Raw genomic sequence first — 144179 nt, 5'->3', positions numbered from 1 at the left:
CCTTAAGACCCCACCTTTTAATATTTTTGCATTGAGGATTAAGTTTTAGCCCAAAGTTTAGAGGGACACAAACATTCAAACTAGGACACATGGTAACAAAATGACGGCAGCAGTTCCAGGACTCAAATGCACATCTGATTACAAAACAAGGAAGCCTCTCTTTTAAGGCCATTAAACAGAAGTTAAGGGTTTTATTCTGACTGATTGATTGGGTTTAGCATCTGTCTCTGTATGGTCACTATACTTAAAGAAATGCTATGAGATTTTATTCAGGGCATGGATATAGGTTTATTCTCAAATCAGTTACTGTAGCAATTCACATTATGAATCAATGTGATCATTATGATTAGCTTAAGCCGACCAGAGCCTTTCTCTGGAGCAAGATATGTGGTCAATCCCCCTAAGAGTTCACTCCTTCTGTATTTCAACCAGTTTGAATGATGTAGTTCAAAAACTTTATTTTTTAATATCTCTGACAGAAGTATACCAATCAGAATTTTATTATTTAATGATGACTTGAGAATTACCAAGTTATAAATTTATTATTGTACCAATTACAATACAGTGACCATGCCCATGTGTTATTGATCTGTGCATGTCTGTCCTATTAAATGACTCCAGAGCTGGATGTACTTTAACAAGTTGTATCTGCTTTTTATGATTTTTCTTTCTTTTCCCTTTTTCTAAATTGCTACTTCTAATCTACAGTGGAACTGGGAACCAGATAATGAGGCTTTTAAAATTGCATACAATTTAAAAGTAAAAATAAAATTGCCTAGGAGAAAATATGTCAAGATGCAAACCATGGTTGCCTCTGGGTAAGGACAGTAACTTTTTTTTTTTCTTATTTTTTTCTGTTATAATGAAAAGAAATTCTATGATCACACATATACACCTACAAAACAGAACAAAGTAAATAGGATTTTAAAAATACTTTCAAGTTCCCCAAGTGGAAAAGTGGCCCCGCTGTTAATTCTTGGAGTCTATGAGAACTCTCCTAGCAGACTGGAGGCCTTGTTGAACTCTTGGTTACCTGGTGTGTTCTGACTCAAGGGAGTGCACACACATAAGAAGAGATCACAGAAAAGTCAGAAAATACCATAGTCAGATACATATAAGGCCTTGACCTGGTAGGTCACCATTAGGCAGAGATTGCTTGCTCTTCATCGTTCAGGCAGGAAAGCCCAGTCTTGCCTGTGCCCAAGGGTTAAACATGGTAAGGGATGATGACTCAACACCACAGAAACTCAGAAGCAACAATTTAATGACAGACAATGAAAATGGAGTTTTTCCTCCTGTTTAGAAACTATATAGAAACCAAATTATGCTCAGAAGGTTGACTTGGTGAAATTGGAACAAACAATGAAGGGGCATCAGTTTTAAATAGCCCTGTGCACTCAACACACTGGACCCTATCTGCCAATCACACCAGACCTAAGGTCTCATGCCATTCCAAGTATTGTTTGCCAAACTATCTCCATGACTTACTACCTCCTTTTTTTCATTACTGAACAACCTGCTTTCTAATGAGTCATTCTTTCTTTAGATATATTAATACCATCACAGGCAATGATAAAGGTTATGATCTTAAAATTACTCTTCATATTTCTTATTTTAAGTACAATTCTGGGAGAGCAATTTTCAAGTTCCCTAGCCAACTCATATTTATCTCCCACTCTCCATAAAGCATTCAACTTCTAAGACAGCTGGAAGCCAAAAAGAAAAATCTCAATCAAGCACCTCAAGAGCACCTCAACCTCCCCTTAGCACCTCAACCTCCCCTTAGCACCTCAACCTCCCCATAGCACCTCAACCCAGACAAAGCAATTCCCCAAATTATCTTTTTCCTTTTAATTAATCATATGCTCATCTTTGACTCCTCTCTGTTGGTACCCAAAATTCTTGGGGAGGCCACATCCTCCTTGTGAATGTCTCTCCTATCCATCTTTTTCTTCCATTCCTATTATCCCAACTTCTTTATCTCACCCAGAATTATTTCAATAGTCCAATAACTGATTCCCTTGCCTTTTGTCTTTTTCCTTCTTTTCTCACCCAGCATATTGTTGCTCTGTTAATCTTCTAGACTATTTAAGGGCTTCTCATAATACAGAATGTATATCACCCATGTCTGATTCCTAGTGGTCATAATGATGCCTCCATATTTTAGGTTTGCATTTTTCCATGTTTTGGGTTTTTTGTTTGTTTGGTTGGTTGGTTTTTTTGTTTGTTTATTTTGCACCAGGGACTGAACTCAGGGGCACTCGACCATGGAACAACATCCCCAGCCCTATTTTGTATTTTATTTAGAGACAGGGTCTCACTGAGTTGGTTAGCACGTCACTTCTGCTGAGGCTGGCTTTGAACTCAAGATCCTCCTGCCTAAGCCTCCTGAGCCACTGAAATTACAGGCATAGGCTACCATACCCAGTTTGTTTCTTTTTTTGTTTTTTGTTTTGTTTGTTTTGTTTTTTAACCAGGGATTGAACCCAATGGTGCTTTTATTTTGAGACAAGTTCTCACTATAAGGCCTCGAAAAGGTGCTGAAGTTGGCTTTGAACTTGTAGTCCTCCAGCCTCAGCCTCTAGAGCTACTGGGATCACAGATGTGTGCCACCACACCCAGGTCCCCAGTAGATTCTTTCCATACAGGAGCAAAGATTGTCACCATCAATTCCAGGCTTAACAACCCAAGCCAAAGGGTGTGTTGCTTTCCAAATTGACCAATAAATCTCACAGGACAAGTTCTCATTGGTCAAGTTCAAGTCACATGCCCATTACAAAGCCAGTCAGTGTACAGGAGGTGTGGAATATGATGGTTTGATTACCCAGGACTGCCTCATACATTCTGCTCCTTTCTAAAATCAGAGAATGGAGTCGACTCCTTGAATTGCATGGACTGAAAATAGGAGAAAAGTAGTTCTCCAAGTGAAAATCAAGGTGCTATTCTCAGAAGAAAAGAGAATAGTTACAAAACTAGCAAGTGAATACTGTGGGCAGCTGGCTTCTTGAATTCATGGGCATTCCTATTACTTATTATAATATGCTTGTTAATGAGGCCCACAACTTTATATTCCAAAATTTGAGATGAACTTTGACAGCATGCATCAATATTTTTAATATACAACACTTAAATCAGCAATTCTGCTTCTAGGAATAATAACAATAGCTATTGTTGAGAGCCACAGCCAAAGGGGCCCCAGCAAACTTCCAGCTGCCAGCAAGCTTCAGACTGCCCCAGCAACATCTAGCTGATTGGCTCCTCTGCGGTGATGTTCATTGGGCTGTTTCCCTGCCCTTCAGACTGCCAGCTGATGATTGGCTCACAGCTGCCCCAGCAACATCTAGCTGATTGGCTCCTCCACGGAGCTGCTCATTGGGTGACTTCTTTGGCTCTGCCCACGCAACCCAGCCAATCAGCCTCAAGAGGAGGAGGATTGTGGGAGGTTGAAAGGCTGGTGTGGGGGAGAGAGGCTTGTGGAAGCCGGTGGTGGCAGTTGGGCTCTGAGGGTTTTTCCCTGGAGCTGTTTTGTTTGGCGTTTGTAGTTCTAAAAATAAAGTTAGTTTCTTTTTGACAAGTGGCTCCTGATTTGTGCCAAGCCAGACTTCGGCATTTGGTGGCTCGCACGGGGAGCAACTGAGGGTAAGTAAACTGCTCGCCCCTGAGGGCAGGGCGAGAGGATGGGGAGCCATTCTAAGATTCCTCTTTTGTTTTGCTTCATTTTTGTTTTAACTTGCCTGTCCCTGGAGATGAGTGAGAGGGAAGAAAAACCACTCACATCTGAGGAAAAACTATTTGCGTTTGAGGAACAGATAGGGAGAAAGGACGGATGCATATGTCAGGAGGATAGAAAGGCTGTTATAATGATTTTGTGTGGTTCCCTTTTTATTGGATTCTGTCTCGGTTTTGTTTGGCGTCATCTTGTTGGGTTGTATTATAGTAGAAATACGGGATCAGCAATTAGTAAAAAACAAACCGAAAGAGTGTTAAGTAAATTGTTAGAGGAAGGAAGCTTCCCAGTAAAACCAAGAGCAGTCAGGGCATACGTTGATGTAATACAAGAATATAGCCCATGGCTTTTTAAGGAGGAGTTGTTAGATATATCACAATGGAACCATCATGGTGAAGATTTAAAAAGAATAGAAAAGAACAACCCAGGGACTCTGCCAGTTGGCACATTGTCATTGTGGATGTTGGTATCTAGTTTGCTTAGTCCAAAGCCTTCAGTTCAGACAGAGGTAGAGGAAGAAGAAGACATATTGATTCAAGTAGAAGAGGAAGTCTCTCAAGTTAGTCAGACAGAGGAAAAGATTCAAGTAAAAGCTCGAGCTAGTCAGAAAGAGGAAAAGATTCAAGTAAAAGAGAAGGTCTTTCGAGATAGTGAGACAGAGGAAGGAAGTTTAGAGCAGAAAAATCTATCAGGGGAAAAGTTAAAACAGGTGACTGCTAATAAGACCCTTTTATTAGAGAGCGTAAGTGTCCAACCAACAGCACCGCCTCTACAGGAGACTGCTACTAACAGCACTCTATCACCAGAGGGCATAAGTGTCCAATCAACAGCACCACCTCCATATGCTAAGAGACTCCCAACCCCCGCAGTTGATAGTTTGGATCCTGAGACAGGATCTCAAGTATGCCCTGTATTTGAGGTAGGAGGGCAGCGAACTTACCAGGGTTTAAATTTCAAATCAGTGAAGGAGCTAAAAGAGGCTGTAACAACCTATGGTCCTCAAGCACCCTTCACTGTAAGCTTGGTCGAATCCATTACCAACTTAAGCATGACGCCAGCAGATTGGGCTAGTTTGTGTAAAGCTGTGCTAAATGGAGGACAATACCTGTTATGGAAGGTTGCCAATGAGGAATTTTGCAAGGAGACGGCTAGTCGAAATGCAGCAGCTGGTTATCCTCAGAGAAATCTAGATATGTTGTTAGGAAAGGGACCTTATGAGGATCGGCAGCAACAACTTGCATATGATCCTGGTGTATATTTACAAATTGCTGTAGATGCAGTTAGGGCATGGAAGTCTTTACAAGAACCTGGAGGTTTACAAGGTCAATTATCTAAGATAATACAAGGAGCTAATGAACCTTACGCTGAATTTGTAGATAGGCTTATTCAAACAGCTACCAGAGTTTTTGGGAATACAGAACAAGCAATGCCATTTATAAAACAACTGGCTTATGACCAAGCGAATCGTTGGTGTAGAGATATCATTAGACCATGGAAACATGAAGATTTAAACACATATATTAAATTATGTAGAGACATTAATGAACAAGGGCAAATTATGGCAGCTGCAGTAAAACAAGCTTTAGATGCCAGAGACATTAATGAACAAGGGCAAATTGTGGCAGCTGCAGTAAAACAGGCTTTAGATGCCAGAGACATTAATGAACAAGGGCAAATTGTGGCAGCTGCAGTAAAACAGGTTTTAGATGCCAGAGACATTAATGAACAAGGGCAAATTGTGGCAGCTGCAGTAAAACAGGCTTTAGATGCCAGGCCAAGAACATGCTACAATTGTCAACAAACAGGACATTTTAAAAGGAATTGCCCCATAGGAGGAGGGTTTAACAAAACTAGGTATCAAACAAGTAGAATACCGGGTATTTGCCCACGATGCCGTAGAGGGAGACATTGGGCTAATGAATGCCGTTCTCAAACCACCATAGAGGGTACTCCATTATATTGGGCTAATGAATACCGTCCTCAAACCACCATAGAGGGTACTCCATTATCAAAAAACGAACAAGGACAAGGTGTTTATCCACAATATCGTGGACAAAGGCATCGGGCTCCGTTGCCAAAAAATGGACAGGGGGCCCCAATGCTCCGGGGCCCCAAACCACAAATATACGGAGCACTGGAGGAACCCAGCAACCCCAGCAACCCCATCAGGGTAGTGCCCAGCACATCAGATCCCTCATCAGACAAACCAGAGGGAGCGCAGGGTTGGACATCTGCGCCTCCACCAAATCAGTACTAACTCCAGAGATGGGAGTTCAAATCATTCCCACAGGGGTAAAAGGACCTCTTCCCAAAGGAACAGTAGGCTTATTATTGGGACGCAGCTCTTCTACTCTAAAAGGACTTTTGATAAGTCCTGGGGTAATTGATTCCAATTATGAAGGTGAAATAAAAATTATAGCCAGTTCTCCAAAGGGTATATCAGTAATTTCACCAGGAGATAGAATAGCACAGTTACTAATAATACCAAGCCTACATGATAAATTTTCCAGTCATGTTGTAGAAAGAGGTTCCAAGGGATTAGGCTCCACAGGTGTAGATTGGGCTATGCTTTCTTTAAATTTAGATTCTCGCCCCATGCTAAAACTAAATATTCAAGGACATGAATTTAATGGGCTACTGGATACAGGTGCAGATCTTAGCATCATCTCTCGTCAAGAATGGCCAAAACATTGGCCATTACAACAAGCCACTCAATCGCTTCGAGGCCTAGGAGTGGCGACTAATCCCGATAGAAGTGCAATGCTATTAGATTGGAAGGATCCTGAAGGATGTGAAGGAACTATACAGCCATATGTATTGGATCATCTTCCCGTAAATTTATGGGGACGAGATGTCTTAGATCAATTAGGTTTGACATTAACAAATAATATCAATCAAAATGCACCCACTATTATGGCTAGACAAGGTTTTAGGAAAGGAAAAAGATTAGAAAGACAAGAACAATGTATAGCAGCACCAATACAAATAGATCAAGGAACAGACAGACATGGGTTGGATTTTCACAAAGGGCCACTGAGACAATAAAAATTACATGGAAATCAGAAAGACCAGTATGGGTTCCTCAGTGGCCCTTGACTAAAGAAAAGACACAAGTAGCCCATGATCTGGTCAAACAACAATTAGCGGAAGGACATATACAACCTTCTGTATCTCCCCATAATACTCCCATTTTTGTCATCAAAAAGAAATCTGGTAAATGGAGATTACTGCAAGATTTAAGAGCCATTAACAATGAAATGGTCATTATGGGACCTGCTCAATCGGGGATTCCTCAATTGTCTGCTTTGCCAAAAACTTGGTATGTTTTAGTTATAGATATTAAAGATTGTTTTTTTTCAATTCCAATTCATCCTGAGGATAGTCCACGTTTTGCATTTACTATCCCTGCACTAAATCATGAAGGTCCTGATCAGAGATATGAATGGAAAGTACTCCCTCAAGGGATGGCTAACAGCCCAACTATGTGTCAAATTTATGTTAACAAAGTAATCCAGCCACTTAGAAATCAAAATCCTGAACTACAAATATTTCACTATATGGATGATGTGTTATTGGCACACAAAGCTAAAAACACATTGCTAGAATGTTATGCCACACTTACAAACTTATTAAAAAATTATAATCTAGAGATAGCAATAGATAAAGTACAATTAAATTTTCCAATTAATTATTTAGGAGTTCTATTATCCTCAACCATGGTCCGTCCACCAAAAATTCAAATACGAGTAGATCAACTCAAATCACTTAATGACTTTCAAAAGTTATTAGGAGACATAAATTGGATAAGGCCTTATCTAGGTATTCCAACAGGAGAATTGGGACCTTTATTTGATATCCTAAAAGGTCCATCAGATCCAAATTCACCCCGAATGTTAACACCTGAAGCAAGAAAGGCATTAAAAATCATTGAAACATATATGGAAAATATGCATTTGGATAGAATTGATATAAGTTTGCCTTTATTATTTATTGTACTACCAACAAAAAATATTCCTACAGGAGTATTTTGGCAAGAAGGTCCATTATTATGGATACATTTATCTTATTCTCCTAACACTATTCTTACTAGGTATCCTGAGGCTGTAGGACAATTAATACTCAAAGGAATAAAAACAGCAAAGGCAGTGTTTGGAATTTCTCCCCATAAAATTATTACTCCATATACTATGAATCAAATTGATGAATTAGCTAATGAGTTAAATACTTGGGCAATAATAATGTGCAAATCTAATGTTTCATTTGATAACCACTTACCATCTAATCCTTTATTGTCTTTTTGGTCATTGCATCCTGTAATTTTTCCAAAAATGACAAGAAAAACACCTATCATGAATGCTCCAAATATATTCACTGATGGGTCAAATAATGGTACAGCAGCAATAGTTACACCTGATCAAGCTTTTACATTTTTAGTACCCAAACAATCAGCTCAAAAGGTAGAGCTTAATGCAGTATTACAAACTTTTGTGATGTTTAAAGATTCTGTATTTAATTTATTTTCTGATAGCCAGTATATAGTTAATGCTATAGTATCCCTTGAAGATGCTGGTAGAATTTCCCCTTCTTCTACTGTTTTCTCTTTGTTTTCCACTATACAAAGTTTAATCTGGGACAGAAAAGATCCATTCTTTATAGGACATATCAGGGCACATACAGGATTGCCTGGAGCCCTTAGTTTGGGCAATGATTTAGCAGATAAAACTACACGTGACATACATATTTTCTCTATACTAGAAGAAGCTATAAATTTTCATGAAAGATTCCATGTCAATGCTAATACTTTACAAAAACGTTTTAAAATAACTAAGGAACAAGCTAGACAAATAATAAAACAATGTCAAAATTGTGTGACCTTTTTACCACAAGTTAATCTTGGAGTCAATCCTAGAGGATTGATGCCTAACCATATTTGGCAGATGGACGTCACACACTTGCCAGAATTTGGAAAATTAAAATATTTGCATGTTACAGTTGATACTTCTTCTGGATTTTTGATGGGCTCCCTTCATGCCGGCGAAAAAACTAAAGATGTTATAGCTCATTGCTTACAAAATTTTGCCACTGTGGGCATTCCAAAACAGTTAAAAACAGATAATGCCCCTGGTTATACGTCTACTTCTTTTAAACAATTTTGCTCATCATTTGGCATTACTCATATAACAGGAATCCCATACAATCCACAGGGTCAAGGCATAGTTGAAAGAGCTCATCAAACTATTAAAATGTACTTATTAAAGCAAAAAGACGGAATTGGGAAGGGGTATATATTCCCCAAAGATAAACTTAAAATAACTCTTTTTACTCTAAACTTTTTAAATTTGGATTCATCAGGACTTAGTGCTGCAGAAAGGCATATGTGTCCAAAAAATGTACATAAGCCCAAGGTACTTTGGAAAGATATTCTAACAGGACAATGGAAAGGTCCTGACCCAGTAATTGTCTGGAATCGGGGGTCTGTTTGTGTGTTTCCACAGGAAGAACAGCAGCCGATTTGGATTCCAGAGAGATTAACCAAGGTTCTGACCCAGAACAGCAGCCGATTTGGATTTCAGAGAGATTAACTAAAATCCTGACCCAGTGATTGTCTGGAGTCGGGGGTCTGTTTTTGTGTTTCCACAGGGAGAACAGCAGCTGATTTGGATTCCAGAGAGATTAACTAAAGCGATTTCTACAGACCAAAAAGAAGATGATTTAGCTCAAATCCATAATAGCTGATATCCAAAACTCCAATTTGGCTATCCTTACATCTGCGACAGAACCAGGATGCTTTTTTCAATATCTATTTTATTATTGCCCTTTCCCATATCATGAAGTTCTATTTTATTTTTTTGAGCTCATACAGACCTAGGTTAATGTTTTGCTGATCAGTTCTATTTTTTTTTTTTGACTATAGAGTTTTTAAACATTGCAATAGAGATTTTACCTGTAAAAAGTTATAAGGCCTTTACTATTATGTTATGTGTTGTATGTATTATATTATGTGTGCACACTTGTGTTTTGTGTTATATGTTTGAATGTACGTATGTCCAATGTACGTATTTCCATATATCATATATGATGAGCGCTCATGAAAAGATGGATCCAAATATTTTTTTTTTATTCACGTGATTTAAATGGTTTAATTTAAATTGGGTAAATAACTGTTAAGAATTGTTTTAATATGTAAACAAAAAAGGAGGTTAACAGATCTGTTTGTTTACTCTCACCTTTCGTTTTCATTATATTTAATAATTCTCTTCACTATAATGTAAATTGTTAAGAAAATTGTTTTCTTTTAGTGCCTTCTGAAATGTTACCTAATTTTTTCTTTAGCCATTATTGCCAGAATTTCTATCTTCAGATGAAGATAATATAAATTGTTAAGAAAATTGTTTTCTTTTAGTGTCTTCTGGAATGTTACCTAATTTTTTCTTTAGCCATTATTGCCAGAATTTCTATCTTCATCCCAGTGCCGATGAAGATAATATAAATTGTTAAGAAAATTGTTTTCTTTTAGTGTCTTCTGGAATGTTACCTAATTTTTTCTTTAGTCATTATTGCCAGAATTCCTATCTTCATCCCTGTGCCGGTGAAGACAAAGATAAAACTAATCTACAGTTTCTGCAATAGCCATCACTGAACTGCTTACAGGACTTGCACTGAACTGCTTACAGAACTATGTGTCACTTATATGCATTGTGAACTATCTGTTGGTGCAGCGACTTGTGGTAGTGTTGGGGTATTTTTGCTGATGATATCATCGGTGGTACAATTTTCCCAAAAGGAGCCGTCAATTGACTTGGTATATCTTCCTCCCTTCTGCTTGTCATGATCATTCAGCTAAAATTTGAGGGTCAACAGAGGTGAGGCAAAGAACCTCACCCCCCCCCCGAGACCTCTCCACAGGTGTGGCTGTATACTGGACCGGTAGTCAATGACGGGTAAGATCCAATTACAATGGTACCAACCTAAGACAGGAGGCTGACGCCCTGAGGTCAGCTCATCCGAAGACGGGTAAGGACCATATGTATTGGACAACCTAAGGCAGGCACGGTCCATAAGCCACATGCTTGTTGTTTAAACAGAGAGGGGGAGATGTTGAGAGCCACAGCCAAAGGGGCCCCAGCAAACTTCCAGCTGCCAGCAAGCTTCAGACTGCCCCAGCAACATCTAGCTGATTGGCTCCTCTGCGGTGATGTTCATTGGGCTGTTTCCCTGCCCTTCAGACTGCCAGCTGATGATTGGCTCACAGCTGCCCCAGCAACATCTAGCTGATTGGCTCCTCCACGGAGCTGCTCATTGGGTGACTTCTTTGGCTCTGCCCACGCAACCCAGCCAATCAGCCTCAAGAGGAGGAGGATTGTGGGAGGTTGAAAGGCTGGTGTGGGGGAGAGAGGCTTGTGGAAGCCGGTGGTGGCAGTTGGGCTCTGAGGGTTTTTCCCTGGAGCTGTTTTGTTTGGCGTTTGTAGTTCTAAAAATAAAGTTAGTTTCTTTTTGACAAGTGGCTCCTGATTTGTGCCAAGCCAGACTTCGGCAAGCTATGCTATTAAAAGCTTTACTATCTGACCTAAGCAATTTGCCCATGTTATTTCACTTAATACAGAACAAATGTAGGATACTGTCTCCATCTGTGAGCTCAAGAAGTTGAGCTTAGAGAGGTTAAGTGATTTACACAAGACTGCACAGCTAGTAAGAGAAGTCAGAGTACAGTCTCCAAAGCCTTCACCAGTATTAGTTACTTCTCTTAGAAGCCTCAGGGACAATATAGTCTCATGGATTTATTCAAAGAAAAAAAAGACAGTACAGGTGAGAAAAGATGTATATTCCAGGATGTTATTTATAAGTGTTTGTCCACAGAACTCAAGTGTGAAATAAAGTATCAATAAATTATGTCAACCTACATATGTCCCCTTATTATCCATAAATACATACTCAGTTCCTACTTTATAAAATGATAAAAGATTAATGACTTTTTTTGTAAGGCTGTGAAATTACAAATTTGTTCAAATCAGCTGCCTAAGCTACAAAAGCACCCACAGTCAAGGTTAATCAAACACAATAGGGCCTTGTGCATTGCTTCCAATCTATCAGGATGTCAGTTTATCGGTTAGGAAAAAATTGAGTACTTAATCTGTACAAACATTCAAAATAAATCTTTATATGTATTAGCTCTACTCTCAGACCAAAGGGAGCTTTAAGCTAAATTATTTAACCTTGATGATGTCAACACTTGAACATTCCATTAAATGGGAAAGTGAGTGTCTGGAGAACCCAGAGAGCTGATGATTCTCAGTTCACATTGAGCAACTTCTGTTGGCAATCAGACACCTACACTGTGCCATAGCCCCCAACCCAAGGCAAAAGAGGCAGCAGGATGGCAGAGTCCCCTGAAACTAATAGGGAGCCTTGAATACTAGAGAGAACAACTGGAAAAGTAGCCACACTGGCCTTGGCTTCTGATATATTGCCCCAACCGATTCTGGGAAGGGGGAAACTCAAAGCATGTATGACATGTACTCATTATTGTTACTTTATATAAAAGATAACCAGTAACGTCAACTTCTTACTGGACTTCCAATTTTATTATTTTTTTCCTTTCCTTTTTTATAACCTCTTATTATACATAGAAAGATCAATTAGTTTGTATTATAATCAGGCTCTTTTCCATCATGCCTCCATTTCTCATTATCTTTAGGAATATAGTCTCAGCAAACATAGCCCTAAAACACTTCTGAAAAGCACATGAAGGAGAAGCTCATTTGCACAAGAGTAATGATTTAGTCCTGTGCACTTTTAATTTGCATAATCCCCCTTCCTTTCCCCCTTCATAACAGTCTTTGATATTTTTTTCTCCAAATGACATGGGCTGGGAGAAAGAATTAAGCAAGCATCAAAGTTCTGGTTCCTGTGTTCTTAGCTATTACATTAATCTTTAAGATTTTCTCTCCCGTTTATTAAAAATCAGTGACTCATCCAACTTTACACATAAATCCATATCAAAGTTAATTAGAATCTCGGTAGTCTGTTTGTCTTTTCCTTTATTAATTCCTGGAAGCTTGAAGCAAGGCTCTGTGTGTGATTGTGGAAAAAAGAAAAAGAAGTCAGTAGACCTGACCTGCCAGTGATTAACCAGCAGTATTTGCATGGCAGATTTTAGAAAGGTGCCCAATCCCCTTTGGTACGAGAAAGAACCAGACCTCGAAGCAGCCCAGCTGATCATCAGGTACAGGTTGGTCTCCTCTGGGATTGAGGTTAGCCCTGAGCCCAACCTGAAAGACAGGATAGATGTAAGAAGTAAACCATGGAGAAGAAAGCTCTGTTTGCTGACATTTTTTTCTACTTTTTCCATGATCAGGAAAAGCAGCCAATTATTCTTGTAAATTGACTTTCTCTCCTTCCTTCTCAAAAGTCATTTTTTTTTACTTGTTTTTAATATCATAGAGCTCTGCAAAATTTCTACTGGAAGCAGAAAAAAGACATGCAAGAAGGAAGGTGGATACAAAGTGGAAATCACAATGCAGCAAGACATTTTTACATTTGATTTTCTCCAGGACTACCTGGACACAAAATGCGGGGAAAGCACAGGAGTAGGACCGGGGATTTGTTCTAATACATGTATTAGTGAGAAACTGACAGCAATAGCTCCAGTGCCTCGGATTTTATTGCATATTGATTTTGCTTTAGGAGGTTTGTGTGGAAATCACATAAAACAAACTTAGAAAACAAATTTTCTTCCCAAACTGTTTTTGAAAAGTGTTGGGGATTCTTCCAATGTATTTTCTTATTTTAAAACATTAGTTGCATTAATAACATTCTGAAATCTAAAGAAAATGTTACAAGAAAGCCGCAAAATTCAAGCTTATATACAACACAAGATGTTTAAATCACCCACAGATGAGAACAGGTAGAGTTTCAGGGAATAATAAATTTATTCCACATTAATAGACTTGAAACTTTTTATAAAGTTGCATGATTCCATACTCTAAGGACATCAGCCAGAAAATCCCGAAACCAAAAAAATTGTTTTTAGTTTAACACAGACTGGAGGACCAATTTGGGCATGACAACTCCCTGAAAAGTGTTCCCCCACCCTACAGCATTCTGGGAGTGCCCTCACAATCCAATGGTCCCAGGTTCCCCTCTGCATGTGCCCCTTATGAACCTTTGAGCACAGCAGCAGCCATGCTGTTCCCTCAGGACCAGCAGTGAGCACCCCACTTGGCAACCTAAATGCATTCTCAAATGAGTCTGGGAGTAAAGGTGGATTAAGAAACTCTCCCTGTCCTTTGGGCCCAGCAGTGTTTGACCCAGGGTTGAAGAAACCTGAAAGCAACCTTGGGCTCCAAAATGTTACACAGTTCAGTGCAATAGCCCTTTCCCTTATCTCTGCAGCTGTCCCCTTCCCTGGGATCCAGACAGCATGCAGGGCCAAGGAGAGATTCTAGGAACAGTCGCTGCATTGTGCTCAAGGCCTCCTCTCACCCTGATAACTAAGGTTTTGTTCTGGGTCACGTTCCACATGCACAGATCTTTTCCTCTGAGGACACTTCTCCCGTTTCCCACCACCTTCCGTTCCCCCTGCAATCACATGTATCAGGCAGTCTCACCAGCTGGTCCTGCACTGCCAGATGCTTCTGAGCACTAGCAATGCCCAGGGGGGCTCTTCTGCCTCCAATCAACACTAAACAGAGACAAGCTGGAAACCCCAGAAGTGTTGCTAATTCCAATGAGGGGTCGGGGGGCAATGGGGGAAGGAAAGGTAGTAAAGGGCAGAATCAAGAGTATTTTCACTCTTACTGAGCAGAGAACACAATATTGCTTTGGATCTATGGGTGTTTCGCACCATTTTATAGCATGGCAAAAACATCAGGGTGGGGGTGTGCACAGATGGCTCAAAGTGATAAACAATTTAAATTGTCACACAAGAGCAGGTAAAATCAGACTTACACTTCACAATTCACATAGTCAAGTTTTTGTCCTTGTGGCCCTTCTATCATGTTTCTGCCCCTACTGTTTTATTTCCTCTGAGATACTAATGAGGGTTGTTTTCCCGTATCCCTTGACCCTTCCTTCCCCAGCTGCTACATTTAAGAGTTCACCTTCACTTTTCAATACTCTTCCCACCCTGCTCTTAAGGAGCTATTTTATTTTTATATGAAATGAAATGATAAATACTGAATTTTGACACAGCCTCTGTACAACACTGATTTGCCCTATTCAAATGAGTTCCTTATTCTGATCAATGTGCATAAAATAAATCATACAGGAAAGTCATGTTTTTTGCAGGCATAGGGCCTAAAGTCAACATATAAAATAAAAGCATGTATCAACTATTTCCTGAAAATTTCTTTAAACTAATTTGCAATGCATAGTTTGTGTATACCAACCAATACAGTAAAAGATATTAGTGACTGTGATTCCACTTAATGTAGCAGAGAGGTGCAACATATAATTTTCAAAATTTTATTTTCCTAAGAAAAGAGAGGGAAACACTGATATTCTTCATTGAGGTCTGGATAAGACATTTGCTTTGCATTAAAAACAAAAAAGTCCTTAAGGACTAGAATCCCACAGAGCAACAAGATGCTCTACTCTGAGAGCCATGAAGAGCTGAGACAACTCAGAGGGCACCAGTTGTTGATGTCATGGTAAATGCACTATTGAAATGAATATTTCTGTTTTCTCTTGCACACTTCTATCTTGCTTTTATTGTTGTTGTTGTTGTTTGGCTTGTTTGTTTACTATAAATTAAATGTGCGTGAAATGCAACCACTATAGAGGGAAAAACATACATCAGGTTGATTACCCAGCAATGTTCACTTATTCATATATTTGATTTAAATATGAAGTTTGGCTCCTTTTTCCCCATGGGATAGAGCTGCCTTTTGCCACTGCTACCACACATCCGATGTCCCTACACATGCACATCTCAATGCTGTGGCGCCTGTGCGCGCGCGCGCACACACACACACACACACACACACACACACACACCACACTCCCAACCACCCACCCACACAAAAAACACCTCCACCTAAAGGGCAGGAAGGGAAACACCTCCTCCACGATTCCTAGTAACTGCTCACTCACTCCCACTCGCAAAACTCCTTAGTTTCCACAAACCCCACCTTGCCCCTCACCATATAGCAAGACGTCTCTCCTACTTCCCTGTGTCTTTATGCGTGCCTACATAGAGACCAAGTGCCCTGCTGGCCCTGGGGTCCTCCACGGCTCAATCTGCACCGTAGCTTCCATTCAGAGCCCAACTGCGTGCTCTGGTAACCTCAGGTTGCCAGCACCTTATACAGTGGCCACCATTTTATCTATCTGGCAGAGACTCTAGGTTGCTGCAGTTGCAGAGGAACCTAGAGGTACCATGGTCTCCCTTCCTTAGAAATAAAGAAACAATCATTAAACTAGACACTCTTAGGTACTAGTCAGCTCTCTCCTTTAAGAGTCCAAGGTCTGAATTACTAATTTACATGAAGTCTCACTATTGCTAATTTGTAAGGGTAGGAGGAGGCCTGGCTAGCAGTAGTGCTTATTTGATTTTCATTGATAGGAAATTAACGTGCAATAATAAATACAACAAACACTTCAACTTATTTAGGGCAATTGCTTTGCCTAAATTTCACCCTTTCAGTGTTAAAATCATGCTTATATCTATGTTGGCCTCCTAAACCCAGCCCCAAACTTTCTGAATAGAAAGAAATCCTCTTCTCTCCCATAATAAGCCAGAGTGATAGATCTGTCTTCCCAGTCAGGGCTGACTCAAGTTACACGAGGTTGACAACTGACTTTCCCCCAAATCCTGAGCAGTTCTAGATTGTTGGATTATAGTATTACACATTATAGTATAAATCATCAGCTCAAAATACGCCTCATATTTTAAACATTTTTATAATGAAAACAAATAGAAGAAAGTATAATGAATCCTATATACCAGTTCCCCATCTTCACCAAATATCATCTTATGAATAAGCTTTTTTCTGTACCTCCATCCACAGGATTATTTTTAAGCAAATCACAGTCATTCTATCATTTCACCAGTGAATACTTGAGTATGTGTGTCAGTTACTAATTTATTACTGCTCAGCTCCAAGAATCAAGTGACCCTTTTTCACTCCAATGTGATACTATCAGCAGGATCCCAGAAACATGTTTTTGCCAACTGGCGAGATGTTAAGCTTTGTCAGTAGAGGGCACCAGAGGGACTTGGTAAGAGGAAGAGGGATTTACCAGTTCTACTGCTCCAGGCTGCTTGTCTCTCTAGTGCAAAACAGTTGTAGTTCAGGGGACTGCGCAGCCTCCCAGCCAGTTTCAGCAGAACCCACATGGGCAAGTCCAGTGAGTCCTGAAAACTCACCAGCTTTAGAGGTGCCCAGCTGGTATCTTCTCATGGACAGCTGCAGGTCCCAACTTGGGTGGCATTCCCCCACCCGTGTCACCTCAGTAGACTTCAGTCACCAGTGAGCCACTACACACTCTATCTCGGAGATCTGGATCTCATCCCTGGGGGATAGGGAAAGACTCTAGATTTATTCCTTCCTGGGTGTTCTGATTAGATAGAAGGTGGTCTTCCATCTCCCACTCCTCTGTTCTTTACAGTTTACCCCTTGGTAGTTAATATCCTATAACTAATTAATACTTCTTTATTTTCAACTCTCCTTATTCCATGTACTATGGAGTTTCTGTCTCCTGACTAAAATCCAACTGATACAGAAGGTTTTGACTGAGCTATAAATATGATTCCATTTTCTCTCCTTTCTTAGCCTATCAGTTACTTTTTTTTTTTTTTGTAACTTTTTTTCAATGGTTGATCTAGAGTTTGCAAGATACAAATACAGAACTAATCCAGGTCCATTATTAAATAGCACTGTACCACTTCATGGGTAGTGTGCAAGTACCTTATAACAACAAAATTATCCTAACCCCTTTCTCCTGTTGCTTATATCATTATTGCCATTCATTTCATTTACCCACATATTACAAACATAATCAAACATAGGATTGCTGCTATTATTTAAACAAACTTATCTGTTAGAATAATTGAGTATAAGACAAATTAAAACTTTTATTTTACCTTCAACTTTTTCTTCCTCGATGTTTTTTCTTGTAGATCTGAGTTTCTGGCCTATATCATTTTTCTTCTCTCTAAAGAAACAAATTTTTAAAAAATTTTTTTTCCAACGTATTGAACCCACTGGCACTTTACCGGTATTACCACTGAGTCATGTTCCCAGTCCTTTTCGTTTTTTATTTTGAGATAGGATCTTACCAAGTTACCCAGTTTGACCTGGCTCCTGCCTCCCAAATTGCTGGGATTACAAGCATGTGCCACCATGCCTGGATCCTAAAGAACTTTTAATATTTCTTTCAAGGCAGGTCTACCAGCAACAAATTCCCTGAATTTTTATTTGTCTGAGACAGTCTTATTTCTTCTCCACTTTTGAAGGATATTTTTATAGGGTAGAATTCTAGGTTGGTGGATTTTTATCAGCAAACTTTCTTCTTGCTTGCAAGGTTGCTGAGAAATTAAATGTAACTCTTATGTTGTTAGGTTGGTTGTTTGTTTTTTTTCCTAACCTCTATAGGTTAGATTGTTCCCCCCACACACACCCCCTCTGGATTCCTTCAGGATTTTTTTCTTTATCTCTGACTTTTTGTATTTTGCATATGATATGCTGAGATGTAACCTTTTTGGCATTTGTTCTGTTTTGTGTTCTCAGCACTTCCTGAATTTGTTTCAGTATCTAAACACTAAGTTAAGGGAAATTTCCAATCATTGTTATTTCAAATATATCTTCTGTTTCTCTCCTTATAATCTCATAATGCCTATTTACACCTTTTGTGTGCCACAGATGTATTGTTTGTTCTTGAATATTCTATTTGTTTGTTTGTTTTCTTAGCAGTTTTCCCCCCTATGTTTTCCAGTTTTAGTTATTTCTACTAAGATATTCTCAAATTCGGGGATCCTTTCCTCAGCCATGTCCAGTCATATTCTTCTTTTCTGTTACTTTCATCTCTAGCATTTCTTTTTGGTTCTTAGAATTTCCATCTCTCTGCTTGCATTTCCATTCATTCCTATGTAACCCTCCTATGTAGTTTAAGTCATCTGTATTTATAATATCTAATACAGTGTAAATGTTACATTAATATTGTTGTACTTTATTGTTTAGGGATAATGACATATAAAACCCTGTAAATGCTCAATGCAGACACAATATTTTTTCCCCTGGTTGGCTGAATCCATGAATGCAGAAACACTGAATGTGGAACCTGCAATATGGAGAGCCAATTGTACTTTGTGATTTCTCAGGGATCCTGAATTATCAAGTAGATCCATTTATTATGAAGTCTCTCATCAACTTTTCAAAAATGATTTTAGAAGGTATTGGTAATCATTTCTAGATTCATTATTTTATTACAGATAAAAACATAATGATATTAGGATGCTCTCATTACCTTTTTGCTAACTGGAATTCCTCACAGAGAAGGAATTTTCCATATCTACGATTAGTTTACCCCAAAGCATGGTTTTTATAGGAGAGGCAGCATAAATGCTCCATTATTTTTTGTATTTACCTATTTTCAGAATAATGAGTTTCTTAACATCCTGCAAAGTTTGTATATGTGTGTATGTTTGGGTATGATTTTTTAGTTCATGAATTTGAGCATAAGTTTCAATTTATTGCAATTATTATCTTGTTAGACAACATTGTCCATCTTTGGCAAGAAAGAATCTCTTCAAATTGGCTCCTGAGTATTTTTTAAATGACCCCAGTACTCTTTAATAGTTTCCTTTCTTTCAGGTCCAACAACATGTTTCCAACTCATTTTATACAGTTCTTGCCATTTCTCCGGGGAATCCGTATTCCTTTTATTGGAAAATGGCATTTAGAAACTATAATCTGAGTCCTAGGGGCTCATTACTCTCTTTTCAGAACAGGTCTAGAAAATGTGTTTTGTTTTGTTTGGTGCCGCAGTCTGGCTGGGCACAATTCAGGAGCCACTTGTCAAAAGAAACGAACTTTATTTTTAGAACCACACATGCCAAACAAAACAGCTCCTCAGAAAAACCCTCAGAGCCCAACTGCCACCACCGGCTTCCCACAAGCCTCTCCACCTCCCCCACTCCTCCTGCTCTTGAGGCTGATTGGCTGGGTCGTGTGGGCAGAGCCAAAAAAAAGTCCCCCAATGAGCAGCTCCATGATCTGAAAGGACGGGGAAACAGCCCAATGAGCATCACCACAGAGGAGCCAATCAGTTGGCAGCTAGAAGTTTGCTGGGGCCGCTGTGAGCCAATCATCAACTGGCAGCTGGAAGTTTGCTGGGGCCCCTTCGGCTGTGGCTCTCAACAGTTTGGTTTTGTTTTATGAATAAAATACGGATTTATTGGTGAGTGTGATCAAGGAGGGGACAACACAGTGGAAGCTCTCATGAGTGATTTGGCCCCCCAGCCATTAGGAATGAGCTGCTTCCACAGACACCAGGACTTGAAATTTATCAGCATTAAATTTGGTAAAGTCCCATTTCTTTGAAATGTGAATTTGCTGTCAGTCAGGAAACTTGAACTTGGCCGGCCCATAGAACCTCAATCACCTGTTCCTTGTTCCACAGATTGGTGTGGATGAACATGATGATCTGGACAATATCAATCCTGGCCACTGTGCCTTGGAGTTTCCCAAAGGCAGCCGATCATACCCTGTCTGGAGCCTGTTTGCCCCAGCATAGGACAGCATCTTACTGATGATGATGACATGGAAAGGGCGGAACCACACTTGAAGATGAAAGCCATCTTTGCAACAACTTTTTTCCATAAACTTATTGGCACAAATATGGGCAGCTTCCAAAGCTTCAGAGGACAGCTGCTCATATTCATCACACCCACCATGTGACCACATAGTGGAAACTTATGTACTTTTGCCTTCTTCTGCCCAAGGTCAAAGATGTGGATCTTGGCATCAGGGACACGTAGAGATTTTTCATAGGGCTTATTCTTACAATACTGGTAAGACCAGGTGGGGTGGTGGCCCATGAAAACACCAGGATCTTTGGTGGCACACTGGATGTCAAAGAGCAAAAATGTGCTTTGTAAAAGAAAATATATCATAATAATATTTCCCAAGCTTATAATTCTAATTGATTAACTTCATTTAGCATTTTGAATTTATATCTTTTTTTGATTTCTAAAATATTAACAAAAATGTGTTGTATTTAACACAAAAAAGATATATATAATAGATTCATAATAATAATTATTAACAAACATTGCTATTTCTTCTTATTTTTATCCAAAATTTTCCCCAATAAGGATGCACAGACAAATGGCTATGTTTTTAAAATACTTGAAATACTTCTCTGTATGGTTAAGACACCAACATAACTAGTTTCATTCATTTTCTTCATTTTATTTTGCTTTTACTTTGGGTATATATGACTGTTTTTTTATCTTATGTGTTATGGTTTGAATATGAGATGTCATTCCAGAATTCCTGTATTAATGTAGGAATTTTCAGAAAGGATTGGATTAAGAGAGCTGTAACTAATCAATCCATCCTAGTATGAGTAAGCTAACTGGGTGGTGACTATAAGCAGATGGCTAGAAAAGGTGGATAACTGGGAACATGCCCTGGAAGGGTTCATCTTCCTTGTGGCCCATTTCCCCCTTTATCTCTTTCTGATTCCTGGAAATATTATTTATGATGTATTTTCTTTTACTGCCATGAATGGAGCAGTGCCCCTCCGTGCCATGATCTGTCTTCCCTTGGGCCCAAAGCAATAAACTTGGCTGACCATGGACTAAACCTCTGAAGGTATTTTGGTCCTGGTGATGAAAAGTTGACTGACTCTGTGTGTGTGTACAAAATATTTGCATAGTTCTAAAGTCATATCTAGCTTCTGTGTCCCTTCCCTTTTCCTATAAGAAATCAGTATTATTTTCCGGGTAATTCTTTCATTTTTATTTTTTAACAGAGAGAGAGAGTTTTTTTAATATTTATTTTTTAGTTTTCATCAGACACAACATTTTTGTTTGTATGTAGTGCTGAGGATGGAACCCGGGTCGCATGCATGCCAAGCGAGCGCACTACCACTTGAGCCACATCCCCAGCCCCAATTCTTTCATTTTTAAAGTAAAAGCAAAATGCATATTAAAATTCTCCCATTATTAAATAAAAAGCAGCATAATGTGCAATTCTGCACCTATTTTTTTTTTCAATTAACAATATATGCTAAAGAGTGTTTCATTAAAGTATGAAGAGAAAGTTGCTGTCTCTCCCTCTGGAGATGGACTGAATCCTCCTTTGAATGTGTATTACTTACTTTATCCCCAAAAAAATGTCTCTTCCCTAAGATAGATCACATTTTCCCTTGAAATGTGTATTTGCTTTCCCAAATAAATCTGTGTCTGTAAAAAACAAACAAACAAAAGAGCATGAAGAGATACTTACTACCCGTGTTGCACCTGTTTAGTGTTCTACTGGGGGAATGTGCTGTGGTTTATTCAACCATTGTTGAATTGCTAGACATCTGAACTGTTTCCCATCTTTAGCTATTAAAGGCAGTGCTTCAATGAACATGCCTTGTCCTATTTTTACCATTGTATCTTTAGTATTTTAACAGTTAGCTTTTACTATGTATAGCACACTACCTCAAACCTTAGTGACATAAAGTGGTAGTTATTAGCTCAAGATTCTGTAGGTCAGCAGTTTTGGCAGAACTCAGTTATGTCCTTCTGTTATTCTCCTCATGTGACTGAAGTCAGCTGGCAATTCAGCTGGATCTGGATAGCCCAAGATAGGCTCACTCACATGTCTGGTGTTTGGCAGGCTGTCAATCAAGGGTTCTCAAGTGGCCTCTCATCCTTCAGTAGGTTAGCTAGTACTCCTTGTGTCCTCATGGCAATCTCAGGTTCAAGCACATGGAGAGGAAGCCCTGAAGCACAAGGACTTTTCAATCTTTTGTGAACATCAAGTTTGCTATTGTCCTTTTGATCAAAGAAGGTCATATGGACAAGTCCAGTATTAGTAGGGAAGAGGAAGGCTATCCACAGAGAGGCAGACAGGAAGAGGTTTTCTCTCCACCACTTGTAAACTACCTGAAACAGAAAGACTTGTCCAAAGGCAGGATTGTTAGATCACAGGGCAAATTCAATATAAAATCAGCCCACATAGGTGTTAGTTTTTCATTCACTCCATCTACAAGTGAAGTGCTTATATCCTCATATTGTCACTGAGAGTATGCTTTCAAACTATTGGTTTTTTCCAACCTAAACTCGACTAGAAGTTTCTTCATATTGATACCTAGAGTGTTTTTCAAACTTTCATATTTTTTTCAATAAAAAAAAAATGGGCGCTGTGGTTGTGGTTCAGTGGTAGAGTGCTCACCTGGCACATGTGAGGCACTGGGTTTGATTCTCAGCACCATATAAAAATTAATTGATTAATTAATTAAAGGTATTGTGTCCATCTACAACTAAAAAAATATTTTAAAAAAAAGAATGGTATTATTAGCACAGACATAAACTTCGGAAATATCTCAGCCTTTTATTCAGGAATGGGATCACTACCACAGGAATGGACCCACTCTCCTGATGGAAAATGAACCACTGGAAAGAGGAGGGGACTGGGCTTACATAAGGTATACTGAAAGGTGACTTAATTAATGAGCTTATCAGTCTAGGGCACTTAAGAATTTGGGGTCTGTCTCATTGGGTGAGATGGGGGGTCTAGGGTCAGCCGTCAATCTGGGCACTCAGGAAACAGGTTTGTGAGAATTTTTAAAGTTGTTTGTACTGAGCAATATTTTTACTTGGAGGGTCTGGGGTCAGTGTTCAGTGCTTATCTTTCTCCCTTCAGTGGCCTACCATACTGTCACTGGGAAAGGATTCATATGGAGAAGGATCAATGCTTTGGCTTGCTTTCTAGGGATGGTTCTGTCACCAGGAAAGGATCAATGCCATCAGTGTGCTACTTTCTTTTTTATTCCTTTTTCGCAGGCCTTACTATTTGGGGGTTTGTCATTTTCCATATCTAATATTACAGACTCTGAAAGGAAGGAATTGGATGTTGAGGTCTCTAGCTGCTTTCTGCTGGGATAGGGTGATGTAGGGAGAGGGTCTTCCTTTCAGAATCCTGGAAGTGAATATGGGGGTTATGCAGAGGGGGATGTGTGGTAGATATTCAGAAGCTATCGGGAGCGATGTCAATTATTTTTATGTTGCTCCAGAAGATCAGGCAGTAAGTGGTGGGAGAAGAGATGCTTTGAGAATTTCATGGCAATTGTGGCTGAGCTGATCACTTTATTAAAAAACTGAAAAACTGAAATAGGGAAAAGAAAGATATTATAACAACACATGACTGTTAACTGGTTTGTTAGGTTAGGGAAACAATTTGTAATATAAAATGAAGGCCAATTAGCTTACTAATATTAGAGAATAATTTTAGCATAAAAGGTGAAGATTAACTTCCTAGTGTTAGGAAAGTGGTTTTGGCATGTAATATAGCTGAGGACTCTATTATCTTTCATTAAGGCCCAATCAGTTTTAGGGTGTTCTTCCCAAGATTTCAGGGATTCGGTTCCTTTGGAGCAGAGCAAGCATGAGTAACTTGGGAATGATATTTTCCTGATGGCTTAATCATTTCCATCCTTTTCAACAAATTATGCAAAGCAAGAAATGGGAGACATTAACAGTATAGTTAAGATTAGTAATCCAACTATATGCAGAGAAAAGTACTTAAAAGGGTTACAGGAAGAAATTCCTTCTAAACTCCCCCAAATTTCTTCATTATTAAAAGCAGGTGTTTGGCATTAACCATGGCCAGGACCTGAGATTATAATTTTAACTTCTTTAGATAAGCATTAGGAAATTCACCATTTGAATCTCAGTGTCATTGTATAGAACTCTAATAACACAAAAATGAGTAATATTATAATGGCATTGAAGTCTCTGAGTCCATCATAAATCTTGTACTCGTTCTCCTAGTCATACAGCAGAATCTTTTAGTCACTGGATGTTCTGATCTGTATGTACTTGAGTTTGTCGGGTCTCAGTATAATTCTGATGGAATTGCTGAAGTTAATACATTGTGTGGACCTCTTGGTGTAAGGCCACTGCTGTCATGGAGGCAGAGGCAATGATGCCAGCCAGACCAACAATACCAGCTATTAACAACCCAATAAATTGCTTGGCCCCGTGCTTTAAACTTAGAGAAGTTCTCTCATTCCTTGGTTCAGGCTGACTCAGAGGGCAAAAGCTAAATATTGGCTTTCTTGGCCCTTTTATTTTAACCTTAATCTTTAAGCCTTGGTCTTCAACATCCAGCAAGCCAGTCTGAGCAACTCTTGCTACTGAAGGTGTTTCCTGCCATGGTTCTTTTGATTTTACAGGGAGCCAGGTAGCTACTGGTCTTTTGAGAAGCATAACAGTTTGTTCTGGGTTCTGCCATATGGTTCATTTAACACAGTATTGCAACATACAGTTTTCACATTTAACCTAATATATATTTTGTGAGGCATTATACTGTATTTCAATGGGCCCAGATAATAAAACATAGGTATTTAATATACATGCTGTGAGGTAGAATTCTTTATGAAGGGAAGAATGAAGATGGATCATAGTTTTTGATTTCCCATAATGAGACTCACCATTCCAAACTCAAAAAGACTCCTGAATTAAACATATTTTCCATATGGAGCCCTGAATTGGCCCAAATTCCTTTCTCAGGTGGGGAGGTGATAATTCCCCATTGTACCAGTACTTTATGATATTGGAACCAATGTTATTTCTATGAACACAAGTTAAATCAGTCCCAAGAAAGAACGTCCATCCCGTATCTCTAGACTTGAGTGTCCATCACTCTCCCATGAGATCCCCAATCTATAGCCTGTTTTCCTGCAACAGAAATATTTTGTGGATACGGTGTAACACATTTAGTCCACCTTAACAATTCATGTGGAGGGTCTTTGTGATTATGGTGAAAGCATAGGGATCTGTTTAATGAATAGTTAACATTAACTTCCTGCTAGGCAGGAGACCTTTTGCCTGTGAGAAAAGTAAGCCTGGCCTCTTGATTCTATCCTTCAGAGTCATGATGAACCCAGCTTTGAGGCTTGGTTTAGTAACAATACGTGTTATCAAGAGAAATGCAAAGTGGGGGTCGGGAGGACAATCCTGGGTAATTAAACAAAAATTGTTGGGTAGACCCAGTAGTTCACAAAGGATCAGGCAAAAAAGTGGTGGAATTAAGATAGATTGAAGGGAGAATATCAAAGCATGTTACTGGATGAACAATAGCAGGCTGTGGAATATGACCCAATAAATCTCTGTGCCACTACCATGCCCATAGTTGTGCATATTACGAGAATCAGCATGATAAACCTGTTAACAGTAATAGTAAATTGATCTATTTTCCCTATTCCAGGTGGTCCTGGAGCCATTTAACCTTGTCTCTTACCACTCCTGGTTGGTTTCCATAGAAATAGCATTCTTCCCTGACTGGTTTTGCAAGATGATAGATGCCAGGGAGTCCAATTGATTTTGTAAAGTCAGTACCCAATCAATGACCTGTTGGATATCTACAATAACCTGTGCTATTTTATAGTGAATAAAGGTTCCTAATCCCACTGCTCCTGTGTTAATCCCAGTGGAGTTACTAGCCCTGTGAGTAAGGGAACAATTTGGGGGCTTTCCTATGTCTGGTGTGGCTATTATTGAAATGGATAGGCTTTGATTGTGGGGTCAAATGTCAGTTTGAGGAATAAGGAAAATTTAGGTACAGAGGCCAGTTTAATTTTGGTAGGCAAGGGCAAATATGAGCCTCGTAAAGAACAAACCTTAGAAGTTTGGGGGCATCAGGAATATGGGACTAACCCAAGTGTATATCTTGAATTCTATTTAAAAGAACACTTGTTTTCCTCTAAAATGCCCAGGTATGGCCATATTTTGGTTATAACTGTTTTCTCTAGGTGTTCAAGACCAAGCTGGTCAAATTGACCTTGTTCCTATCTGCTATTAAGAGTCAGCTGAGTTCCCACAGGGGTTACTCTTAGGGAACTTGAGAGCAGTTTCTTAGCTCTTTTAGAGCTATCTTCTAGGTAGAGTCTCCTTGATGAAGTGGCTTCCCTTGGAAGCATCAGGGATGCCTCCTTTCTCCAATGACTCTCCTCTTTGCAACAGATGCATGGATTGGCTTTCATTCTCCAGTGGTCTCATTAATCTCCCCAATCAGGAGGTCATGTGGCCCAGAGTTGCAAAGCTCCTTAGAGAAGTTCTCTCTTTCCCTGGATCAGGCTGACTCAGAGGGCAGGAGCCAAATATTGGCTTTCTTGGCCCTTTTATTTTAACAATCTTTAAGCCTTGGTCTTAAACATCCAGCAAGCCAGTCTTACCAGTCTTAAAATAAAGAGTACTGGGCTTTAACTTCAATGTCCATAACCTTACAGTCCATAACCCCTTATATTAAATTGAGGTCTATATTAGTACTTGGAGTTAGCCTTGTATCATGTCTGTCCTGTAGGTGATGGCTTATTATCTCAAATTAACCCAGGTTTTGTGTTCTTGAAGCAGTACCTCTGCAAAACATTAATAGTCAACAGTTATAGAGTTTATAAGCAAAATTCAAGATAAAATTAACAAGAGTTAAAATATACTTAGTTTATATAATAGCTATCTTGAATTTTGGCTGAGTTATACATTATATCCCCTGTTTGAGATCACAGTAATCTTGACAACGAAAACCAATCTTTTAAACACAACTTTAAATGAGCTAGAGTGTGGCCTATTTTGGAGCCATTCTAACGTGTAGTAAGGTGGGAGGAAGGGCCGTATCTCAGGTAAAGTGAGGCTCTTTACAAATCTTAGGTAAAGTGTTCTAGTTCAAAGATCTTTGCTTCTTTCTTAGTGTTTTACGAAGTTTGCATATATTGTTTCCTGAGTCTGTATGAAAATGAGTTAACATAATATAAATTTACACTCAAAACATGAATCAAAGAAAGGCTGAGAGAGCTTTTAACTTTCTATTTATGTGGAAAAGTGGCAAATTGTTTTCATGTTTTACAATATTAACTTTTAAACAGATTAGGCTCTTATTATCTTTTAGAAATACATTTACATTTTTATGCTGGTGTAAAAGGTAACATAAGATTTAGGTTAAGTTACAGAACATAAATTCCCAATTAAATTTGCTATTCTTATAAGTCTAAAATTACCATTACAGACAACTTTAGTTTGGAGAACATCAGCTTGGTTAAAATATTCTATTAAACTTCCTGCTTTACCTAAAAAATGTGAACATATTTATTTTACGATATTGATGTCTTTATATTAACTACATGTAGCTTTTAAAGAAAATTTTAGACTCTATAATGTAGTGTAATATTCAAAAATAACAGCTGTTGCTGTGTAACCAGTGTTGTATAGATTTTTTAAAATATTTTTTTAGTTGTAGATGGACACGATATCTTTATTCACATATTTTTAAGTGGTGCTGAAGATCAAACCCAGTGTCTCACATGTGCGAGCCTTGCACTGAGCCCTAGCCCTAGCCCAAGATCTTAATTCCTTTAAGATTCCTTTAAGACTAGTTGTTTTAAAGAATAAAACTTAACAGACACAATGTTAAGAGTAAATTAATATTTTAAGAAATCCTTGTCAGGTTAATATATAGATTAAACCTCGGTTTTATATCAGTACATTAGTATTTGACCTTAGAGAAAAACAATCAGCTTTAACTGATTGTTCTACATACATATAATCAACTTAGTGACACATAAACTTGTTGAAATTTGCCCTTTACTTACATAGACCCCCATGTTGTTTATTTCATCACACAAAGACTTTCTTACCCAGAAACACTTTTTTCCTTCTACTAAATATATTTCCATACCTAGAACCTTCTAACTTCTCTTTCTTATCTGTTGACCCTTGGGGGTTTTTTTGTTTGTTTGTTTTTGTTTTTTTCACATTCTGAAACAACCCTTATGAAATTTCTGAATTTAGACAAGTTATTCCATTTTAATAACAATAAGTACTTTATGTTATTCACAGTACTCTAATTGAAAGCACAGTTGAAACTTTTGGACCCTTTGTACACAGAATCATGAAAACACAAATAATGTTTAAGTATATCATCCCATGGAATTCAAGAAGATAATAGTACTTGATGTTATATTTAACAATTAGCATTTTTATTTTTTATTTTTTATTTTTTGGGAGAGAGAGAGAGAGAGAGAGAGAATTTTTTAATATTTATTTTTTTAGTTTTCGGTGGACACAACATCTTTGTTTGTGGTGCTGAGGATCGAACCCGGGCCGCACACATGCCAGGCCAGCATGCTACCGCTTGAGCCACATCCCCAGTCCCAACAATTAGCATTTTAACTTAGCAAATTAATTAGATATCTCTAACAAACACAATTATGTTAACCCCATACATCTCAAATTTAATTTATTTATTTTTCCTGTAAAAAACAAGATACCAGACAAGTGTATTGAATAGTGCTAGCCATTTCTCTTGTTGAAGAAAAGTACTAGAAACTAGATATTAGACATTTAATAATAAACATTTTATTGGTTTGATCACCTAGAGAAATTTGTGAGTTAGTCATTTTAAAGGTACCTTTACCTTCATTTGTTTACTCAATTTAAATTGAACTTTTTAAATCACATGAATTGAAGGTATTTGAATCCACTTTTTTACAATTTTAATTCACAAGTGCTCATCATCAATATGCCAATTTTAATATCATGTATATAACACATGGATGCATGCACACATAGACAAAAGCAAAGGCCTTTTAGCTTTGTAAGCAAATCTCCATTGCAACATTGTTAAAACTTATTAGATTGAGAGCTAACCTTTGTAAATTGTTCTCTGAACAAAGCAAAGTTAAAAAAAAATCTGTAGTTGTATAAAATATCTGATGAGAAAAACACATTAACCTATGTGCACTGGATCAAAATCATGAGCTCAATATATATATATATATATATATATATATATATAAAACTTAAAGAGTCCTAGAAAAAAAATGACACAGCTGTTAATTATTTCAGTAATTTCAGTAAAGCAGCATGGGAGACCGAGGGGAGAGAGAGAGTGGGAGGGAGCCCTGAAATCATTTTTCTGTGTCGCAGCCAGCGAGAAGTAAGAGGGACACTCTTTTTCTTTAGTCTCAGGTCTCCTACTGAGCCTGCCCTTTGCATTCCACTGCAAGCTTGGCAAGGCGGGGCCAGGGAAATTGCTGCCTAGGGCTTTTAACTCTTTTTCCCCCCACCGGTAATCAGGCCAGGTTTGGATGCAGAAAATGATGAAACATTATCTCCCATTACTTTTGAGGAATGAGACTGTTATGTCATGCTCCTTACTGAGACATGCCATTGGCTGTTGGGCTCGTCAGGGTTAAGGGAGGACATTTACCAGCTAGTTGTGCTCTTAAAATCTCATCAGAAGGGGAATATTTGCCTGATGCTTGGTCATTTGCAGTCCCTTTATCTTGGGGCTGCATGGATGTATTAGGGGACATGGGAAACTGGCTGTACCAAGGGGAGGGGCACCCTCTCCAGGTAACTTTCGCATCCTAGTGGTGTGGAGGCTTAAAAACCCTACCAGGTGTCGCCCATTAGGCGGTGGGCCTGTTGGGAGCCAGGGAAGAGCCCAGCAGATCCCTCCCCTAGACTTTTCTTCCCCCCAACATCTTATTGATGTTGAGGTGCACATTGTGGCTCGAAGCTGGCAGCCCCCAGAGGGGGTTTTCCCTGGAAACAGTCCAATTCACAGTGTCCTGCTGCCCATAGCTGACACAGGGCTTGGTGTAATTGTTAATTGAGTGAAGGAAAAAGAAAGCTTGGAGATAGGAATCTCAGACAACCTTGCCATTCTGTAAATTTCAGACAATTTTCCCAACCTGTACCAGGTGATTTTTAAATTTTGCAGGTTTCATATTTGGGCCATCAGTGAAGATTATCTAATTTGTATTGTGGCCAAATTTGAGTGCTGAGCCTAATGAGGTGTTTAATTTTGAGGTCAGTTTGGGAGTAGAGGGTCTTAAAATTGGTAGACAGCCTGGCCAAAGGGGAGTCTCTGGGAACTGCCTGGGTAGTTCCTTTATGTGCAGAGGTTCAATGGAGGTGACAGTTGAGGGCAAAGCAACCTCGGCACTCTTATTGCCACCAATGTGCCAGTCTTGGACTGGACTTTTCCCATTGGGGATTGGGTAAATGTCCTTATCATAATCTCAGTGGTGGGGGATCACCCAGGTCCTTATTAGCCAAAAGATGTGGCTATCTACTTGGTAGAAACCAGACAAATGGAGTCTTACCTCTTTGGAGAGATGAAGAGGTAGTGATGGATTCTGAAACAAAATGGCAAGGAGGTCCCTGATCTGTGAGGTTTGCTGGTATGTAAGGGAAGGGAAGATTGGGAAGGGGAGAAAGGGTGTGAAGGGGGTCAGAGAGAGGATGCCTCCAACACCATAAAAAAGATTCAGTACAAATCCTTGCTCTGTCCACACAGCATAATGCTTCGAAAACATAGCTCAGGTTTGGAGTTGGTTACAGGTCACATACTGGCAGCGGTTCAGCCAAAGTGGACTCCGAGGGTGTGGAGGGTGAGGAGGGAGGTAAGGGAAGTAGTCAGTCTCGGGATTCAGCCATAGCTGCATGAGAAGTGGCTGGGGTTTCTCCCACCTCAGAGATTCTTGGGGGTGCCAGGCACTTAATAGCCACTTCCCAGATCCCATCAGTCATTTAACTTAACTTTAGGAGAAGGGAAATTCTTCAGTGGGACAGGGAAGGGTAAATTTCACCTTACTCCTGTTCTCGATCAGGGAACCAAATGTTAGCACAAAAGTATCAGGCCAGATGCAAATGTCACTGATCAGTTCAGCCTTTTATTCAGGAATGAGATTACACCCACAGGAATGTACCCACTCTCCCTGTGGAATATGAGCCACTGGACAAAGGAAGGACTGGACTTTATATAGGTTATACTGAGGGGTGACTTAATTAATGGTGAGCTTCTCAGTTTGTGGCACTAAGGGATTCAAAGTCTGCCTTACTGGGTGAGATAGGGGAGTCTAGGGTCAGCGGTCAATTTGGGCACTCAGGAAACAGGTTTATGAAAATTTGAAGATGTTTTTATTGGGCAATATTTTTACTTGGAGAAGAATGGAGGGTCTTCGGCCAGCATTCAGTGCTATCGTTCTTCCTTTGGTGTCCCATTGTATTGTCACTGGGAAAGGATTTATTTGGAGAAGGATCAATGCTTTGACTTGCTTTCTAGGGATTGTTCTGTCACTGGGAAAGAATGCTCTGGGAAAGGATCAATGCCAATCAATGTGCTGCTTTCTTTTTCACTCCCTTTTCGCAGGCCTCACTATTTTGGTGTTTGTCATTTTCTGTATCAATATGTATCTCAGTGCTGTTTTAATCTATATATCTCATCTTGAGGTTGAGTATCTTTTTATATGCTTTAAAGACCAGGGTTGTGAACTGTCCATATTTCTTGTCCATTTATCCATAGTGATTTATTTTCTCTACTTTTATGAATTGCATGTTAAGAATATTAGCCTTTTGTGATATAAATTACACATGTGCTTTCCAATTTATCTATTATTCTTTTAATCATGTTATGGTTTGGATGTGAGACATCCCCAAAAGGTCATGAGACAATGCAAGAAGATTCAGAGGGAAAAAAAATGACTAAATTGTAAAAGTCTTAACCCAATCAGTGGATTGATCCCTGATGGGATTAACTGTGTGGTGACTGAAGGTGAGTAAGGCGTGGCTGGGGTTGGGGGGGGAGACAGGGCATTAGGGGTATGCCTTTGGAGTATATATTTTGTAGCTGGAGAGCAGAGTCTCTCTCTGGTTTCTGATCAGCACGTGAGACGCTTCCCTCTGCCACACTGCTCCACCATAATGTTCTGCCTCACCTGGAGCCCAGAGAATGGAGCCTGCTGTCCATGTATTGAGACCTCTGAAACTGTAAATCCTCAAATATACTTTTCTTCTCCTAAAATAGTTCTGGTCTTTTAGTCACAGCAGTGAAATAGCTGACTAAAATATCATATAAATGTAACTGTAGTCAAATTTATTCATCTTTCCTTTAATGTTTCTAGATTTTGAGCCATTGTTTTCTCCATTTGCAAATTATAGGGAAATTCACCTGTTTTCCTACTGTTTGTATCAGGCAGAGTTGCTAATCATAACTGATTTCCCCTACTGTTACTTCCCTACTTTTACTTGTAGATTAAATTTTACTAAATTGGGTCTATATTCAATTGACATTTAAAGTATGACTAACCCCAGATTAAAATGTTAGTCAAATTCTGTATTTCTCTTCTCTGTATTCCTTTTAAAACCAACTCTAATCCTGTCACCTCTATGAAGGTGTCCTGTGTGTTAGCAGGAGTCTCAAAGTGTTAGTATCAGTCAACAGTTAAAAGTATAGATGTTATCTGTGGAACTTTGCCACTTGTGTGATCTCAAGCTTTCAATCTCAAAGTTATTTAATCTTTCATATGACAACAAGACCTCCCTCACAAAGTCATTTTACAGAGTAAATGAGATAATATAGGTTACTTAACAGCCCAGGTCTTGGCTTATCGTTAGTACTGAACTATAGGTAGCCCATTAAAGAAGTGGAAGGAGTGAATATTTAAACAGTAACTGATGAGAAAGGAACATATCTGTGAAAGGAAACGTTCATTACAGAAACAGCTCTGCTGGAAGTGACCATGTGTGCTGTGTTGTGTATACATGTGTGCACAAACTGGGAAAGAATATATAATTTAACAACTGTATTTTTTTTTTCAGTGTTTCATTCAGGGATATGGATATTTCCCTGTAGATTGAGAGAAGGGGTCTTTCCTTAGCAAGACACCTATACATTCTGGGTATGATAACTCTGAATCCCAATCTACAAGGACAACAAAATCCCAAAAAACAGAGGGCATTTCTAAACATATTTTAAGAAAATCAAGAATTTGAGAATCAAAATCTGCTTAAGATCTGAGCATCTGCCCTGAAAACATGCAAGTTCCAGTGACTCCCTTCTGCTTCTGGCTCTCCACTTGCAAACAGAGGACTTCATATGATTCTACCACTTGCTTGGAGCTGCTCAGGGAGTAGCAGTGCACCCCAGGGAGCAACTTCTAACCAGCCATCCTGGGACTGTAAATCTCTAGTCAGCTGGTCTTTATTTCAGCACTTTCTGCCCCAAGAGTCTGGGTTGCCAAGTGTAAATCTTCAAGGTAAAAGAAAAAAGCTGGAGCAAAGTTGAAACAAGGGACAGAATTTGAAAATGCCAAGGTCTTAGAATTTCATTTCTGAGATGAAGGGGCTATGCTTGACTGTTCTGTGGCAACTGGAGTTGGAACTGGAATTAAAATACTTGAATTCTAGAGATGACCTGACACACAAAATTGTCCCTTAAGCTAAAAATGGTTTCTAAAGTATCAGAAGTGATGGCTACTGGGGTCATGTGACTTGGGAAGACACCTGAGGGAAATTTCCAGAGGGATGGTGATATTCTATGATAGGGGTTTGAGTTCCAAAGGCTTGTTTAGTCCTAAAACTCACAAATGAACATGCAAAATACGTGCATATGTAAATTTTACCCTAAAAACTAAAAGATATTGAATTCTAATGAATAGGCCTACTGAGAAAGAGGAATATGAACGGTTGTCTGTTTACTTGAAATATATTAATGAACATATAGGATAGACCAATGTGTGATTTAGTTAGATGTGAATGGCAAAATCCAGGTGGTGAGTATATAGGGGTTTTACACTAAAATTCTTTCTACATCACTGCATGTTTGAAATTGTTCATAAAACGTTGGGGAAAGCTTCCCAATGCTTTAGTTTTCATAAGCAAAATTACTCTGTACTTATGCATGCACAGCAATCCTTAGGGATGTCACTAGGAATAGAAATTTCCTTCCAGTGTGCCCTCTGCCTTTTCCTAGGCCACTGACCTATCTAGTCCAGACCTTGGAAGGCCTCCCTTTCTCCACACTTTCATAATCAGGTCCTCACCCACTGGGCAAAGGTGAATGCAAATACAGCACTGGCTACTCAGCTATTGGGCAGATCTTTGCATTGAAAACTCAATCCTTCATGCTGTTATGGCAAATCATCAGTATAAGTGCTTTTCTTTGCCTGGAGAAACTTGTAAAACCCGAGTACCTTGGTGTACTGTTTTAAAACCAATTTAGATATAATTTAGATATAATTCATATAAATTGCTTAACACTCCTGATTTGAAATTGAAGATTTTCTAAATTAATTCAAAAATTAAAAATTCTCTAAACAGCATGGAGAAATGACCAGTACTTGTCATTTCCATTGGTCATGAGGAAAGGAATTAACATTTGTTGAGCCTTAGACATCTTGCTTCACTGACACTGGCTCACATAGTCCTCATAACACTGCAAGTACATATCTTAACTTTATGATGATGCTCCTGGTCATGAAGCCAGTTAACAGGTAGACCCAGGACTCAAACCCAGATCTCCTCAGTTCAAAACCATGTTCTTTTCACCAAATCATATCCTGACATTTAAAATATGCTATGTTCTGCAAAGCTCACTCTACTACAAGGACAGCAGCATTTAGCCAAGATTTTATAAATACACCACTGGGTCAAAGAACAAAATTTATAAGGGCAGTTTCATGTTCTACTTCAATTCTTTAAACCACTCAAAAGATGTTTTAAATAGTTTACACTTTCTACCAGTCATACTGACAAATACAAGTATGAAACTTCGCAATATTTTCCATAGCATTAATAGGTTAGGGCTTAATCTGTGTAAGGGAAATTTACTTCTTGATGTCTAGTATTGTTTACTCAAACTAGAATTAAACACTCTAGCACTCAATGTTCTTCCTTACGCTCAAACCATAAAACTGTTATCCAACAGTAATGCAACCTTTTCTCCATGTTTACCCTAAGCCAGATAACAGAAGCACTAGTGCAGACTACCCTATTTTTCTTCTTTTCAGTGGTCCAACAACATGTCAAGAGCTTAGTCTCCTACTAGGGCCATGTTTTAAATTTAAGATTAGCCTCACATGGCAAGCAAATCATGCCCTGCATATTACTTGTGGAAAATATTTATTGTAGCTGCTTCTCTATATAAAACAGGATTGAGATCTGAAGGTGTAAGAAGGGAGGCTCTACAGATACTCTCAGGAATATCATGCTCCAGTTTATTTTTTAGTTTGGTCAGATTTCTTTTTTATAATAGGGAATTAAGAGACAAGAGTAGATAGATGCCATGAACATATACTAAAATTTTTTAAAGTTTTTAACCAAAGGTTAGGGCAAAAAAATCTTTTTGACATGTAGGCTCAGTAGAAGCCATGTGACCCTGCTGTAGAGATTTGATCTTAACATTGATGTTATTTAATTCTAAATTTAAATCTAATTCAAAAATTTGTAGTGCTCATATCCAGAGGCCACTCAACCTCTTATTCTCAGATCGGCTGCAGCCATTGAATCTTTGCTTTGAGGAACATCCTTCTAATTATTTTCCATGTACAATCCCAAATCTAGTAGTCTATAGCTTCATAAAGGTAAAATAAACTGAGAAAACTTTTGTGATCTCATTGTGAAAAGGAAATCCCCAGAGCAGAAGACATGCAGGGTACTTCAGAGTAAATGCAGGTCTCCCTCCCAGACCTACACTTGCGAATTCTGTCAGAGGAGCAATCCATATTTCTCGCAACTTCTTGGGGCATCTCGTAGGTATAGAAACCAAGTTTTATTCAAGTATGTTCAATGTTATTCTATAGTCAGAATATAACCAAGAAACTGTATTAACCATGTGCAGATGCACACATTTTGATAAGACAAAACATCCAAACTTGGGTTGGTTATGTTCTCAAATTAAGGATCCACAATAAAACTGTGGGTAAAACTTTGACTTTTCACGAAGTTTACAAGAACTACTTCCCAATTGAAGTGTTAAAATGTTCATATTCTTCTATCATACAGGCTATCTAATATGGATAAAAAGTTCTTAGTGTCTTTAAGTCTAAGGGTTAACATGGAAAAAGGCTAAATGAATGGCTTAGCAGGTGAGTTGGACTTGGATTTTCTCTAGTCAGTGCTTTGAGAAACATCAATAACCCTCTAGGTCAGAAACCTGGGATAATGTGGGTACAGTATCTGAATCCAAATTCTCATACACTCTTATTAAGGCAAAATTTGAGGCATCTGCAGAAGATGTATCTGGAAAGTAAAATGTTTTTTTGTTGTTGTTGTTTCTCCTTCAATGTAACACACCATCAAGAGCTGCTTTCCAAAGGTCATAATTAGATTTCCTCAGAAGTGTACCTGAACTGTTAATCATTACTATTTTGTGAAATGTGGAACTGTTTAATCACTTTAATGTGTAATTATTGTCTGGAACCTCAACACACAAGTTCCTTTGCCTCTAACGCCCCCTTACTGGCCATTCTAGATAATGAATGTAACCATCTTTTTCTACTAGATATACTCAGACTCCCAACCAGACAGGAGACAAAGAGAAGAAAAACTAGATCTTAAAAAAAAAAAAAAAAAAAAAAAAAATCCCAGCAATAAGGCAAGGAATCCCAAGACTAAAAAACACAATTGCTTGGCAAAGTGTTTTGCAAATATGACTTCACATGGTTTTCCAGTTTGTGGTCTCTAGAATGCTTTCAAACACATCAGAGGAAAGGATCTTAAGAGTCATATGCAGCCTGAAAAGGCTTGGAGCAACAATAATTATGCTAATGACACTGAAAAGGGAAGTCATTTAAGCAACTAAGCTGTCAGATTCTTATACAGAATATGAAATATTGGCTGCCAGTGTTTTCAGACTGATGTAAAACTCAACATTGTACATCCTTGAAGGCTAACCACCTCCACTTACTTTTAAATTCTTGTATTATGATACAATTAATTAAAACCTTTTACTAATCTTCATCTACTTGTTTGTAGCATTATTCCTTGGTATTACTCAACCAAGCAAATTAAGCATTCATTTAAAATGTTAAATAATAAAAATATATGACAAATATTTGTAACTACACATACTCAGGGTATCCTCAAATTGTCTTCAAACTTAAAAACAAAAATTACTAAAACTATAGTGTAAAAGCAAGCACAGTTTGACACTACAAGAGAACCTTATTAAAGTTTAGCCTTCACCATTAAATATCATCATCTGACCTCATGGATTTCAACTTTCAGTTTCTATTCTGCAGCAACTTCCCACCAACCCCGCCTGAAGGACAACCTGCTCTGATCAGGTTTTGATCCAATTCAGATTTGTTCTGTAGAAATGACAAGGGGGCCTAATCCTAAACTGAGTGCATTTCTATACTAAATGCTTTTTGTTTCACTAGGTGTTGTTTAAACTTATTTCACAGTTGAAAGCTGAAAGCACCAGGAAGGAAGGTAGAAACTTTCTTCCTCTTAATTTCTTCACGACTGCTGTCCAAGAAGACTGGAAAGGCAAATATTCATTATGGATTGTAATTCACTTTTGCTTTGGTTTTGGAGGCTTCCCTTAAGAAAAAAGAAACTTGTTAATAAGTAATAAAATCATAGAACAAGGTTAAATTATTGAGGCAGTGTCAATCACAAAAGAAAAATTTAAGTTATTTTTCTACTTAATCTTATCACACTAAATAGCAATACTTCTAAATTCTGCATTTTTGTACTCCCGAGGTATGATCATTTGACTCCTTACTATTTAGCAGAAATCATTCCAATTTCTCACACTGCCATCTTTAACTACACAAAGTATTATTATTTACTTGCTTTCACAGTTGTAGAATCAAAGACTTAGAGAAGGTCTCAACTGTAATAACTAGTCCAGCATCACAAATAAGAAAATGAGGGCAGGACTGAAAGGACAGTAACCCACATCTGACAGTACTTTAATTTTCCAAAACTCCAAAATCTGTTAACATTAACGCAAGTTTTATTCAAGAGATAATATTTAAGAAGAGGTAAATTCTAAACAAAAGAAAAATTTGCCAGTTAACCACCCTACAGTAAAAAGTAGAAGTGGGTACCATTTATGACACATAAATAAATTCCACCTTAATGTTTCTAAATAAAGCTGTAATCACTTCTTTGTCATTTAACTTTTGCTATTTAATAAGGCTATGTGAATTGTATTCAGAAACTTTTGACAACACACACAACTTCAAATTGAAGTACCACCTAGGATTTTCAGTTCAGGCTGAGTACCTGTAAATACCTAGGATCTATAACTTAAGACTGCATATTAATATATGAATTCAATTTGAATCACCTTCACTACGTTCACCAAAATTATTTTTAAAAATAATTAGATCAATGTTTATTATGACTTTATAACTCTCTCAAATTAAACATCTCAATATTTAACATGGTAGATTCAAAAATAAATATTCAAGGCCTCTTTTAAAATTTTCTTTCAAAATCCACGCTAATAACAAATGTTAAGAGCACTATCTGAAAATAAAGCAAAGTAGCTTTCCTCTAAAACTTACATATTACAATACAGATTGCATTCTGTTCCATAATTCTGATAATCTTTTTTGGTAATGAAACAATTTAGGATGATTCATTTAAGATGATTCATTTCTTGGGAAATCTTAATGGTAGTCACTCAACAAAATCATTCATTCTTGGAGTAACAAACACTCAAAAACTATTGTTGGCATTGACCAAGTTTCTGTTTTGTTTTTTTGGTGGTTATTGCTTTAGTTGGCAATATTTGAATTCACGACAAAGAACATCTCCCATTAAGCCTTATGTGAAATATTACAAAATTCATACAGAAGACTCATAGAGGCTATAAAGCTGATGTTTTAAATAACTCACCCTTGAAATGGGTGCAATTTTTAGAGGATATCCAATAACTTTTTGCTCTAAAAATATATGCCCCTACTTTTCAGTGTTCCCATTCAACAGGAGACTTGAGCAGCTTAACAGTTTTGCTATAAAAAAACCACTCTTCTTAACAAACCAAAAACGTAAAAGGAAACCAATAAAGGACATATTTTTCACAGTTAACAATAAATAAAAGTGCACTAAGTGTTCAAGTAGGGCACGTAGTTTAAAAACTACATGTGACTATTTGGCATAGGTCATCTTTTAAAGGCTCTCCGAGGGTCCCTGCCATTACTTATTGTGGTCATGACTGTTTGATTATTAGCAGCTCCTGGTAGCTGTGTATTGATAGGTCCCCGGACATTGCTTCTACCAGCATATGAAAGTTGGTATCCCCTTGATTCAGGGCCAGTTTGAAGGCTATTTCCTAAAAAAGAATACAAAAAATCATCACTATCTTCAGAAGAGGTCTATAATAATCTATGTAAACTACACATATTTTAAGTTCCAATATATCTATTAATGCTTTTAAATATTAGGGAAAACAAACTTCTTTTATTTTTACACTGGAAAAAAAGGCGAGTTTTAGGTTTTTACAATGTATTAGTACTATAAATACATTAACTTGATATTGTGTTAGTAGTGGAAAAAAGCCAATTTGGGCAACAAGATTAGAAAAGGAACAGGAAAACACATGCACTGCTTATACTACAAAAAAAAATGTTGAGTACCAACATTTTTGCTCAAATATGGTTAATTTTTCAAAACAGACAACGTAATCCTTTTTTAGACAGCAAAGTGTGATGATCAGTTGTGCCAAAATATGCAATCAGGTCAAATAAAGTATCATTTATTCTAATGAAATCTAATGACTTTTCCTTAATAAAGACTTGGGGAAAAAAAAAAAAAAAAAACCTTTAACAGGGGTTACCAGGACCTGTTAGGATAAAGGCCAATCTTTCAAAAAGGCAGTTAATAATTATATATGAAAATTTAAGGTGTTAATTTACTATTACTTTTCAGAACTATTAATATGATTATCAGCTTTCAATGTACCAACATAACCACTAATTCTGTATCTATTATAAATAACTAGATTACAGAAATTTTATAAAAATAAGTGGAAAAATAGTATCAGACTTTTTCACAGATACACCAGTTTTTTGCATTAGTCAATGTTCAATATTATATTCCCTGAAATTGGTCCAAATATTTATAGAATGTGCTCAGTAAATTAGCTTGCAAGTACATATTATTTGCCTTCTAGAAAACATTTGGAGATTCCCTTTTTATTGGTAGTTCACCTTTAGTACTTACTTATGCCTAAAGATAGTCTTTTCCTCTAAATCATTCACACTTCCCATAATGTATATGCATATACCTAATTTAAAAAAAAAAAAAAAACTTACCCATTGATCCAAATGTACCTGTACCTATATTACTATTCATGGAATTAGTCTTCTGTTCATTGTGTGCCTTAAAAAAAAAAGTTTTAAACAAATGAAGATTAAAATAACACTCATTATTACAAACTTATTATACCCTTTTTAAAGTTTTAGTGGTTTTGTAAAATTATCTTTTAACAATACTTTAAAAAATTTGTCCAAGTCCATTCAATGGTAAAAGATTCAAGAATGTTCCCCAAATCTTTTTTAAGCTTCTGTTACATCCTGTATTTCCTGACATGACTCCTCACTCCACAAAATCTAAATGGTGCATATATATCTCCATAATATTCTATGCCCTAAACAGACTCATTGAGTATTTTTAATGAAAGTTACTTTAAAGATTATTTTTTACAATTCTCTTCATTACGTTCAGGGTATCACAGGATTAGCCTCAGTACAGAACTATAGTTCACAGTCATATTAGCCCAATCATAAAAATGCACTCTATATTTGGATTAATTACCCCTTTGTTCTGCGGTCCTCGATAATCTGGGTTGGGCTCACTGAAATTTGGCACTTCCGAATAAACCATACAAAATCTGAAAGAAAATAAAGGACAAGTTAAATAGACTTCTGAAATTAATCAACCTTTCCTTAATATTCCTAAGGTTTGGTAATGAAAAATTTAGGTGTCAAATAAATAACAAAATGATAACTAATGCTATTCATTATAACCAAAGTCTCTAAAATCAGTATGTCCCATTAAACATCAAATATCCAACTATCTACAACACATAAAACATTCTATTTCATATTTAAATTCTTCTATACTGCAAAAAAAAAAAAAAAAAAAAAGAGAAAATCATGTCAAAGGATTTTTGGACACAAAAACAAATCTTTGTCCAATTTTTCCAGACAGGCTGATGCTAGTGAACTGTGTTTAGGGTTCCAGAGTGGTTTCTCCAGCAGTGGTGATGGATTTGCACTGATCCATTCACACACTCTCATCCAGTCCCTCTTTTGACCAATCACTTCGAATCTGCAAAGATAATCATCCAAGGTTAAGAGTGGATTCTGGGTGATAAGGACAGATAACTGGCTATATTAAGCCACCAGTTTATATTGGAGCTTGTGGTGACTACATGATATGAACTAACTGACAAATATGTATTTTCTTAGTTCCTTAACCCACTAAAAAGAAACTAGAATCCATTTTAGGTAATCCTAAACTGACCCTGACAAAGAGCAGTCATAAGAAATTAAGTGACCTCCTGTGATTCTTCATTTAACCAACCATCAAACATTATTATAAATATCTCTGCATACATGAAGGTCAGGACAGGTTTGGTAATACTGACCCTAAAACCTTTCATAATACTTAGTGCTAATAATACCACTCTACATATAAACATGAGTGGATCCAAATTTTTTCCTCTAGCAAAGACAAAGTGTTACTTCAGTCTCTGATCTTTAAAAAAGCTTGTAAGCTCATTTTCATCATTAATAATTTTCTCCCAACAAAGTACCTCATCCTCTCAGTGTCAGTTTTTTCTTTTTGGTGCCATTTATGACTTCTCTCTAAATATCCTCCAATTTAATGGACATTAAGAAGATGTTTAAGCATTAACCAATAGAGTGGAAAAAAGATCTGGCTCACTGCCTGTACCATATTTTATGAGCACAAGCCAAATGACTAGGCTAACATGGAGGGTGAATTACCTTTACACCCCTAGAGAGGATGGTTTCTCCAGGTCTGGGTGGAGATCATTACCAGGGTAGCAGTGTATGGAAGCTCGCATTGCGGCTGCCTGCACCACACCTAGGCTGTAGATAAATAGAGGACTTCAGTTTTCATTGCTGCAAGTCCTTTTACCATGAGTACAAATTCACCCAAACACAAAAAGAAAAAGAACATGTAAACTCATGGCCAGAAATTCATGCCTTGCTCTATTTTTCATGAATCACTAGAAGAGGGAATTCAATTCAAATGACACCTAAAAGATGCGTGCTTCTAAAACCTACCAGAAATAGCCCCACTGAGGCTGGTATGAATTGCCGTTTTACTGCTCTCTGCCAGGAAAATGGATATCCTTAACATAGGATACTAATATACTAATAGCTGTTAAAACTAGTATCCATCAAAAAAAAGCCAATTTAGTGATTTATAGTTTATACCTACCAATTATTCTGTAAACATTTGTAATTTATTCAATTGTACAAAAATGCATTTTAATACTTACTCTCCAATTTTTTGAAGTTCACCACCCCTTCCAGTATAAAGTGTCAGACATCCTTTCCACATGGATGCGTATCTAAAAAGAAACGTTAATTCTTTAGAAATATGTATATTTGTCTATGTAAGTCAGATAAACCTTTACACTGTGTATTTTGTATTGGGATAGGAGTGGAAATCAAGCCCTCTGTAAATCAAATACAATTCTAACATTAACTTGCTAAAAATTATTTCACCAAATTGTGACACAATTACTTAAGTTCAACCCTAGAAATGAAAGAAAACTTCCTTTAGCAAAGCAAGCATTGTTATGCCCCAGATGATTACATCTTTAGTCAGTCAATATAGGAAAAGCTTTTAATTGCAGATATTTAAGCAGAAGTTATTTTTAGGGGTTGGGATTGTGGCTCAGTGGTGGAGCACTTGCCTCATACGTGTGAGGCACTAAGCTTGATTCTCAGCACCTCATAAAAATAAATACAATTAAGGTGTTGTGTCTATCTACAACTTTGTATTATAAGTGTGTGTATAAAGTTATTTTTATTATTTTCAGCCACAAGATGTAAAAAGTTATCACCCCATGTTTCCTTTTACACTTATTGTCATGGTATAGCCAAATTTTAACTGCTTTTCTTCTACTTCCATAAGATGAAGAGTTCCCAATGAAGTGGTAAAGAGAACTTCTTTAGTTTTGAATTTTCCTTTAAATTGTACTCCTTAGCCAGCACAGTGGCACACAGCTATAATAATCCCAGTGGCTAGATAGGTTGAGGCTGGATTGCAAGTTTGAGGCTAGCCTCAGCATTTAGCAAGAGACTATCTCTATAAATAAAAAATACAAAGGGCTGGGGATGTGGCTTAGTGGTTAAGTGTCCCTGGGTTGAATCCCCAGCATCAAAAATAAATAAATTGTACTTCTTAGCCATTGGGCCCCTTAAATAGTATACTAATGAGTTTTAGCTTTTTTGACAAATGTTTAGATGGAAACATCATGACTGACTACAGTATAGGAAATACTTGAAAAGAGATACTGTTTTTTGTATAAAGTAGTTTTAATCACTGGAAAAAGGATATTCTGGGGGGGTCAAAAAACTTCAATTAAGCTAATCCTTACCACACTCTCCCAGGTAGGAATTTTCTTTTGTGTAAATTGAGGATGTGGAAGTTTAAAAAACATAATTAGTGTCATAATGAGTCAGTGTTCTGAGAATAAAATGTCTAAGTCCTGACTCTCATTTCCTGCATTGATGATACTCTACCTCACTTCCTGAAGATGTTGTAAGACCTATAAGATAGTATCAAAGAGCTCTAAGCTCCTACACCCAGGGCACTCAAATATTTCCTTGGATTCTACTTATTAACCAACATCAATCTCCACCAACTTTTCCTGTAGTTATTACAATTCTATTGATCACAAAAGTTCCCAGCTTCTGTTTTCAAGACACTTTCCTGGCCTTTTGTCTTCTTAAGATAAAGATTTGGCAAAATTTTTAACTTAGTCTATTAAAAAAAAAGGGCTAAATTGTTTTTTAAAACCACCAATTTGCCACCTAAATCTTCTGAATGAAGGTATCATAGAAGTCTTTCTGCCAAACTTTTTCTATGTATCATTTTGGCCTTACCACTTTGACCTTACGACAGAAAACAGAAAAAATCATTTTACAGAATGAGGCTTCCAGACATTGTCTAATTTCTGAGTACAAATTTGTACCACAGAAAATACAAAATCTTCCAATTAGTTTTCTGTCCACAAAATAAGTATTTAAAAAAATTATTGGAAGGATTTCAAGTCATTAAAAAAGGAGAGATAGAAATGAACTAAATATACTCAATTAAAAGTTTAGAAAAGATCATGGACTATACCAATCTACTAGAAAGACTCAATGACTCCAAGGCCAGTATTTTAAAACATAACTACCCTGTAAATTGGAGGGAGAGGAAATGAATTTCCTGTCTGAAACCTACCGAGTTTACCTGCAAGGTTGGGCTGCATTCCAACGCAGCTCATTAATATTAACACCAAAGGGGCTCAAAACTTTGGAGCGGCCCACAGAAAAAGTATGGAACTTCAGTACTTGGCAGGATCCTGGGAGCCAGCCAATCCAGAATCTGCACTGTTAGGCTCACCGGCCCCCCACCCTCTTTTACACACCTACCCTCGGGTCAACCGAATAATATCCCCTGGCTGTATGAGACCTCCAATCTCATCCCACACGGAAATAGTGATGCTGCCCGTTTTATCTGCTACTTTGCACGATCTGACTTCATGGCCGTCTTTGGTTTTGGTCACGCGTCCTGTGAAGATTTAAAAATCAAAAGGGAGAGGGGCGTATTAGATTAACGAGGAAGACGCTATTTCTCCTCCGTATTTTAATACTTTTGGAAAGAGGAGAGGTCAAGCCCTGACTTCAAACCGCTGTGGGATCAGAGCGCCGGCGGGGGCCACTGGGACCACGTGGGTGGGGGAGGGGATCGGGGAGGACGAGCAGGGGGGAGGGGAGCCCCGGCTCGCGCCGGCGGCGTCCTTCCCTCCGAACCCGGGGCGCACATGGGGCGGTGGGGTGGGCTGCAGACCCCACTTACCTATCTCCAGGACAATAAAGACGACATTTAAGTTTTTCAGTCCGGGCTTAATATCTTTTATAAAAAGAGGTGGGTCGTTGACCCCATTCATATTGAGCAGGTGCGGCTACCGCTGCCGAGACGCGGACGGGAAGGGCGGGGACAAGGCTTCCCACCCTCCCGGGCCAGGGGCGAGGGCGGAGGGACAAACTGAGGCTGGGGTTGCCAGAGAATGGGCAGAAAGCGGTTATTCAAGGAAACCAGCGCTGGCGGCACTGAGCCCAAATTGGGGGGAGGGGAAGAGGGGGTAAAAAGGAGGGGGAGAGCGCTCACAAGTTCAAAATTAAAAAAAGAAAAAAGAAAACAAAAAGAAAACCCGAACCACTCCGCACGCCAGCCGGGCTCCCAAATGGGCGACCGGGAGGCAAAGGTAAGAACTGCCTTCTTTGGATAAAAGGAATAAAAAAAAAAAAAAAGACAGTGAGGGGACACCTCTGCCCTGAGTCCCGCTCACACACACACACACGCGGGCGCGCGCCCAGTCTATCCTGGACTCGGAGAAGGGATCGGCTGTGACAGCAAAACGGGAAAGAAAACTGCAACCGCACGCCCCGCGTCCCAAACTGCGACTGCCGAACGCGCCCGCGCGCCGGTGGACTACCAGGCAGCCACGCCCCTTGTGACGTCAAACGGCGTCGGCACGCCCGCCACCACGCCCGTGTGGCGCAGGGTCGGGGAAACCAAGGGATGGAAAGGAACCAACGACGCCCACGCAGCTTCCTTAGCTCCTCCCCCGGGGCTGTCAGTGCTGGCCCCACCCCCAGCCTGCCAATCCGCTTTCGCCCCCGCCCTCCGTCGCCGCGCAACCTCAATTCTTCCCTGGTTAACTTTCCTGCTGCAAGCTTTTACTACAAGCTGGCCAACGTCAGGGTCTTCTTCACTTTTTCTCCTTGGCACTCAGCGTTCGGTCCCCAACCCATGCCCTATGGTCCTGCGGTCACGGGAACGATTGAGTTTAGGATTCAGCAGGTGCAAAAGTATGCAATTGAATTAGAACAGGGCTCTGGCATGGTTAGCTGGGTTCAGGATCAAGGAAAAACGGGCTGGGATGGTGAATGGTTCCATGGTTGTAATATTGGAGTTTTCGGACCAGAAGGGAAATTGGAGATCAGCTCAGCTTCACCATTTTAAGCATATTTAACCTGGGATCTAGAAAGATGAGGGTTGCTTGATAAAGATCATCCAGGCAGCGCAACAGGCAGGTCTTCAACACAGACCATCCGACCTGGTCTTCCACTTTTCACTCTACAAAACAAAGAAGATAGACAAGCAGTTAAATATCTTTGCAGACAGGTTTCCTTCGTCATTTGACTTTTCTTTTAATTTACACTTGTTTTTATACAATCAAAAGTAATCATATATCAGCGTCGGGAAACCCTGAAACATAACCTGAAGAAAGAAAAAAATGTGCTTTAGAAACAAACCTGGCCTTGAACTGTTTACCAGTTGTGTGACCTTTGGTCCATAATTTAATCATCAGAAAAACAGACCTGGGATCCCTACCTCATAGAGGATGAAACAGGATCAGTAAAACATTTAACTGGTGTCTAGCAAATGGTTGATGGATACTCACTATTTTCTAGTAGCCAATTTTCTATTATTAAAGGAAAGAGTAATTGCTTAACACTGATCTTTTCATGGGTCCTTTGTAGGGAGTGCTAATTTTAATCCCCATTTTAAGGATGAGAAAACTCACCAGAAACCACATATCTGGAGAATGATCAAACTGGGTTCTGAATGTAGGCAATTTTTACTCCAGAAGTCTCCTGCTAAGAAATATTTTTATATTTAAAGTTCAGTGGTGGGATTATTTAAAACGATGGAAGAAATGATGTGGTAGCAAAAGGACAACTAAAAATTAATTCTTAAAAAAATAAGCATCTAGTTAACTAGAAATGTTGGGAGGCATGTCAAAGAATTTGTATGTAAGAAGCATGCAAGTTTTTTCTCCTTTCTGGTTATCTGCAAGAATAGCTATATTATTACCCTAAAAAACGTTTCAAAAATAATCACAACATTAGTAAGAAAGTCAAGATTTTTTTCTAAAGAAGCAGAAGCTTCCAGTTCACAGACAAAAGGGCTCAGAGTGCCAAAGACAATGATGTAATATTGGAAAGTGGTGTAAAATAATATGATGAGCATGATTTCTACATCAAATGAAAACATGCCAGTTAATGGCAGAACTAGGGTCCAACCTCAGTTCTCCCCCAGACTCCAAATCCAGAAAAGAACTTCCTATTCACCATGGTTATCTGACAGACACTTCAATCAGATATTCCTCAAAGCTTATTTTTAATGCAGGCAAAACACTCTCACATGAGCAATATTTAAATCAGAACTTTAAAAAAAAAAGTTTGATGAGTTCTTAAAAAGATACAAACAGGAAACCAATTAAGAATGTTAAGTAGATTTGTGGCCAAGTTTTTGGCAAAGAAAGTTAGCCACTCCCGAAATTCTCAGTTATTTACCCCCAGAAAGAGGAGATTATGTAGGGTTGCTCAGACTAATTATGTTGACATTTTATAAAGAGGAAGCAGACACTTAGGAAACCAAGCCCAGCAAAAGCAGAAGCTAGTGCTCTGCTTTTGCTGGCCCAGCCCTTCCCAAATCTCCCTCCCCCACTATACAGCTCAGCCGAACATCTCCTACTTCCTTCCCTAGTAACTCAGCAGTTCTCAGAAAGGAAATGGCAACCATATGCTTTTTCATTTACCAAAACTAAAGACAGCTTTGAGAAACAAGATAGTGCAGGCAGTATTGGAACTTTTTAAGTTAGGTTAGTTGGTTTCAACTACTCCCAAATCACTCCCCAAAGGTGATGATTAATGAAAAGAGAAAGGGGATGTGAAGAACAATCACTAGGCAAACAACCTTTCCCAATATTAACGTTCAATTACATAAACAAGGAGATCTGCCACTCAGTGCACCCAGTTAGATAATAATTATTATATTGCTGATTTTTTTAGGATATTCACACAATTACTTCACAGTCTTCTAGTCTTCTGCCTTCTAAAGCTTGTGTGTTCTTTGGACCTTCTTTGTTTTTCACAGCCAAATATAAACTTATTCTAAAATGATGGCCTCTTCTACTTTGTGCCCAGAAACTCAACACCATAAATTTTCATGAAGGAATGCTTAGTGAGACTCAGTATGATATAGAAAAGCAACCACTAGAATTCTGTATTAAAAGGTTTTCAATATCTCATTGGTAAAAATCCTCATTGATAAAGGTTTCATGTAAATTGTGTCCAGCACCCACTACCTATACTCACTTACAGGTTTTAGTTTCTGGCATTATTAAAATCCATTCCCACGTGGCACTATCCATTTATGTAAAACAATTACAAGAAATGGGAGTGGTAGTGCATGCCTGTATTCCCAAGGGACTCAGGAGGCTGCAGGCAGGAGGATTAGAAGTTCAAAGCCAGCCAGCCTTAGCAACTTAGCAAGACTCTGTCCCCAAAAAAGAACTGGGTATGTAGCTTAGTGGTAAAGCACCCTGGGTTCAATCCCCAGTACTAAATAATATAAAATAAAATAAAATAAAAAAGCAAAAAAATAAAATAACAACTACCACCACCACTACCAACAAAAAAAGAACTAAAACTATTACAACATCAAAAAAAAAAAAAAACAGCTCAACAAGGACTGTTTGATAATAGATGGTTAGTGTGGTGAAACTAAGAAAAAAAAAATTTAGAAGAACCTCAGTGTTCTCATGTTACATAAATAATCCACTTTGTAACATAATTGGCAAGGTAAAAAAAAAGTCTTAATTTTCTTTAAAAGATTTAACCAAAAGACTCAGAAATAATGTTTAATTACAAATGCAGTAGTAGCTACACAAATCAGAATGATTAATGCTGACACACCCTGAGCATCTGCTCTGTGCCAGGCCTATTATACTTATAAGCACTTACCAATTAATATGTTACTTAATATGTAAAATGATTGTTCTAATTTTATAGTGGGTTATGGAGGTATGATTTTAAATTAACTGGTACATATAACTTTTTCTAAAAACAAGCTATTTGTCCTAACATGTCCCTTCTTTTATTATCTAAATGGGTAATTTAATTTCTCAAAGATTTTGTAAATCACCATGACAAATGCAGTAACATGTGATCCCCGGTGTCTGACTGTGGGGAGGCAGTGGAATCTACTTGTGAGAAATAACTTTGTAGTTTCTCTTAATCCCTAAACAGATTAATTCAAAATAAAATTATCTTTTTAATGACAGAGGCTTCTACATTCTCAAAAGCTTCTTACAAGTGTACCATACTTCTAAAAAGTTGATCAAATTTATCATTTATGAAAAAATAAAAATAGTGCCAGCAGAACAGGGCAAAATATTTTTTTAATGGTGGAAGATTTATTTACTTGGTTGAGATATCATGGTCCTCATACGTTAATGGATATTGTAAAAAATCCAACATATCACATATACAAACTGAGCAGTAAAGGTTTTTGCAGAATAAAAAGTCCTACAGAATTCTAAGAATACTGTATGTAACTAGATGCTTCAAAAAAAGTTATTAGTGTTTGCTGATGTTCCCAGAACACTGGGAATGAACAGATGAATGAATGAAGAAAACAGTGTATAAATCTAGCTTGCATGGTCTCAGAGCCCTACTCTTTAACAGGCCCTACAAAAAGTAAGTGAGAGACCCTATCATCATGCCTGACACATGTTAGAGTGGACTTGAGGACTATACAGAATTCTGACTTACTATCATAGTTTCTCCATAGTAAAAATAGATGCTCTCTTATTTTGGAGCATTAGCAAGTTTCTCTCTCTCTCTCTCTCTCTCTCTCTCTCTCTCTCTCTCTCTCTCTCTCTCACACACACACACACACACACACACACACACACACACACACACGTAAATTACCAGGAAGAAACAATACAATACAAACAATACAATTTTGTTTCCACACAAACCCCTAATTAAGAGCATTTCTTATATGAACAAAGTGTGTCCCAGGTGGAAGGATGCTTACAGATAAAGTACTTACTTGAATCCTTCATTTTGTGTATTAAAGAACACAAACTGGGAGATAACAGGATTACCACCTTCGTCTCCTAATGAACTAACGGATCTCAGTCATAATCACCAAAGGCCGCTAATATCACAAAAAGAGAGACAACCAGTTCAACCAATTAAATCAGAATCCCTCAAGGTGGGACATAGGCATTAACATATTTTAAAGTTCCCTAGGTAATCTATAATGTAACTAACTCTGAGAACTACAGCAGGTAAAGCAATTTGTTTTCTCAGAATTTTCTTTCTCTTTCTTCCCCACATACTTCTTAATACTCTGGAACAATGTTTCCCTTATACTAACTAGGGAAAACCTGTACTGATGAATTTCTAGGAGTGAAATAGTTGAGTATTTAAGACTTCTGATATATATTATCAAATTACATCTTGGGAATTTAGAAGAGACTTACACTTCCATTTGGTCTTTATATAGGCATTAAACTTAATTCATTAACTTATCCAACAATTTTTAATTAAGCAATCAATAACGTGCCAGCACTGAGACTGCATCTGTAAAAAGTAATACAAAAATCCCTGACATCATGGAGCTTTCATTCTAAGGGAGCAGAAAGACAATAAAATAAATAAATTATATAGTATGAGAGAGCATGATGAGTACTAAGGTGAAAATTAAGCAAGGGAGGGGAAAGAGATATTGCAGGTAGAGATGCAAACAGTGGTCAGAGAAGGGGATACTTGGGTGAAGAGGGAGCAAACAAGCCAGGTGGATATCTGAGTTTAGACAGTCCAGACAGAGAGCCATTGAAAAGGTATGACCACATCTGGCTTTTTGCAGGAACAGAAAGAAGACTGCTGTGGCTTGAAGAGAGAACAAGGAAAGAGTCTAGAAGCTGAGGAGGAATAGGGGGTGTATCATATATGAGGACATTTTTATTCTGCAACAGGAATCTATTGGAGTGTTTTGAGCACTGATCTGACATACTAACCTGACTTAGGAGTCACTCTGACTGTTGGCTGAAGAACAAAAATAGCAAGGGTAAAAAAGAGGAAAATCAGGAGATTTCATATTGATCCACTTGAGATGTGGCATACAAGGGTGGTAGCAGTGACCATGGGACAAGATGATCAGCATCAGGATCTCTGTGGAAGATGGAATCACTGTGTTACTGAAAGCACAGTATGAGAAAATGAGTCAAATATGACTTCCAGATTTTGGGTCTAAATAACTAGAAAGATGGTGTCATTAACTGACATGGAGAAAGCTGCAAGTGGAACGATTTGGGGGGTTGTAGAAAGACAAGGAGAACCATTTTAGATGTCAAAAGTGAAGGTTATGGTGACCTTGACAAGAGCAGTTGCCATGAAGTTGGGGGAGGGCAAAAGTCTGAATGGATTGAGTTTAAGAAAGAACAAAAGTGCAGGAATTAGAAATGTCAAGGAGGTATGTCAGTTCTTCCTTGAAGCCTGCTGCAGAGGAGAGCAGATATGGAGTAACAACTTGGTGAGTAGTGGGACAAAAGGTATTTTAAAAAAAAAAATGTGAAACACACACACACACACACACATATGATATTATGACTATAAGCGGTAGTTAAGTGGGGGAGGGTCAGGTCGCTGGAGACACATCCTTGTCTTTGAGTAGGTGGGAGGGCATGGGAACTAGAGCCCTTGGGGAGGGATTGCTGGGAGCAGAGACAGATCTTCTGGAACAGGAGGAAGGTGAGCTGATACAGTAAAAGGTGTGTGTGGAAGTTCTGTGTGAAACAAGCAAACCCATCAATTTAGAGTGAAGATGGGAAGGAGGTGCTGGAAGTTTGCAGTGTGAGGAGAGGGTATGAAATAGTGATTGGGGAATGTGGGAGACTGAATGAACCAGGCAAATATATTACAATTTTGGAAGCAGACTGAAGTCTCACTTGAAGGCAATTAACAGCCAATTTAAAGTTAGACCACTGCACATGGTATTTTTAATCAGACACTTGCATCTGTGAAGGTTTAGGACTGACAGGCTGGGAATTGGATGTAACCAGTATTGCAGTTTTGACAAATGATAGTAACACGTTTTTTTGTGTGACGTCTGTTGTAAAGTCTTTCCTAGTTTGTGATTTGCCCTTTCCTTTTATCTGTACTTTAAGTCCAGAACTCTATATTTTTATATGGTCAAATATGTTTTCTTTTCCTATGGTACTTTCTGTTGCTTTTTGATGAGGTAGTCCTTCCTCTTAAGGGATGATATAAATGTTCTTCTGTACCACTTCCCATTTGTTATAGTTGAATTTTTAATTCTTTAATTTATCTATATGTATGCTCTGATGCAATAATCTGATATAATTTTCATCAAAAAGTTAATTTTACTAGCATTACTTAGAAATAATTTCTTACCCTTAGATTTGCAATTCATTTCTGTGTGGGTGGGTGTGTTTGTGTGTGTGTTTGTGTGTGTGTGTGTGTGTGTGTGTGTGTGTGTATAATTTTTTTGTACTGGAGACTGAACACAGGGGCACTTTGCCACTGAACTATATCCCCTACCCTTTTTATATTTTAGTTTGAGACAGAGTGTTATTATTTAGATATCAAGCATCCATCAAAAGCCCATGTATATCCCAGTGGCTTGGGAGGCTGACGCAGGAGGACTGAGTTCAAAGCCAGCCTCAGCAATGGCGAGACTCTAAACATCTAACATACAAAATAGGCTAGGGATGTGACTCAGTGGTTGAGTGCCCTTGAATTGAATCTCGATTAAAAAAAAAAAAAAAACTCATGAGACAATGCAAGAAAGTTTTGAGGTGAAAATATTGGGTTAAGAGAATCTTAATTTAATCAGTGCAGTAAACCCCTGATAAAAATTAACTAGGTGGTAACTATAGAGGAGGTTGGTCATTGGAGGTTGTCTTGGGGTTTTTATTTTGTCCTTGTTGAACAAAGTAGTCAGTCTCTCTCTCTCTCTTCCTCCCACCCTCTCTCCCTCCCCCGCCATTGAGCTGTCTTCCTCCACCACACCCTTTCACCATGATATTATACCTTTCCACAGGCTCTGAGAAATGGAGCCAGCTGTCTATGCACTGAGACCTCTGAAACTATGAGCCACAAAATAAATTTTTTCTCTTCAAAATTGTTTTTGTCATGTCTTATGTTTACAGCAGTAAAAAAAGCTGACTAAAACACAGGTTCTCCCTAAATTGATGGGGGGTCTTGCTAGGTTGCTGATGGTCCCACCAAGTTTCTGAGGCTGGCCTCAAGCTTGAGATTCTTCTGCCTCAGCTTCCAAGTTGCTGGAATGACAGGCATGAGCCACTTCATCCACCTTGAAAGGTATTCTCCTATTATACTTTTCTATTTTATAAACTTAAGTTCCAGGTTATTGCTCTCTTCTTGATCACTATTTTCTCTGGCTAGTCTCAGTATTTAACATGCTTTAACTATTACATAATTCTCCAGCATCTAATAAGGCAAATACCAACTTCCAGTCCTATTTTTCAAGCATTCTTTAACCATTGTTGCTTACTTTATTTTTGAAAAAATGTTATCTTGATTTAAAATCCTTGCATGTTTTGTTCAGAATTGGAAAAAGCCTAAAAATTACTTGGGACATACTGATTTCTCAATAATGTTTAAGTTCCCCTTTCAGAAACATGCTATGATCCCCTGTTCTAGTCTTTTGAATTTTACTAGCTTGATTACTCACTCATGTTTTTACATCCTTTAAATCCCCTTGGGGTCAAAGTTTTGCTTTGATTTTGATTTTGCTGGAATGTTTCCTCATGTAAGTTCTCCTGAAAGAAAAGAAGGTACCTTCTTATACTCACACATCCAAAAATGTGTGATATTTTATTCCTCACACATCTTGAGTAGTTACAGAAGAGTTATACTGTAGTCCTTTTCTCTTAATATTTACCATAGGCTAATGGATTCTCTTGAAATATGAATATAGAAGAAAAAACATTTTAAATTATAAATGTCAAAAGGGAGAGGTTTATTAAACAAGTTAGTTTATCATTAGTAGGGTAATCAAGGCCTATTTTCTAAATGAGGTAAATATACATGTCCTGATAAGAAAACAAGAACATGTAGGAGAAACAAAAAAAAAAAAAAGGAAGTTGCAAGACTGGGGGTACAGCTCAGTGGTAGAGTGCTAGCCTAGCACATGTGAGGCCATGGGTTTGATCTTGATCCTCAGCACTACACACACACACACACACACACACACACACACACACACACTGCACAATATATATACTAAAATTAGATTTTTTTTTTTTTTTTTTTTTTTTTTTACTGTGCTGGGGATTGAACCCAGGACATCAGGCATGCCAGAAAAACACTCTACCACTGAGCCACAACCCTACCCCCCATTTATATACTATATAAATGCAACAACACATACCAAATATTAATGAATTACTATGGGGATTAGAACTAAGATGTGGGACAGAAAAAAACTGTTTCTGTTTTGCATATTTTACATGATTTGAAGTTTTAAAATTGTCCTATTAATTAATAGGTATATGGCTTTTTGCTATTAATACCTATATTTATTTCACCTTTTTTAAAAAAGTTTTTATTTCACTTGACACTGTTAATCCTACTCCCTACTGTACAGTGGGTGCTTTGCCTCCCTTAACTATTCCCATAATGCACTGTACTTATCCCAATATAATACACTATACTTACTCCATTTATAGGAATTTTTGCATTTTTGTTTTTGTTTTGGTACTGGGGACTGAACCCAGAGTTGCTTTACGATTGAGCTCTATCTCCAGCCCTTTTTATTTTATTTTTGAGGCAGGGTCTCCATAAGTTTCCCAGGCTGACTTCGAACTTGTGATCCCTTCCTCAATCTCCAGACTCACCAGGATTACAGGCATGTGCCACTGCATGGGAGAGGAATTTTCACTTTAATTAATGTACATACTGCCTTTTTGTCTATTTCTTGCAACTAGAATGAAAAGTTGTCATTTTATACCTTATAAAGCACATGTTCAATAAGTATTTGAAAAAAGTTTCTGTATGATTTGAAAGGGGATATGTACCATCTAGTTGACTGGAAAGTAAAAGAGGCTGTACTCAGAAGGGAGAAAAGGGAAGTGAGATACAGGTAGAAAGTCCTAATGGTGAGCTGTGTCCATTGGGTGGGTAGTGAAACCCCATGGGAATGGTTAACCATCTCAGTAGGGCAAAGGGAACAGACAGAGACTAGTGTGAGAAACTATGCAAGAGCAGTAAGAAGGTAACCATCCTTCTCTATTTAGGGGAATTCCACATTGACATAGGGAAATATTACCTAAATGTCTTTCTCTAGTGACTTAGTTGTTTAGCTATCTCTTGTGGGTGGGATAAATAGGAGTGGCATGGAACTTTTGAAGGGGAAGTTGGAAGGCAAATATTATTGTGAAAGTCATAACTAAATCGTCTAGTAGGCTTGCTGCTGAAAGAAAGAAAACCCCCAAAATATACATCTATATGCAGAGGCTTAAAAAAAATGGAAGTTCATTTCTTCTTCATGGTATAATCTCAAGGTGAAAAGCATGGGTCTCTTGCAGACACTCAAGGACTCAGATTCTCTCCATTTTCTATTTCATTGTTCCCTAAAATGACCTCATAGTCAAAGTTGGGTTGTATCCACACTCAATGTTCCAACCCATAGAAAAGAAAAGGGAGGAACTCCAACTCAAATGACTTCCATTATAAGGCACAGATGACCCAGAAAGTACACACTATGTCACTTTATACATTACTCCAACTTACACCCCACAATCACATCCAGCTGTGAAAGATGTTAAAGATATCATTTCTAGCTGAGTGGTCATGTATCTCATTTTATCTCTATTTCTATGGAAAAAAGAAGGTATCCATTTTGGAGGAGAAGAAGAAATATTCACCCTATTCAAACAAACAAACAAATATTGTGTTCTTAGTTGACTTGAAATTCTTAGGGCTGTTCAATTATGCATGTGCAGTACACAAGCCAAGGATAATACATGGAAATTAAAGCTAAATGCATTCCATTTGGAGAACCGTCCTTTATTATAAAATAATATTCCTATTTTTATATTAAAATATCTTTAATGAGGTGGGGATGATGATTTTTTAAAGTAAAGTAGAATTTTTTTTTATTTTTCAAGTAAAATAGAAATTACATTAGTATATCAGAAGGTAACCATTCTTAAAATCCTTAACTGGGAGCCAACATTTCATTTGACATCCAAACACAAAGGGTCAGCAGAGGGGCCAGTAGATAAGACTGTTACTATACCTACTCCTCCTTCAACATTAAAGGTGGCTTCCCACCCTCAGAGTAAGTTTCTTAAACTCTCCTCACCTGATACAGCATCTCCCTGTCCATAGTTAAATAGGTCCCTCCACCACTAGATATCCATGGTGTACTTGGTCCCGGCATAGCATTCATCATACTGCAAAAGTTCATATTTCTCTCCTCCTGCTTGAATATGAGCATGCCAAGAATAAGTACCATGAACTCATTAAAAGTATTATCTCTTTCCAATATGAAAATATCTTTATTAGTTTGCTAGGGCCACCATTGTGTCTTAAACAATGGAAATTTATTTTCTCACTGATTTAGAGGTTAGAAATCTAAGGTGTCAGTACACTTGGTTTCTTACGCCTTTCTCCTTTGCTTGCTGATGACCATCTTCTCACTGTGTCCTTGTGTAGCCTTTTCTCTGTGTTCTGTGTCCCTTGTCCCTTGGTATGTACAAACTTCCTCTTCTTACAAGGATATCCACTAGTCATATTGGATTAGGATGCACCCCCAAACAGCCTCATTTTAACTTAATCATGTCTTTAAAGACCATTTCTCCAAATATAGCCATATTCTGATGCACTGGAAATTAGAGCATCAACATTTGAATTCTAGAGGCATACATTTTAGCCCATAACAACATCTTCATTATTTTTTGCTAATTATAAAATTAAACTATATTTTCAAAAGCAAATTATACAGAAGTGTGTAAGTAGAAGATCCAGCAACATAGCTTGTACTGCTTACCTAGCATGTGCAAGGCAACCCTGGGTTCAGACTCTAGCAGTGCATAACACACATACTTTCATGCGCACATGCACACAAACACACACACACACACACACACACACAGAAGCTTTGTGCAAGAAATTTAAAGTCTCCTATCATCTTACCCCCTTCCCAAAGCAATGGTTCCCAACCAGTAGGACTGATCAATGTTTCTTGAATGAATGAATGAATGAATGAATGAGCAGTTGTGTGGTCCTGACATTATAGCTGAAGAAATGAGACACCAAGAGGCTGCACAACTTTTAAGGTCATTAAACCAAGTAATAAAAAGAGAACCATAATCCAGTTCTGCCAATTTCCTATCCAATTTTCCTTCTAGAATCCTATACTACCTCCTTACTTATGTTTATTTTCAACTTTGAATACTTATGGGCCTCATTTCTTTTTTCCTTTTCTTCTTTTTTTTTTTTTTTCCGTACTAGGGATTGAAATCAGGGGCACTCAACCACTGAGCTACATCCCCAGCCCTATTTTGTATTTTATTTAGAGACAAGGTATTACTGAGTTGCTTAGCGCCTCACCATTGCTGAGTGAGGCTGGCTTTGAACACGAAATCCTTCTGTTTTAGCCTCCCAAGCTGCTGGGATTACAGGCATGTACCACCAAGGCCAACATTTTTAAAGTTAAAGGAAGTAAGCTGAATATTACTTCCTTAAAAGTTATCAAACCTGGTTAAGTTGCTTTTCACTTATCTTTGTCCTTGCCTTGGGCTCTTTATACTACAAAAACAAGTATTCACTCAAATTAGTTTTCAGGCATGAATAGCAAACATTGTCAAAACTTCATGTTTTAAGAACAGTAACTACTTACTTTCTTGATTCTGTTGGCTGACCATCTAGGAGTGACTCCTGATGGTCTTTCCTACACTCACTCATGTGGATCCACTGAGTGAGCTATCAGATGACAGCTCACCTGAGGCCAAAGGACCTAGGCAGAACTCATTTACGTGCCTGCAGATGGGTGCTAGCTCTGCACTGGGGCACCTCTGCTCTTCCCCAGGTGCTCGACCATCCTGTGGTGTTTCACATCAGACTTTGCATCATCATGACCTCAGGGTTCCAAAGAGGCAAGTAGAAGCTTCAAGGTCTCCTAGGCCTAGACTCTAGAACTAGCATAATGTCACCTCTGTAACATTCTGTTCATCAAAGTCAGACACAAATTCAATTGAGATCCAAAGGGGGCAAACAAATAACTTCTGCTCGCTTATTATTTCCCCAAATTGTATTGCTTTTTTACTACACTACTTCTTTAAAGATGTTATTACTTTATACATGTAAAATAGCCACATTAGCATTGATTATAATAATTTCCCTAGTGACAAAAAGCAAATTCCTTTTTTTTAATTATGGAAGGACTTAAATATTCCCCAACTATAAAAGTCTAATGCTAAATACACTTCATTCTATAGTCTCCAAGTATGTTTACACAAGTAAATACACACAAAATCACTCTCCATCTACGAAAGCACTTCTTACCACCAGGGCTTCATATGTGTATTTATTTATTTTTTTAAATAGCAGTGTGTATTTATATTTTTCAATTAAACTTTTCAAATGGGAATAATTTCAAGTAGTATTGTTCTCTCAACCCACTACTTATGACACTAAAAGTGAATTCCCTATGCAATTTTATAGTAAAACGAATCCTAAGAAGCTTCGATATGCTCATAGCAAACATCAAATAAAAGATAAATTTGTTACTCTCTTTATGAGATCTCTTTTGAATAGTGGCCCTTTAAAATCCGGTAATATATTTTATAGATTCTCTTTACTTCCCTGAGAATTATCAGAATCAAGGACTCGTAAATACTTTGATGACAGATTGTAGTTAACATATAAAAGGTTGCAAGAACCACCCAGAACAGACTTCCAGAAATGGAGAGGGTTTTAAACTTCTAAGATCTGAGAGAAGGTTTTGATATTGGGTAAATGAAGTGAAGGTATTGTCCAGTTCTACATATGCGTAGAGGAGGATATTGTTGCAGGGTCTGAGAGGGAAATTAATATTTTTGAGCATGTTCTTTGTGTCAGGCACTTGGCATACATTCTCATTTAATCATTACAAGACCCCTCCAAAGTAAGATTTATTATCCACATTCCATAAATGGGAAAATAAAGACTGTAGAGAGATTCCAGTCCACAACTACTGCTGAGTAGTACTGAAATTCCAACCATATTTCTCTGGCCTCAAAGTCTCAACATAAGAGAGCATGTTATAATGTCACAAGACATAAATCACTCTAATTAAATGTAAGCCATCCTGGGTATTATCCTTCAAACACAGTGATCTGCTTAGAGATTAAATTTTAAAGCAAAGCGAATTGAACAGGGGTCAGCCAATTGTGGCCCCAAACCCTTTTGTGGTATTGCCTAAGGCTGCTTTCAACAGAGGCGAGTAGTGACAGAGTCCACATGATCTGAAGAGTCCAAAATATTTATGACCTGACCCTGTACAGAAAAATGTGCTGACCTATGGTATAGAACCTTTCTTGATCCATATCCAGTGGTGTCCCAGGAAGAGAAATCTGAAGCCTAGCAGAAACTGAAAAGAGGTATGTTTTATGTTTGCAAAGGGATCTGCTGACTTTGCCCTATCTTGGAAATAGAGTAGTATTTTATAAAATCAGTCAATTCACCTTATCCTGATCTCTTACCTGTTAAGGAATTTCATCATAAATAGCATGGGCTAAAGTATTGCAACAACTGAAAACATGGTATGATGAAAACCATGGATAATATGGTTGCTATGAAACTTAGCCATATTATAAACCAGTTATTTAATATTCTGGATTCAAAATCACCACAATTAGAGGCTGGTGTTGTGGCTCAGTGGTAGAGCACTTGCCTAGCATGGGTGGAGCACTGGATTTGATCCTCAGCACCAAATAAAAATAAATAAATAAAATAAAGGTATTGTATCCATCTACAACTAAAAAAATATTTTTTAAAAATCACCACAGTTAGGAATTTACTTTGTGTGAATCTCATATAGGCTTGATTATACCTGAGAGGCCTACAAAACCTGGTTTTTAAACTATACAAAAATAAAAAATTAAAACTCATTGAACCAAAAAGACAGACAAATGAAAAATATTTAACTGTAGAAATCAGATAACCAGTCTCTCAATCGACATCATTTTATTAGCATATTTCATTCATTAACTGACTTCAAAGAATAAATGAACTTAATTGATGACAAAGGTTTACACACTTCTGATTAATTATATTTACACAGTGTTCTTTATTTGATTTTACACAAAAACAGCAAAATAAGACAGAAAACACAAAAATCTGCATGGAATTTTTTAAACGAGTACTAGAAAGTGTGGAATAAAAGACAGTTTGTTCATCTGATTGGGCTGGACTTATTAACCACTTAATTTCCAAAGTAACATGGAAGTAGCAATTTGAGATGAATCACACACACACACACAAAAATAAAACAAGAAACAAAATTGTAAATAGTTAATTATTAAAAAGACAAATATTGTGGGGTATTTTTTGTACTAGGGATTAAATTTAGGGGTATGCTACCACTGAGCTACATTCCCAGCAGCCTTGTTTATGTTTTAATTTTGAGATGGCCTCACCAAGTTGCTAAATCTGGCTTAAAACTTGCTATCCTCCTGCCTCAACCTCCCAAGTTGCTGTATTATAGACATGCGCCACCACTAAGGACACTGAAAATAATTTTTTTAAGATAATAACTTTTGATGATGATGGTGATGATGATTATGTACTATATATTGAATTCAGGGGTGCTTTACCACTGAGCTTTTCTCCAGGTCTTTTCATTTATTTATTTATTTTTGAGAGAGGGTCTCACTAAGTTGCTGGATCTGGCCTTGAACTTGAGCTCCTTCTGCTTCAGCCTACTGAGTTAATAATATTTAATAATTAATAAGGTCTAGCAGACACTGAAAAGAGGTATGTTTTATGGGATTAAGGTGTGTGCCATTGCTTCCATCTCAAAAGTAATAACTTTGTAAAAGTAAAGATTTTTTTTTTAATTTAAAAATATCGAGGACATGGCAATAATGAATACCCAATTTTAGTTTATTTTTTGTGTGACTATATATTTATATATTTACGTATATAAATGTTAAATATTAAATATATTTTTTGACTTTATGATAGTTTTAGATTTACAGAAAAATTACAAAGATCATTTAGAGCTGCCAATGTGCTCCTCAACCAGTTTTCCATACTATTAGTGTCTTAAAATTAAGATAAAACATTTGTTATAATTAATAAAATGCCGCAGCCCGGCTGGCTGCAGCAAAATAGCCCAGGGGCGGGGGGTGACGAATAACTTGTGTACGTTGATACAGCAGGAGTGGAAGCCGTTTATTGTAGGACAACAGAGTTATTTCTACATTCCACACAGCTTATCTTAATTAGCATAAACTAGATACATCGGTCAACCAATAAGGAATCTCCACACTTAATGGCTCGTTTTTGTTACTTCTCAAACCACTCCCTCTGGCATTTTGCCAGGCACCATCCAGACTTGTTTACGAACTCTAAGGTTTCCCTGGCAAAATATCAGGTGTTATTTTGACTTGTTTACAGACCTTAACAATAAAACAATATATGTTTAACTGAAAGTCCATATCTTAGTTTTTACCTAATGCCCTTTCTAGATTAGCCTGAACTGTCCTTTCTTGAATCAATTAAATGTTGGCAATGGTAGTGGGTTACTGTGACTTGGTTAATTTGGGCCAACCCTGGCGAATCAACCGTACATGTGCTACACTTAGGGGTAGAGTTGAATGATGTGGACAGGTCAATCCCTGTATTCACTGCAGTGAATATGGTTTTCTGATGCAAAGCTTACTAAAACACAGCAAAAATAATTCAGTGAAACAGAAAAGTTTGCCTAATCCTGAATTCCAGAGATATTCATGACACCATTTTTTCACATTCCTTTTTTTTTTTTTTTTGGTACTGGGGATTGAACCCAGGGGTACTTTATCACTGAACTACACCCACTTTTTATTTTTTTTATTTTGAAGCAGGGTTGCTGGGGGCCTCACTAAATTACTAAGACTGGCCTCAAACTTGCAATCCTCTTGCCTCAGACTCCTGAGTCGCTAGGATGACAGGCCTGTGCTACCACACCCAGCTTGTTTCACATTCCTAAAGGGAGTTTCTGGAAACTTGAAATTCCCAAGATTCAGAAAAACAGAATGATTTACATGGTTTCTTGGCCTTGTCTCCATTCCATTGGTAGACATGTTGTTTTCTATACATAAGATCATGCTCTACTGTTACTTTTATTTTTCTCTTTTGAATTAAAAAAAATCACTTTTTTTAAGTTAAGAAAATGCATTTACACGATGAGAAGTTGTGTATAGAAAGATTTCTTTCTCCTTCCTGTGCTCTCCAGGCACCCAGTTCTCTACTCCCCTTGACCACGGTTTCCATTCTCTTGTGTACCACTTCAGAGATAACCTGAGCCTTTATAAGAAAAGATGTACATATGTCCTTTCCCTCCACCTCATTTTACAGCACTCTTTTGTACCTTGCTTTTATTTTCCTTATACTATATCCTAGGAATCTTTCTATAGCCGTAGAGAACCTACTATCTTTTTTTTTTTCAGAATTCATAATATTCTAATGAGGGACTTACTGTCATATATTTTATTAGTCCTCTATTGATGGACATTTGAGTTATTTACAATTTTTTGATACTACAACAAAGCTGTAATGAATAGCTGAAACAAATGTCATTTCACACATGTAGGAGGATGCCTGTAGAATAAATTACTGCCTTTTCCATCTTTCACCAATATTTCATTTCCTCTCCAAGAACAAGTTTTGCACTGGGTAGGAGTACTCACTGAAACACTTTTAACACCTTTCGTTTGTTTAATATAAAAGAATCGTTCCTGTTACAGACTGAAACCATTTCCAAATTATATATTCCACATACTGATTTATGCAGAAACTCTACGGCCTCACTAAGAACCATCCATCACTTTCTTAGACCTTTACTTGTGTTAACAGAACCAGCAGTTGGGGAACATGTAAAATAATAATACCATTGACTACATGTGAAACAAGCCGAGAACAATGCCAGGAAGATGTGATAAGCAAGGAGCTGTCTGGCCTTGCTCGGTAGCCTAGCAACTTACTCAGTGGCCTCAGAACCCTTTCAATTTGACTTGACATTTCAGCAGAGTCACTAGGCTCATGGCCATTCTGAGGAAGCTTGTATATGTCCAAGACTGTGTGCGCATTTCCTGTCAGAGGTCTTGAAATTGTAATCCCTGGGATATTTCAGCTGATTTCCATTAGTAGGGGTCAAGAAAGCCAAATGCATTCTTTTCTAGTTACCAGTCCAAAGCAGAAGCCAGGGTACTCTGAGAAAGTTCTAAATAGTTAGACAAATGAATATGGATTAGACTATCCCCCATGACTTACCAATAAAAGCTCAGTCACGCCCCTCAGAAGCTAGTGATGGCATCCACAATGGTAAAATCACAAAGATACCAACTAACATTTATTGAGCATTCACTGTTTGTCAAGCACTCTGCTAAGAGCTTTACAAGCCTCTTTAGATTTCAGAACAGATTTACAGCTAGGACCCAGAGGAAGCCTACCCCTTCCCCTTCCACATCCCTCTACCAAAGTAAACTCTGATGGTGGGCCCTCTCATTTGTCCTAAGAGCTACTAAAATAAAAAATTTCTTGCAAGAGTGAACACAGCCAACTGGAACAGTATTTACACACCTTTTTTTTTTTTTTTTTTTTTTTACTGACCATGTTATATTCTTTACAGGGTAAAATTTTTATGAAGAGAGTGGAGAGCTCTGTAGAGGTGGTGTTCACAGGGTGGGGGTGGGGAAAATGCCATCAAGAAGAGACACTAAAGGGCAAAGTTGAAAGTTAAAGCTTAGTTTGCTTCAGAGTAGTACCTGGAATGTAATCAAAATATCACTGCTCTCTCAATTCTAAATTCCCTTATGACTGCATGAGAAAACAAAAGCCAGAATAGATTTTCCAACCCTGCAATATATTGATAATAATTAACTTTATTTAATGGTTTATTAAGTAGCAGCGTGCTCAAGGACCAGTAACTTCTAATCAATGCATTAGAGAGTCCTCAGAAGTTGATTAAGGTGTTTACGAGTGTTGTTTGGGATTGGGCCTTTTAAAATATCATCAGCTCCAAGACCAGTTTCATAGAGATTTGCTTTTCAAATGATTTTTTTTTTTTTTTTGAGGTTTGGTTCTGGGTCTTTAAGCACAGAACAAGAGTTCTTTCACAGAGGCATTATTTACCGAGTCCTAAAACCACTCAGACTGAAAAAGATCACTCAGAATTGCTGAGAGGGGTCAGCAAGTGGCGTGGAATGCCTGAAAAAGTGGGACACATGGTTAATTACACAAACTAGCCAAGAGTTAAACAAAAAGCAAAAGCAATCTCTCTCTCTCTCTCTTCTCTTCTCTCTCTCTCTCTCTCTCTCTCTCTCTCTCTCTCTCTCTCTCTCTCACTAGCCAAGAGTTAAACAAAAAGCAAAAGCAATCTCTCTCTCTCTCTTCTCTTCTCTCTCTCTCTCTCTCTCTCTCTCTCTCTCTCTCTCTCTCTCTCTCTCTCTTTCTCCTCTCTCTCTCTCTCCCTCCTGTCTGTATCTAGTTTGAAAAATCTATCATTTGCAGCAACTTGGTTTTTTTTTTTAACTTCTGAGCTCCCACAGTGCACTGGGCTGGGCTGTATCATTTATGGCCTCTCTTGACTGGCTGAGTCCAGCTTGCTAAATGAATGTCTGGAACTAAGGGAAAAGAAAACCTTGTGGGGTGCCCCACATAACCACTGGATATAGGCCCTAACCCAAAGCACACCACTGGGCTGCAGCTACCATGACCTCTCCAATATTCCCAGAGAATTACCATGAACTTTACTGGAAATGAGCTGCCTTGTCCTGTCAGAGCTCATTCTCTTAGGAAGCTTAGAATCCAGTGGATTTCACAACATTTGTAGCTTCTTGAGAAATGCAAAATGAATTTCCAAACCTTTCCTCAGGCTTGATGAGATTCCCAAGTGATTGCAAAAGTGAAAATAAAACCCAAAGCCATTTTGTAACTTGGTATTTATGGATAAGACAGGAAGTGAAAATTGTATGGGAGAAAGCTGGACTTCATAATTATGTGGATTTTTTTTTGGCTCTTAGTAGAATCCACAGCCCCTATATGGGAGGAAAAAATCACCGGGAATGATACAGGTTTAATCTCCTCCTATACTTCAGCAATTCATGGGAAATTAGGGCTGGCAGGAATTTAAAGATTATCCCACGCCTTCATTTCACAAATCTGAGCCCACAAAGATGTCACTCCTGATGGGCACTCAGTTCACAAGGTAGAAAGAACACTAGGCTTAGACTGAGGGAAGTAGAACAGAAGTTAACCTACAACTTTCTGCTTGTGACTTTCAGACAAGTCAGTGAGTTCAGTTTCTATATTGGCAAATTGAAGTAATTTCAAAATTCACATGCTGTGACTGTTGCTCTGTTAGTTGGAGGATCAGTGGAGTGGCACTAGAAACTTGAAGGTACATGGCTCTAGCAAAGTCACAAATTCACAAATAGTGGAGGAAGCCACCTTTAGAAATAAATCAGAAAATGATAAGTTTATGATGGAAAAGTTTTCAAAATATTTTTTTGTGTGTGTGATAAAAGAGAGCTACCTTTCTACTGTACTCCCACCCCAAAATCCAAACAAAAGAACACGGTGAGAAATGGATTACTTATAATTTCAGGTGTATATATTTCCCAATACCTTTGGAAAGAATGTATCAAATACATACAGGTAGGAGCATGCTGATTCTCTTTTGACACTTAACCAGATATTGGTATAACCCATCAGTGTATTTGAGAGCACTCAGAATTCCAAGCAAAGTGAGTTGGGTACAATATCTTGGAAGAAGATCTGATCAGAAATGTGGAAAAGGCTAAGCAAATGAAATAAGGATGATTGGCAAGAAGGAAAGCAAAAAGAATCCACCCCCCCCCCCCGCACCAAGTGCCAGAAAATAGCAAGGCACTGTGCTAACTTTATGCACTTCACTGTATATAATCCTCTCAATTACCTCACAGAAAGTCAGTGCTATTGTCTCCAATTTTTCATATGAGGAAACTGATGCTCAAGAAGTTAAATAACATACAAATTAGTGTTAGGCATTGGATATGTATGACAGCAGTACACCTCCAGAGCCTGATTTTGCAGAGTTATATTTTATTTTACTGACATTACACATACATATAATTTAAAGAATCAGTTCTACAAGGTTTGTTTTGAAAACAACCTACTTTTCATTCACTAGAGGCAACTCTTTTCATACTCCATTCAAGCCCACTCCCGGATGCTTAATAAGGTATTTCCCTCTGTTTTACTGAATATTATGTTTGATTTTTTTTTGTTTGTTTGTTTGTTTTGTTTTTGTTTTTTGTTTTTTGTTTGCTTTTGTTTTTGGTACCAGGGATTGAATCCAGGGGTACTTAACCACTGAGCAACATCCTCAGTCCTTTTATGTATTTTTTATTTAAAGATAGGGTCTCAGTTGCTTAGGGCTTCACTAAATTGCGGAGGCTGGCTTTGAACTTGTGATTCTCCTACCTCAGCCTTCCCAGGCCCCAGGATTATAGGATTGTGCCACTGTGCCCCAGAATAATGTGTTTTAATTGTTACTTTGTATGTTTTCCCTTGTCATGTAACTCTAGAGAGTGAGAAGTTAGCCATCCTTCTTTCTCATTCCTCACTCCCATCCTGAGCCCATTCTCTCAATAAGATCATGCTGTGGTTTTCATTATATCAGATAGGAATATATTAATGAAAGTCTTAATATGGTATTCTTGGATGAACATCTGTTTTTATCCATGGTTTGGAGAAGTTGAGGGGCCACTTAACCTGGAAACTGAAATCATAAAATATTTTCATGATTTTCTTTTCTTTGTTCCCTATCATCTGCTCTTTTTTTCTTAGTAACCCTTTTCTTGGATGTTAGACTCCTGGATTGCTCCTACAATCATAATATCCTAGCTCTCCTACATTCTTATGTTAGTCTTTCTCCTCTTTGTCCTAGGAGACTTCCTTAACTTTATGTTTTAGGACTAATATCAAATTTCGCATTTCTAATGTCATATTTTTAATGTCTAGGTTTTCTTTGAGCATACTGAATATTCTTTTTATAGATAATCCTGTTATTATTTCATATCTTAGCTCTCAGAAGACAAGATAGTTTGTTTTTTAAAGTTTTCTTTTGGCAGAGTGTATTCCCTTCAAGTTGCCTTCTTCTGTTTGTTTTTTCTCTCTTTCATTAATATGTTTTCCCCCTCAAATATCTAGCCATCCCCAGCTGTCCAGTTTTATTTCAAGAATGGGCCATTGAGAAGAGAAGGTGGCTGTCCACTGGGTTTGCTTTGGGATGATGTGACACTGGTCAACATATCAGGCCAGTGTCTTTTCTCTCTGGCTGATAAGACTTCCCAGAGAACACTTCCAGCCTTCTGCCAAGAAGGTGCAAGCCTGGCTAACAGTGTTCTAGGACTCAAGTGAAGGAAGAAAGTGGAGGAAATCTTGGTGCATGATTTATAAACACTTTTTTTTTTTTGGTGTGGAGGGTGAGATTGAACTCAGGGTCACTTGACCACTGAGCCACATCAACAGTCATTTATTCTATTTTATTTAGAGAAAGGGTTGCACTGTGTTGTTTAGTGCCTCGCTTTTTGCTGAGGCTGCCTTTGAACTCGAAATCCTCTGTCTCAGCCTCCTGAGTTGCTGGGATTACAGGCGTGCGCCACCATGCCCGGCTTATAAACACTCTTTTGTTTGTTTATTTTTTAAAAATTTTTATATATGACAGCGGAATGCATTACAATTCATATTACACATGTACAGCACTATTTTTCATATCTCTGGTTGTATACAAAGTATATTGACACCAATTCGTGTCTTCATACATGTACTTAAGGTAATGATGTCTAACTCATTCACCATCATTTCTATCCCCATGCCCCCTTCCTTCCCCTCCCACCCTTCTGCCCTATATCAAATTCATCTATTCCTCCCTTGCTCCCCCTCCCTGCCTCAGGATGAATCAGCCTCCCAAGTCTTCAGTGTCATAGCCCTCAACCTTTCCTATTACACCAATCCAGAGTCCCTTTGTTATTGTCAGCAGAATGAGACAGAGAGTCATTCTGCTACCTGTAAAAGACAGGTGTGGTGAGTTAGGGATCTACCAGCTTTTTTTCAAAGACTGTGCCAAATCCCCTGCTTAGGCACCTAAGTTCTACTTAGTTTCTAGTTCCTAAGGTACCTGATGCTCCAATTTTTTAGAGCTGTACATTGCTAAGTTGGGCTGTCTCTCCAGAAGTTTAAGATTCAGTTTCTTGGGTGTCCTAATTGAGTTACTACTCATCTATCTGCTTCCCATTTTCTAAAATTTTATTGCTGTTGTCTTCTATCTCATTCCCTTTGTCCTTGTGCATTTATGTCTTGTTCAAAATCATTTTATTGTTCTCTTGGCTGGGTTCAGGAACGGAGAGATTTGAATGCTTATGTTCAATCTGACAGCTTTAACTGAGCTTCCGCAGATGCTAAGCTATTATCTATGTTATAGTTTGTGGAGCTTGTCCTATTATAGAAAGGGATTCTAAATCTGGTAAACACAAATGCAGTCACTAAAAAAAATATGATAGTCATCATTTGGAAAGCATGTCCATCAGGACTTTCCATTGTTTTTTTGTTTGGATTCCATGCATGCTCACCAGTAATCACCTGGAACCTTCTAATTATGTGAAATTCAGCAGGTCTAAAATAAAATTTATAACCTACCTTGCAAACTATGAGTGCTACAGTGTTCTCCTGCAATGGGCACTGTCTTAGTAAGTGCTACCTCATCTTTTCAATTACTCATTCCAGAAACTCTGGAGTCATTCAAGCACCTTCTTCCCAGCCCAAGTGCTACCTGTGAATATTTACGGTATGCGTCCACTTCCCTCCTTCCCTACTGTAAAGACCCTAGTGCAAGTACACAGTCCTCATCCCTAGACTTCTACAGTCCTAGATAATTGCCCTGCAACACTTTCAGCCTTTTACCTGTCCACTCCCCACACTGCAGTCATTGCCATCTTTCCAAAGTGCAAGCTGGATCTTGTTCTACGTGATCTGCTTTAAACCTTCAGTTGTTTCCCAGAAGACAGACCATCCTTAGCAAGGTTTATATGACCTGCAGGGATTGTGGTGCTCCCTCTCTTACCTTCTGCACTGTGGCACCTCCCAGCCAAGAATTCTTGCTTTTGATCTTTTCTCTGATGCTCTCCACCCCCACCCCCCATTTTCCACCCCCTGCTGCAAAGGACCCTTCAGGTAAAAGAGCTCCAACCTAACAGCTGCTCCCAACAGCCTAACTGCCCCTCCAGTTGGCCCTGGTATTGCTTACTCATTCCGTGGGTCTTGGTTAAGTGTCCTTTCTTCAGGGAAGCCTGATGAGGTCAGTGTCTGTTTTTAGTATACTCATATAGAAACATGCTTCATTTCTTTATCTCGCTTATTAATTAGGCTCTCCATTTTTATGACTATTTGATTAATATCTGCCCTTCTTAACAAAGAATGCATCTGTTATTTCTCATCACTATATTCTCAGGACATGCTTAATTGCTGACTATCCGTTTTATTTTTCTATTTTCTATTTATTCGTTTATTTTGCAGTGCTGGCGATCAAACCTAAGGCTTCATGAATGTTAGCCAAGCACTCTACCACTGAGCTATGCTCCCAGTTGATTGTCCCTTTTAAAGTTGATTTTCAAAGAAAAAATAATATTTAGCTGAAATATTCCTCAAAATCCGTATTTTGACTATTATGCAACTTTTCTTATGATGATTCATGGTCGTTATCATTAAAAATACTATAAAAAGTAAATTTCTTAGTTTTTTGAGCATATATGGTTATAAATTGTTACATTAAATAACCTAATGATCAGTCAGAAGGAAAAATGAGAAGATTTTGAAATTTTCAAAGGAAATTTTAATTGTTTAATGCTCAGTAGAAGAGCATAAGATTCATTCAAATACCACTTTCAAATATAGGAAGTATTGAAAAACAATAATTGTTATTATTGCCATTCTCGAGAGCTTATCACCCATCAGTAGTAAGAAAGAATTTGAAATACATTATCCCATTTATTTCTCACACTAACCCCCTGGTAGCATTTCCACTTTATCAATGAAGAAACTCAGGCAGATTAAGAAAGTTGCCAAGAAGCTGACAGTCCAAGTGCTTGCATTGGGGCTCACACTTTAGGCAGTCTGGCTTCAGAGTTTGTGTGTTAAATCCCTTAATGAGAAAAGCAGTTATTTTCATGAAGCCAGATAGTTTTACCAAAGAAAAATGATCTTACATTTGAGAGAATCTTCGTTGGGATGCAGAAAGAACTACTTAGAAGCATTAAATATTGGAATAAGTTATTTCACAAGTAAGCTGCATATCTCTTTTGATTATAGAATGGATAGACATATAGCTCAGAAGGATCAGTCAATAATATCTTTAAAGGTAGTGCTTGTAGCCAACTGACCATTTTTTGAAGTATCCTCCAACTTTTCAACTCTGAAAGGTTGTTATTGCTATCTTTTGTCTCCAACCTTTTTTCCTGGTTGAAAGTTGGACTACCATAGTCAACTCTGCATTATCCCAGGGCAGCTTATCCAGGGGCAAGTCTTGCTTTATTGAGTTTAGTAGTCACTTTGCTTAATGACTTGCTGTGTTAACAACTTGGCATGCCCTTCATCCATAGTCAGCACCTACTCAGTTTAATTACTTGCTTTGTTGACATTATGCTATCTTCAGGGAAACACTGTGAAATCCAAAACTTAATGTCTTAATCCTTGTGTGATGCTATAACAGAATTGGAACTAGGTTAATTTATAGTGGACAGAAATATATTGGCTCATGGTTCTGGACGCTGGAAAGTCCAAGATCCAGAGGCTGGCTTCTAGCTAGGGCTTTCTTGCTGTGTCATTACATGGCAGAATGGCAAAGAGCAGCCAATAGAATAAAAAGGGCTGAACCCATCCTTTCATAAGAAACCTACTTCCTTAATATTGACATTAGTCTACCCACAAGGGTGGATGCCTCATGACATATTCACCTCTCGTTAGACCTCACCTCCCAACACTGTCACATTGGGAATTAAGTCCCCAACACATGACCTTTGGGGGACATATTCAAACCATTAAAATTAACTGCCTTCACTATTAGTACCCTTTCTCACTCTTCAAAAAATATGAGATTACAGGGCTGGGGTTGTGGCTTAGTGGTAGAGCACTTGCCTAGCACTTGCAAGGCACTGGGTTCGAGTCTCAGCACCACATAAAAAAATAAATAAAATAAAGGTACTGTGTCCAACTACAACTAAAAAAAATTTTAAAATATTAGATTATAATGATATAAGGAGAAAGATACAAAACAAGAACATGAGGAAGTTAGCATGGTCAATACAAGCATTTGATGAACTCAAAAACATGAAAAAAAAAAGATAAAAGATGACAATGACTCAATGCATCAGAAAGGCAAGAGAAAATACCAATAGTATATTTAGAAAGACTAAATTGTTCTTCATAATGATCTTGAGGTTTGCTTAAAATATGCTAAGCATCCTTTGAAGAATTTCTCCATTGAAGTCAATAATGTATAGGAGCTGCAGTTGTGGCTCAGTGGTAGAGCACTTGCCTAGCATGTGTGAGGCCCTGGGTTCGATCCTCAGCACCACATAAAAATAAATAAATAAAATAAAGGTATTGTGTCCATCTACAACTAAAATAAATAAATAAATAAATAAATAATTTAAAAAGAAGTAGATTATATACAATATATTATATATATATATTTGGTCCTGGGGTTAAAGGTTAAACCCAGGGTTACTTTACAAAGGACTTACAGCCCCAGATCCTTATTTATTTATTTAGAGACCTGGGTCTTGCTAAATCGCTGAGGGCCTTGCTAAATAGCTGAGGGCCTTGCTAAATTCCTGAGGCTAACCTTGAACTTGTGAACCCCCTGCCTCAGCCTCCTGAATAACTGGTTGTATTTTTAAACAAGTAAAGAACCCAACTTAATGAGGCAAACAGTGTGTGTGTATATGTGTGTGTTGGTAATAGTTTTGTATAGGAAAGCATGCTAGAAACCGGGTCCCCATATCTCTTTCCTGGATTCTCTATGGAGTGGCTGCTGACTCAGTCCTGCTCCAGGAAAGCCTTTACTCTGTCATGGGCTGCAAGACTGAGTCTGATAGCTTACACTTGCTTTTGAAGAACACTCACCAAAGGCCTTTAGATCTTGAAATCCATGTGTTCACCCTCGCCAAATGCTGTATGTCTGCCTGTTTTATCTGAGGGGGAAAAAAAAGCCTTCCCCTACTTCTCTATTGAATCACAAGAGGAAGGAAAACAAAGGATGAATTGTGTCTCTGTCTGGACCCTAGGCAAGTTCTCTGCAGGATTGTCTTTGGTTTAGCTAACTATAAGAGAATCCCACAGTAAGGAGTTTAATCTGTCTTGTGGAATTTGAGACCAAAAGGTCAGGAACTCCTCTGTACGTCAGCCTCCCCATGGGCTTCCGTAATGTTTTAATAAAAGAGAGCATTTGATACATATAACCAGTTAGCAGTTTTGATTGTCTTCATAGGACAGTGCTAGTGCCCCCAAATGACCAATGATTTTCTGCCTGTGAAGATGTTCATGAAGATGTGGGTGTTCTCATTCCCTAAATGCACTGAAACTCTAGTTTCATGAGGTTTGGTTGCCTTGGGAATTATTAGTTTAATTCTGTCTCACCCTCAAGTTCACCACATGCTTTGTCTGCAGAAACAACATGAATGATGTTGTACAAACAGTCTGAACCTGGTCCCCTCACTTGACACCCGTCCCTCTCCAGACTATCATCTTTTATGAGGCCAAGGGGATTATGACTATCTTTTCACTGTTGCACTAGAATCTTTATCATAAAGGAAATGCTCAATAACTAGGCAGATGAATGAAAAATAAATTAGTGGCTTAGGAGTGACTGTTTTCTTCACTTAATCCCTCTATTCCCAAATATGGCTGTACTTCAGGATCACCTCGGGAACTTTTTTAAAAAAAAAAAAAAAACAAAAAAAACAGGAATGAGTCCTTTTATACAAGCATTCCCAATAGTAGTTTATAAAATTTCTGCAAGTGATTGTGATGTGATGCTAAATTTGAGAAGCAAGAATTTAACCTATCTGGCCTCTGTTTTCTCATCTAAAAATAGTTGATGCTGCTACCTCATTAGATTTAAAGATCAAATGCAAAAAAGCCCAAAGTACTGTAGCAAAGAAGGGACTGTGTATGACGGTGTAAGGCAGGACAAGAATGGAGGGCAACCAGATAGGCCTGCCAGAAAGAACACATTCACTATTTCATAACCCAAATGCTTCTCTGTGACACAGACATGACTCATCAGATTCTAAGATTTAAATAGGATCTGAATGTCTCCTGAACAAATCAACCACTCACCTCTTTGCCTATAAATCTCCCACATCTCCCTTCTGCTAAACTTAGAAACAAAGCATTTATTTTATATAAAATGTATAGGAAAATTACTGGAAAGACTTAGTCTTTTGGAGCAAAGATGGTGATTTATTCCTGACTTTATTTTTCTACTTGCTCAACTGTCATCACTGGTCATTCCAATCCCATGTAATTTGACGCCTTTGGGTTATTAATGTTCAGTTTTGCTTTAAAATAATTGTTACAGACACCCCTGCATTCTCTGAATCCCCTTTATTGCTTCTGGGAGCCCATTCTCCAGCTCTGCACACTCAGCTCCTAACCTAACTGGTCAATCCCCTTCTTCAAAGAACTACCTGTGGGCTACAGGATATCCTAAGGCAGGATGCACTGAGAGCCAGAAGTAGGTGCAGGAGAGTAGGTGTACCTCCCCTCGTCCCAGGACAGCAGATGGCCAGCCCCTGGGTAGTAGAGAAGTATGAAAGCCCAGATGACCTCCTTGAGGCAGAATAAACTCTACAGTATCAATTACACCCCAGACCTCCCACTCAGTGATGCTGAGAATAAAACTTTGCCTATAATTGCATCCTTGCAGGGCTACTTCCTCCTCCTTTTCTACTCCCCCCCCCCACGCCCAATTCCTTTCCTGATTCCATGTTCAAGAGCTTCATTGATAATCATTGGCCCACAAATCTTCATTTCTGCCTCTTCCTCATAACATCTTCTTCTTCCTCAACTATAGGTATTATAATTTTAAATAGACTTTTCATTTGCATTCACCTGATTCCTGCATGGCATGTGTGACTATGGGTCTATAATAGTTAAGTAGGGAGCTGATTTCTTCTTTTGTGATTTCAAGTTCTTTGCCCTTCCAGTAATTCAGATTAGTCCCTTTTTATGCATAATTTACATATAGGAAAGTGTACAGATTTTAAGTATTATAGCCTAACAAATTTTTACATGCATACACACCCATATAATCAACTCCCAGACTGAGATATAGAATATTTTCATCACTGAAGGCTCCCTGTGCCTCCTCCCAGTTGGCAGTAACCACTCCCAAGTAACCTCTTTTCTAATTTCTATCATCGTAGACAAGTTTAGCCTGTTTAACACTTTTTTATAAATAGAAACATCCTACATGTGCTTTTTTGGGTCAAGATTCTTTCATTTAACATTATGCTTGGAAAATTCATCCATGTTACATATATAGTTCATTCTTTTTCATTGCTGTGTGACTTGCCATTGTATTAGTATACCCACCACTTATCAACCCATTTAGTCACTGATGGAAGTTTGGGTTGTCTGTAACTTGAAGCTATTATGAATAAGGTGGCTGGGAACATGGTTTACATGTTATTTGGCAGAGACAAGCACTCATTTCTGGATGCGTTCTCAGGACTGGAATTGCTAGGCCACAAGTTGTATAGTTGTCTAGCGTTAGTGCTATAACAAACATATAAACAGTCATATCCGGGTGCATTTCCACCTAGTTGATTATAAACCTTTTTAATTAGTTATTTTTTCTCAAGTTTTATCACAGTATAATTTTTACACATTAATTTACCCCTTTTTTAATGTAAAGTTTTAAGAATTTTGATGAGAATTACAATTGTGTAACCACCACCACAGTCAAGATAACTGATCACCTTATCTTCTATTTCAGCATAGAAATGTTTGTAATTTTGCTGCATCATGTATGACTTATCTCCTATTTGTCTATTTTTTAAAGAACTTTTCTTTTATTCTTTCAGATGAACAATAAAATTACTCTGCAAAATGTCAAAACAAATATTATTACTTTCCCATTTAAAAGAGGTAAGAATAGCTCTTGAGTTGCACAGGTCCCCTTAGGAATCCTGGTCACTTACATGCTAGATGGCATTAGGAAAGCCACTATCTTCTCTGATAATCAGTTTCTTCTTCTGTAACCATGATCGCTATAAGGGTGCCTGCATCTGGGATTGTTGCAAGAAATAGTGAAAATAACCAAAATCCACTGGTACTTACTACTTGGAGGCACTGTTCTAAGCATTTTGTAGTGACTTACTTAAATTTCACCACAATCCTATAAAGTATGTATTGTCTCTTTCCCACTTTTGTAGACCTAGAAACTGAAGCACAGAAAAGTTTATTGCCTAAGTCCTGGTCAGGCCAAGAGCTGCGTGCTGACTATAGCGCTGCTTCTCTGTTTCTGAGCCCAGAGTCCAGCACAAAAGACGCAGATGTGCTGACTTTCATTATCATCGTTCATCTTTTTTATTCTCCCAGTAAAGTTACATAATTGTCTTCATTTGGGCCCGCACACTTCTTGTTAAAGCTACTCATAAATATTTTATGCCCTTTAGTTCTATTGTGAATGGAGTGTCTCTTTTTCTCCTTATATTTTCCCAATGGTTATTTTGGGATGTAGCAATAGCGGTGGACTCATTTACACTTTAACAGCACCTCAGTACCATTTAAAATGCCCGCCAAACAGCAGTCTCAGTTATGGTTGGTGCTCGTTTAATATGGAATAAAGTTAGTAGCTAGGATGAGGAATTTCACTTTGGTCAAAGAAGAAAAGGAATGGGGTAGTAGAAAGAAATAAGACACTGAGAATTGAACACACAAGTCCATAGTACATTCTGCCTCCTTCCTCAAAAAATTTTATTCTCAAACTCCTTTTTTTCATAATTTAAAACCCTATTTACAGTATAAGTTGACTAAATAAAATTGTTAATATTTTCTCACCACTTGGAGAATTCTAAGATGAACAAATACTTCTTCTCTTCTAGGTGTTCACGTTTTATTGTTCTTAGTCATCCGATCAAGGGGAAAAAAAAGTGTTTGTTTATTTGTTTTTTAAGCTTAGTTTCTCTCAAACAGAAGCTGAACACTGTACTTATTTGGGGTAGGGAGCTTGGGTAAAATATTCAAAATGTTTTGATTTTTGATAGTACATAGATCAGAACTTCTGAGGACATTTTAATGCCAGTAAGATATGACTACGTCAATGTACTGGAATGACTGATCCACTATCAGTCAGGGGCCAATGGGAAAAAATTGCTACACTTAAAGTTCTAAAGTAGAATAACTCAAGGAGGTTAAACAAAGGACTTGTTTACAAAAAGTGTGGGCAGGGGTGAGGACCTGAAGGGCTGGTGCAGCATACCAAGATCATTATGGATGAAACTTGCCACCACAGGCCGGAGGGAGGGGTGATAAAGCAGCAGAAGACCTGTGGATAAGGTTATGTTTTGAAGACCCCAAAAGGACAATCATACCCAAACCAACCCAATAAACCTAATATGCACTCAAAGCCTAATATGGCACAAGAAAAAAAATATCCCCTTATAACCACTGGAGGCATGTCTCTTGACATTAATTAAATGAAGCACAAGAAAACTAATTGCTGAATTAATCAAGACTTGAGATTTATAAGTCACAAAAACCTAAGTAAAACTAGTTTACATAAAGAAAAAAATGTACTGGAAATTCAGGAGTGTAGCTGGCTTCATATGTAGCTGGATATAACTAAAACAATAGTAAAAGGGGAACCCTTAATGCTCAATTTCTCTCTCTAGATGAGCAAACATGAGGAGAACCCTCACCTCCTCTCTTAGACTCTTCATTCATTTCTCCAAAGAGCAGGAGGTATGATCTGGGTCTCCCAATACATTGGTGCAGAAGGGGTTAGAAGCTCTACTCACCAAACCATTAGTCATAGCTTGGGAGAAAGTCATCCAACTGGGGAATCCAAGAAAGGAACTGGCGTATGGGCATGATTCAGTTCCTCTGGCACCCTTCATTACATCTGATCAGATTGTTTGTCTTCCATTCTTCTCTTCTGCCTTGAGCTAAGCATGCTGCAATGGAGGGTGAGATCCAAAAGATAGCTGCCATATTGGATGCAAATCAGATGAAATAAATAGAGTGTTAGTCTTTTGGGCAACAGTCAAAAGCCATGAGCTCAATCAGCTTCTCATTAATGAAACTATTTTTTTCCTCCAATTACTTCTGCATCTCCCTCTAAATTTGTTCTGAACTTAGAGGAAAAGAAATATTATGTTTTGGAATTCTACAAAGCCCATCAGCAGGTTTATCAAAACCCTTTCCTACTCTTTCCCTCTCTCAACAATATTTTCTTCTCTAGGCTTCATTCTCAGATTCTCCTCATTTGGAGGGTGAAGATGGCAAAAGGGAGTTTTAGGTTTATATGTTCTTGAAGCTCACAATTTCTGTGAAAACTGAATGACTCTTTTATATAAAACTTAAATATCATGGGGAAATTTTTCATTGGTTCAGCAAGACCATGTGTCTGTCCTTAGACAAGAATGGAGCATCCTGATTGGCTTGATTACTCCAGTTGTTTGGAATGGGTCAAACGCACCCAAGCCATATGGAATAAGAATGGAGGAAAGGACTACACTCATGGGCAGATTGAACAGAGAGTAACTTGCTTATTCTCAATAGAAATGTGTTAGTAAATGTTTTCTTTTTTTTCATATTAGTGGTTGTCAACCTTAGCTACACATCAAGATCACCTTGGAGCAAACCACCCAAGACCAATTAAATCTTGGGAATAAAGACCCAGGAATGAGCATTTTTTTTTTTTTTTAGTTCCAAGATGTTGCCATTATATAGCCAATGTTGTCCAACATAACCTTATGTAGGATATTATTTCTTAGTCTGGGGCCAATTAAGTAGACCATGGGTCTTGTTCTGTAACTAGCTCTTGTTATTCATAGTTGGAAGACTGAGATTAGAGGGGCACTCCGTGAAGATGAAGCAGTGACACTGCTTTTTAATCTTTCTGTATTTTTACACAAAAACATACTAGATAGAAAAACTAAAAACCCATGGATGATATATGCAACCAAACTGGGTGCAAGACATGCCTGTAAACCAAGATATGAGACTAGGTGATGGCTAACCAGTGTCCCATACAGAGGGTGCACAGGAAGCAACTGGGTGTCTGAAGGATGAGAGACAAAACAATCCAAAAATTCAGATACCTCCCAATTTACGTTGGGATTGTGTCTGGGTAAATTCATTGTAAGTTGAAACTAGTGTAAATTGAAAATGCATTTAATCCATCTAACTTACCTACCATCACCGCTTAACAACACTGCCCACTGCAGGGCTTGTCATGTTACACTGTGATCCCATGGCTGGCTGGGAGCTGTGGCTCGCCACTCGGCATCATGAGACAGTAGCATAGCTCAAATTGCTAAGATGCTTTCTCACCATAATAAAGTGAAAAAATTGTAAGTTGAACCATCATGAACTGAGGATTGTTTGTGGTAGATTTGAGAACAGCAGCTCTCTTCTAGAACAGAGGAGAAACTCCTGGGGGTGAAATCAAAGTGAACTTGGCAGGAACAATACAAAAGAAAGAGGGGATCACACCAAAGTGGGAGGAGAACAGAGTTAGAAACATTTACAAAATACAAAATGGTCACCCTAAAATATGACGATCAGGCACTTCACTTTTAAAAATGATGGTCTATGGCAGTAAAATTTCTGAAAATTTTCACTTCATCTTCATATGCTTCTTGTTATTTAATAGTTTATTTCAGAAAGCACATATTGCTAGAACTTTGAGCATATATTTTGTAATATACAACATCTGCAGGGTGCATACATATACATATATGTATATATACAACATACAAGTTAAAAAAGGACATATGTGTTTATTTTAATTAATAGTTTGAAACAGTACTCTAAAATACAAGTGTATGAACTCTCTTATATATCCAAAATGCTGTGCAGGTAGGATCCATCTGGACAATGCCAAAGTCAATCCCTACGTATCTTGTGAACCCCAACCAGATAATCAAGAAGGAAGTGGGACCTTTTAAGAAAAACTGTATGAACAAAAAATGTACCACACCATGCCAATTCTACAGGGTCAAAAAGTTTAAATCAGTATTTTAATCAACCTGAAAAAAAATCAAGTAAGAATCAGGAGAAAATGAAAAAAAGGTATTGAGAATGAGAGAACACCATAGTGTTGGACTAACTCAGCTGCAAAAGGGTTGCCTTAAAGAAGTACCTCTAAAATCAGTTCTTTCTGTTCCCTTTGCTTTTGAAGACACTTGAGATGCTTCAGAAGCTTACATAATTTCCCACAGTCTCCATGTGTGATTCTTGCCTTCTTCATCCCTCAAAACAACATATCAGAATTCAGGCGAGAGAATCTCAAGTCCCAGTCTTTTAAAAAAGAAGATCTTGGAAAACTTCAACATGGCTGTCGTCCATAACTATGCAGTGATTAAGGCTTTCCCATCAGAATAGATCCATGTTTTACTGGTGACCCAAGCATTTTTTCCTTCTGTGTCCCCAGGCAAACTACAGCTCTAAACCTCATTTCCCCCATCTGTAAAATGGGTTACAAATGTACCCATCTGTATCCATCTGTGCCCATACTGTTATGATAATAAAATGAAATAAATTTTGAATTCAGGAAATGCCAACAAAATGTTGGCTAATAATTTACTGGTACCACAATCTGTGTGGATTCAGTACTCTTGTGTGAAAAAAGAAAAGCCATTGAAAACCACTAATCTAAATAGTCTTCAGTTTCATTCTTAGCAAAATTATTTAATTGTTTATATATTTCCCTCATTTAGTATTCAGGTTAATGCAGTATTTATTATTCATTTAAAACATACATATATAAGGCACATATAAATTTGTTGGTAACTGGATAGAAAAGATGTTAGGTTTCTCTTTGTTTTTCCTTTTTGATACTGGGGATTGAACCCAGGGGTGCTTACCACTAATCCACATCTCCAGCTGTTTTTTGTTTGTTTGTTTGTTTGTTTTAACTTTGTGACAGGGTATCACTAAATTGCTGAGGCTGGCTTTGAACTTGCAATCCTCTGTCCCAGCCTTCTGAGGAGCTGGGATTACAGACAGCAGCGCCACCACAACCTGCTAGGTTTCTCCTTTTTATTTAAATATTTTTTAAATTACAAGGTACTTCTGAAACAAAGGGTGATTTTAATACCAGAACAATGCTCGGTAGGTGAGTGCCTGCCCAGACAGCTCATCTTTCACTTCTGAGCCTTGGCAGGGCGGCCAGAGAGACTTGGGAGGACAAGGCTGGCATGTTCTGCCAATCTATGGGATGGGAGCTGTGCATATCAGATCAGACGTTGGCCAGCCAATTGCAGGAAAGCCCCAAACTCAATAAATTCATCTGAACTCTTGTGTTTTGAGTTGTCCATGCACTCGCCATACCCTTGGTAAACAAGCCACCTGCAATTTGAGTCCCTGGCGTCAGTGGAGTACAGCAGCCACCTGGCTTCCTGCACATGATTGCAAATGACTTGGTTTGAGTGATTTCTCACCGAGGTGACGCCATCAAGTGGTAGGCTCCATGTTTGTGCAAAGACTTGGAACTTGTTTTGCGTGAAGCAGTTTTCGAGTCTGCAATCTTTCCAGTACATTTTTTTTTTTTTTTTGTCTACAAGCTGTTGGCTCTGAGAATTATTTACATTTTAATTAGGAGTGCTCAACGCCCTTCTACAAAGAGAGTCAAGCCGCTTATTTACTTCCTACTGGCAGGCTTCTGAGGAAACAGCTTAGGCAGTTTTGCTGCGCCACTGAACCAAAATAAAGTCACTTGCAGAAGAGCAAAACCGTGTTCTCATTCGCCAGCTTTCCTTCTCTGCTGGGAGCTGCTCAGGGGGACCCTGAGTAAAGCTTCTCTATGTAGCCATCCAACTACTGCCCGATTTTTTTTCTTTTCTCTTTCCTTTTTTTTTTCTAGCAAACTTTTTAACAGGTGTGTGTGTGTGTGTGTGTGTGTGTGTGTGTGTGTGTTTACCATTCATTTATTAAGCTTAGCCAGGGAGTGAACTCGTTCTCTGTGTGTCTTTTCAGATAAGTTTATCCTTTTAATCATTTAACCTTTTCCTTGTTTACGAAGAAATATTTTTAAATATTATTCAGTCTCATCCCCATTCTAAGACAGACAGAAAGCAAACTTCCCTTGACGACACACGGCCGCCGCCACCGTGGATTAGTCATCGAGCTCTACGTATTCTGACACCCACAAAGGGCTACAGAGTGGGAAGACTTGTTTGCCCCAACATTAAATAATCCTGCAATACTACATTTTGTGCCCTAGTTTCTGTCTGTGTCTCCTCCTTCCATGACTGCTTCCCCGTCTCTTTCTCTATTTCTCACTTGCTATTTCTAATCTACCATGAACAAAGAAATCAGATAAGCCTGTTTCCTAGAGCTGGGAAATCAGACAAGCCTGTTTCCTAGAACTAAATGCCTGACATAATGTTTCAGGAGCAAAGAGCACAGACTTCAGTGCATACTTGGCTATTAGGATTGTGTTAGCTGCAAATAAATGACAAACCTAGATTGGTCATGGTTCAAATAAAGAAATTTATTGTCTCTCAGTGTCATCTAGATATAAGAGTCCCAGTTTTGTGTTAGTCCTGGGTTATTCTACCAGCTTTTTCTGTGGTTGGCTTCATCCTCTAGCTGGTGGCAATAAGTTGCAGTGGTTGCAGAGAAACACCCTAGAGATATCATCCTTCCCAGGAAGGAACAAGAACAACAACTTGCATGTTTCTCTTTGAGAAGAAGAATATGGTTTCTAGAGACTCCCCAGCTGATTTGCCCAGAATTGCCCTTTCCTGATCCAACCTCTGACTAGGTGTACAGGATTCTCATGATAGGTTTAGACAAATTAGTATTCATTCTGGACCACATCGTAAGGCTCTTAGGAAAAAGGAGAAGAAAAGTGGAGATTGGGAAGAAACCTACAGTGTGTGCTAGAAATGGAAATTGTCTGTTTTTAATTTTTTTTAAATACCTTTTCTAGATTTGACTGTGTCTATAATTAGTTTAGATCTGAAATAGATCACTTTTAGAAAAGTGAAACATTGTTTTAAGATAAAATCAGATGTTAACCAGGGACATTTAATGAAAACCTAACTTTGTGAATACATAAATGGAGACAAAAGTGTGATGTTGAGTCCAAGCAGGTTACAGCCCTTGAATGACTCGACAGGAGTGAAGACGGCACATTTCATTCCAAGGAAATGTTCAGAGGAAGGGCTGTTGAGTTCAGAGGTGAGTGTGGCTTTTCATAAAGGCCAGATACCTTTTAAAAAGCTGCAGTCAAGGTATCAAGTGGCAGGAATGTCCCAGCAACCAATATTTTTCTTCTTGAAGCACATTAGTAAGGAGTTTCAGAGTTACTTTGGACTTAAGTGAGATTATAATGTGTTCTTTGCTTGAATTAGAACCAGGTGGAAAGTCTCTCAGTCAAAGCAGGAAGCCCCTCCCTCCTCAGGCTCATTACACACAAATGTACATGTCTCAGAAAGCAATCACAGGGGGAAGGGCTTATTCTTGTTCCAGTTTCCATTTGACCAAACTTCTGTCAGAACCACACTCCTGTTTCCGTATTCGTCTACTCTGCAGGGCAGTGTATTGCTGAACATAGAGGAACTCATCATACTGTATGTGAGCACATTCCAGAAGGTGGACTGGCCCCAAGACTGATGAAAGCATCCTTTTGCTTCACATTTCAGAACTTTTATGAATCATCAGAACATCAGGCCCTGACTGGAAATGCCAAGATGTTTCAAATTTCACAAACTACAGCAGATAATTTGGCTGAAAATAATCTGGCTAAAAGAAATTTCACCAAATAAAATTTGACCAAATATAAAAGTATGTATAGTTTAATTTAAAATTTAGTTTAAGTGTGATTTGGTCAACAGAACAATTGGAATAAATAATACTTACACTAAGTGAATAAACACAGCCAGTGATTATTTGAATGTTGACAACTTTGCTGTATCTGTATTACAAGGTAGCTTTCAGCTCTCTATGCTTTGTAAGCATTTTTGTTTGGTTGTTATAATTAATTCCCCCCCCCCTTTTTGTCAATTACTTATGTTCTTTGCTTCTTTGCTCCTTACAATACTGAAAAATTAGAAAAAAGAATTCTACAGCAATAATGTATGTTTGCAACAACCGAAATAACCAACAGAAGCAGATGGACTAAAACAACCTAAATATTAATTAATAGGGGAATCCATTAAAACTAAGAATTTTTATATATTTACAAGCTTTATCTTACTATTAATATTGTTATTAATTTTCCCTTAGTATAAAAGTAATGTTTTACAATATAAAAAATAGAAAATGTAGATATACAAAAATAAAAGAACATTATAAGTCACATATCCAGTTGAAATCTTGAGTTATTTCCTTCCAGGTCTTTTTAATGCACATACACATATACACATGCATATATGTACACTCATGTAGACACACACATATGAACACATTCACGTCTGACCTTTGCAAAATAGGATCATACTATAATAATGTTTTATAATTAACTACATAAACTCTGTATACAAGGCATTTACTGTTAGACCTTTGGATAATTTCAGCAAATATTTATTGGTCAGAAACAAGTTAAGATTTATTATAGATATAAATAGTGGAAAAATTGAAGTGTGAACAAAATGCTTAAAGCCACATGAAAGGTACAGTTGAACCCCATGATTAATACAACTGCTAATGTTTTAAAAATTCAGTGTCAATCAATTCAGAATTTTAACCAGATTATCCTATTGCTAATTTTCCTTGGACCATGTTCTGTAGTTCCTATTTGCTGTGGACAATTTACTCTTGAGAAATCAACGGAAGATTCTGGGTCAGTTCAGTTTTGATCTAGGTCATCTTTCCAGTGTCACCTTGCTTGAGGTGTCTCCATTAGTCATTTCCAACTCACTTGTTCTGAGGAATACAACATCTGGGTGTTCAAATTCGAGACACACTGTGGGCCTTGTTCCAAGAAAGAACTTCAGGTGACCTTCACAAATACATTCAATAGAGCAAAATGAAAAATAAGGGAAGCTGGGTGGGGCTGGGGTTGTAGCTCAGCGGTAGAGCACTCACCTAGCACGTGCAAGAAGTTAGGTTCGATCCTCAGCACCACATAAAAATAAATAAATAAAATAAAAGTATTGTGTCCAACTACAACTAAAAAAAAATATATTTAAAAAAAATCAGGGAAGCTGGGTGAAAAGTACACAGGAACTCTCTGTTCTCTGCGCAACTTTTTTGTGAAGTCAAAAATCAGTTCAAATTCAAAATTCAAAAAAACACGACCTAGAATATAAGGATGCAAGAGAAATATTTTCACTGCATTACGAAGAATCAAACTGCAGAGAAACAGTACATCGAAGAAGAAGGAGGAGGAGGAGGAGAAGAAAAAGAAGAAAAGTACAAAAGTCTTCTTGCACTTAGAACTAAGAGAAGTTTTTCTGTGGTTTTCCCAGCATGAAACTAAAGTGTTACAAGGTTTAACAACATCCAATAGCACACTAACTCTAAATAAAACAATGTCTTTTAGAAGCATCTCAGATGTAAGACCCTGCACTATATAAGCAGGGGAGGCAAAACCCTTAGATTTTTTTGTAGTTATTTGAGACATTTTAAAAACGCTTTAGACAATTTTCTCTTTAAAAGAAGAAAAAAATCCTAGTTGTGGAGAAGATTGTAGTAAAGAATGTTCATGGAAATATTAAACACTCTGCCTCATGAAGAAGCCTTTAAAAAATTAAATACTAGCATAGATAGGTTGAGGTGACAGGTCAAGATTTCACAGCTATTAGCTAGGGGTGAAAGGAGACTCAAGGTGGGTAAATTTATTTTTTCATAGTTTTTGTTTAAATATTCTATTTATTTATTTTTAATTTTATCTTATGGTTATACATAGCAATTGGGTTGAGGCAGGTAAGTTTTTAAAAGAACTGGAGAAGGATGGTACACATTCTCAACATGGCACATGACACATCCAGGCTGGCAAGCATTGCCGGCACTGTTTATTGATTGGCTTCTGTACCTCAGTCTGTTAAAGAAGAAGGGAGGCCCAACTTTCCCAAGCAAATTCAGAAAGTAGCAGAAGTTACTTTGGAACCTTGTCTATTTGCCTCCTCCTCCTGTCTTTCTCTTCCCCCAGTTTAAAAGGATACTGCATCCAGGTTGAAAGCAGGATATGAATAGCACTGTCTAGGGTCCAGCCATGTCTAGGGAAAGGGTGCTTAGAATACACCCCTGGAGCCCAGAACAGAGGTAAACCCCTGGAGGAGCAGAATCCAGTGGACTCCAACTGGGAAAAAGATTTCATGGACCCAACTGGATTCTCAGGACCTCCCCTGGTGAGCTAGGCCAGGGAGAGGGCTTTATCCAACATACTCCAGCCTTTTCCCAACAAGAGAATCTAATCTTCGTTTGGCATTATTTACTTCCCCTTGAATGTGAAGGAGGTCCATTTTAAAGCAGAATTGACTTTACTGAGGCTGCGAGAAGGCAATCCTAGAGTGTATGGGATTGGGTGTGGTGGGAAATCATATAAGGATTCAAGTTTCCTGTTGAAAATCCTACAATTGCTAGGATTATCCAGTTGCCCTGGGCACAGATTTCCTAGCCCAATTACCTCCCTCTGTCCTCATTCCCCCCACCTTTTTTTTTTTTTTTTTTTTGAGAGAGAGAGAGAGAGAGAGAGAGAGAATTTTTTAATATTTAGTTTTTAGTTTTCGGTGGACACAACATCTTTATTTTATTTGTATGTGGTGCTGAGGATCGAACCCAGCTCCCCGCACATGCCAGGCGAGCACGCTACCACTTGAGCCACATCCCCAGCCAGCAGCATCCATTCTTACTGAAATTTCTTCTGCAGTCTGCCCCTTCCCATGCTTAGGTCTCTTCTTCCCACTCCCCATCCCAAGCATGGTAAAAGCCTTGCCACCCTGGATTGGTCCTCACTCCACCTCCAGAGACTTGTCCTGGTTCTTTTGAGAGTGGTTGATATATTTATGCATGGGGAAAATAGGAAGTGAACCCCAAATTCTCAGCATGGATCTTGGCAAGTGAGGAAGGGTTGGAAATTCTACCTGCTGCTGATCATAGATTATGATGCCTTCTCCCCTCATAACATAGATTCAGATTAAAAAAAAAAAAAAGTAAGTTTCCCTCAGACCACTCATTTATTTACTGCCAAAGTCAACACCAGAATCTAGCTCAAATAAATTTCACCCAATTAATGTTGCAGCTCCCATTATACCCAAAGGAGACAGAAAAAACCCATGATGCCCTTTCCAGGAATGCCCTTGGTAACAGGAGTATGAGAGAGACATTAGGAAAGTTTTCCACTGAAATTTTTTACAGTGAAACTAACAAAGTCCAGGTAGCTTGCAAAAAAAAAAAAAAAAAACTTGCCTTGACCATGTAGAATAATGTTAATTCAGGATATGTCATACTGGGTAAAACATCTTGTAAATATTATTCAAAAGCTGAAAATATCAATTACACACACTTTATAGCAACAATTTTAAAAAGAGGTCGAGTTTCTCTACTAGTTTTGACTCCCCAGAATTAGTCATTGTTTTAATAATTATGGTCAACTGAAAATATTCTTTCTATATCTACCAGGTTGGTGAAGGTTTTTTGGGAAAAAAATGTTTTTCTATTTTAAAACTGAATCAAAACACATATGCATAGATATCAGTTTCTAGAAGATCTATTTTAAGCAGTGCATGAAATGACACTTAAAATAAGCCATTTCAGAGTTGCCTCCCATGCCTGACAAAGTATCGATGCCAATCTAGTAATTTGATTATTCGGTCCAAGTAAACAAATGTTTGGGACCTGTTTGTTTCTGTGTAGGAAATAAAGATGCTGTGCTCACAGAACTTACCATGGAGAGGAGAGGAGTGGATGAGATAGAGACAGGACAGATGTCACGGAGATGGAATAAAGTAAGGAGAATGAACCAGGAGAGTGCAAAGGTCTATGGGGATTCAAAAGAAGGGGGATTGGGCGTGCAGTGGTGCATGCCTGTTATTTCTAGCAGCTCTGGAGGCTGAGGCAGGAGAATTGCAAGTTCAAAGCCAGCCTCAGCAATTTAAAAACTTAGTAAGACTGTCTCTAAATAAAAAGTAAAAAAGGGCTGGGGATGTAATTCAGTGGTTAAGGACCCCTGGGTTTAACCCCTGGTAGAAAGGAAGGAAGGAAGGAAGGAAGGAAGGAAGGAAGGAAGGAAGGAAGGAAGGAAGGAAGGAAGGAAGGAAGGAAGGAAGGAAGGAAGGGAAAAGAAAAGAAAAGAAAAAGAAAAAAGAAAGAGGAAACAAATACTATTGAAAACAATTTTTTTTAACTACAATAAATCAGGGATTTAGCAAAGGCAACTAAAGAGGTAGACTCTTGGAGTTTGCCTTAAAGTCTGGGAGGAATTGAAAAGAAATCAATCAAGTATTGACAATAATGATTTTAAGAAGATTGTTTAAACGTTTTAATTTCACTCCTTCTAAAAACATCTCTTGTTGTGGTAAACTTCAAGTGACTCCAAGTCCCTAGGTCCTAGCCACTTGTGGCAGCCTCCCCCCGCCCTTTTGTACCAGGGATTGAACCCAGGGGTGCTTAACCACTGAGCCACATCTCCTCCCTTTTTAAAAAAATATTTTATCTAGAGGCAGGGTCTCACTGAGTTGCTCAGTGCCTCACTATGTTGCTGAGGCTGGCTCTGAACTCAAAATCCTCCTACCTCAGCCTTCTGAGCAGCTGGGATTACAGGTATGCACTACCACATCCAGTTTGTGGCAGCCTTCTAACATAAAAACAAAAGGTTTGGCATTCCACCAGCCTGGGGACTTTGTGTTATTCTGTCAAGAACACTTCCTTTTCCTCTCCAATAACCCACATAGGATCATTGTTTGTACTTAACTCACTCATTCAACAAACACTCAGTGAGCATCTGCTGTATTCCAGGCCTCACCAGGTATGAGCAACATAAGGGTGAATATATATCATCAGGGAAATGCAAATCAAAATCACAATAAGATGTCACCTCACATCTGTCATGGTGAGTTACTTTTTAAAGATGTATTATTTTTTTAAAAGACAAGTGGTGACAAAGATATGGAGAAACTGGAACCACTGTATACTATTTCTGGGAATGTATAATGGTATAGCTGCTATAGAAAACAGTCTGGATAGTTTGTCAAAACTTTAAAAGTAGAATTACCATATGATCCAGGCAATCCCACTTCTGTGTATGTACCCAACCAATTGAAAATCAGGATCTTAAAGATATATCTGCATACCAAAGAATTCATTGTAGCATTATTCATAATAACCAAGTTATAGAAACAACCTAAATTTCCATCAGTGGATGAATGGATAAAGAAAACATGGTATATACATACAATGGAATATTGCTCAGTATTTAAAAGAAGGAAATCTTACCATTTGTGGCAGTAGCGATGGACCTGAAAGACACTATGCAAAGAAAATAAGCCAATGACAGAAGGACAAATATCCATGATTTCATTTACACGAAGCCTCTGAAATAGTCAAGCTCAGGATCAGAAAGGAAAATGTTCGTTGCCCAGGGCTAGGGGGAGGGGAAATGGGGAAACTACTGCTTACTGGGTAAGAAGTTTCATTGTACAAAATTAATAAGCTCTAAAGATTAGGTATATAACATAGTGCTGGATAGTTAACAAAACTGCCTCATGTACATAAAAATTTGTCAAAAGAATAGATCTCATGTTAAGTGCTCTTACCTCAATAAAAAAAATATTAAACAACAACAAAAAAGGCGAGTACCTTTTCAAAAAATCAGGTACAGACAAAGGAGTCAAATGATAAGAAAATGAAAAAGTAGCTGGAGTGACAGGATCAAAGAATGAGACCACCTGGGCAGAATAGTCTTTAGAGATAGTGTTGAAAGCAAATTATGTCACCCAGATGAGACCCTTAGGCACATTGTTTTCTAAGTGCTTCAAATCAGAATGGTGTGTATATTATAATTTTTGCCAGTTTGATATGCAAAAAATAGTATATTGTTTTCTCCCCGGGGCTGGAAGAACATCACAGGCTCCTTGCCAAAGTTCCTGCTCCTCCAACTCCTGGCTGGTTGCTGCATGGGAAGTGCCACATTACATTTGGCTGCTCTGGAGCAAGCTCCAGGATATTTTTTACAGGCAACATCAAAAGACCAAGTTAAATATCAGGTCCCTGAGGGCTTCCTATTCTATTTTTAGTCTGAAGAAAGGAGCTATCTTTTGGTAGGGAAGAGATCAGTGGTGCAAAGAATCTCATTCTTTTAGGTCAGATGTGTTCCTGTCAAACCAGGCGTCCTCAGTCTCCTGGGGTCACAGTAGTATCATTCCCTATGTGCACTATAACAGCATTTGTGTGGCAGCAGAAGCACACACCCACTCAAAGGAATACGTCCCCTCACAGACGCAGCTACATGACAGGAAGGAAGATGGGCACAGGCACAACTCTGTGAATGAGCATCAAGTTTTCCTGTGACTATTGTGCCCACAACTGGAGAAAAACCTGGCAATACACCTTTGATTTGTTAGCTCTGACCCCCTGCCTCCTCCAGCACCAGAGTGAGCCACTTTCCTTACCTGCTCATTTAAAAACATGGCTTGGTGACATGCAGCCCCTTTGGGATACATAATCAGACAAAGACGATCTGCAGCTAAATATAATTGACCAAAGGCCTTATCTGTTATGCTGTTTTTAAAAAGGTTGTGAGGTACAATTAACATCTCATAAAATTCACCCATGTTAAAACATAAAATTTAATGATTTTTAATAAATTTGTAGTTGTGTAAAATTTTCCAACTTTCCATACCCCCCCCCAAAGATCCCTTGTACCCATTTATAGTCAACTCCTGTTGCTATCCCAAGCCCCAAAACAATCACTACTCTGCTTTCTTTCTATTACAGATTTGCCTTTCCTGGACATTTCACATAACTAGAATCATACAATATGTAGTTTTGTGTGGGTCTGGCTTCTTTTAATTAGCATAATGCTATTAAGGCTCTTCAACATTGCAGCATGAATCAGTACTTCTTTGTATTACTGCAGAATATCTCATTGGATGGTGTGCTAGTCAACTCAGTGTTGCTGTGACCAAAATAAAAAAAAGAATAACATAGAAGAGGGAGCATTTATTTGTGTCTCAAGTTTTCAGAGGTCTCAGTCCAGTAACAGTGAAATCCATTGCTTTGGGCACAAGGTAAGGCAGGACATCACTCTGGGTAGGGCAGAGGAAAGCAGCTCACCTCATGATGTCTAGGAAGCAAATCAGAGGGAGGAGGGAAGGGTCCTGTAGGGAAGATGAACCCTTCTAGGACATGCCCCCATTGGCCCACCTCCTGCAGGCACATCCTACCTGCCTACAGTTACCACCCAGTCAGTCCATTCAAACTAGGATGAACTAATTAGGTTATAGCTCTCACAGTCCAATCATTTCACCTCTGAACATTCCTGTAATAACACTGGAGTTTTGTGGGTACACCTCATATACAAACCATGACACATTTTTTTTCCCACCAGTTGATGTAATGTGACCTATTTTCATTTGGGGGTTATTATGAATAAACCAGCCATGAACATAATTATACATGTCTTTATAGAAACATGTTTTTATTTATTTGGAGTAGATTAGATATCTAGGAGTAGAATTGCTGTGTCACTTGGCTTATTAGGAACTGCCAAATGTTTTCTAAAATGGATGTGCCATTTCACATTTCCACCAGCCATTTATGAGGGGTCCAGTTCCTCTATATCCTCAATTAACATTTGTTATTGTTTTATTCTTTCAACTATATACTTTTTAGTGGGCTTTTTTTTTTTTTAATAAGACTCAAGGTCTTCCTACCCCTCAAGTTCCAGAATCCAGTATGGCTGATATTTGCTTGAAAACTACATCAGATATTTAAAGCTGTGATCATTTGGGAAGAACATACTTGTGAAGATGGTCTACCACATGCTTGCTGCTCTGAGTAGGAAAAGGCAGAGCAAGCCAGACACCTACCTCTATTGTCTAAGGCAGGAAAAACAGTTTTTCTAAGAACTACAAGTTTCTTGTAAATTAGAAATCATTTAAATTCAGTCATACAATGAATATTTATGAACACCTGTCTTGAGGAAACAAAGAATTTTTCATATACTATAGAAGTAAGTTTTAATTTCACCAATATGTTTTGACTATGTTGTGAACAAAGCATCAGGTTGGAAGATGGAGTAAAACAAAATCTCTGACGAAAGAGGTTTAAAATCTGCTCACTGCCATGTGTGGAGGTGGGGAAAGAAAGTATGGTGGGGAGGGGAGGTACTACTACCTCTTTGCTGAGTCACAGCACCTTGGCATGTGTCTTAGTAATTAATGTGTGGTGCAATGGGGTAGGAAGTTCAGCAAATTCTTGGAAAAAAATTAATTTGGGGTTAATGATTATAACCTCAATGTCAGTCTTACCTACTGCTAATTCTAAGAGTCTTGAACTGCACTAGTATTAGTAACCCTTTAAGAAACTTCAGAATTGAACCATTCATGATTTTTGGCCCATGACCTTAATGCTATTTCAGGGTTTGTCAACATCTTATGCAGTTAGTCAGGGAAGGCTGAAAGGAAGTGAACCTGGAAAGTGAGAGAATTTTGTGAACACATAATACAGGGTTTCCTTGTATAGGATAAGAGAGGTTCCATTGGCTCCTCTGTTTCAGGCATAATATCGTTTTTCCACTGACCCTGAGCTGCGAATCTGTGGTGTGATGGAGCCCTTTGAAGTCTGTTCAAGTAGCAAGAGGCAGCTGTGTTCCTCTGTCCTCAACTTTATGTTTAGTGCGATTCATAACTGGCAAACACTAGGCATCAGGCCTTGCCCTCACCCACCCAGAAGGTCTACCAGCACAGCACAGCTGTGCCCACTCTCCAGCAATGCATTCTGGGTGATTTCTTTTGAGCTTAAGGAAGGGTTCTGAGAGTTACCTCAGAAGGCAGTTACAACCAGCACCACAAAGGACCAAATGGATTAACAAGGAGGAAAAAAGAATAGGTATAGTAAGACCTTTTCTTGCTAGAAAAATGTTAGCAATAGAGTGCCCCGGATTTGACACAGCAGCTAACATTTACTGTGGAAGGCAGCCATGGGAGTTAAACTCACAATCTGGTAAAATGGATAAAACAGTTTTACAAATAACTATGATGTGAGACTAAAAGTAGTCAGAGGCCCAATGTACAAACTAAGAGATTTTTCAGAGGAAGGTGAGGCTGAGCACACAGCAGGCATGGGCTGTGGGGTGCAGAGAACAGCCCAAGCTGCATGCAGTTTTGAGGCCCTGGTGTGCTAAAACAAGGATATAAAAAGCATAGTGTGTTTAAAATGTTTCTACTAAATATACTACTTCTTTTGACATGCATGCACACAAAGTTCAATGCTATACAATCATACTGTCCATAAAAGCATTACAGAAATCACTGAAATACGAGTTTACCATGCACTACAAGGAATGTGGTTTACATTAAAATCTTTGACAATGGCTAATGAATTTCAGTGACTGTTCGTTAAATCTCTCTAGGAAGTAAGTACAAATCTAAGGATCATCATGAGAGGAAAGCCTTGGCCCTCAGAGCTGGGATTAAGTCATGTCTTCATGATTTTTCTGTTTTGGTTCAGATATGAGATGTCCCTCAGAAGCTCACGATTAGATTTTGAGAGCTGTGACCTAATCAGTGGATTAATCCACTTGATAGATTAATAATTTGAAGAGACTACTGTACTGGGCAGATAGGCTGGCTAGAGGAATAGGTCTCTGGGGGCTTGCCCTTGGGATTATATCTTTTCCCCTGCTCTTCCTCCACACCTCGCCTTTCACCTCCACTCTCTCATTTTGGGATGTTTCTACCTGAGGACCTTTCATCAGCCGTGCCCTTCTGCCATGATGTTTGGCCTCATCTTGAGTCTATAGCCAATGGAGTCAGCCCCCCATAGACTGAACCTCTGAAACCATGAGCCAAAATAAACTTTTCATCCTGATCTGTCCTTGTCAGATATTTTGGTCACAGCAACAAAAACCTAATAAACCTAACTTCCTTGTCTGTCAGATACAGAAAGAAGCACGTATTCAGCAAAACTGGGAAGTTTCAGTTTTGCATAGGTGAGTGACTCTCATCACGGAAGATTATCTCCTTCAATGCCACTGACAATTTTTTACCTATATTCAGTGGGAAAGTTTCCAGTCTTCTATTATAAGTTTTGGAAAATAACATCACCTACTGTTGACAACTCAGGAGTTGTTATTGTTATTATCTGCTCTCATTGTGTGACAGGGTAATTGACAGTAGCATTTTGCCCTTTTCAGGTTCTCCTGCTGCCCTCTCAGCCCTGGAGGTACTTCCTGCTGTGGTCAGCACATCTGGCCCTACCGCATGTCTTTTTTTTTTTTTTCTGGTTGCTATTACTTTGCACACTGGTGTGCTGCTTTGGGGGAATCAGATAAGCATCTTGTTTACATGGGTTATGAAGAGTCTGTGAAGTCAGAGAGGGACCTGTAACACCTGACACAAATGGGCCTTCATAATCTGCCTTATTCTCAGGCTGCAGAGACTTAGGCAGTGTTTTGCTGGAAATCTGGCATCTATAGGAGGAGCTGATAAACCACCTGTTAGGAACTGAATGGTGTGCTCTTCCTCACCCATTGTGTATTAAAGACCTAATCCCCAGGATCTCAGAATACGACTATATTTAGAAAGAGGGTCTTTTAAGAGGTAGTTAAACAAAAATGAGTCATGAGCATGGGTCCCAATCCTATATGCCTAGTGCTCTTTTAAGAGAAGAACAAAGACACACAAAGAGGGAAGGTGGCCCTCTACAAGCCAAGAAGAGAGGACTCAGAAGATACCAGTCCTGATGATAGCTTGATCTTGGACTCTGGCCACCAGGATTGTGAGGAAATAACTTTATTTAAGCCACACAGTCTGTGACCTTCGTTATGACAGCCCTAGCAGACTACTACACTACTCTGGCAGCTTTCCCTGTGGCGTGGTATCCTGATACCATCTTGTGCCTGGAGTAGAGAGGAGTCTACCCACAGGCTGCTCTCACCATGCCCACAGCTGAAACAACTCTTTCATTTAACTTGTTGATGATCTCCAGGTACAGAGATGTCAACTCATCAAAGAGAAAGGAAGAGATCACTGGACTTGGCAAATAGATGAGCTTCCATGTATGCAAGAATAATGAAAAATTTAAGGGAAAAAATGTTTCATCTCTGGGAAAATGGATTCAGAGCTATTAGTTAAAATCTAAGAAAAGCACCAGGAGACACTGTAAACTCCTTCCTAATAACATCACTTAATTAGCTGCTGAGACCAAAAATAGGCATCAGGTAGGGATTTCTACACATAAAAAATTTCAGAGCTTTAAAGTAAATCATTAGAGTATTCTTGGACAAAAACCACAGTGAAAGATGAATTTGTGAAATTTTATTTTGAATAATATTAAAAAGTGTGAAAGACAAAGTCCCAAGATATAGTTCCTTAGGATAATTTAAAGATGATCAACCTTTCCCTACTAGGTAATATCCTATATTCTCCCTTCTCCAGTTATTGGCCAGACCAAAACCTTCACACACACATGAAATAGATATGTATCAACATACTAATGAATGGACAATACTCATGGACAATTTTAATGTTTGGGAAATTCCTAAGCAGCTAAAGTTGAATCCAAGACGAACAAACTCACTTACCATTGATGCCAGAGCCTTTGCCTTAGGGGGGAAAAATGTACATGTATGTCCCCATGAAGCACAAAACAAAGACAACCAGAAAACTTTGCTGGCATAGGGTGGCATAGAGGACACATAGGACAAGGAAGTTGTGTCTTTACATAACCTCAAGGGGATTTTGTTATTTCCTATTACCCTTAAAATCTTCCTGTCTACTTAGAAGTGGTGGCATTTTCTAAGAATACACTAAGAGAAAAATATATGCTTTTAAACTGTTTCTGAGTGCTAAAATAGAAGGAAACAAATGAACTCACTTGGAACCCTTTGCAGTTAGTTATCTCCTACTGAAGAACACTGTTCTCATTTCCACATGTGCCTGTCAATATTCTCCAACAGAATCTACCCAACTCCAGGGACTGCTATCCCTGAGCACAGAGATGTCCCTTGTACAGTGACTTAGAAAAAAAAAAAAAAGCCAGCAGGTCCAAACTTGGCATGGCCAAGCCCTAGGGCAATGAGCTGACATTAGAAACACATTATCTCCAGACCTAAGCACCTGCAAACAAGGGCATGGGGCCTGGCAGAGATGCTAACAGGTCAGATTCCAAAAAACCTGACAGACTGGAAAAGCAGTCACAGATGAGCATGACCAGGTGTCCATAAATTGACCACTTAACCTCACCTGATTTTACTTCTCTGGTGACCAGACTAGCAAGAACTTTAGCCATGTAACTTACCAGCCTCTGAGCTTTAATTAAAGTTTACTAAGAGCTTTATAATCTGCCCAGACAATTACCATGGAGATGCAAAAGGGATCATTCACACTGGTGCTATTAATATTTTGTTGCTGTTAGTATTATTCCTGAGTCAGAGTACAACTGGCACCCAGGGTTCTGTTTGGGTTAGTGTTTGTGGGGAAGGAGTCTTTACGTGTACTATGCCCTCCTTCCCTTCTGACAATAGTGCAGGCAATGGATGCACTATCACACATGTGTGTAGCAGGGATGAAGGCTGAACCCAAAATGTCCATCACCTCCCGATTGTCCCCCAAGCAGAGGAATCAGGTATAAGCTCAACAGTCAAGGGCAAGGTGGAGCTGCTGTCACTCAGCCACCACTGAGGTGTTTTCCGTGTACATACCTTGGTTATCATGGGAATCAAACCCAGACTTCATTCATAGGCTTTTTAGTTCTGATTCAGTGACTTCAGATGTGAGTGTTAAACAATACAACTGTTTTAACTAGGGGTTAAAGCTGGGGATTTATCTTTGTAATCCATTTTATTCACAGTCTGAAAGATACACCCACCCACCCTCACACAGACCCAAACACATCATCATTGTTTGGCTATTGTACAATTCGTTCCACCAGCCAGCCTGGGGTAAAGATTACCAAGAGTCAAACCTTGACCTATTCAATTCTCAAACGTAAGCCATGATATTTATTGTTCAACACAAAAGCTTTGAATGTCAAAAAAAAAAAAAAAAAAACAACAACATAGACGTCTATCAAGTCCAGATTTCTACACAACATGCAAAATATCTTGATAACACTGGTAACATGCAGTCATGGATCTGTATCTGAATATCTCAAGACAGCAGACAGATTTATTTACCCTGAAATGTCCATTTCAGGACCTCTCACTGGCAAGGGTCTCTTCTAAGCCCTATGCCTAATTTTTGGATCTATAATTTCTATTTTTTTCTTAGAACCCCCAAAACATACCAGCTTCTTATCCCACAAAAGCTGAGCTATGGACATGATAAAACCATTCCAAAAAGCAATGCAAATACCTCCTTACACTGATGTTAAATCTGCCTCCTTACAAGTATGCTCAAATTGTCAGAAACCTGTTTTTGGTAACATAGTGATATTTATTTATGAGATTGGGTGGTTCATTGGGTATTTTGGAAGGCTATCTGAAAGTCTTATATTTAAAACCAGTAGCTCTTTTGCCCCAGTAACTACCTAGACCAATCCATTTTTGTGGAAATTCCCACCTCCTTTCCTGATTACCTCCTACTTGGCTTTCAGATCTCAAGTCAGATGCCCTCAAGAATGTCCCTCCTAACTTTCTGGACAAGATCAAATCCGTACATAGTGTCCTCACATCTCTCTTCTTGGGTGGTACATGTCGCATTGTATGAGACTTTAGGTAATTCCAGTTCAGACTTCAAGTCTTCTAGCTTAGTCCTCAAACACTGTGAAACAGAAAGTTGGCCCATGCTTATTAGATTTGTCTCTAATTCTCCCACGAAACTAGGAAGCGCATGAGGGTCACACATCACCTCCTTTTTCTCACTTCTGCAGCTCCAAGCTCAGCACATTTATAGACAGAATCAAGTGCATATCAAGTACATACAACAAAGGTTAATTGGAGCTGGTAAGAAAGGGTCTTCTGGGTTTAGGTTACAACAGATTCAGTAAGAACTGAAAAGTCAGTGTGATGAGGAATTATGTTTTAGTTCATTATAAAGTACACTTTCTGATAATTATCACTGTCCAACAGTGAAACAGGAAATGTAGAGAATGTTACTCCAAAGTACATGTTCACTACCAGGGATGTTGAAGAGAGAAATTCTACGAAGCATTAGAGTTGGACTAAAATCAACCAGAAATCTTGTAAGACTACAGCCTTGAGACAGCTGTGGTTAGTGGCACTTACAATGATCTGTCTGACTATTGATAGAATGCTATGTTTAATGATGAAGGCATTAAGTAGAACTAAACAGTTTCTGTAGAAATTTATGTTCAATATAGACAGAAATCAATACAAAGGGATAAATAAATACAAGTAAATAACAGAAAGATCAGAGTTCAGAGAAGCTAAGGTGACCATGATTTATAGAATGGGTACCAGAGAGGAGAGAGCTGCACAGAGAGAGATGGAGCCCTAGAAATTACAGAAGGGTCTTTCAAGTCTGTGTGTACTATTGTGCATGAGCATGAGAAGAAACCACCCCAGGCTGGGAAAAGAACATGAGAATCTTTAGACAGAAAAAAAAGTTTGGAACTCATATAAGACTGGGAAAAATCCATGGTCCTTTCAGCCAAAGTAAGAAAAATCAGTAACGCAAGGCATGTCCAGTAGACGAGGCATTGGTAAAGCCTGCTTCGTAAGCCAAATCTAGCCCACAGACCATTTTTGAACAGTTCACATGCTAAGAATGAGATGTATATTTTTGAAGGAGTCTAAAAACAAAGAAACATATGCAACAGAGACTATCTGTGTGATCTGAAAAGCCTAGGATATTTACTATATGATTTCTTACAAAAAATACGTATTTTGCCAATCCCTGAAATAGTCTCAAAAAATTGTCAGCTAAGTAATGGAGATAAATTATCTATATGATTAAGGCTGCCTTGGACCCACCCTAACAAATTAATGGCGATCCTAAAAGAGATCCTAATGATTTCCTGTAGCTTAGCTAGAAATGAAAGCAATCCTAACACTATTTAATAACAACAATACAAAAATCCAGTAACCCTAAGACATGAGGTTTATATTGGTCATTCCAGTTAAAAACTGCCAGACTTGCAAAGAATAGGAAAATATTACCCTACATTACTTATCTTTTGTTGTATAACAAACTATCCCAAAAGTTGATAACTTCAAACAGTAATCATTTCTTATTTTGTCTGGTTACTTTGAGTCACAGAAGGACATAGTGGGCAAACTTTCTGTTTCATAGTGTTTGAGGACTAAGCTAGAAGACTTGAAGTCTGAACTGGAATTATCTAAAGTCTCATTCATCTACCAATTTGGCAGTTGATATTGGCTATTGGCCATGTTTTGTAAGAAAAGCATTAACAGAACAGGTCGTATTGCATTATCCTTGCACATCTCCAGGGCAATCTGGAATTACAACAGATGCTTGGCCAACCTTAGGAATGTGGCTTTTGGATGTCAGGGACTGATGATTTTGTGTGCAACTAGAGCAATGGGCTCTGCCATACCAGTCTGTCAGATTGCTTTGCACAAATATCAAGATTAATGACATACATTAGGTTTCACTCTAGGGGTCTTTAGTTTCGATTGATGGCTGGTTGCTTAGCAAATATACTTATGTGACCAGCATACCAAAAAACCTTGGACACTGAGACCTCAACAGAATTTCTTGGGTTGTGACTCTTCACACATGTTCCTGAACTATGCTGATAAGAAAATGCCCACTGAGGAAGGACTTTAAAGTCCATACTGGACCTCTCTAGACACTGCCCAGTGAAAACATCTGTCCTGTCAATTCTCTCTATACCCTTTGACATAATAAATATTAGCTGTGAATATAACTTTCCTTCAAGGTTTGTGAGTGCTTCTAGCCATCACCAAGTTTGAGGTGATCTTGGGATTCTCAAAAGATCGTGAAGACATTGATCAAAAAAAACTTAGGCTGGGCATGGCAGTAATTCCAGCATCTCGGGAGGCTGAGGCAGGAGAATTGTTCAAATTCAGTTCAAAGCCAGGCTTAGCAACTTTGCAAGGCCCTAGGCAACTTAGTGAGATCCTGTCTCTAAATAAAATATATAAGGGAAAAGAATAGAGGATGTGGCTAGGTAGTTAAGTGCCCCTGGGTTCGATCCCTGTAACCAAAAAAAGAAAAAGAAAAAGTAAGTTAATGTATAAGTTAACAGTTGATGTATAACACATTACCCGAAATGTAGCATAACAACAAACATTTATTATCTCATCTTTTCTGGGTCAGGAATCTAGGTGGCTTAGCTGGGTATATTTGACCCGGGGTTTATCACTGTCTAGGCAATAGGCATGGTTGGGTCAGGATGATCTGCATCTGAGCCCATCTACATGAGCCGGAGGGAAGGTTCAGCTGCTTGCCACCTGGGTTCTCGGTCCGACTGCTCACCACAGGATTTCCCTGAGGGCAGAGAAAGAGAGAGCCTGCGACAGAACCCAGTCTTTTATAACCTAATCTCAAAAGTGAAATAACATCACTTTTGATACAATTTATTAATCACACAGTTCAACTTTGGCACAATGTGAGAGGAGACTACATAAGAGTATGTGTAGTAGGAGATAGAAATCACTGGGAATCGTTTTGGAGGCCACCACACCAGCTATATTAACATCAAAGTGGATTCCAGAAGAAGGAATATTATCAGAGATAAAGAAGAACATTTCATAGCAGCAAAGGGGTCAATTCCTCAAGAAAACTAAAAAAGTCCTAAATGTGAATGCAGATTTTCATGCCTAATTCTTAGACCCTAGTAGAAGTTTATAACAGGACATTTTTTAGTGGTGGATATATTTAGCATCTAAGTCCTCATCACCATCAGGGGAATAATTATTAATTTTAGGAAATAATTATCAGTTGATTTTTAACAAATCAAAGTCCATATGTAAGTAGAGTTCCTTTGTAAGCAGTTCTGCTTTAAGTAGAAGCAAAGCAGAGGAAGCACTTAAGTGTTAAGAAAAGGCCTGAGGATTGTGAGGAATCCCCGCCCAGCAGGGCAAGCAGGAAATCACAGCCATAAACCAGAAACAAAACCAAAGCAGCATGAAATGACATCCAGGTGACGTCTACTTTTAATAGCTGATAGGACAGCAAAATTTGACACTGGTGATGTTGGGAGGAGGGGAGAAGACACTGGGACGCAGCTCAAGTGGGACATGCTCACTGTGAGGCTGACTGTGCTGTCAGCATAGCACAGGTACAGGACATGGGAAGTGAGTAGGTTCATGTGTTTGAAATGTGTATTTCTTTATAGGAAAAAAAAACAAAACAAAGCAAAACAAAAAAAGTCTGTAATGGGAAGGCCTATTAAAATAGCTTTAAAGATATTATTTAAATAAGAATCCCAGAATGTAGACTTTTATGTTTCAAGATTAGGTTATCTGATCTCATCCTAATTTCCAACAGCTTGTGATGAGAAAAAAGAAAGATCTGGAAAAGAATCAAAACAGTCAGTTTCAGATTTACCCTGGCACTCAAGACTTTTCCATGATCCGACTCCTACTTCATTTTCTAGATTTATCTAGCAGTTGTACCTTCTGGAAATCTGTCACTCTAGCCAAATTAAAAAAAAAAAATTGTATTTTTTTCCTGATTTAATTTGTACACTTATCTCCATTTGTAAACACATCTGAAATTGAGATGATTTATGATCCATGCATTTGGATTTGATAAAAAGTAACCCTCCTTTAAACATATCTTATTTTTCTTTGCCTCCAAGATTTTGCTAAAGGTACTTTCCCCCGCTTTACATTAATTGAAATCCAACCCATTTTTCCAGACTCAATTCAAATCCAAAATATAAAAAAAGTCCTGATTAGCCCTTTCAAAATGTGAATTTACTTTTGACTTACAGTAATACCAAAATCTATATTTATCTGTTCTGTACAACTTTGTGTCTTGTTATGTATCTTTGTCTTATTTATCTTTCTGTATCATAATAAACATCTGAAGGGCAAAACCCTCTTTATAGCTTTACATTTTCCATAGCAATCTCCATGTATTTTCCTCATTTTGATGATCAATAAATTACTTAAGTGAACAAATGAATAAATTAATGACTATGCTTATAGAATAAAATTACTACAAAAGAAAGAAAATGTAGCACGTGTAACAATATGTTTAGAATTATTTTACTTCCACTAAATGGACAACAGTTCCTTCCTAATACATAGGATGCAAGTACTTACATTCAGAAGAACACATTCCTTATGATGTGGAGCTGGGGTAATGAGATCTTCCCTTTTTACTCATTACTTTGCACACATCCATGTGTCCGGCACATACATTTATGTTATTTGGACTTAAAGTTTTAAAAACATTTAACAGATACATGAATTACTTTTGCAGAGAAAATTTTTTAAAATGAAGAAAGCAAAGGGTTAGCTAACTTTGAGGCATATGGCCTATGACAAAGGAAAAAGAGAAAGCCCAAAATTCACTAAATAGAGGTATGTGAGTTATGAGATCTGGACCAAGAAATAAGGTCAATTCAGAAAACCATAGAAGAAAATAAATAGTTTTCTGAACCTAGATGTGAAAGAATTCTAAAGCTTATATATTGGTTAATTTAAAATTCCTTATCACACAAAATAAAGTGGAAAGCTCAGGGTAGGGGCTAGAATAAGGAAGTTAGCTATCTTAACAGAAAAAAAGACTTTGTCTTATATTAAAGTACAACTGTAGCAAGACTCTTATTCAAAAGTCATCTCTAAGCTGGGCATGGTGGTACACACTTGGAATCCCAGCAGCTCAAGAGGCTGAGGCAGGAGGATTTCAAGTTCAAAGCCAGCCTCAGTGACTTAGCCAGGCCTAAGCAACTTAGAGAGACTTTGTCTTAACAAAAAAAAAAAAAAAAAAAAAAAAAGGGCTGGGCCCAGCAGTGTACACCTGTAATCCCAGCAGCTCAGGAGGCTGAGGCAGGAGAATCTCAGAAGGATGTTGACCTCAAACCTAGACTAAGTGACTTAGGGAAGCACTAAGTAACTCAGTGAAGATCCTCTCTCTAAATAAAATACAAAATAGGGTTGGGGATGTGGCTCAGTAGTGAAGTGTCCCTGAATTGAATCCCCAGTACCCCCAAATAATATTAATATTAATATATTAATATTAATAAATTTTAAAAGGGGGCTGATGATGTGGCTCTGTGGTTGAACACCCCTGGGTTCAATCCCTGATACAAACAAACAAACAAACAAACCTCTGAAATGTGTTTTTCTGACAAGAGTGGTGTGTCAGTCAGCTTTCTATCATTATAACAAATATCTGGGCTAATCAACTTATAAAGAGAAAAGGTTGGTTTGGGTCCACAATTTTGGAGGTTTCCGTCCATAATCAGTTGGCTCCATGCTTTTGGGCCTGTAGTGAGGCAGTGTATCATGATAGGCAATGCCCTGCAAAGCCAAACCAATTACCTTAAGGCCAGGAGGTGAAAGAGAAAAAGAGGAAGGGACCAGGTTTCTGGTATTTCCTTCAAGAGCAAGCCCCCAGTAACCCAAAGAGCTGCAGTGGGCTCCACTCTTAAAGGTCCCACCACCTGCCAAGAACACTAAGCTGAAGACCAAGCCTCTAACATGAGTCTTTGCGGTACATTCCACATCCAAAATAGAGCAAGAGGTCTCATCAGAGCTATATTAGTGGTGGAGGCATTTGGCCACTTTTGTGTAATACACTGATATCACTGATGTTAACCAAAAGTAAGTGGGATGTTTGCTTCTTTATCATCAGTAAAACAGTTCAATGGTGTCCCTTCCTCCCTCCCTTCCACTAGTAGCCAGAACTATGCTAAGTGTTTTGCAGGTTTTTTATTTGTACCTCCCAACAACTTTATGATACAACTTTACATACTTCAGAGAGATAAACTCAGGCTAAGATAAGTTAAGCCAGTAGAGGAGCCAGGATTTGAACTAAGTCTGATGCTAAATCTCTTATTGTTTTGCTCTCTACAATTGTGTCTGTTGTCTCCATATTAGGGTTCCTAAATAACAAACAGCAACCTAACTTAGCATGTAAGCAAACCAAAACCTAACTTATGAGTATACTAAATAGACGCGTTTCAGCCAATCACAAGCAGTCAACTCATCACTTCACGCCCACATAAGGCAGCCGCTTAGCTGCAGCCAATCAGCTGATACCTCAACCCCACCTTTGTTCTAACCTATAAATGCTCACTGTTCACCATGCCGGGCAGAGGTCCAAGAATTTCTTCTGGCAGTGAGTGCTGCCTGATTTATGAATCATTCTTTGCTGAAATAAGCTTTGTTAAATCTAATGTCTTAAGTTTTTTCTTTGACCCATCTCTATTATTGCTAGACACCCCATGTACATGACATTTTTCCTGATTTCACTTTTTTATTCATTATAGGAAAGTTTGTCCAAATTGTCCATATTTGTGCCAACATTACTTAAGAATCACTATGCATTGTATCTCAGGTTGGTATTTCCATCTACTCAGCCTACTGTTTCTATTTAAAACATAAAGTATATTCTGCTGGAAGGCAAATGTTCTCTAGTTTGTTTTCCATTTACTAATTTGTTTTAGTTCCACTACTTCTTGATCCATCTATTTTCTTTTTGGACAGTGCATGCTTTCAGCTTCATTCAAAGTAGTATAGATTCACAATTCCTTTTCCAACAATTTTGAAGACCAAAGAGATCTCTATAAATGCAAAACTTTTTATAATTCATTGTCACCAAAGCCCCAAAGACCTATACTTCATTTGGCAACAAAACCCTGCCCTGAACCCTGCCCTGAGGTTTGTTGTTTTCTTATTCAGAAGCTAGAGACTATTTTTAGTCTTCAATGGTCACAATCATTGTGAATGTTCACCTATTTCACTACAATAATATCAATTTGTTTCATTATAGGGTGCTGACCATCTCTCACTAGTATCTTATGTGTGGTGTGGTATATTTACTTTATTACCATTTCAGGATTGAAAGAATCCTAAATTACAAAATACTTCTGGACCCGGAAGGGTTCAGAGAAGTTGATTTATTTTCTTTTATCCTCCCACATTTCCCACTTTTTAAGAGCCAATACTTGTTTTCCGACGTCTCATACTTTTTGATTTGGGGAATATTTATGGATATTTGATACACTTGCTTTGTGACTTTGGCAAACTCAGTGTTAGGAAGCACAATCCTTTAAAAAACTTTTTTAGTATAACAGAAGTCATTACAAATACCCACCCCTGCCAATTGTTTCACTGTTCATTGATGGTAAACCACTAATGCATTTTCCCCCAAGAGATAACTTTTTTTTTTTTTTTTTAAGCTCAGACAGTGTGTAAATGTGGAAGACTTCTTTACAGGCCATCAGTTATTTTTATTTAATTTACTTTTTTTTAATCTGTATTTTATAATCTTTCATGAGATTTGATTAACTATAATGTGGATCAAAGTAAAAATGATCCAGGTGATTAAACTTCTGATTGACCTGAGTTTTCCTCAGTTGAATATTCTGGGTATATTTATACACAACCACAGGGTTTATTTTCCTGTTCATCTGTCACATGACTTTCTGTTATTCTGGCTTGATTTCAGAACCTTGGGTGTTAAACCACAGCATCTGAACATATCTTCAATCTGGTAATTAAGAAATTTAAAAATTGTCACAGAATTATCATTTATTAAATGAAATTTTCCACAATAGGTGTCATTAAGTTTAACTCTAAGAGCCAAGGAAAGAGTCCCCAATGAAGGGGAAGGAAAAGCTTCCCTGCTCTAAGATGCTTTTTCCTGTGGTAAACCAGTTGCTATGACAGTAGACGCTCTCAGAGAACATGTACCTAAGTGCTTAAAATAACCAGAGTACTTTTCCCTTATGAATCAGATTCTGCAAGGAATTACTAAGTCATTTATATGAGAATTGTTTCTGCATCCATAACTAGACCTACATAGTAGGGTGGAAAATATTCCATTGTTTAGGGGTTTTAAGATTTAGCAAATAAAAAACAAATTTCTAAGTGTTTAACACATGCAGGTGTATGTGCCTGTTATCTTAAGAGCCTTTCATTTAGTTCAAGTTTAAATAATTTTGAATTCCACGTTTTAAAACCATTTGTTAATCCTCATACCATCAGTATGTCATGAATTAGTGCACTTATGACCATTTTACAAGGGAGTGATTAAAATAAACATGTCAAATATATTTCTACTTTAAGATAATTGTTTTCTTATTCAGAAATAAAAGCAAAGATCTCAAGCTCTTAGCTCCTTGCATAATTGCTAGGTAATATGGCTGCTTTTCTCTATGTACCAAGGTGTTCTGAATGATTCTTGGAACTTTGCTTTTACAGAGTGCTGACTGGGCAATCAATGGGGTTAAGCACATAAAGAATGCAGGGGAGTACAATGGTTCTCCCAGAAAATGGGGCAGGGGAACATACAAGTAGGGCTTCTTGTGTGTTTTACATAGTTTTAAGTGGTCACCTTTGTTGATGAACATTCATGTCACCAATTGCCTTAGCTGCTCTTTCCAATCCAGTCCAGTTTACTCTCACACCTGAATCCTTCCTTAGAGCTTTCCTCATCCACCATTCTTGTGCACACCTGTATGCCAAAAGAATAAATGGCCTGCCGGACATGATGTACAAGGTGTTCATCATGAGGCACTAGGGCTATTTCAGATAGTAGTAGTGCCATATTCACGTTGTAATAATGGTCCTTAAAGGGTAATTAGAGAATGCAAAGCAAAATCCTTAAGAGAATATTAACAGTATACTATAGTTGTGGAATTCTGAAAAGTAAAATCATGCTATGGATTTCTCTGTTTCTTGTCTCTCTTTGGAAACATCAATGTATCTTGTTTGTGTGCTAAGCACATATTTTGCTAAATGGGAACTTCATTCAAGTTCTTTCATTCCATAAAATGTACTTATTTATTTATAATTATAACCATTTTTTTCCCAGTAAATATAGCTATCAAAATAGAGGAAAGCTGTTATCACACATTACCTTTTTAGCCAGCAAGGGGCTTACTCAGCTTGAGGAGAAATCATCACTCCAGGGTTGGCCCTGACCTCAGGAAGCTTCTTCCATTCTGGGAACCTGAGATGAACTGAGGAGCAAACTCTTTATAAACAAGTCACTTATGTAATGCGGCTTTGAAGATTTGGCATTTGTTGGAAAAAATAAGGATATGTTGGTCTACATTACATATTCAGGATCAAGTATCAAAATGAAATCCTATAATAAGCTTTGGCATCATACCAAATTTGAATTATGGAGGATAAATGTTCTTGGCAATATACTGGAGTTTTCTGGAAGAGAACTGCTATAAAAGAAGTCTCTACAGCAGTCTCTAAAATAATGCTAAAAATCACTGGTTGAAAAATTGAAGCATTTTAAAATCAGTAATAAAAAAAATAAGTCATCACTTCCCCATATCTTTGGATGGACTTTTGCCAAAGATATATGTTAAGTAATTAGTCATTTCAGTTAAAGTAACTGCACCAGTTGCTCATTTATGTAGCAATTATGTAAGGGTTACAATTACGGATTATGTTCTGTCTGACTGGCCAGTGGTTGGTAGTCCTTGATCCTTGTCCCCACTTACTTGGATCAGATGCTACAGATTCTTTCACTTTTAGGCCAATGTATACTCCCATTGTCTATGAAATGATGTCATAGCCTTACCTTGTGAACCTCCACCCGACCACTATCAAATGCTTTCTTACTACATTTTTATTGAAAATCTAGGCTCATTTACTGTTCGCCATTCAAAAGTTATTAACATACACCTGTATGGCTCCAGTACATGTAACTGTTTTGTTCCTAGCTATACCTTGCACCCTGCCAAGGAACTCTTCCCTAATTTAGGAAATCAGATCCATTAAACAAACCATCTGGCTCTGTTTGAAGTGCTCTTCTGGGCATGGGCTAAATGCCTTTGCAAATATAGTTGTCAAGAAATTGTGTTAGGGACCTGGACTGAGGAATTGGTATTTGATCTGCAGCAGGGCCAAGATTAGCAGGGCCAAAAAGTTCATATCCAATCAAGGGTCCACCAGTCTTCTAGTTCCTAAATGAGATTGAGAAAGATAAATAGTTTTGGAGAATTGCCTGGACACTACTCTTGAATAACCACATTAGGCCCTTTTTAATTATTTATAGCAAATAGATATAAATCTAAATGAATCTCAAGCTAGCAAGATAAATATCTCAAGTTTGTTGGAAAGAGCTCAAGCTATGGAGATGCTAAATCAGAGACTGAGAGCCATCTTAAGCCAATGAGCAGACAAGACTGGCAGAACCATCAGATCCAAGTGAACAGACTCTCAGAACAATAAAGAATTTGCCCCACCCCCTTTATCACAACCTCCTCAGAGTTCAGCAGCCCTATAGATCTTTCATGAATAGCTCATGAAAGTGGCAAAAATTAGCTTCTGCCTATAATCCATGTGATTTATCTCATAGTATTTCCTTCTGTTTCATTATTACTAATTTGTTTGTAAGTCTCCCATCATACCAGCTTCCACCCAGAAGCTACAATCTTCTCAATTTTAATCACTTGTTCTGAATATTATTCCTGATATGAATTATTTATTCTAGCAACCATTTCAAGATTTTCATGCCATTTTTTAACCTACCACAATCAATAATACCAGTATTTCATACACAGGTATCTAGAACCGTAACTTGCAGCTGGCATTCAATCATTGCCTATTTCTGCAAGTTCCAGAAGAGCACAGAGACCTAAACAAACCAGCCACTAAAATCAGTTTTCTTATGCCCTTCTGATTTTTCTCCATGCACATATAATTTATACATGCATGACACCATTATCTATGAAGTAAAAAAGTGAAAGCAATTTAAATTTCCAATATTTGGATTTTTTTTATCTATACCATACTGTAGTCAATTGCTGGAATATTATTGCATCTATTCCAATAATCCTTACAAATATTATGAGAAATGTGGGAAAAGAACTTCAATACACATTTAAGTGAAAAGACCAGAATACAAAATCATTTGCTTTCTATGATACCTATATAAATAATATACTTACAATAATACCTTGCTATGATAACCTACATAAAAGTAAATGCACATGGGGTGGGTGAAGGAGAACCAAAAGGATTTATAAACCCAATAATAGTGAGTGTGTTAAGATAGTATAATAATGAGTCTTTTAATCCTTACTTTTTGGAAATTTTCTTCATATAGCAATATTGTTTCAACACACAAATTAAGAACACAATATCATATCCATAGGAATGTCTCTTCCAGGACAGTTCAGGACATTTCTAAGCCTTGGGTTTTAATATTATTTGTTAGAAATAGAGGCAATATCAGATCTTATGAAAACTGGATTAAGCCTAAGTAAATTTATTGGGTTTCCTCACTGGAATGTTCAGAGGTTGGACCACACTAGTCCAGAGACTGGTGCAGTACTTGGTGCTGTTGGTGCTGTAGGTTCCCTTTCTCTTGATTGTCTTCCTGCTTATATCAGTTTTTGTCACACTTCCTCTCTTGTGATAGAAAAATGAATGCAGCAGCGCCATTTTGGTTAAAGAAAGAGCAAGGTCAACTGTTCACCAATCACAAATATTCTTTGCTTCTCTCTGATTGGACCACTATGGACCAATCATTGAGGCTAAAGGACCAGTATTCTAGATTCAAAGTAAATTATACCACCCACACAGCAATCCGTGGCAGGTTGGTTACTACTGACAAATATTTGTACCCCTCCCTATCAGAAGATCTTACTTTCTCTCTCTTTAACATCAGATTTGGCTCTAACTTACTCTGGCTACTGAAAAACCTAATACCAATGTTCAATGCCAAGCTGTGTTATTGTGGTTCAACTGTAAAGTTGGCTTCTCAAAAGTAGTTGTGTTCCTTCTGTCAGAAAGAAGTAGTCAGAGCTAGTGTGTGGTTTGCCACATTCCCTTTTTCCTCTGCTACAACTCCAGAGGCTTCACTATCAGTCTGGGTTCAAGAATGAAGCTGAAATTGAGAAGAGCCACTGTCTACCCACAATGCACATGTAGCGGAAACTATGCCTTTGTTAAAAATGGCTTGAGATTTGAGGGCTGTTTGTTACTGTATTATGAAGCAGCAAATCCAGACTGGATTTCGAGTCTTTGCTTAGCCATTTCTTAGCTATGTGACCTTGAAAAAGTTATTTGCTTTTTCTGAATTTTAGTTTCTTTATTGGTAAAATAAAGATAATGTATGTAATTCCTGGTACATGCTCAAAGATGGCAATTATTATTTGTTAATGCTAATAATTATAATTCTCACTCCCATGGGGGATTTTTTTTCTAATTTACCTTTGTAATTTTACAGGCAAAAAGTGCTGCTATCTGAAAGAGGAAATATATTTATTTTTACTAAGACAAAGTTACAGATTCAAAGTTTTGAGATTATATATATATATATATATATATATACACACACACACACACACACACACACACACACACACACACACACTGATCATCTGTAGATAAAACAAAGAATTTTAGTTCCTTGAAATATTTTTTAAGAAATAAAAAATATTAACCCAAATTTTATATAAGAAAAATGCATTTTCATGCTCAATACCAAATGTGATATAGTTATTCAATAGTACCGTTGGCTTCACTGAAGCAATTTTGTTCCTTCTCTGAGTTATCTATTATTGAAGACAGTCAAGAACAGATATTGAAATAGATTATTTTTCTATTCCATTGTGAAAACCTGTGTGTTCCCAGCATCTCTTCTCACAAAGTGATGCATTCTTCAGTGTGAGAAACAGAAGACAGGGGGAGGAGTTATAGTCAGAGGAATGAAGCTCAAAAGTAAAAATTCCACCTTCTCTTTTATTTGTAATTATATCTAGACTTGATTTGAATTTAACTGATTTCATAATCAATAATTATTTTACATCACAGAACACATTTTCTATCTTAGACATCCATCAATGACATCTGGTATCTAATAAGTTATGTCGGATATTGTAAGTTTTATCTTGTTTCGTTTGCTGGTATCTGGTAATTAAGATATGAGGTGGTTGTTTGTCCCATTAGATGAAAAATGTGCTCCCAAGAGAGCAGTGTAAATCATGGTTTGAATACAAGAGTGTTCACACACATTGTTATATAACAGAACTACCTAGAACTTTACACACACACACACACACACACACACACACACACACAATTTTTGGTTTCTACCCCAGGATTTGTGAATTATAATCTCAGAAAATGAGACTAAAATTTTTTATAGAAAAAATTGATTTTTAAATACCACTCCCAATTAAAAGAAACCAGGGCTTCTTGGAGAAATGGCTGATTATAGAGCTGGGGTGAAAAAAATATAAGTTAAACTGAGAATATTTTGTTGTATCAGAAAGTAGAATGTTACTTAAAGTATTATGGGGATGATTTCAAATGACACAGAAATCTGCTTGAGGTACACTCATTGTCCATAAGAAGGAAAATTTGAATGGGAAAATAAAAACTATAATAGATTATAACCTATTGAATAAAATGAGAATCAATCAATACAGATAAGGAAAAAAGAAAAGGAGGTGGGGGGTGGGGGAGGAAATCTTCAACACAATGCCTACTTAATAAATGTGGACAGAAGGATGGAATTAGAAAATTACAAGTTGAGCAAGAATCATCAGTGATTGCTCTAACTAATAGGTGATTTTGATGAGGAATAGCATTTTTACACAGTCTCAAAGTATCCTCCCACAAATTAATTCTTAACAACAAAGGGAAAATAGTACCTTCACACTGAAAAATCCTGGGAGACACCATCTGTGCTGGGTTGAATGGTGGCCCTCACACAATACATTAATGTCATAACCCCTAGAATCTGCATATGTGGCCATGTTCAGCAAAAGGGTCTGTCAGGATGTAATTAAGCTATTTTATCTTGTGATGAGATCATCCTGAATGACTCAGGTAGACCCTAAATGCAATGACAAAGAAGAGAAGACATGGACAGAGAGAAAGCAGGGATAGCCAGGTGGAGATGGAGGTAGAGACTGGAGTGAGGCAGCCACAGAATGCTGAGGGCTACCAGTTGCTGGACGGCACAGGGAGGAATTCTCTACCATCCAGAGGGAGCAATCCCCACCCCGCCACATCTTGTTTTTGGACTTCTCACTTCCAGACTTCTAGACTGTAAAGATTTCTCTTGTTTTAAGCCACCCAGTTTGTGGTTATTTGTTATAGCAGCCCTAGGAAACTAACATCCCACCCTTCCAAATAACACGTTAACATTATCGATAAAGGAACCAAATGTCATGAAGGGATTCCCAGGAGCTGTGCTAAAACGTTTACTTATTATTCACCATTATTCCTAATAAAATTGCATAACTTGACTAGTCACAAGAAAATTCAGACAAATCTAATTCTACAAAATAATTAGCCTGTACTCCAGAAAAATATTGAGGTCGTAAAAATTGAAAGGCTGAGGAACTATTCTAGACCAAAGAAAAGGAAAGAGAAATCACAACAAAACACATTGGGTGTCCTTCACTGGGTCCTGAACTGTGAAAAACATTTACAAGAGACATTTTTGTGTGTGTGATAATTGGTAAAACTTGAATGCATACTATGGATTGGATAATGATATCATATTAATTTAAAATTTTATGTTTTGCTAATCATCCTAGGATTATATAAGAGAATGTCATTATTCTTAGGATATATACTATGAATATTAAGAAGTAAGGAGGTATCCTATATTCAACTTACTATACAAATATCATCATAACTAATATTAAAATATATTTATGCCTATCTGTAGAGAAAGAATGAACACATCTGGTAAAAATTAGCAAATGGTATGTGAGGGTTCTGTGTACTGTTACTTCAACCTTCAATAATTTTGAAATTATTTTAAAATAAAATTGTAAAAACAAAGTTTGTGCCGGATGCAGTGGTACATCCCTGTAATCCCAGTGATTCAGAAGGCTGAGGCAGGAGGAGTTCAAGGCCAGCCTAGGCAACTTAGTGAGGCTCTAAGCAACTTAGCAAGACTCTGTCTCAAAAAAAGAATTTAAAAAGGAGGTTCTGTGTGGCTCAGTGCTAGAGTGCCCCTACTTTCAATCCCCAGTCCCCCCCAAATAGAAAATAATAATAGATTAAAAATAACACTTGTTAGGTTATTATAATGTGTAACCAGATATGAAAGCCACTGCATTAGAATTCCTTCATTAAGGCAGAGGATGATTTTGCCTCCAGGAGGATATTTGGAAATGTAAAAGGATATTTTCAACGGTCTCGATGCACAGTTAGAGAGAGGAGGGGTCTGGGATGTGCTATTGGCATCTAGTGTAGAGAGACCAGAGATACTGCTAAACATAAAATTCGCAGGACAGCTCCCCACAGCAAGTAATTGTCTAGACCAAAAAGTTGTAGTGTCACTGTTAAGAAACCTTACTTTAAAGAAATCATGCACTCACTACTATCAATCAGTTTCTAAATATTCATGGGAAATAACACCAATATAATATGTTTAAAATTTTTCCATTTTACAAGTAAAAATATATTTGCCTTTTAAGATTTAGAAATGGCATATAAAAATGCATACAGACAACCCCATGTCCCACCATGCAAACTTGTATTTTTGTTTTTTTGTGGAGCTGAGGACTGAACCCAGGGTCTTGCATGTGCTGAGCAAGCACTCTACCCCTGATCTAACTTCTCAGCCACACAATGCAGTCAGACAAGAGTGAAGGAAGGAGGAAGCAACGGAGCTCAGCTCATTCATTTTAACAGCAAACAAGTGGCTTTCATAAGATTGGACAAGTCCACCAAAAAAGCAATTTCAAGGCATTAGAATAGATCTTTGAAAAAGACAAATAGCCTTTTCTCAAACTTATGACTGTACTCATATAGCAGTATAAATATATTACATTCATGGGTTACTTGGGGTAATCCATATCACTTCTTTCTAAACTAAAGGAGATTTCTAGTTGCTATATTTTTAGCATAGGAGAACTACACAAATATCACCATAACTAATGAGTGATGAATCCCATAGTATTCAGTCTTTGCATTACAAACAATCCCAAAATCTCAGTACTCTCTACAGCAAACATTCATTTCTCACTCTCAAGCCTGTGCACTGACTGGGCTGACTCTGGTTCAAGTTCAGATCTGCTCTGCATGTCTCTCATGCTGGGGCCAATGGTTACCAGAACAGATGGCTGCCACCTCATTGCAGATCACAGGAGCTCAGAAACCTAGGCCAAACTCTGCAAGCACATTTAAAGCCTTACTCATATCACATCTGCTGATATTCCATTGGCCAAAGCATATCATGACCAAGCCTAAAGTCACCAGGGCAGGGATTTATGCCATGTATACTGGGTGACACTGCACTGCCACATGTGCAAGGGTTTGGGTGTATAATCCTGCTACACAGAAGCAGGAAGAATTCAAGAATGACAGTGCAGTCTACAGGGGCACTCCACAGCAGCAGATGTTTCTAAAAGAACATTTCTTATGCAACCTACATCAAGTCAGGGGCTCTCAATTTTCTTCAATGAACCCACTAGTAAACGTTTTTAGGCTTTTCGGTCCAGATATTATTTGTTTCAACTCTAATGTAGTGTAAAATAGCCATGGAAGATATGTAAACAAAGGACTGTATCTGCCTTCCAATAAAACTTTGTATTTGGGCACTGAAATTTGAATATCAGGTAATTTTAATGAGTTATAAGATGTTATTATTATTTTGATTTTTTTTCAGTTTTTTAAAAGAGTCCAAATGATTCTTAGTTTGTGAACTATTTAAACACCAATGTTCCATCAAGTTTGATTGATCCACAAGCCATGGTTTGACAACCTCTTGATGTAGCCCACGAAGCAGAAAAACAGTTGGCATTTATTAAACACAGTAGACAGTACAATGGAAAGAAAAGACAATAACCAAGGAATTTACATATAGTTGAGGATGTAGACTACATACATGTAAAAACTAATCATGAATCTGTGAAAAGTAATACATATAGTAACTAGCACAAGTCCTAAGCCATAAGTGATAGGAGATATGGTGTCAGGGAGAATATATTGAGTATAGTAAGCGGAAGAGAATTCCTTGAGGTATTTTATAGGTGAGGACATGGATTCCCTGGAAGATTACACCATTATTTCTTCCTATACAGAAAAAAAATAAGGATAATAAGAAATAATAAGAAGGTGGTTCCAATCAACAAATTTATAAATTTGATTTATAAATTCTTTTCTTTCTATAACATTTTAAGAATATTTAACAAATAAAAATTTCATATATTTGAAGTACACAGAGTAATGAGTTCATGCTTACACATTGCAAAATGAGAATCAAATTTATTATGAAAATCAAATTTATTAACACATCGCCACACATAGTAACCATTTTGCATTTTGTGGGTCACTGATGACCTACTTTCTTGACAACTTTCAACTTAAATGAAAGCTGTATTAAATATTGGTAGTATTGTAAAAGTAATAAATGTAATATAAAAATGTTGAAAAAAGAAACTGAAAGTCTCCCTATGGTCCTACCACTCAAGGGTACACTCTGTTGACAGCATGGTATATAGTCTAGAGTTTTCTTTATATATATATATATTCATTATATATATAATGAATATTCATTATAATTAGTGTTTTGCACTTTGTTTTTTAATTGAGCAATATATCCTGAACATCTTATCATACAAATATAAATATATTTATTTAATTTTAATTGCAGCATAGTATTTTGTAGTATGAATATACCATTACTTATTAAAATACCTCAATGATGTATATTTAAATTATATCCAATTTTCTTTTGTTATGTTTTGGTAAACATCCTTGCAATTACATCTTTCTTTTTAGAGCATTACAGTTACACAAAGTAGTTGGGTTCATTTCAACAAAATTATAAATGCATGGAATTTGATTTCAACCTCTGTCCCCCTGATACTTTCCCTCTACTCCTACATATGTTCTTCTTCTTCTGCACTGCTGACCTTCCTTTCACTCTTTTATATTTTTTTGATTGCTATTTCTACACATACATAAAGATATGTTCCTTGTGGTACATTTATATATGCATATAACATGATTTTATTAAATTCATTCCACATTTCCTCCTCTTTCCCATCCTTCCTTCCTCCCAATCTCCTTTTTCTACTCTACTGATTTTCCCTATGTAAGTATGATATCTGACCCTTCCACTCACCTCCTTTGCCTTTTTTTTGCTCTAGTTTCCACATATGAGATAAAACATTCAACCCTCAGTTTTCTGAGTCTGGCTTATTTCACTTAGCATGATGTGTAAGTACATCTTTATCTAAAGCAACCATTGCTGTCTAAGGAAAAGGATTCTAACAGTGGAATTTCCAGGTCTAAGCATATGAGACATCATTTTTGAAGGTTTTTCTTCTCAATGCTACTTGGTTAGAAAAATTAAAAAATAATTAAAGTTAAGCAGCTGGTTGGGGGGTAAGGTGATTGGCAATATTGACCATATAAGAGTGATATAGTAACATATATGGCTTTTATTTGCCTATGAACAGGGTGAGGAAAGGACAAAGAGGCAGAAGAGAAGAAAGCAGGAGAGAGCAGGGAGGGGAAGCAAGAGGGAAAGAGACACAGTGCTGCATTCTGCAGTATTTAATATGAGAATCATCCAAGTTCAGAGAAAACTGACACCTGATGTTGTTATAATCAGGTGTGGTAGTAAGCATACAACCAACCAGCCTTTGTGCGCTTATTGATTTGAAAATGAACTAAAAGACCAAATACCCTCAAATTCATAGCCTATCTAAATGTTGTAACTGGGTAGTAATTTTTGTAAGATATACAAATATGAAGCTAATATTGTGTTTTAAGAATTTTTAACTCAAATTTATTATACTTACATTTTTCCTTTTCTCAATAAATTATGAAGAATAGTGTGATTCTCAACAGGGATTGGTGGGTGTTACCATTTGATTGCTGTGGAACAAATCACCCTAAATTCCCTGTTGTAGAACAACAAATCAGTATCACCTCTCATGATGCTGTGGGTGAACTCCACACACGTGGGCAATTTAAGAATGGGGTTTGTTAAGCAGCTGCAGTCAGATGTTGGCTGAGATCAAAGACCTCTGGTGGCTTCACTGGGATGACTGTCCAAGAAGTCTTCCTCACAGAGCAGGCAACTGATGCTAGATGTTGACCATGAGCTCTGTGTGCAAAGCAGGGTGGCCACTTGTGATCTCTCCTTGTAGTTTACCACCCTTAGAGCGCAGCAGCTGGCTCTAAAAAGGTGTGTCCCAAGAGTGTGTGTTCTACCAGTCCCAGGTAGAAGCTGCAAAGCTGTCTAACCTTGGAAGTCCCAGAACATTATTGCTACTGCATTCTTTGGGTTCTTCTAATCACTCAGCATTACCAAGAAGCAAGATGAGAACAATTCGACTTCCCTTCTTAATGGGATAGCACAAGTCACACTGCCGAAGAGCATGTGGACTAGGAGCAATTACTGGGGCCTTTGGAAGACAAGACACAGTTGCCACAATGGGGGAGCAAACAAACCCCCCCCCCAAAATTGTGGACTAATTTTTCTCATGTTTACATTGTTCTCTGAAGGGAATCGTGACTATTCATAAGCTTCTCAAAGGAAGCCAATTGAGGGAAGGAAGAGGGAGGACATAGAGAGGAAAAACAATCACAGAACCTGGTAGACTATAGTCTATCGCACATTATACAATTTAGTTTATGACCTTTAATATTCCTCCTAAGGTTTAAGAATATTTACTCTCTACTACTAACAGTTAGCTATGATTCACTATGAAATCATCCACATAAAATTCGTGTATATATGTATATATACAACTAATTTTGGCAGTGTGAACGACTATAAGCTAAATAAAACTGGATGGATACATACACATGTATACAAACATGCTCTGAATTTTAAACAGAAGAGCCTGATTAAACGGGGTTTGCATTTTGGACCACTGTTCCTATTAGATATACTTTTATTTAAGAGAGAGGAAGAAAGAGAGAGAGAGAGAGAGAGAGAGAGAGAGAGAGAGAGAGAGAGAGAGAGAGAGAGAGAAAACGCATGTGCTCCAATCAACTATTAATATTCTGTACACAGTTAGGGGGGAATTTCTTTTTTGACCCCTGCAGCACAATCCTGCATAGTACAGCAACTGATTTCCATCATATAGCATGAAATTTGATTACTTTTATCTCAGCATATGTAACTATAACTGTTATTGGTCACAAAATTATCTGGTTTTTATTATAGCATTTGGCTCTATGACCCCAGAATCCATGATTACCTCAGACAAGCTCTGTTTTGAGTTTCTGGTTATTTATGCTCTGATATGTGCTCTCAGTTTCATAAACTTGTTCCCTCAAGATTTCAGTGAAGGTAGGAAGGGGAGAGTTGGGAATTGGGGAAGGGATGCAAGAATCATGGTCAACTACATACTTCTTAAGTGGTGATTAGAAACACCACCATGTCCACAAACTAGCCACATTCCTTTCTTTCTTTCTTATTCTTTTCTTTTTTTTCTAGAATGCATATGCAAATTCAAGATATAGATACATTTAAAAGGGTTTTTTTTGGGGGGGGGGGCTTGTTTCTGTTTTTGAGGTTGACATGTCTTGGCAATCTCTTTTTGTCTAACATGGTCATCTCCCCATGGCCCTTGCTACAAGAAGTGACTTTTGCAATGGAGTGGGTACTTGTTGCAAGACCCTTCAACTCCCTTACAATGTCCAGTTCCTCATTAATATTTCTTAGTTTTTTAGCATCCATTGATATTTATTTTCTGAATCAATTATTTCATAGCATGTTGTAAAAATAGTGATTTTTTTTACTACTTTTATCATTTTCTACATTTATTAGGTAAAAATACTTCTGTAAGTAAAGCTTTCCCTTGTCAACTAGGGCTACTTTGTAATGCAAATAAATTTTTAACAGGAAAAGTAGATCAAGTCTTAATTCTTTTCTTTTAATTACTAATTTTCAGAGCACAGAGATGATACACTACCTCCAGGAAGAAAAAAAAATGAGTTGTTTCTTGCTTTAGCTTTCTCTTTTGAGTATCAGTATAAATTCCAGGATTTTTATTTAATTAGTATGTTTTGATCAATTGCCATTTTTACTAGTTTCGAGAGTCAAATCATCCATATTTGGCCAATAGTCAGCTTCCTTACTTTCCTGCAAAATAAGATGATGGAGTCTTGATTTGTCGTTTCCCACTCTATACCACTTAGCAGGGAATAGTATTCCAGGACCATGCTCATTGTTAACTGGGTTGTCATAGCTTCTAGGTTTTTTTAAAAAACATTTTTGAAACATTATTAATTCATAGCTATATTTAAAATTCAAATATATTTGAATATTTACTATTCAGTATCAAATGTCAATTTCAAATTTTAAACATTCAAATATTTCAAGTTTCAATTTAATCAAAAGTATCCTACTTCTTTAAAATGTTATACTTGTGTTGCCTGTCTCTTACAGTGAAAATGATGATCCCTAACAATCTCAACATTCTTACTTACAAATAGAATACATATAATTTTTCAAGTGAATATCAATATGGCATATTAAAAATGTAACAGGGCTGGGGATATAGCTCAGTTGGTAGAGTGCTTGCTTCGTATACACAAGGCCCTGGGTTCTAATCTCTAGCACCACCAAAAGAAAAAAAGTAACAATATCATTACCAACAATAAAGTTTCTGAAGGAAGGCAAGGATTTCTCTGCATTTTTGTTAGATTATTTTCTATTAATGGTGTGGATCGCATCCTGTTTTCTAAAACACTCAATGGACTGAAGAACAGGTAAAAGTTTTCCCTTGAGGAAGAGAAAACAGGTGGCTAGGACAATGGTCAAGTTGGCTTCAGTCACCTCATCTCTCCTCCTCCTCAGTCCCTGAGAGGAGAGAAGGGAAAGGCCTACATCGAGTAGTGAGTGGGGATGCATTAGCCTGGTAACACGGAACAACTGGGAAGCTCTGAGCCCCACCCTCCAGGATGAGTGGGCTGTGGTAGCATCCCAGGAGATAGGCCCAAGGATGCACGGAACAAAGCAGATGAAACACGAGACACATGTTTATCTGTGCACAGTGTTTGAGCAGCAACTGCAAGCCTGAGATAGCCAGATGCTTCACCACAGTGATAGAAATGTTTCATGGCAGTTTGGCATCTAAAAAGAATAAATTGTATAAATGAAAAGTATATGCTTTCCTCCCCCACCCTCAGACCATCCAAGACATTTCACTGGGTAGTGTATAGTGCCAGCCTGATATTTTTGGGTGTATCACAGGACTTGTAGCAATTATTTATCTTGTTCTTATCACCCTGGCATTTAAGCACCTTATCACCATATGTGAGGGGAAAAGATCTCATTTCTTTGGGCTTTGTTTTTCAACCTGTGAGTCAGGAGCACTGATATGCTGCTCTATTAGTTTTGAACTGTATTCACATTTCTGCTGGGAGGCAACGACAAGGAAAACACAGGTGAGGTTTGCAGCCCTTGGGGAGGCAGCAGGTGGAGGATGGAGATCAAGAAAAGCAAAGAAGGCCTGTGTTCTGTTTTACGTAAACTGAAACCTTCTTCCCTCTTGGAGATACCGCAGACTGACAGAAGTTTGCTTTCTTCTCTCTCTTCTGTTTTAGCCCCCACCCCTCTTTTCAACCATAGAAAAGTGAAGTAACTTGCTCAAATCCCATTCCCTAGCTCCCCCTTAATTAATTATGCCTGGCCCCCAGCTCACCTTATCCCTTTACTTCACGGTCTCTGCTTGTTGCAATCCATCAACATAATTACTGGGAGCAACTTGGCACTTTTGCATTCTGCAAGCCCTTTCTTTTACTCTTTTATTTACAAAATATTTGCTAAAAGTGATAATGTCAATTCATAATATCTATAAAGGGAGCTTGCTAGAAATACCAAGTCTTCTATATTTAAATTCTGATTTACTACTGTGAAATCTGATAGGGAGTCCTTCCATCCCTTCCTGATAAAGGAAGGCCAAGATTTGTACTTTACAGAAAAAAAAAAATGGCTTAAGTGTTAAGTTTTAAGTATGACCAGTGGAAGAAATAGCTAAAGGATAGCTCTTAGATTGTATCCACTCTCACTTAGTTGGGAAAATCTCACTGGGACATTGCAAATCTGTCTGTATCTTGTTCATGGGAAATACTGCTCAGCGATAGAAATGGACTAACTGCTGACACACACAATGGAATGAACCTCAAAAGTATTGGATGGAGTGAAAGAAGCCAGACGCAAGGGAGTGTGTACCAAAAAAAATTCTATCATGGTTATTTGAGAGAGAAGGAGAGATTGATTGGAAAGGGGTTTGAGAGAAAGAACTTTCTAGATGATAAAAATGTTTGTGTCTTAATAGACAAAGGGTATGCATTGCAGGAATGCAGTTCTATGTCAAGATGGTCTAATTATACATTTGTGATGCATGCATTTCATTGTACGCAACTCAAACCTTATCAAATGTTTGGTTTTGAATATGGCTATTTTGGATAATGAGAACAGAAATGTTTTTACCATCTTATACCAATTTGTATCTTTTAGACCTATGTAAAAGGCAGAAGAAAGAGGAGGAGGAGGAGGAGAAAGGAAATGATCTAACAGCACCGCACACATGGTAGGCACTAAATGTTATTAAAGACAAATAGCCATGCAAGAATAGTTCATTCCAAGAGCTTATTACAAAGAGTAGTTCTTAGCTTATAAGATACCTCTTTTCAGCCTAGCAATATAGTCAAATTCAGCACTATATACAAGATTAAAATTTCCCAGGCCTATAAAAATATTTTTAGTAATCCTACATCCCATCAATCCAGTTATACAACCTTTTCATAGCAGTACAATAAATAAAATCAATACCTTTTACTACTTTGCCACCAGAAACTGTAACTACATCCAGATTCAAAGGCATAAGGCTGTCTGCAAGGCTGTTCCAAACATCAGGGAGTGTTTTATGAGGAGACTATACTGTTGTAATTATGAATAAGGAAAGAAAGCTGTCTTAAATCTTAATAAGGATTTATTTGGTTGAAAAAAATAAATATAAAGGCTGCCAGTGCCCTATGTAGGATCTCTATGTATCAATACTGTCCACATTATCCCCCTATATGTAATGTCTTTGGAAAATAATATAAGGGCTACTAATCCCTTATCAATATGATTGTATGATACTCTCAATACAGGGGGTGGTAAAGTCAACTAGTCTTCCAGAGAAATTAACTTCCTGAAAATTATGTTTATTTATATAATAAAAAGTATCCACTGCCAAGTCTCAGGTAAATGGTACAAGTCACTCAGTAATATTTACCTTTCCTAATTGTGCTTTTTCCAGCAGCGACTGGCCTCTTAATATGTGTGTGGTCATCTCCTTTTTTTTTTTTAAACATTTTACCCTCCTTAAGGACTATGACCAAAAATAAATTAATTAACCAAACAAGCAAAAATCACACTGCAAGATTCAGGTTAAAAAAAATTCTATTTACTTTTTAGATTATGTATCCACAATACCAAAGGAAAAAAAAATTGAAGGTTTACTTTTATCAACAGGAACTTCCTGAATATTTCCAAGTGTTCTGTCTCTAGAGAATTCACATGTAGAGAAGAAATAAACAATAAAACATTATAGGATAGCTATTACTGGAGAAATATGATTTTCTTTTTCAATTTCTAGAAGATAAAAATTTTAAAGTGGAAAAAAAATAGAAATGATGAAAAAGTAAGGGCAACTCAGAAAATTGGGAAAGTTTTAAATCCCTCAACCACCTATGGAAATTTTCATGAGGGGTGACTATAGCTTTAACTATTTAAACTTCATTTATTGCAGTGATCTCAAAGTGTGATACCCACATCACAGTACCTGCAGCCCCTGAAAGCTTCTTAGAAATGCAAATTCTTGGGGTCCACTCAGGCCTCTCAGTCAGAAACTCTGGGGACACATCCTCAAAATTTATGTTTTAACAAGCCCTCTGGATGGTTCTGATGCAAAATAAATGCTGAGAATCACTGATTTAGTCCAAAAACCTTGACTGGGAACCCACTGTGTGCCAGGCTCTGAAAAAGGAATTGGATATATAAAAATAAAGAAGGGACATAATCCATAGTTTAATCAGCTATAAAGTAAAAGAATGGTAGCTGGTACAGTAGGTTTTTGAATACTGTACCCCCAATCCCACCACCTCTCACTCACACTCCACAGGTAGTATATCCCAAGATCCCCAGTGGATGCCTAAAATAGAAGATCATTCAGGGCTATACATAGGTGGTGTCTTTTCCAAATATACATGTAAATAATATAATTTATAAATTAGACACAGTAACAGAATGAAAATAATAACAATTCGCGTCTTCAGTAATTTTTAGACTATTCAATCCAAATCTATTTTTGAATCTGTGCAACTGTCCCTTACTTGCAGTAGATGGCTTGGTGTCTCTGTCCCAGGGGATCCCTTGCTGAAGTCTTCAGAGAGACTCAGAGCTTTCTGGCACAACATGTTGCTGTCAGTTGGAACACACTTTCTGTTCATGTCTTCCACCCACAAATTTAATGCCTTTTCCGTCTTAGCTAAGCACTTATCATGAACTGTGGCTGTAACTTTTGCAGTTTGAAGTGAGACAGCAAAACTATCATGAATTCTTTTTTCCTTTTTCACAATTTCACAGAAGATTTGTTCTTACCATAGATCTTAGCAACCTCAGTATATGGTGTTTTTTTTTTCCTTTCCTTAAATTGGGAACCATCACCTTTTCAATTACCGAAAGCACTTTATAGCTTCTCTTTGGCATATCTAAATTGCCAACATCACTCCTCCTGCACTTTGCGGCCATTATTAACTAAAACAAGGGTTACTTGAACGTAAGCACTGTGATCCTGAGGTCGTTGATCTCTGATAACCAAGAAGGGCACTGAGTGACTAATAGGCAGGTAACATATACAATGAAGATATACCAGAGAAGGGGATGACTTGTGTCCTTGGCATATTGGAGCATAATTGTGCAACATCTCATCATGCTACTCAGAATGACAATTTAAAACCTATAAATTGTTTATCTCTGAAATTTTCCACTTTATATTTTCAGATCACAGTTTACCATAGGTAACTGAAACCAAAAAAAGCAAAAGTGGGGATAAGGGAGAACCACTGTTAACTTTAGGGGATCTATGCTTTACTCTCTCATCTAATCACTCAACCAACTCAAACCTCCCTACCTCTGCTGCAAAGATTCAATGTTATCCTTTCTTGACCAAAAAAAAATTCTTCTTTATTCTAAAATTTTAATATTTCTATACCTTCCATCATTGATTACATCATATTTGGAAAGAGCATTTAATTTAAAGTTGTCCTTAAACACAACTTTAAACTCCTGAGTGTAGAGGAAATTGGCTTTTATTTATTCACCCATCTGGGAAGAGTTGAATCCAAAAAAATTAACATTGCACTGGCTTAAGTTTCAAAGCTGGTTAGAACCATTTTGCCAAAATTTCCAATAGATGAATATGTGAATGAATATAGAAGAGATCAGCATCTAATTTTCTAAAAATCTCCATTGACATACATGCTGGTTCCAGAATCAATAATATAGGAATTGAACCAAAGATAGATCACTTGCAATTAACTATAGAAACATTGAGACATATTTTCAAATAATCACAAAATATTAACTACTTCCATAAACAATAGCAACTAAATAAAACACTACTAAAAGCCTCTGTTCATAGTAAGCCAAAAAGCTACCAGAGTCTTTGCCAAACACCGGCGAGAAAAGGAATAATAACGGAACCATGAAAAATTGGCCAACAGTTTTACTCCTGAAAGGAATGTATTCACATATTAAATTGGAAATGTGTAAATGTATGTCCTGGGTGGGATGGAGTGGGATGGTGATTGAGTTTATCATGCCTCCCAGATGGCACATGATTTCAACCTTAATAATTGTTTATTTCTAGAATTTTCCATCTAATATTTCTGGACTGCAGTTGACCACCAGTAACTGAAACTATGAAAAACATAATCATAGGTAAGGAGGACTAATGGATACTGAAAGAGGCAGTTGCCCTGCCCATAGGTGGAGAAGGTAACTTCCAAGGATACGGAGGATGCCCTGCAGGTGGGGACAAGTTACTTAGTCAGAATCACTCAGGAGGATTTTCAAAAACATGGGCCTTGGCCCTCCCCAGACCTCTGGAACCACAAATCCAAGAGTGGGACTCAGGGAAGCTGTATTTTAAGAGTTCTCCCAGTAATTGTGGTGTTTACCCCGAGTTGATAAAGCTGCTGGCTCTGGCCCATTGTTTCTCACTGCATTAATCACATGAGCTTTTACAAGTGTGGTCTCAACACCACTTTCCCAGAACCACCAGCTAGGAGTACTACTGGTGAAGGGCTGAGAGGGTGCACACATCAAGGAAGAGCCCAGGCGAAAGCAGACCTACTGAATCACAGTTTGAGACAGGGCTCAGGAATTTTACAAATCCCCACATAAGTGTTAATGAGACAACAATTTTAAATTTACTGTCCTGTGAATCTCCTCATGAAACTTCTTTTTAATACTCCAGTTTAGTCCCCAGGATCTCATAAAATATTGTTTCCTTATAACTACAGTTTAAATCTAGAGTGTCCCCAGAAAGTCCATGATGTAAAGGCTTGGTGTCCAGCTCAGTGGTATTGGGAGAAGTTTGAACCTTTAAGAGATGGAGCCTGATCAGAGGTCTTCAGGTAACTGGGGGGATGTCCTTAAAGGTGATTGCAGAACCCCAATCTCTTCCCCTTTCTTTCATTTTCTAGCCATGAAGCAAGCAGTTTTGCTGTTTGTGAACTTCTATCATGATATACTGCCTTGCCAAAGGGTCAGTATAGTGGACTAGAACCTCCAGAACTGTGAACCAAAATAAGACTTTTCTCTTTATAAGCTGATTATCTCAGGTATTTAATTGTAGTGGCAGAAAACTAACTATACAATTTCTTTTGTCTCTTCACATGTGTGGTAGGATAAGTATCGGTCCCCTAAAGATGTCCACATCCAAATCCCCAGAATCTGTAAATACGTTGATACTGCCAGTTATGGGTGACAAGTCTTGCTTCCCCACATGTTGAAGTTTGAACATTAGAGAAGCACACCAAGGCAAGCATAAAGCAGCGTTTATTATAAAAGGGGTAACATAGGCTTTTCCTGCAAGGGAGAAGGGGGCCATAGCTGGTGTCCTGGTATCCCAAGAAGTGAGGTGTTCTGCCCTTTTTATATATCCTAGGCTTCCTTTGTTCTCCTGCCTTTTCCCCCTTATCTTTCTCCAGCCTGCTTGCGTGACTAGGCCCAGGAATGCTTGGTGGGATGGCCCAAAGGTGGGAAATAGGTGGGCTGAAGGGGGAAGGGCAGAATGGAGCAGCCAAGGACACAGTAACAACCTTATAGCTCCCTATAGGGAGGGGCAATTCCTGGGACAGGTGACCTTGGCAACAGCTTGGAGCAGGTTCTTGATAAGGGTGGAGGAAGGGCTCTGAAGGAATTATCTGTCATTTCAATCCTTCAGGGGACAGTCTCCAACTTCCCAGACTCACTTGATGGACCTGACTCGATTTACCTATCTATACTGACCGCCTGTGTAATTCTGGCTTCATTATCTTACATGATAAAAAGGACTTTCAGAGAATACTGAAAAAACATCTTGAAGTGGGTGATTATCCCAAAGATCCTTATAAGAGGGAGAGTCAGAAAAGAGAGGGTCAGAAAAGAGAAGGTCAGAAAAGAGAGGTGACAACAGAAAAAAAGATCAGAATCAGAGAGAACTGTGAAGATGCTACTCCACTGTCTTGGAAGTCAGGAAGGGTGCACAAGCCAAGAATATGGGAACCTCCAGTGTTTACAAAAGGCAAGGAAACTTGTTTTCCCCTAGAGCCTCCTGAAGGAATGTAGCTCTGCTACACACTCTGAAAATTGCTGACTGTAGCAGTGGCTCTGGACTTCAGCTGTCCATTAGCATCACCTGGGCACCTGGTCAAGCCCCGAGGTATAAGCCACATGCTGGCCAATTAAGTTAGACTTCCCGACAGTGAAGAAACCCAGGCAACACTATTTTCAAATTCTCCAGGTGACCTCAACATGCAGCCAAGGTTGTGAACCACTGTACTACAGGCCAAAGTAACAGTGAAGGAGAGCAAGTAAATGCTGCAGAGAAGAGATAGTGACCTGGTCTGAGATTTTCAACCTCTTGGTGGTTCCTGAAGCCCTCTCTAGGATCCCCTCTCACACATATGCTTCTCCTACTTGAGAGTCCAAATTTTGAAATGGCATCTGAAAATGTGGCATATATACACAATGGAATATTACTCAGCCATAAAGAAAAGCGTCCTGTGATGCTAATGTACAGCCAACACCCAGAGCTACTTCTATAATCATAAAGAAGAGTGAAATTATGGCTTTTGCTGGTAAATGGATGGAAGTGGAGATTCTCATGCTAAGTGAAATAATCCCAAAAAACCCAAAGGCTGAATGTTCTCTCTGACACACAGATGCTAACACACAATATAGGTTGCAGGGAGGGAAGAGTTGAAGTTCACTAAATTAGACAAAGAGGAATGAAGGGACGGGCAAGGGGTTGGGAATAAGACAGTGGAATGAATCAGACATATCTTTCCTATGTTCACATATGAATATGCCACCAGTGAAACTCCACATCATCTACAATCACAAGAATGGGAAGTAATACTCCATGTATGTATAATGTGTCAAAATACATTCTATTGTCATGTGTAACTAAAAAGAACAAATAAAATAATTTTTTCAAAAATATAAAATGGCATTTGGTCCCAAGGAAAAAGAATAGGCTGCTAAAACACACAGCCCAGCCAAAAGACAGAGCATTCTCGTTGGGTACAGAAGCCGGAGGGGAATGGTAACCTGTTGAAAATGATAATACAATTCTAAATACTGTCTGCATAAAAATTTAGAACAGTTTTGTATTAAATTGCAAAATAGATCCTTAATCTTTCTTTTTACAGAAAGGCTCAAAGGAACCATAACTTCTTATATTAAATAAGAGTTCGGTGCTTTATTTCTCAAATAGCCCCGGTATTTCCTATTTTTCAGACAGTTAATGTCCCATGCTTCACATCCAAATGTTTCTGTCTTCCTCACAAACATGCATCATTCTCTCTTCATCACAAATACCTCCGTATTTTCATTGCCATGAATATTCATTGGTTCTAAATAATGTCTAATTACCCATTTGTCAGTCACCTCTCGATTCAGGTTCTTTTAACATCCTAGTTTTCTCTGTATGTCTACATGACCTGGAATTTAGAATCCCTACCAATATGCTATTTTTGCTCCTTTTTGAAATTAACTACAAGGCAATACTCTTTAACATACAGCTTTTTTCCTGCTGCTCAACAACAGAGAAGCTCTGTGAAACTGCCTTTTCAGGGTTGATATTTTTTCTGTTGTATGCCCCAAAAAAGAGACCCTAATCTATTCAGAAAATTCTGATACATGATCTGATATATTTCATCATTTTTATCTTAGATTTGATTGATCTAAGTACAGAAAGATACTTTACTTTGGATTTTAGCATCTATCAACAAATATCATAAATCTCCTAAGCAAATGAGTCTCTAAAATACTATAAGAAATAGCTGTTAGAGTCACATTTACATCACCTGGCTATATGGTGTCCAAATTCCTTAAGTATTTACTGTCTTATACAAAGGAAATTTACAAATTCTTTCTGTCTTTACTTCCTGTTAGGAATCATAGGAATGGCACCTTCTCCTTCGGTATCTTTACAGGAGAAAGGACAAGACAGTTCTCTGGGGCTTCTTTTATAAGGGCACTAATCCTATTCAGGAGGGCCCCACCCACCCTTGTGACCTAATCAGCTCTGAAGGCCCTACCTCCAAATACCATTATGTGGCCTATGAGGGGGGAGGGGGACACAAACATTCCAACCACAGAGTCTCCCATGATTTTCCAGACACTCATGATTCCATACCATAAATTCCACACTGTAATTATGTTTATGTTGTTGTTAGATAGTTTTCCACATATACGGTCAAAGGCTTTCAAAATTTTCATGGAAAGACCATACTTGTAGGCCATTTCAATGTTCAAATATATCCAAATGTACTTAACTAATTGTGCTTGATATATACATTTCAATTATTAATATTGTGAATGACTTTGCATGGAATAAATTTGTAGCACGAATCCAATTATTTCCTTAGAATAAATTTCTAGACATGGAACTGCTAGGTAAAAGCATATAAACATTTGAAATTTGAATACATGTTTCTAAATGTCTCCAAAACATTATGCTAAATTTCACTTATTGTGTGTTCAAGTGCTTGTTTTCCTCCATGTTTACCAGCACTAATTTTTTTAAAAATATTTTTGAGATGTCATAAAATTACTCATTTTATTTATATGATTCAATGATTTTTTATATAAATTACAGCATTAAATCAAATCTAAGATAAAAATGATGAAATATATCAGATCATGTATCAGAATTTTCTGAATAGATTAGGGTCTCTTTTTTGGGGCATACAACAGAAAAAATATCAACCCTGAAAAGGCAGTTTCACAGAGCTTCTCTGTTGTTGAGCAGCAGGAAAAAAGCTGTATGTTAAAGAGTATTGCCTTGTAGTTAATTTCAAAAAGGAGCAAAAATAGCATATTGGTAGGATTCTAAATTCCAGGTCATGTAGACATACAGCACCCTCAAATGGTCCCTCATGCCCATTTGTAATCATTGCTCATACCCAGCCCAGTGCCTGGCAACTATTAATCCACTTTCTGCCTCTGAAACTGTGCTTTGATTGGATATTTCATAAAATGGAATCATACACTATGTGTCTTTGGTGTCTGACTTCTTTCACTCAGCATGTTTTCAAAGTTCTTCCATGTTGAAGCATGTATTAGTGCCTCATTCCTTTTTTATTGCCTAACAGTATTCTTGATAAATACCAAAAAGAGAAAAAAAAAATCTTCCTACCCATAATAGGAAAGATTGTGAACACTCATCTGTAGCACTCACCCTGGAAAAGAATTCTAAAGACACTGCTTAGGATGGAACCACCATATGACCCAGCTATACCACTCAGAAGGTTGTATATTTTCTCTTATATGGGGAAGCTAGAGAAGAAAAAGGAAAAGAAAGGTGAGAGTCAGGGCAGGGATCTCATGAAAATCCAAAGGAGATTAGTAGAGTACAGAAAAGGCTTTAGGCGGTGGGAAGCAGTAAGGAAAGATGTGCTGGGAAATGATATGGGCCAAATTATATTGTCACACTGTGTGCATATGTAAATATGTCACAACAAATCCCATCATTATGTATAACTGTAATGCAACAATAAAAAATGTGAAAACAGAAAAAAAAAAAAAGACAATGCTTAAGGAAGTAAGTGCCATTCCTTAACCCTTATTCTGGCTTTTGGTAAGAGCTTCTCTGATCATTTGGCGTCAAGTTTAGAGGCTCAGGGATGATTCTGAGACTTGAACAGTCAAAGGCTTTCGGTCCAGGCTCATGATATTTTGGGAAATATGCTTTTGCCTAGTAGGCTTCTAATGCAGTAGCTTCTACTCAGTTCCACAAGCCAGGAACCCAAACCAATTTCCTCCTTAAACGAAATTATCAGTCCTGATTTTTTCCCTTCCCTCCTCACCCTTACGCAGCACCCACGTATACACAGTTTAGTGCTAGCATCCTTGAAGTCATTCAGTTTGAGAAAAGGTTATGCTCTTAATTTGATTTTAGCAGAGGGCATTCACTGAAAGACATTTTCCATCATTTCATTTCCCTTCTAAAAAAACTTTCAAACTCATTGATGCCATAAATTTCTTCCTGTATATATTTCTTTTAATTTCTGCTTGAAAGCCAGCCATCTATGTCTAGACTTATTTTTTTTCCTTCTCATATGCTCCTCATAGAATCCAGTAACAATCAATATGGATCACAAAATTCTGTTTTCCATTCTTTCCCTGAAGCCACAGGCTCTCTAAGTGCCTGATCTGCCTCCAGGCAATCTCTAGTGACAGTATTAGGTATATTTTACTGCTGTGTTACATGGGTTTCTATCTTCCCATCCTCTGATATTAGCTTCCTTACTACACAGTGTGGTTTCCACATAGCTCAGGTTTTGATTAGAGAGTAGAAGTACCACCTTTCAGATGTTACTGTTCCTATTATGCTAGTACTAGAGGAATGAGCCCCCAACCTTGGTAGCTCAACATAATAGAGTTCATCTAAACATTTAGAGGCAGTGGAATTAGGGATATTCTGCTCCAGGATTCCTTTTGAAATTGTGTGAAAGGTGCTCTGCTATCTTTTACAAATGTCTTCTAAGCTCACCCTGCGTCTTCAGGCCAGCAGCAGAGAAGGCAAGAGAGACTTATCAGGTCAGAGGTGTCTCTGGCCCAGCCCTTGAAGCACTGTACCCCACCTATCTCATCACCTCTGCCCACATTTCTTTCAAAAGAATTCATTCTTGTGTTCACAGAGAGCTGCACGGGAGGTTGCGAAATTCGCTCATCTCTGTGCCCAGAAGGAAAATTGAATGAGATTGGCAGTTAGCTGGTGTCTACCATTATGTCATGTTCATCCTGATGTCATTGAAAGTCACAAAAAAATAAATATGTAAATAAACAGAACACTAAAAATGCAGCCATGGGTATACAGGAATATTACAGAGAAATTAAAATGGTGTTTATTGAGAATTTTAATCATACAGGAAAATGTCGATGTGGGTAGGACACAAAGTTTCATGTATAAAATGTGTATACTTTCAAAAGAGAGCGGTAAAATTACTGGAAGAAAATGTGCAAAATCAATAATGTCTGGCAGGATTGTAGGTTTGTCAATTTTTTCTTTGTACGATTCTTATTTTTCAAATTGCTTACATTATACAAATTTCTTACAAAATACCATTATAATCAGAAATAAACATTCTTCTAAAACATAATCAATTCATAGCAATATCTATATCTTCTAGTACTCTAATCACCTCAAATGTCAACATCTTTAATAATGAATTCAGGAAAACAACATAATAAAGTATCATGTCTTTATCCCTAATGAAATAGAAATCAATAACAATATTATCTAATTACATATTCCAGAAAAGTACTCTGAGATGAATAAGACTCATGCAATTTCTTCAAAGATGACACTCCTGTAGGAATAAAATTTTTACTTATATTTTCCTATCTACATGTCTTCTGTTTTTTAGTTTTTAATTTCATTGGAAAAATATCTGATCTACTTTGGGGGAGAAAAATATCTTATAATGTACTAGTTTGATCTTTTCCTCCTTCTCTCTCTCTCTTTTGATCTCTCAGTCTCTCCCTCTTTTTCTCTGTCTCTGCAACATATAACCCATAAAAAAAACATTTCCCCTAGCAGCTAGCACAAGATGCTTGTCACTCATCAAGGGGTTTGTTTGTTTGTTTGTTTGGCTGGTTGTTTGGGTTTTGGTACCAGTGCTTGAACCCAGACGTAATTAACAATTGAGCCACATCCCCAGTCCTTTTTATGTTTTATTTAGAGACAGGGCCTTGCTAGGTTGTTTAGGACCTTGCTAAATTGCTTGAACTTGCCTACTGCCTCAGCCTCCTGAGCCGCTATGATTACAGGCATGTTCCATGGTGCCCAGCTCATCAAGTTTCTCATATGTAAAAGACACTGTAGGAAGAAATCATGTACAACGCATGATGTGGTGATGATCTTTTACTACAGAAAGAACTTTGCACTCAATATTTTTTCTGTTTAGAAATGAATTCTTATCATTCTGTCTTCTCACTCCCACTTGTATTTACATGATTACTTTCTATTGTAAGTTTTATTTATGATTTGTTTTCTATTTCAGAAAGAGGAAGGCAAAACTTTAAATCCCAAGTATCTTATTAAATGCCTTCCTGATTATTTGGACTTATGAATATATTTTTATCTGTTTTCTGATGATGCTTACATGTATAAAGCGTAGTTTCAAATAGTAAAAGTTGTATGGACCTACTAATACAATTCCGGAATCAAATCTTTAATATTTTTCCAGGGATTATGAAGAAACTTATAATTGTGTTTTACTTTGGATTCACTCCATCTTTACTTTATCTCATATTAAAATGTAATCAAAATCAGCCTGTTTCCATTTGGTTGCAAATCCCTTCTTAAAGCACCTATTCAAAAGTCTCCCCAATTTTCATTTTCTCTGTCTTTTCTTATTATATTAAATCCTGATATCTGAAAATTGAACCATATAGTAGCATTGCTATGTTCTTTTATAAATACAGATCATATCTATTTTTCCTTATTTTTACATTATATCCATGCTTTTTAAAAAAATCCTTGACAGGTTGCAATTAGATCTCTAGTATGCCATTGTATTAGAGTAAACACTGTTATTATGGTAGACATAATTCACTTTGTTTGGTGTGTTGCTCAGATAGTCTGCTGAGATGCCTCTGATACCAAATGTCATTCCCATTCTTTAATTATAATTTTTAATCTTCCCTGGTTTACCATTCTTTCAGTAGATTAATTATTTTTATTCTAAAATTCAGAGATGGCCTGGGTTTAATAATGTTTATTAACAAGAATTATAATATTCCATTGCTTTTTTGTTTCCCTGTAGAAGAGTAGGAATAATTTCATTTGTCCTAAACTCTTTGACCTGAGATACACTGGCGCACTCTACGGAGGAACAATTCAGATCTACTTAGCAGTTGAATGCATTTATGAAAGTAGTTGTTCTTTGTGTTCAATTAGTTATGGTCACCACATTAAAAGTCATGCAAAGACAGATCATTTCCTTTGTCTAAGGCTAATGTTTATATTCACAGGGTAAGATTTTATTACCACAAACAAAATCTGAAGAGTGTGTGTGTGTGTGTGTGTGTGTGTGTGTGTGTGTGTATCTCACAGCCATAATAAGATGATAAGATGTAAGCCCTACGAGGACAGGAACAGTATCTATCAAGCTTACCACTAAATCCCCAGGACATACCATAATGCACTGGCATATAGTAGGTGGCACTGAATGTGTCAAATAGGCAAATGTGCACATAAATGACCCTTACTGGGATCGTGGGATTCAGTGTTTTTCTTTCTGGCTGTGTGCATGGATACTGCTTAAGCTAAGATTCAGCTCACTCTAAGCAAATCAGGAAGAGTGAGCAATGTGGTAGAAGTCAAAGGAGATGGACTTCACAATCTGCATTGGTGCTAAGTCCAGTCCTGTGCCTTCTAATTGTGTAACTTAGGTCAAGTTTTTTCTCTCCCTTAGCTTTGACTGCTTTACATATATATATATATATATATATTGAGGAAAGTAATGCCTACCTTCCAGATTCATTACAAGAATTTTGAAAAGCATTATTTCAAAATACATTATTTCATGGTACCTAGTCTGATTTCAGCATTCATTGTCATCAGGTTTGGTGAGTAAATATTGATAGCATATATACATTGCTATATAACATAAGACTCTGAGCAGCAGGTGGGTCCAGGTATGCTCCATCTGTTTCTCACCTTTCTGGGCCCAGAACATGCTTCTGTAGGGGTCTTAGATGGAAAGGGTGAGTCTCACTGAGCAAGCATGTCTCAAGCATGTCTTGTCATGTACATTATCATCACATTTACTGAAGCACGTCCTACATCAGCCCAAACTCAAGGATTGGTAGCTGGGTTTTTTTTTTTTTAAATTTTTTTATTAGTTGTAGTTGGACAGAATACCATTATTTTATTTTATTTATTTATTTGTATGTGGTGCTGAGGATCAGACCCAGTGCCTTGCACGTGCTAGGCGAGTGCTCTACCACTGAGCCACAATCCCAGCCCCAAGGAATGGTAGTTTTGAGCACTAATTCAATCTATACATCTTCAATAACTAGAGGGAGGTGAGAGGCTTAGGCCTTTTCTCCCATACCCTTGCTACCAGTTGTGGTGACACCATGTGAGTAAGTCTCAGATGGAATTCTGCCACACATACAAGGAAGGCACCGAAGCTGTCATAGAAACTCTTCTGTAAGCTTGACGATGTTCCAGATCTCTATCCCTTGAGGAGCTCTGATGGGTCCATGAATAAAAGACTAAAATCTTCCAAATCTGAATCTACTGGTTTAGTCAAAAGTCCGGGGTTCCATTCTGATGGCTGTCAGGCATGGGGCTGTGAGTCCTTACACCAGTATGCACAAAAACAGGAATACTTGGGCAATATTCTCTGCAAAACCACCTTTATCATTGCCAATTTTATCTATAAATCATTTCTACTAAACATAAATATATTTCTAAGAATATATCCATTTAGAAAACCTCTGGTATGGAGCAAAACCTAAGAAAACTGCTGGTGTGTTGCAGCAGCTCTAGCTTCTGGGAATGTGGGTCTCTGCCTTGTGTCTCTCTGACATCACATAACCACTCCCACAGTGCATTCCTAGTGGGGGTCCTCCAAAAGAGTAAGCAGCTTATATTGTCCACCAATACTGTAGACAGATATGAAGTCATTGTCTATATTAAGGTATCCTAACAGTGAGTTACAGACAACACAAGTAGATGTCCCAAATGATGTTCTGTCATCCTTGGAGAAAAGGAGGACAGGATGTTACTGCGTCCCTGAAGTGCCCTCCCCACTCCCAAGAACCTAGAGAACAATGAGAGTGAGTCATCCCGGCTGAAATGTCCAGACACATATTATCTTGAAGGACACTGGCTTTCTCCCAGGTATGCTGGGAATTAGGGCAAGTTAGTGTTATCTGCAGCAAGCTGCTTTCTCCCATGCACATCAAAGCTTCTTTCTCCTGTGCAACCCAAGGTCCTTGGGATGCTGGTCATCCAGTGGGAAAAGGCAAGCTAAACTGAAGTTGCTTTTGTTAGCCTAGAAAGCCCCATTCCCTGTGCTAACTGGTGTTGACCAAAGCACCATGGATAGGGAAGTGCTCATTCATCCACCCCTCCTAGCAAAGTGTTGTGGGGGATGGTGATGCTATTTTCGGGTGAAGCACCAGAGGCACTGTGTGAAACAGAGGTGCACCTGTCTAGCCATCGCCTCTGGATCTTCCACATAAGCACTTTTCACTGAAGCTTATGTCTCATATCCCACCTCTGGGTGTCTTCTTTGGTCTCTTGGCAACCCATCCACTGCTCTAGCACAACTGGACTGTGGATGGTACAAACGCTTATTGAGTAACTTCAACACCTGCCATTTTATCGCAAGTTTCTATTAGATTGTGTCTTTGTGGTTCTGAAAAAAAAATTAGAATTCAATAAATACTTGTTGCTTAGTCTAAACACTACCAAACCACTATGTTGATATTTTAGTTACATTAAATTCACTTATTTGCATCCTAAAGGCAGGGGTGAAACGTAGGTTCATAATTAATAAAATAGTCATCAAAAATCATATTACAAAGTATGCCCATTAGACTTTATTCAGCTTTCACTTGAGAACAAAATGGTATTGGAAAATAGCATTAGTTTTGTTTTGTTTTTGTTTTTTGTTTTTGGGGGGGTTTTTGTTTGTTTGTTTTTTTGTTTTTGGTACTGGGGATTTAACCCAGGCACACCACTGAGCTACATCCCCAGCCCTTTTTATTTTTTTAATTTTGAGAAAGGGTTTCACTAAGTTGTTTAGGGCACAGCTAAGTTGCTGAGGCTGGCATCAAACTTGCAGTCATCCTGCCTCCATCTCCCAAGTCACTGGGATTATAGGAATGCGCCACCACATCCAGCCTAGCATTAGAATTTTTATTCTTAAATTTTTTGATCAAACAAACTGAAATGAAGACAAATGTACCTCAGAGATTCCTCTGTGGGTTGTTAGGTCATTCCACTTTGTTAGCGTGGATAGAGGACATGCCAGAACACTCCTGCCAGACTACACCTCAGACTCATAACTGTCCCCGGTCATCTATTTATTTTAAAACAGGGAAGGGAGATGGAAGCTATCTTTAAATATCTGAAAGGCTGTCAGGCCAAAGAGGGAGAAGAATTATTTTATATATGCCAGAGGACAGAAGAAGGAACCATCAAATCCAAAGGGAGGGAGTTCTGCTCTGAATACCACCTTACATGGCTGTGGGCTGGGGACCACTGGCTCAAGAGGGTGGAGGGACTAGAACCATCTGACCTCCACAGGACGGCTGCTGCTAAGATTCTGAGCCCATAATAACAAGAAAGTAATTGGACCTTCTCACTGGGTTTGTTCTCTTCTTTTTGCCCTGTTTCCTCTCCTCTCCTTTATTTTCCTCCCCCTTGACTTCACATCCAAGTAAAACTTTCTGGCTAAGAACCTCTTCCATTGTTTAGTTTCAATCTAGTTAAGACTCAGGTAGCTATGAGACACTTCTTCCCTTTTAGACAAATTTTCAATTCCATATAATTATCTTCCGTTATTACATAAATTTCTTTACAAAAATAATTCCAATAAAAAGCTTTAGCATTTTTCCTGTTTCTGCCTAGTCTTTAATTCCTTCACAAAACAGAGCAAAAGTCAATCAATCAATCAATCAATCAATCATCAATTTGCAAGACAGTTAAAAGTTACGGTAAGTGGGTACCTTACCTTAGCTTACTTGTTCACTTTCTTTGTAGTCATCCCTAAAACTGACATATTTCCCTCATTTATGAAAGTCATTTTTTCCTTTCATATGCACATTTTAATCTTAGAAACAAAATATGTTTTACAGAACTTTAATATATATTTATAATACTTTCATTGGTCTCTCTTCAATAATTTCTTATACTTGTTGCAATAAAATATGGAAAACTTTAGAAGTATAAGCCCAGTGGTGACTTAATGATATACAGAAACAACGACAGCATTAAATCACTAGAACTGATCCTTTTTGTAGTTTCTAATCTCTTGAAGTATTGATGTAACTTTCTCAAATCATGCAGGTTTGACAAATGGAATAATGGAAGCTATTATTTTTCCAGTAATAACTATTAGTTGAATTATCAAGAATATTATTGATTTACAGAAGCAAATATCAAGTAGTAGTCATGACTTGGTCTTCAACTTTTGATATGATATAAAGTTCCAGAGAGTTCATGTTTCAGAAATCTATCTGCCCTCACCCAGGTATCTTACACACACACATATTCATCAAACATTGGAGCTACATAGTGCCACACTCCACTGTAGGCATTTTTAATTTGGGAACTTCTCTCAGAGGACCTGATCCCTTCATTCAGCTCCACATTTTGTGAAGTGACTATACAACTCCTGGTTCCAGGCAGACCAAGTTATAGATGAAAAAGTCACTCTGCTCAATCCTCCACCTAAGTCCATAGATAACCTTCCCTTTCCTTGGACACCTAGGGTTGTACTGCCAACAGTCTTTGCAGGGATTTGGACTCAAAGAAGGATTCTATTGTAAATTTACTCAAGCCAGTATCTTCTTTCAACAAATACCCAAGGCTTTTGGTAAACATCAATGGCCTCTGGGGATTAGAGGGAAATGAGTCTTCTGGGGCTTGCCCATATCTTCTTTAGTAGGTAGTAGGCTAAGATGTAAATCAGTCTGAAGCCAAATTTTGCCAATATTCAAATATTTGCAAGCAAGCAGACACAACTTCAGTCAACCTTACCTGGAAAGTTCAAGAAAGTTCCACACTCTGTCTTCAGAAACACCCACAAGCACTTGACATGAGAGGCTCACTCCAGGGAGATACTGTGATGTTTATCGGTTGGAACAGGCAACATTCAGGCAATTGGCATCTGTGAAGTGTGAAACACAGGGCCAAATGAGCTCTACACCTAAGGGCTTCTTCAAAGGCACCGGGCTGAACTTGACAGATTCCCATAAGTTTTCATGCAAAGATGCTTGGACTTGAACTGCACTCATTTCATTAATTAAAAATTATTTTTACATCTCTTATGCTAAGTAACAAATCATCATGTGCAAATCTCCACAGACATACTTAAAGGGCTTGGTAATCATGCCTGGAGTGTATATTCCTGATCAAGATACTTCAAATGCTAACTAACTGTTGCAAGGATAAAAATGAAAAATTAATTTTATTCACACATCATACTATTTGTCTTGAAGTATTTTTAAGGCAGAAATTTACAAAGATGATATAATAATCTCAGTCCCAACTAACTAATAATAACTGTAGCATTTTATATGTTTTCATGACTGCTCATGGAATAGCCATTGACAGGATGATTGAAAAATCTCAAGGCAAGGTTGATATGAGACAAAATGAAGTCACATATCTACTTCCTCTATACCCCACCTTAAACTCGAGGTTCAAAACTTAATGACAAAAACAGCATCCCCTCTAAAGTTGCCTCCATAGATATTTACCATCACAATCTTCCCATTTGTTCTGGCCAGGGATTGAGATTCATCTCTACTCAAACTCCTTAATCAAACAAGCAAAATGTCCATTTAGTAACTGTAATAAGTTAATCAGTGGCCTTGGGGGGGGGAGGGGGGAAGTCCACCTCCTATTCACAAATCTGCTAATGTGACCTCACTTGGGAAAAGAGCCCTTGCAAATATAATTGAGGATTTCCAGATAAGACCATCTTAGATTATCTGAATAGTCTGTAAATCCCATGACAATGTATATATAAGAAAAAGGCAGAGGGAAATTTTACATAGAAGATAAAGGAGGAGTCCACATGAAGACATGGGCAAAGGCTGGAGTTATTCAGTCACAAACCAAGGAACACTTGGAAGGAAGCTGAAGAGGCAAGGATTCTCATCTGGGATTTTGGGAGGGAGCATGGCTTTGCTAACACCTTGATTTTAAACATCTAGCCTCTAGAACTATGAAAGAGCAAACTTCAGTTGATTTAAGTCAAGTTTGTGTTTGTTATGGCAGCCTTATAAAACTAATACTGACCCCACATACCCTTAACTACCTTGGTCATGTGTATGAATCCACCCCTTTATCTCTATCTTGTGCCACTGACCTAACCCAGACTGCCATTAATTTCCACAAGTTTTGATTTATAGAAAAATAATTTGGCAGGTATTGGCAAAGTCAACCTTCTAATAAAAGTTTTACTTGTATACTTGTACACATGGTTGTACACATTTAAAGCTTTGGGCCCAGTATCTTCCCAAACTGAGCACTTTTGGAAATGGAAAAATGATTATATACCTGATTATCATCATCAAATAACTTTCATAACACATCTCACAGTGAGTTACACAAGGCAGCAGAAACAGACACAGTCTAATTTCACCTGAGTGCAAGGAACTGCAGATATTTCTCCTCTATCAAAAGAAGAAAGAAGACAAATTGGTTCCTTTTTGCCACATCTTTCTGATATTGCAGCCGTATGCTGGAAAACAGACCTCTCATGAATCTGAACATTCCTCCCTTCTATTGGGCTCAGGAAAAGCTATGACAGGAAAAGAACTCCAGTGCTTAGTGGGATTAACCAGATTAAACCTGAGCTGACTGATTGGAAAGAGGCTTCAACACATGCTTCAGGGCAGGGACAGCAGTGGTTCCAGCTGTAAGGCTGATAAACAGTAGCTCTGCACCTGCAGGACGATTTCTGAATTATCCTGAATTTAAAGACAGCAAAAAATATTCTCCCTCCACTAAGGTGGGTGCCCAAGGGCAGATGTCTGAGCAACTGTACCACTCTACTAAGTCTAGGGGTCAAGTCTTCTTGGGCTGATGAGATTATTGATTCCCAGGACATTTGGCTTCAGGCAAACTACCTACTTTCAGGGACTGAAATTTATTATAGAGTGAATACTGCAGTATGTTTTCCCACTGGCTTAATGCAATTTCAATAGTCCTTTCCTCTAATGTAGGAACTTAACAAATATAATTTCAATGTGTTACTAATTACTGATTATAGGCAACAATGCCAAGAATGAACTCCTTAAACCTTCCCCAAGCATTAGAACACTTCTGAATTTGTCTTGACAGCTGTTTACTCGTTTATAGATTCCAGCACTTCATCTCTTATTTCTCAATATGATACATCTCCACCCCAACGCTATAATAATAAAACTAAAAACATTGCAGCAGATCAAATTTGGAGGGAGGCGGTGAGAAAATCTGGAGGAACTTTCCACTTGAAGCCACTTCTGTTAATGTCTATCATAGCTTCTCATTACCCGAGAACTGAAATCACAGAGAGCATTTCTGTCATAACACATGCAAGAAATAACAAACTGGATTGTAAAAAGACACTTTTCACTGTATTTATTTTGGGTTGGATATAGAAATAAGCCATCAAAGAACATACATAGGTGCGTAAACACAGATATACATTTTGGCAAAATAAAATTGTATTGTCATAGAAGTGTGACCATAAAGTAACAAGATTAATTTCCTTGTTGAACTTGTGGGAATCATTTGTCATTCTGTAAATGTGTATATTCTATACTTGTGTTTCAAATATAGCAACATTTAAATAGCTAGCCTCACAAGTACATTGGAGTCCCTTCTCAATTTAACACCCACCCAGTTAGCTTTATGACTCTCATAAATGCTTCAAAGACTTAAGCTCCATCTTTATAATGGACATGTAGATGCATTAGGTAGATGCACAGCAGTAAGGACACACCACCTAGAAGCTCCCTAATCCAGTAGGCTCTACCACTCTCTATTCTGGTGATCCAGGTTCAATTAGCCTAGAAAAGTCCTGTGGTCAATAGGAAAAGTTGAAAAGTTTCCATCACCTACATGCCTCATGTGTGCATGTCTTGACATTCCTTTAACTACCATTTATGGACCAGGCACTTTATAGATATTATCTCTAATCCCTACAACCACTCACAAGTGTGCATATTATTATCATCATTACCATTTTACAGATGAGGAAATAGGCTCATAAAGGTTAAATGACTTGCCTAGAGGCTCACAAGCACTAAGTAGATGAACACAGATTCAAACTTCTAATTACCAATCTTCTGTCTCATTACCAAGTATTGTAACTCAAAGACAAAACCCTGCATGCCACAATTAATGTGAAATGTAAATGTAGATTGCACAGGCTACTTAAGAGTCGGTGCAACTCACTGTTAGGATCTACTAAGGAGAACAGCGGAATGCCCAACCCTGATAAAGGGGAATCTGGAAGGCCTTTCAGTGCACTTTCTTCTCACACCCCAAGGAAGCTTTGGAGTTCTCAATTCCCTGTCTAATTTTATCTCATCAACTGAGGCAAGGCTTGCTTCTTCTCTAGATCTTCAAGGGCGGCAAGCACATTTGGATTACTTGATTCCTCATGAAAGCATTGTTGGGAAATGCCACACTGTCAAAAAGGAATGTTTTTTCGACAGCTTGAGTTGGACCCATCCTCTTTTCTTTCATCTGATATTTTTATTATGTTTGCTCTTTGCAATCTTAATATCTGTGCTTAGCTAGCTCTCTGTACCATAGAGCATGCTCAGCCACCATGTAGCAGTTGGGGTTCAGTTCAGTCTTTTCTATTTGGAGGAAGACAACCTCAGGGTAAAATATACAAACTTGGGCTGCTTCTTCACCAAATCCCCAAGGAAAAGAGATGGGGAAGAATATCAACTAGAATAACTTTTTTTTTTTTTTGTCATTGTTATTCCTAAAAGTCAAAGTTTCTTCCACTCTGGTTAAATTTTCAGTATCTTTGCCTCTGCTTAGCCCCATGTATGTCAAAATTTTTGAGAAGGTCACTGTGAGAAAGTGCTGACTCACAAAATGAAAGACTAGAAGCCGGTAAGTGGCAGCACCTATAGGCAAGATTTATTAAAGTACAACAGAGTCTAGAAACTTCTCTGGGGGAACTTGGTTCTTTGTTGTTGCAGTAAAATAATTTATCACACCATGGTTGCTTCCCTTTGTTGCTTTTCATATTTGTAACTTAACAGTAACAAAGAGAGAGATGAAAAGAGACAAAAGGAAGGAACGAAGGAAGGAATGGAGGGAGGGAGGGAGAGAGGGAGCGAAAGGGAGGGAGGGAGGGAAGTAAGAAAGGAAGGCCAGAGAGAGGGAGGGAGAGGAAGGGGTAACAGGCTTAAAAGAAAGGATTTGTTATCAGTGCCCCCTTCTGGAAACACATTAGAGTAGCTCAGAATCCCAGAGCTGGGGCATTCCCTTTTCATTAGGAGACAAAACAATCTATGTTACCAGAGAGTCAGGCTCCCATGTGTCTGGTGTTATTGGTATTGACATGATGTAGTAAAAGAAACTCTGAGCTTAGGGATCAAGAACTGTAGATTTAAGCCCATCCTTTGCTCCGAAACGTCTATAACCCTGAACAAATAATTCAAATGATTTGCTTCAGTATCCCAAGTATCATAGATCTCACATTTGGATCAGAATTACCAGAGGCTGTTGTTAAAAGGGCAGAATTCCAGGGTTCATCCCATCACTAGAATCAAATGGCAGGATGAGGTATGAATCAGAATTTTAAATAATCTCCAAGGAAAACCTTAAATAGTATTCTGGTTTCAGTTATCTGTGTATAAATAATATTCTTAGTTTAGTGAACTATAAGTTCCTGGTGACCTTAATACCATGATTTTATAAAACTAAGAAATGATTGGTCAACGGGCCAATAAACTATGGTATGACCACACACTAGATTACTCCTCAATAATACAAAGAAGGAATCACTGGTGCCTGCCACAATCTGAACAAATCTGAAAATATGTATGCTGCAAGAAAGAAACGAGACCAAAAAAAAAAAAAGACTATTTTATTTACATAAAACCCTATAAAATGAAAAGTAATCTATGATCATGGAATGTAGATCAATGGTTATCTGGGGATAGAGGGAAAAAGAGGGAAAGCTTACAAAGTGGCAAAACTT

At 37.9% G+C, this 144179-nt stretch overlaps 1 protein-coding gene, 1 long non-coding RNA gene and 1 pseudogene across 2 annotated transcripts; all 3 read right to left on the bottom strand.

Annotated features, from left to right (window-relative positions):
* Window positions 1-20135: 20135 nt before the first annotated feature.
* LOC101964550 (large ribosomal subunit protein uL16-like) lies at window positions 20136-20765 on the bottom strand (annotated as a pseudogene).
* A 17905-nt stretch (window positions 20766-38670) lies between these two features.
* Nabp1 (nucleic acid binding protein 1) lies at window positions 38671-46416 on the bottom strand. Its single transcript, XM_005324360.5, has 6 exons — window positions 45792-46416; window positions 45365-45503; window positions 43216-43287; window positions 41499-41574; window positions 40997-41063; window positions 38671-40014 (listed from the first exon to the last, which is right to left on the bottom strand). Exons 1-6 carry the CDS (start codon window positions 45880-45882, stop codon window positions 39845-39847), a joined length of 615 nt encoding a protein of 204 aa, XP_005324417.1. The 5' UTR covers window positions 45883-46416; the 3' UTR covers window positions 38671-39844.
* Window positions 46417-46575: 159 nt separating this feature from the next.
* Window positions 46576-139125, bottom strand: LOC120893079 (uncharacterized). Its single transcript, XR_005738048.2, has 3 exons — window positions 138998-139125; window positions 46973-47075; window positions 46576-46761 (listed from the first exon to the last, which is right to left on the bottom strand). It is a non-coding gene; the product is annotated as an uncharacterized LOC120893079 (long non-coding RNA).
* Window positions 139126-144179: the final 5054 nt, after the last annotated feature.

The sequence above is a fragment of the Ictidomys tridecemlineatus genome, chromosome 7 (assembly GCF_052094955.1).
Source record: "Ictidomys tridecemlineatus isolate mIctTri1 chromosome 7, mIctTri1.hap1, whole genome shotgun sequence".
Lineage (NCBI taxonomy): Eukaryota > Metazoa > Chordata > Mammalia > Rodentia > Sciuridae > Ictidomys > Ictidomys tridecemlineatus.
Note: the sequence above shows the minus strand (reverse complement) of the source record. Positions and strands in the feature narration are given on the sequence as shown.

Bases quoted from the DNA above. Each gene is read 5' to 3' on its own strand.
- Nabp1 (XM_005324360.5), bottom strand. From the start codon at position 45,882: ATGAATGGGGTCAACGACCCACCTCTTTTTATAAAAGATATTAAGCCC. The intron at 45,504-45,791 runs GTAAGTGGGGTC...AAATCTTCACAG, and splicing joins CTTTATTGTCCTGGAGATAG to GACGCGTGACCAAAACCAAA. The intron at 41,064-41,498 runs GTAATTAATCCA...TTTTTTTTTAAG, and splicing joins GAGGACCGCAGAACAAAGGG to GCACACAATGAACAGAAGAC.